Below are 144,179 nucleotides of genomic sequence, written 5' to 3'. Positions count from 1 at the left end.
CTCCTAATCCCTTTCTTCAGGTCCCTTCTGGCTATCCTGTATCCCTCCACTGCTCTGTCTGAACCCTGTTTCCTCAACCTTATGTAAGCCTCCTTCTTCCTCTTTACTAGACAGTCAACCTCCCTCGTCAACCAAGGCTCCCTCACACGACCATTTCTTTCCTGCCTGATAGGTACATACGTATCAAGGACATGTCGTATCTGCTCCTTGAAAAAGTTCCACATTTCCACCACATCCTTCCCTGACAGCCTATGCTCCCAACTTATGCTCGTCAAATCCTGTCTTACAGCATCGTAATTTCCCTTCCCCCAATTGTAAAATCTACCTTGTTGTGCGCACCTATCTCTCTCCATGACCAAGGTGAAAGTCACAGAATTGTGGTCACCATCACCAAAATGTTCACCCACTAACAAGCCCATCACTTGTCCTGGTTGATTACCGAGTACCAAATCCAATATGGCCTCCCCTCTGGTTGGACAATCTACATACTGAGTGAGAAAAGCTTCCTGGACACACTGCACAAACACCGCCCCATCCAATCTACTTGATCTAAAGAGCTTCCAATCAATATTTGGGAAGTTGAAGTCGCCCATGACTACGACCCTGTGGCTTTTGCACCTTTCCAAAATCTGTTTCCCAATCTGTTTCTCCACATCTCTGCTGCTAATGGGGGGCCTATAGTAAACACCCAACAAGGTGACTGCACCTTTCCTATTTCTGACTTCAGCCCATACTCCCTCCAAAGGCAGATCCCCCTCAAACTTCCTTTCTGCAGCCGTTATACCATTTCTAATTAGCAATGCCCACCCCCCTCCTTTTTTACCACCCTCCCTAATCTTACTGAAACATCTGTAACCAGGAACCTCCAACAGCCATTCCTGTCCCTCATCTATCCACGTTTCCGTGATGGCCACAACATCGTAGTCCCAGGTACCAATCCACGCCTTAAGTTCACCCACCTTATTTCTGATACTCCTTGCGTTGAAGTATATGCACTTGAGCCCATCTCTGTGTCTGCAAGTAATCCCTGTCAGTGCTACCTTCTCCACAGCCTCTCTACAGTCTTGGACATCCTGACACACAGCTAGATTACTTGCTGGGCTACAAGTCCGGATCCCATCCCCCGCCAAATTAGTTTAAACCCCTCCGAAGAGTGCTAGCAAACCTACCCCCCAGGATATTGGTGCCCTTGTGGTTTAGGTGCAACCCGTCCTGTTTGTACAGGTCCCACCTTCCCCAGAATGCAGTCCAATTGTCCAAATACCTGAAGCCCTCTCTCCTACACCATCCTTGCAGCCACGTGTTCAACTGCACTCTCTCCCTCTTCCTTGCCTCACTGTCACGTGGCACAGGCAACAACACAGAGATGACGACTCTGTCTGTCCTAGCTTTTAGCTTCCAGCCTAACTCCTTGAGCTCTTGAATGACCTCCCCACCCCTCTTCCTACCTATGTCATTGGTGCCAATGTTTACCACTACTTCTGGCTGCACACCCTCCCCCTTAAGGATTCTGAAGACACGGTCCGAGACGTCTCGGACCCTGGCACCCGGGAGGCAACAAACCATCCGAGAGTCTCGCCCATGTCCTCAGAACCGCCTGTCCGTCCCTCTAACTAGAGAGTCTCCTACAACCAGAAGGTGCTGGAGGTTTTAAAACACACAGGTATGGAGAGCTCCAGGACCCTGGTTAAGCGCCAGCACACTATGGGATGCTGAGGAAGAAATTGTGGAACCCCTAGCAATGATGTTCGTACCATTGACGGTCATGGAATGTGGCATCGTGGACAGTGAAGGAGATTTGCTAAGATTACAAAGTAAACTTTGTTAAATGGGGGAACGGGCTGAAAAAATGTAGATGGAACTCAATCTGAATAAATGAGAGGTAATGCATTTGGCAAAACGAACAATGGGGTAGAGGTTTTACAATTAATGTTAGGGCTTCGGTTAGTGTTTTAGAGCAGAGGGACCTCCGGGTTCAGGTACATAATTCTTGAAGCTTGCATCACAGGATGCATAAGAAAGTGCTTTGCATGCCTGACTATTGCTCAGTCCATTGAGTGGAGGATTTGAGACGTCATGTTGAGATTGTACAGACACTGGTTAGGCCTGTTCTGCAATACTCTGTCCAGTTCTGGTCGCCCAGTTATAGGGAGGATATTATTAAGCTGCTTGGAGTTCAGAAGAGATTTACCTGTACGTTGCTAGATATGGAAGGTTTGAGTTCTGAAAAATGGCTGGTTAGTCCTTTGTCACTGGAGCCTGGAAGTTGAGAGGTGACCTGATTGAGGTTTATGAAAAATAATGAGGGATATGGATAGAGTAAATTACAGTTGCCTTTTCCTCAGGTTAGTGGAGAGAGATGTTCAGAAAGAAGACATGCAGGGCAAATTGTTATACAGAGGGTGGTTTGATTGTGGAATGAACGTCCTGAGGAAGGGGTGAATGTGGGTACAATTACAACGTTTCAATGACATTTGGATAACTCCGGGAATAGGGTAGAATTAGAGGAATATGGGCCAGCAACAGGCAGCTGGGAATATTTTAGTTTGATACCAAAAGAAGGTTTCCATGCTGTACAACTATCACAAGAATGTGGTTTTATTCTATTAATTAAGAAAGGCTGTGATGGAAAGCGAGGGAACTAAAGACCAATTAGTTCCCTCGCTTTCCATCACAGCCTTTCTTAATTAATAGAATAAAACCACATTCTTCGAGATACCAGTGGTGGGTAAATTGTGAAAATGATTCTGCCAGACAGGAGTCACATTCATTTGGAAAAGCAAGGATTGCTGAAAGATAGTCAGCATGGTTTTGTGCGTACAAAGTCAGGTCTTACTAACTTGATGGCTTTTGTTGAAGTGGTGACCATACATTGCCTACACTACCATCATCATGGCCTTTGGCAGGATTTAGCATGGTATACTGGTCATAAGATTAGAGCTAACCAACTGGATACAAAATTGGCTTGACAGTAGGAGACAGAGGGTTGTTGTTCAGAATGGAAGCCTGTGACCAGTGGTGTGCTATAAGGATCGGTGCTGAGTCTACTGATGTGCATCATCTACATAAACGATTTGGTCGAGAATGTAGGAGTCATTGTTATTAAGTTTGTAGATTATCAAATTAATTTTGTAGTGGGCAGTTAACACGGTTATTAAAGGGGATCTTGACCAACTGGGCCAGTGAACCAAGGAATAAAGATGGAGTTGAAGTATGGTGTTGGATTTTGTTAAGACAAACCATGGAGGACTATCACAGTTAATGGGAGGGCCCTGGGCAGTTTTGTTGAACAGAGAGAGAGAGAGAGAGAGAGAGAGAGAGAGAGAGAGAGAGAGAGAGCGCAAGGAGTGCAGTTACATTGTTCCTTGGAAGTGGTATTACAGGTGGACAGGGTGGTGAAAGTGGCATTTGACACACTGGCCCTCACTGGCCAGCGCTTTGTTAAATAAGTTGGAGATATTTTTAACATTGTCCTAAATATTTGTCTTGGGCAGAGGAGGCTACAGGTGACTTTATAAAGTTTTACAAAACCATGCAAGGCGCCAGAATGGTGAATGGCCAAGGGTATGGGAGTCCAAAACGAGAGGCATAAACGAGAGGTGAGACAGCAAAGGTTTAAAGAGGGAGCTGAGGGGCAACATTATCCACAGAAGATGGTGCACAGACAGAACGGACTGCCAGGTGTACATGGGCAAAACAAGAACAATTACAACATGGAGCAGACATTTGGGCAGTTAGATGGACAGGTACATGTAGAGGAGAAGGTTTGAAGAGGTAAGGGTCAAACACAGGTAAATGAGACTCGTTCAGTATAGGAAACATGGGCAGCATTAATGGTTGGAATGCAGGTTCTGTTTCCATGCTTCCATGCTGTGCTGTGTGTATACAGCAATACGGATGGTAATCGGGAAAGCAGTACGTTTCAAATATGTGGAGGGAGTATCGGGCAGGGAGGAGGTTACAGCGACAGGAACTGTCATAGGTGTTAAAATTTATTGAAGACACTGGTGCACAAGCAATGCCATAGGTACAGTGTTGCAGAGTAATGAGGATTAGTACAGTGTTGGAGGGAGAACAATGAACAGAAAGATCACAGGCAGCATTCCCAACCTCTCGTCAGAGGCCTGCTTTAACCTCTGTTGTACTGATGCTCACGAATACAGCACAGGCCTGGATTGATAACTCTGAACTCCCGATGCTGTCTCAGTACAACGCAAGTTAAAGTAGACGTTGTGATTGAGCCAGGGGTGTGTCTGCACCGTGCTCCCCCTCCAGCACTATATCTGTATCATGTCTTCTTCTCCGATATTTGGAGCACTCTCATTGCTCTCTGATCTGCGCACTGTGAGTGATCTTAAATCACTGTAGGAATTAATGAAGGCTCCAGATCTCCCTTCCCTTTGTCTCTCTGGCTGACCAACCATCTTCAATGTGGTGATGGACGAGACTCCCAGCACTTGGTCGGTTTATTAAGTCAGGAACGTCCTGCGTACCTGCAGGAGACAGAGAAATAGACAGCAACGGAAATTAAACTCATGCAGTGACGGTTACACAGGGAGAATTGCAATCAGTCCCACAGATATCTGGAAAATCCCAAACTTCTTCCCTGGCCTGTGCTGCCTCGTCTCTCTGGAGTGGAGATTTTTGTTAGCTCAGGATCTGGAGAAACTATAAGAGCGAGGGGTTCTGACAGAGGCAGCAATTAGACCCACACAGTGAGGGATACCACATGGAGAGATACTGAGTGATATCACCAGAGTGCTGGAAGGTGCCAGGATCACACAATCATGTTGGGAAAATGGGTTTGGTTTCATGATGCACTGTTTCAGTGGTCAGGGATGAGCAACCAGTGAGCAGGTGAAATGATGCCCTAATGGTACTATTGCTCGAACATGTATCCCAAACCTAGGTAATGTTCAGGGGAGACAGGTTTGAACCCCACCATCAGAAATGGAGGAATTTGCAATCTTTTTTAAAAAATATTGAATATCAATCCATAAATAATTATGAGACCACTGCTGATGTACAAAATACCCAAACACATGTCCTTTCGATAAGGATACTTGCCCATACTCACGTGGTCTGCACGACATCCCCACAGCGAACCAGAGGACGCAGTTTAAAAATAAGGGCTAGGTCATTTAGGATAGAAATGAGGAGAAATCCAGAGAGTCGTGGGTGTGTGGAATGTTCTACCCCAGAAGGCAATGGACGCCCAGTCTCTGGATTCATTTAAGAAAGTGTTGGATGGAGCTGTCAAGGATAGAGGAATCAAGGGTTATGGAGATATGGCAGGAACAGGAAACTGATTGAGGATGATCAGCCATGATCATAACGATTGGTAGTGCAGGCTCGAAGGGCAGAATGGCCTACTCCTGCACTTATTGTCTATTGAAGTGTTTGCCTCTCAGTTACCCTCTAAAATGGCCGAGCAAGTTACTCAGCTCAATGGCAGCTAGGGCTGGGCAAGAAAGGCTGGTTAGCCAAAGACACCCACATCCCATACCTGATTCAAAATATAATCCATTAGGATGATCCCACTGGAACACTGCTGGGACCAATGTCCTGTCCAATCCTGTCGGTAGGTTTATGGACATAGCTTAAAACTGACAGAGAGGATGCAGGGATTGGGTTCAGGTCAAAGGAGCTTTCCAAAGAGAAAAGGTGAAGCATTGGAACACCATTGGAATGTGGCTGAAGACCAGCAGAAAGGAACAGGAATGGTTTCTAATTAAAACTGCCGATCAGCGAATAGGGTTGTGATAGGAAATTGTGGAAAAGAATAAATTATGTTTTTTTGGAATGGACAACGTCTCATCAATAAGGTAGATAGACTTATGACACAGAGATAAAAGAGATTTAGACACCAGGGAGACATGGTTACAGGGTGAAAAAAGGTGGGATATAAATATTCAATGATTTGCAACCTTGCCAAAACTCAGGCAAAATGGGTAACAATAATGGAAAAGAAAAGCCTTACAGAGAAAGCACTTGACCTCAGATCATGAAGTAGAGTCAGTCTGAATGTAAAATCTGGCTACTACTTGCCAAGGACACAAGCAGCAGAATAGTTTTAGCCACCGAACAGCATTTCATTGCTCATCACTGCATTAAGCAGGAATTCATTGGCATTTTTAAACAAAGGTATTGTTAATTTTGGGAAACATCAACATTCGCATAATCTGGGAGAGTCACACTGACAACAGTGATATTGGAAGAGAAGTTCTGAAAGATCTTTTTCAGTGTTTCTTTGAATAACACAATGTGCAACTGGCGAGGGATGGAATTATCTTAGAGCGATCGTTGTGTGATGAACTTTAGTGAAAGAGTAATGTCACCTGGAGAGATCCTCTGGGAAATTTGGTAAAGTGCAGTTTAACTAAATATAAAGCTTTAAAGTGAATCACTGAAAGAGCAAGTTACAACCAGAAACGAAAATAGCCAATTACATGAGTGTGAGAGGAGAACTGACCAAGGTAAACAGGCTAAACAAACTGAAATATGTGTCTGTAAATGAACAGTGGAAAACATTTGAAGGAACAGTGTAATTCACTCAACAAAAGTATCCTCCATTGAAACAGACAAAACCTCAGCAAGGAATTCTCACCCGTCCCTCACTCGGGAAGAAATGGATTATATTAGATTATCAGGCTGAGAAGATCACCAAAAATTACTTAAAATCCTGATGTGAGAGAGTGTTTTAGGTGTACATTTTAAAGGGATTGCAAAGTGTCTGCTAGCAGGGGGAGGGCAGTGGGAAGGGGAATCACTATCAGGGTTTAATGTCACAAAAGGAACAGGGAGACGTGAAGGTACTAGAGGTGATGAGAATGTTGCAGAGAGTGGTCAGGACCTGAACGGGCTTACAAAGCCATTATGGATTGATGCCGTTGGAGGAGTTTGCAGAGGGAGGGAGGGATATATGTATTTTTATTTATTCATTCAAGGGATGTGGGTGTCACTGCCTGGACCAGCATTCTTTGTCCCCACTGCTAATTACTCAGAGGGCAGCTCAGAGTCAGCCATATTGCTGTGGGTCTGTCTTCACATATTAGCCAGACCTGGTTAGAATATTTGATATTCTTCCCAAAAGGAGGTAAGCGAACCAGATCAGTTCTTCCGACTGATCAACAATGGTTTCATGGTGGACGCACCAATGCCTTGTGCAGACACAACATAACATCCCAACTCCTACTCTCATTGCTCTGCCCAATGAAGATAACCATCCCAAATGCCTGCTTCAAAGCCTGTCTACCTGTGACACCACTTTCAAAGAACTGTGTACCTGCATCCCTGGGTCACTGATTGAAAACACTACCCAGGGCCCGAACATTCACTGTATAAGTCCCGCCCTGGGTTGTTTCACCAAAATGGAACACTTCACATTTATCTAATTAAACTCCAACTGCTATTCTTCAGCCCATTATCCCAGCAGTACTGTTCATCCTGTTGTATCATAGATAACCTTCTGCACTGTCCACTTTACCACCAATTTCAGTGTCACCCAAAAAAAACAGACATACCAGGAAACCAATATTCCCATCCAAACCGTTTATCCAAATGACATTCAACTGTGCACCCACAACACCGCTGGTCACATGCACCCAGTCAGAAAAACAACATGTCTCCCATCACCCTCTATCTCCGACCATCATGCCAAGTTTGTATCCAGTTGACTAGCTCCTCTTGAATGTCTTATCCTTTTACTCTGATCTGATCTTATAACCCAGTTCACAATACGGAACGTAGAACACAAGACCCCACAGCCATGATGCAATGCCAATCTTTTATCCGACTGTAAGATCAAACTATCCAACATACCATTCATTTTACTGCCATCCATGTGTCTATCCAAGAGTCTATTAAATGTCCCTCATGTATCTGACTCTCCTACCACCGCTGGCAGTGCATTTCACCTACCCACCTCTCTCTGTGCAAAGAACCTATCGCTGAAATCTCGTTAACCATCCAGAAAATCACCTAAAAATTATTTATGCACACTCATAATAGCCACTTATGCCATATTATAACGAAGTATCTCACTATTCACTCTATGCCTCACATCATCTTGTTCAGCGTTACCAAGTCGCCCCTCACCCTTCTTCACTCCAATTAGAAAAGCCTTACCTCCCTTAACCTTTCTTCATAAGACATGCTCTCCAGCAGAGGCAGAATTCTGGTAAATCTCCAATTTACCCCCTAAAGCTTCCACTGCCTTCCTGTAATGAGGGGACTAGAACTGAACACAATTTCCCAAGTGGGTTCTAACCATGGCTCTATAGAGCTGCAGCATAAAGTCACGGCTTGAAAACCGAATCCCCCTGCAAGTAAAAGCCAACACAACATATTCCTTCTTAACAACTCTCTCAGCTTTGGTGGCAACTTTGAGCGATAGATGGACGTGGAACCCAAGATCTCTCTGTTCCACACAGCATAACCTCACGGCTTCAAAACCCAATCCCCCAGCAATTGAAAGCCAACACAACATATTCCTTCTCAACAAACCTATCCGCTTGGGTGGCAACGTTGTCGTATCGATGGACGTGGAACCCACGATCTCTGTTCCACCAATTATTCTGTCATTAACCCTGTATTCTGCATTCATGTTTGACCTTCCAAAATGAATCATTTCATACTTTTCCAGATTGAACTCCATCTGCCACTTCTCAGCCCATCTCCACATCCTGTCAGTATCCTGCTGCAACCTATAACCGACCTCCACACTATCCACCACTCCAGCAATCTCCATGTATTGGCAAAATTACTAACCCATTCTTCCACAACCACATCCAAGTCGTTTATAAAAAAACTCACCAAGAGCAAAGGTCCTGCAACCGATCCCTGCAGAACACCACTGGTCACCAAGCTCCATGTTGAATGCTTCCCATCTATCATCACCCTCTGTCTTCTATGAGCCAGGAATTCTGTATCCAAACAGACAGGTTTCCCTGTATCCCATGCCTCTGTACTTTTTGAATGAGACATAAAGGTATTTTGTCTCATTCTCGAAGGATTCAATAAATTTTGTGAGGCATGACCTGTCCCTTACAAAGCCATTCTGACAATCTCTAATCAAACTATGGTTTTCTACAGAGTCATAAATCCGCTCTCTCAGAGTCCTCTCCAATTATCTGCACACCACAGACATAAGAAAGTGAGGTCTGTAATTCCCAGTATTATCCCTATTCCCTTTCTTGAACAAGGGAGTAACATTTGCTACCCTCCAATCATCTGGTACGACCCCGGTGGACAATGCGGGTGCAAAGGTCATCGCCAAAGGCGCAGCAGTCCGTTCCTTCTCTTCATGAAGTAACTTTGGGCATATCCCGTTTGGTCCAATAGACTTATCTATCTTTATGTTTTACACAATTCTCCGCACATCCTCCTTCTTAACATCAACCTGTTCACATAAATCAATCCTTTTCAGGCTGTGCTCACAAATAAAAAGGTCCCTCTCAGTAGTGAATACTGAAGCACAGTATTCATTAAGGACTTCCACTACCTCCTGTGACTCCAGGCATAAGTTCCCTCCACTATCCCAGATCGGCCCTACCCTCACTCTGACCATCCTCTTGTTCGTCCCATAAGTGGAGAGTGCCTTATGGCTTTCCTTAATCCTTCCCAACAAAGTATTTTCATGTCCCATTCTAGCTGTCTGAAGTCCATTCTTCAGTTCCTTCCTGGCTATATTCAGTGAGTCCCCAGAGTGTGGAAACAGGTCATTTGGCCCAACAACTACATAGGTGGGGGAATAGATTTTGGCAGGATGTTCTTCAGACAGTCCATACGGACACTCTGAAAAGCATTCCTCCCAATACTATTCCCACAAATATTACTCTCTATTTACCCTGACTAACGTGTCAATCCTACACATCCCTGAACACTGTGGGTAATTTAGCATGGCTGATTCACCTAATCTGCACATCTTTGGACGGGGGTGGAAACGGGAGCACCTGGAGGAACCCCACGCAGACATGGGGAGAACGTGTAAACTCCACACAGAGAGGTGCCCGGGACTGACATCGAAATCGGTTCCCTGGTGCTATAAGGCAGCCGTGCTAACCACTGAGCCATCGTGGAGCCCCCATATAACCCTATAGAGGTCTAACGATCCTTGCGTCCTCAATCTTATGTAAGCGTCGTTCTTTCTCTTGACTAGATGTTCCACATCCCTTGGAACCTTGTCAAATGCTTTGCTGAAGTCCATGTGGACAACGTTGAGTGTTCTGCCCTCATCTATCTCCTTGCCACCTCCTCGGAGAGTCAATCCGGTTTCTGAAACATGGCTTTCCACTCACAAAGCCATGCTGACTATCTCTAATCAGCCTTTGCCTTTCCAAATATATGTAGCTCCTTTCTCTCAGAATCTCCTCCAACAAATTCCCAATCACTGGGCTCACGGGGCTGTAATTTCCTGGCTTTCCCTTCAGCCCTTAATTGTTGTAACAACATAAGCCGCCCTCCAGCCTTCCGATACCTCACTGTGTGTGTTGATAATACAAATATCTCTGCGAGGGATACTGCAATCGCTTCCCTTGCTTCCCATAATAACCTTGGATCGACCTAATGAGCTACTGAGAGTTGATCGACCTTCATATTTCAGCAGTTTCTCTTCTCTGTTGAGGATTCTTTCTAATATATCACAACTTATTTCCCAAAGTTCCCGAGCTTCCATGTCTTTCTCCAGAGTAAATACTGACAAGACATTTTATTTGTTTAAAATCTCACCCATCTCCTCTGGTTCCACACTTTGGTGACCTTATTGATCTCTAAGTGACCCTACTCTTTACCAAGTTATTCTTTATCCCGTATTGAAGCTTGCACAAAGGCTTCTGAAAATTCAAATAAACCATATCTACCGTACAATCACCCCCACTCCCTTATCTATTCTGCCTTTTATATTCACACCAATAAATCAAATCCAACAGGCTCAAAAACAAACTCTCTTTTATAAAATGCGTTTCTAAGGGTGAATCCAGAAGTCTGGTAAAATGTTGTGAAACATTTCCCAAATCATGGAAATCAGCTTAACATTATTGAAATCGAAGTACTCGTAATGGTCTTCAAGGCCACCTAATTACTGTTTGGTGAAAACCTCTTTGTAAGTACCTTATTGTTCTCAGGATCAATTATCACAGCAATCATCATGCTCTCATCGGATCCAAACATATGTACGAGACAGCTTATTATAATTTACAACTATATCTTTCCCAGACCAATGATGACAGTTTATGACTTATGGCTGAAGATGCTAATCTTAACATGTATTGAGATGAAGGGTACTGAAGGAGGTGGCTCGGGAAAGGGTACTGAAGGAGGTGGCTCGGGAAATCGTGGACGCATTGGTGATTATTTTCCAGAGTTCGATAGATTCAGGGTCGGGTTCCTGAGGATTAGAGGGTGGCTAATGTTATACCACTTTTTAAGAAAGGTGGGAGAAAGAAAGCAGGAAATTATAGACCAGTTAGTCGGACCTCAGTGGTGGGAAAGATGCTGGAGTCTATTATAAAGGATGAAATTACGGCACATCTGGATAGTTGTAACACGATCGGACAGAGTCAGCATGGATTTATGAAGGGGAAATCATGCTTGACGAATCTTCTTGAATTTTTTGAAGATGTAACTCTGAAGATGGACGAGGGAGATCCAGTAGATGTAGTGTACCTGTACTTTCAGAAAGCTTTTGATAAAATCCCACACAGGAGGTTAGTGAGTAAAATTAGGGCGCATGGTATTGGGGGCAAAGTACTAGATTGGATTGAAAATTGGTTGGCTGATAGGAAACACAGGGTAGTGATAAACGGCTCCATTTCGGAATGGCAGGCAGTGACCAGTGGGGTACCTCAGGGATCCGTGCTGGGACGGCAGCTTTTTACAATATATGTTAATGATATAGAAGATGGTATCAGCAATAACATTAGCAAATTTGCTGTTGATACAAAGCTGGGTGGCAATGTGAAATGTGATGAGGATGTTAGAGACCTGGACAAGTTAAGTGAGTGGGCAGATGTATGGCAGATGCAGTTTAATGTGGATAAATGTTTGGTTATCCGCTTTGGTGGCAAGAACAGGAAGGCAGATTACTACCTCAATGGAATCCATTTAGGTAAAGGGGCAGTACAGAGAGATCTTGGTGTTCTTGTACACCAGTCAATGAAGGCAAGCATGCAGGTACAGCAGGTAGCGAAGAAGGCTAATAGCATGCTGGCCTTCATAACAAGAGGAATTGAGTATAGAAGCAAAGAGGTGCTTCTGCAGCTGGACAGGGCCCTGGTGAGACCACACCTGGAGTACTGTGTGCAGTTCTGGTCTCCAAATTTGAGGAAAGACATTCTGGCTATTGAGGGAGTGCAGCATAGGTTCACGAGGTCAATTCCTGGAATGGCGGGATTACTTTACACTGAAAGACTGAAGTGACTGGGCTTATACACACTTGAGTTTAGAAAACTGAGAGGAGATCTGATTGAGACATATAGGATTATGAAAGGATTGGACACTCTGGCAGCAGGAAACATGTTTCCGCTGATGGGTGAGTGCTGAACCAGAGGACACAGCTTAAAAATACGGGGTAGACCATTTAGGACAGAGATGAGGAGAAGCTTCTTCACCCAGAGAATGGTGGCTGTGTGGAATGCTCTGCCCCAGAGGGCAGTGGAGGCCCAGTCTCTGGATTCATTTGGAAAGAGTTGGATAGAGCTCTCAAAGATAGTGGAATCAAGGGTTATGGAGATAAAGCAGGAACAGGATATTGATTAGGAATGATCAGCCATGATCATATTGAACGGTGGTGCAGGCCCAAAGTGCTGAATGGCCTACTCCTGCACCTATTGTCTATTGTGTATAAGTCCTGACGACAGGCAAGTTTTCTGAAAGGTTTCCAATCCAATAGTTCTGATAAAAAATACAATTGTGGTTCATTAGATTGTGAACAGATCCCCATTAAATTATTTACCTGTTTGTTCAGAGACAATATTGAAACAAATACCTTGACAAAAGCTGTTGACTGTGTGTTTTTGTGAAAAAGTTCCTTATTGTCTTATTTTCTTTGTAATTCTGAATCAAATGTCTAAATATTGATGATATGAAAAATTGCATGAATTAAATATAATACATAACTTGTTCGTATTATATATTATATTTCTCCAGAAGGAAAGCAGAGACACCAATTGTAGAATTCTTGAAGATCTGAGAATTTTGAATGACAAACCAGTTCTGACCAATGTTCACTGAATGTCTAATATGTTTTCAAACCATCATGCCAGCATTATAATTCTCACTTGACTGATCTTAATAAATTATTAATCAACATCAGAGCAAACGCATTTGGAAATATTGATTCATTTACCTTGCCAGAATTCTAAAATTAATTAATAATTTATTGTCTCTCCAAAAATCACACAGCAATTCAGTTTAGGTTTCATAACAAACATCATCAAATTCCCATTTTAATTTAACCCATTATGTCTTAGTGCCAATATTACAAAGAATAATAGTTCTCTTATTCCAGGTCAGCACAGCCACAAACTAACTAATGATTCCCCATTCAACACTCACAGATAATATCTGTTTTTTCTCCTTTGAATGTTCACAGAAATCATTGGATTAATATTCCGTCTTACAAATTAACAGACATCTGATTGTTTTGCACTCCAATAAATACTGTTCATTTTTACACATTACTGGCAGCTGTATGAGATTTCTAATCATTTTTAAGTTTTCTATGAAATGATTTTTAAGACTAATTGTTGCTTATATCTAATATTTAATAATTGATCAAATCCATTATATCCAGCTTTAAGTGTGAAATTAAGGCTCAGTGATGGAAACGTATTGCACTTTCTAGATACCATTGGTAGCAAATGGTGATTTTTATTATAATACTTGAGTCTTTGTTGATTTTCTGTTGTGGGTGTGGCCTGTCCCCATCTAGAACAGAATGGTCCATATTGGCTCATACAAAATGCCTGACAATCAAAAAGAGGCAGCCTACCTTCAAACTAAAACACAAGGTGTCAGAGGTGTGATAAACAAGATTAACAGTCTCTTCCAGCCTTTAATTAAAAAAAACACGACCAATGGACCTACTCCAACACCAGAACGACAGAATTCCAGATAGCATACAGACAAATGACCAATCCTGATCTTCATAAATGAAAGGATATTTGTCCCAGTAAATGAATAACCAGCAGCTGCAGGGTGCAGCCCAGTTAACTCACTAAGCAGCTATCACGACAACAGAAGAGTTTGTTTGTCAGAAATAGTTATTATTTTAAAGTTACTCAGAACATTAAACAAAGGTTCTAATTGCAGATTCTTGAGAATCATAGGGGTAATTTGCAACATAAGTTAGATACATGTAACCAATGTCTGTTAAAAAGCATTAGAGAAAAGTATTCAGACTTAGATGTGCAGTTAGCTAGTTTTAGGAATTAGCTTCAAGATATGATGTTCACTGCCTATTAATTATAAAGTCCTGACAGTAAGAGAAGCTGTTTAATTTTACACAATATAACGAATTTTATAACACAAGTCATATTACTAATCTTAAAGCAAGTAAGTTAAAACTAACTGTCGTTTGTATTTCTTTGTACATAAATAATTAGGACAGTGAACAATATGAGGAGTAATTGACTTTGGTAAAGTAAAATATAATAAATAGTAGAATTCAAAATGTCACACCAGATAAGGCATCCTGAGAGGCCTGAGGGAGTGCTGCAATAACTTTGGAATCTGAATGAATGAGATGCGTGGAAAGATCCCAAGGCCTGGAGATTATAGTACCTGTTAAACAACATGAGATGATAAGACTCTGGGACTGTCTATTAGGATGCCCATCTGAGATTACGTGTTTGGTTTGAGTGTCTGGATGAGGAGGAGAGGGCTGTCACAATATATGTGCATAAAAATGCAGCTTTTTACTGTACATGTTACAGTGTGTCATGGATCTCCCTTCCGAGATTGGCCTCGGGGGACGATCCATTCATTAACTGATTGTTGCATGAGTAAACATCTTCCACATGTCTGAGCTCAGCCTGCCTCCTCAGTCTTCATTCCCTGTCAGGGAAAAACACTTCTGCAGCTGTGATGACATTTCAATTCAATACAAACATTTATCGTGTGTGAAATGATTACATTTTGAGCAATGTTATTTTCATGATAAAATTGCTTTACATTTGCATTTTTTTTTGGTATACAAGAAAACAATGGGGGTATATCCATTTGCTCTTTAGTTGAACTAACACTAAATTTTAAATTATGGTAAAGACTACAATGGGGAAACGGGAACTAGTATTCAGCTCAAATGTCACATTAAATGATTGGAAAAAAAAGGAAACAATCATGTGTCCTCCAAAATGATTTTTCATTTTTATTTCATTTTAAGAAAAACATTGCTTGGAGATGTTGACAATTTTCCTTTTCCTTTCATGTTAGTCGTCAGTGACAAATGCTCACCCAATTATGAGAATTGCTTTCTGGACGAAATGTCATTGACTCTACCTTTTGTTCACAGTAATAGTCACTTTCATGGCAAAATTGGCTTCCTCCTAATTCTGAAATAATTGTCGAAGCATTTATTGTGATAAAAGTTACATTAATAAAATTGACATGACTCTTCAAGAAAACTGCTGGAAGAAAGCATGGAACTCTTACGTTGCCTGTATTATTGAACAAAATCAATTTTTAACAATTATCGCTGAATGATTCTTTTCAGATCATACAGCTAAGTTTTATGCTTTAATTTTCAGTTTCTTAATCTTAATGAATATCCAATCAACATCAGAACAAAGTGCTTTCAAAATATTAAGTCAACTTATCTGTCAGGATTCCAAAAGCAATTATGAATTACAATAATTACACAGCAATTTAACTTAGACATTGTAAAAATGCAGTGTTTTTAAAATTTCATTCATTATTTCTTATTGTCAATGCTACTATATGAATACCAATTTGTTCAGGCCATTGCAAATACAAAAAGACCAATAATATCCCTTGCAAAATTCTTTGTAAGTATCTGATTTTTGCTCATTTGAATGATAATAATTATCTCAGTCGTTGAAATTCAGAGAGCTACAATTCCTTTTCCCTGCAATATTACTCTTCATTTCTCCATATTACTCAGTCTAATATCAAGATGCGATATCTCATTATTCTCATTTTAACGAATATGATTTTTAAAATCCCTTTGTTGCTAATATATATTATATACAATAATTGTGCAATCCAGTAAGGAATATAAATGTGGAATTATTCTTCCATACAATAAGTACTGCAAGGACATTGCAATGTACAATCTCTCAGTCATTGTGAATATTGTATTTACTTTTAACTTGGAAACATTTTTGAATTGATTTGATTAGAATTTACTTCGATGCTGACACTTACTGTATATCCAATCACAATATCAGTAGATTTTTTGGAGGTATCATCGTCCATTCCAATAATCACAGTAACTGCTATATACTTTCTTCTGGTCACTAATAGCAAGATGTATCTAATTCCACTCAATCAATATTCCTTGGAAAATATTTGAGAATGTTGCAGTCATAAAACTGAAGTATACGAAGTATGATAGTCATTAATTTTCTCTTGTTCTGTAGATCTTAGTTAAAATAACACATAGAATTTTATGTTCCAGTGCTAAAAATATGAGAAAAGATCAATTACTTCTTCAGTAAAATAAACAAATGTCACTTGCTATTATTTATCAATTTTTAATTACTGGTCAGTTTATGAATTGTGTGAGATTTGTTTTTAGCTTTCCAGTCACCTATCTGTATTGAATGTGACATTGAAAAGGTGTGAAAATATCAGGGTGTGTTCATTTGAAAGTTGGATTTGCATATCTCTCACTTACCCCATTGATTGCATGATGGTTTAAGAATGTTTCACTCAACAATCCTCGTAATATCAAAAACCGCCTGATTTTAAATCAGATCATTCGCACCCAATTATCACTCTGTTCCTAATTCATTCAAATATCTCAATTTTAGCGAACCCAATGTTCACACTAAACAATACACATAAAGCAACACAAAGACTTTCATCACCATCTGATTATTGTTCAGTTGAATAACCTGAGTAAGTACCTTATTGCTCCTGAAACCAATGACAACAGTCAACATTTAGTTAAAAACAATGACTGCAGATGGAGGAAATCAGATTCTGGATTAGTGGTGCTGGAAGAGCACAGCAGTTCAGGCAGCATCCAAAGAGCTTCGAAATCGATGTTTCGGGCAAAAGTCCGATGTTTCATCGATGTTTCCTGATGAAGGGCTTTTGTCCGAAACATCGATTTCGAAGCTCTTTGGATGCTGCCTGAACTGCTGTGCTCTTCCAGCACCACTAATCCAGAAACAGTAAGCATTTCTTTACTAATCCATGCAACAAGCGCAATTGATATCTTCTATTTCAGTTCAGGAGAAGTTAAAGATGATTTATGTTGCTTAAAACAATGCTTCTACTTTATCACGGATATTGACTGTAATACAATCATGCAAACGACAAATGTTTTGTCATTCTAATAATCTTTAAGTTTACTTATTTTAAATTTGTGTGCAAGCGATATTTCAAATTACAACCATTTTTGTTGTATAATTCAGCAAACCTAAATTTTGAATTTGTGAAAGTCTCCATTTTTGCAAAATGGAAGTAGTCTTCAGTTTATATAACACATTAAATGACTTTTTTTTCAAATCACGTGTTCTGCAAAATGATGATTGGTTTCAGTTAATTGTAAGAAAAGAACTGCTTTGAACATGTCGATTCTTGTTGTCTTTTCTATTCCAACATTATTCATCACTGTACAATAATGACAATTATTATAATTCCTTTATATACCAAATGTCATTGACTGCATCATTTGTTCACTTTCATGCTCACTTTCATTATCTATCAACTTTCTTTCAAATTCTGACACAAATGTCTGTACTCTGATCATAAAATTAATCATCTAAATTGAAATAACGTGTCTCTATGAGGAAACCAAGTGATAAAAATTCATATTTCTTGTGTTACCTGCATTTTTTTAGTAAAGAAAGAAACAAAATGTTCTAATCACTGATTGACTCATTTGTTCTTCAATTCATATTTTATTCCACAATTTACCAATTTTAATAAATATCCAATCAACATCACAGCAAAGTGTTTTTGTAATATTGAATCATTTTAATTGCTCATAGGACATTAATTATCAAGTCATTGTCATGATAATAATTACACAATTATTTAAGAAAATCTTTTGAACAAGTAAAGTGAGATTCACATTTTAATTTAACCAATTGTTTCTGAGTACCAACACTGCAATATGAAGCTTTACTTTCAGGTCAAGTATCCCACAATGGATCCAAGGACGTCCCATCCAACATTAATTGTGAATGTCTAATGTTTGCTTATTTGAATGATCTCCATAATCACAGACTTTAAATTCACAGACCTACAATTACTTTTCACTACAATAATTCCTGTTTGTTTGCACATATTCCTCAGTCACATAGCAAAACGAGATTTCTCATTATTCATTGATCAAATTTTATATTCAGTTGTTGCTCATACCTAATAATTATTCAATCCAGTATTTGCCATAAATGTGGAATTATGACTCTTTACATGAATAACTAAATATATTGTAGTGTACAATCTTTCAATCATTGTTAATATTAATTCTTATTTTACCTGTGGAAACATAGTTGAATTCATTTAAATATATTTCACTTTGATGTGAACATTTATTGTATTTCTAATCACAATAAGATTTAAGTATTTTTCCTGCAACTAAATCATGTAAAATTCCTGTGTTTTGTTAAGTCCAATGAAAAAGAATTAACAGCTCTGTATTGTCTCATTAAACAATGACAATGCATTTTGAATTTTTCGAAATTGAGCATTTTTGCAAAGAAGGGATGTTGTCTTCAGCTGAATAATCGCATTGAATGACTAATTCAAAGAATCTGCTGTTTATTCTCTTTGAGTTCCCAAGAAACCAAATTAACTAATCCTGCTGGTTCTAAATTCCTGGAAAGTAATTGAGAATGTTTGAGTCTTAAGGATGAAGAAGTCGATGTGATTGTACTGATTTTGTTACTGGAAAGAGCTTAATTCAAACATTTCAGGCACATAAATCGTTTTTCTGCAGTGTTGCAAAGATGAAAAGCAAATCAATTTCTTCATCAGTGAAAGAAACAAATGTCACTTCCCATTATTCTTAGTTAGCTCATTCCCAAATTTGTTATTAAACAATGCAATTCACCTGAATATTGTTGTGTCCTTTGATCATATTAATTTTCTAATCAATGTTAGGGATTTTTACTTTTTGTTTTGCACGTCTCTCACTTATTTGTATGGGGGCTGGGCATTGAGAACAGAGGATCAGTGGTTAGCACTTATGTCTTACAGAGTTATGCACTTGGGTTTGATTCCATCCTCGGTCACATGTTTGTGCGGAGTTTGCATGTTCTGGTTTTCTCCCACAATTCAAAAATGTGCAGATTAGGTAAATTGGCCATGCTAAACTGCACGTTCTGTTCAGGGATGTGTCGGTTATGTGCATTAGTCAGGGGTAATTGTCCAGTAATTTGAGAGCAGAATGGTGCTGAGTGGATTATTCTTTGGAACGTCAGTGCAGCCTTTTTAGATTAGATTAGATTAGATTACTTACAGTGTGGAAACAGGCCCTTTGGCCCAACAAGTCCACACCGCCCTGCCGAAGTGTAATCCACCCATACCCCTACATCTACATCTACCCCTTACCTAACACTACGGGCAATTTAGCATGGCCAATTCACCTAACCTGCACATCTTTGGACTGTGGGAGGAAACCGGAGCACCCGGAGGAAACCCACGCAGACATGGGGAGAACGTACAAACTCCACACAGTCAGTCGCCTGAGGCGGGAATTGAACCCGGGTCTCCGGCGCTGTGAGGCAGCAGTGCTAACCACTGTGCCACCGTGCCGCCCACTTGTTGGGTCAAATGGCCTGATTCCACACAGTAGGGATTCCATATAATTTGAATTGTGTTTCGCTAAACAAAACTGACATTTATTTTAAAATGTTGCATTTAAAACTTATCTTTAACAGTCAATTGTCAATCTTGTAAAATATCTCAATGTTACTGAAATCAATGTTTAAACAAAACACTGCACATAAAGCCACACAAAGATCTTCATGACCATCTAATTACTGTTCAGTGGAATAATCACAGTAAATATCTTATTGTTCCTGAGATCAATCCCCACTATCACAGTAAGGATCTCGTTAACATTTCTTCCAATAAATGCAATCGTTGTCCCTCTGGTATTTCAGTTCAGTAATTATACACCATACTGGTTGTTCAAAGCATGGTTATTTTTTATTATGAATGGCCAAGGGTTCGAATGGCAAGAGCTGTTGTTCGATCTGATTTGTTGCATGTTCTCAAACAGGTTTTCACTATAAATATTGCAAAAAATGTGTTAATTTGGTTTTGTTCAACTGCTGATGCTAACCTTTTCAATTCACGTTCATTAAACATATTTGGAGAAAGTGAGGAAAGCTGAAGCTGAAGATCAGAGCCAAGAATGTGGCAATAGAAAAGGGCAGGCACATCCAAACAGCAGGAGTATCGACCTTCCAGACATTAGGCCGTCATCAGAAAAAGTTCCTGATGAAGGGCTTATGCCCAAAACTTTGATTCTGCTTCTCCTCGAATGCTGCCTGACCTGCTGTGCTTTTACAGTGCCACACTCTTGACATTAGAAATATTTGACTGAATGTTCAGAGATTATACTAAAAGTTGCCTCTGTCAATTTATTTTACTTGGCTTTCTATTCACTAAAGCTTTCATGTTAATTGCTTCTCCTTTTCTTCTTAAATCTGGCACAAATCTCAAAATACAGAACACATGAAAATTCACATGAACTATAAATTTGCATTCTCGACAAGAAAACCATAGGAAGGCGATATAGAATTCTTGAACAGTCTACACATTCAAATGAAAAAGCAATTCCTTCCAAAAAAACGTCTGTATCTCTCTTTCAATTCAATAATCCTGCAAATAGTTTATAATTGTCAGTTGATCTCTCTGAATGAGTACCTAATCAATGTCAATGTAACAGCTGAAACATTAACAACAGATTGATAACTGGGTGTTAAAGACCTTATTTGAAGTGAACAAATGTTTGATATTTACTTGAATTCCACCAGAAAACATTCTTGAATCATAATACAAGAAATGAGATATGTGAGAGATGTGCAAACCTTATTTTTAAATGAACAAACTCCAATATTTCCAAAGCATTTCAATCTTACGGTCAAAATGAACAGGTGAATGGAAAAATAAAAACAAGTTTCTGATCATTCATAAAGTGAACAACAATTACAAGTTCACTTTGATCAAAGAATAGAGTAATATTGAGATGAATCACAACATTTAGTTACAAAGTAGGTAATCAGCTGACTGACAAGTAATAGGTGGTAGCATTTGTTAGTTTACTGAAGAAGATATCAACTTTAAACATTATTATATCATACTATAAATTTGAAATAATGTGTTTCAATTGTTTGGACTTGCCCCTTTGCAACAAAAAAGATCAATCTCGTTACTTAGACATCGTTATCTTTAATTCTGCAACATTTTCAAATATTCTCCAGGAACTTATAAACGACAAAATTAGATAAAGGTATGCTCACTATCCGAAAGTAAAGCATTATTATGAAACTTTTCATAAGTTGAAAAGGCGTAAATCGAAGAAGCATTCATTCATGTGGGAAACATCTCCCCTTTTTTCGTAAAAGTGAAAATCCTCTTCAGATTTCTTTCAGTTAGAGAAAACAGAGACAGATATAAAAGCTAAGTGGCTAAAGCGAATTTTCCAACACATATTGCTTGGTAACCTGACTCAGATAAGTATCCGATTTTGTGATTATTGATATAATAGATAAAAGCAGATCTAATGCTGGATTGAAAAGCAACTCAGTCTGTGCTGAGCTACTCTCTAATCAACATTCAGAGCAGCTCTTAATATATTTCTATTGAAGGTGTAATTTGAAACCTTCCCTCGGGTCTAGTAATAGAGACAATGCCACAGCTCCACAAGCTCCTTTCATAATGTTCCCACTCAGGACGGTAGGACTGCAATATTATGTTTAATGTGGTTTCTCAAATGAAAATTAATCAGCTGTTTATTGCAATAATTTGAAAGGGAATTAATTATGTCATTTCTGTGTGTAATGGACTGGAAATTAAACAATATTTTACAATAACAATAGAATAAATGAATGAGAGTCTTAAATAAACAGGAATCTCATGACAATTCTTTGAAAGACAAATCGACAAAACCGAGTGATCATTGTACTTTGATTTAAAAATGCATCAGTCATTCAATGTGAATATTCAGCTGAAGACAATTTCCCTTCCTTTCAACAATGTACGACTTTCACAATTTCAAAGTGAACAGTCATTGAAAAAGGAAGGAACAAGCAGATTCTATTTTCTGAACATAAATGTGCGATGAATTTTAAGTAAGTTTCATATAGGTAAAAAGGAAACTCTTATTGTGGTTCGGAATACAATAAACATTAGCATGAAGTGAAATATAATCAAATCAATTCAACTGTGTTTTCTCAGTTAAAATACAGTTCAATATTCAAAGTAATCGAGTGACTTCACACTGCAATATGTTTACATTAATTCAGTGCTGAGACATAATTCCACATTTATACCCCTTATAGTGAAGCAAACTTGTGCCAGGAGTCAGAGGGGGTAGGGGAGGTCTTTAATGAGTACTTTGCTTCAGTATTCACGAGTGAGTGGGACCTTGTTTTTGTGAGGACAGCATGAAACAGGCTGATATGGTCGAACAGGTTGATGTTAACTCTGAGAATGTGCTGAAAATATTGAAAAGTCATGGGGATAGATAAGTCCCTTGGTCCAGAAAGGATATAACATAGGTTGTTATGGAAAGGGAGGCAAGAGATTACTGTGTTTTGGCAATGATCTTTGCATCCTCACTGTCCACTGGAGTCATACCAGATGATTGGAGGGTGGCAAAAGTTATTCGCTTATTCAAGAATGGCAATTGAGATAATCCTGGGAATCATCGATGAGTCAGTCTTACATCAATTGTGGGCAAATTATTGGAGAGGATTCTGAGAGACAGGATTGATGATTATTTGGAAAAGTATAGATTGATTAGAAATGGCCAGCATGGCTTTGTGAGTGGCAGGTTATGCCTCACAAGCCTTATTGAATTATTTGAGGATGTGACAAGCACATTGGTGAGGACAGAGTAGTGGATGTGGTGTATATGGATTTTAGCAAGGTGTTTGATAAGGTTCCCCATGGTAGGCTCATTTAGAAAGTAATGAGGCATGGGATACAGGAAAACCTGCCTGGTTAGATAATAAATTTGCTGGCCCATAGAAGACAGGGTGAGATTACATAGATAGTTTTCAGCTTGGAGCATGGTGACCAATGGTGTTCCGAAGGGATTAGTTCTGGGACTTCTGCTCTTTGTGATTTTTACAAATGACTTGGATGATGAAGTGGAAGGGTGAGTTAGGAGGTTTGCCAATGACACGAGGGTTGGTGGAGTTGTGGATAGTGTGGAGGGCTTTTGTCGGTTGCTAGAGGACATTGACAGGATGCAGAGCTGGGCTAAGAAGTGGCAGATGGAGTTCAACCTGGGAAAATGTGAAGTTATTCATTTTGGAATTTCAAATTTGAATGCATATTTTCAATTTAAAATACAGGATTCTTTACAATATGGAGGAACAGTGGGATCGTGGGGTCCACGTCCATAGATCCCTCAGACCTGACATCCAAGATGATAGGGTTATTAACGTGGTGCATGGTGTGTTGGCTTTCATTAACAGGGAGATTGAGTTTAAGAGCCACGAGGTTATGTTGCAACTCTATGGATCCCTGGTGAGACTACTCTTGGAATATTGTGTTCGGTTCTGATCACCTCATTACACATTGGATGCGGATGCTTTAGAGAAGGTGTAGATGAGATTTATCAAGATGTTGCCTGGACTGGAAGGCATGTCTAATGAAGAAAGGTTGAGGGAGCTGGGGCTTTGGTCATTGCAGTGAAAGAGGATGAGAGTTTATTTGATAGCTTTGTGTAAGATGATGAGAGGCATAGATAGAATGGATAATGAAAGACTTTTCCCCACAAAATGGCATAATTTTAAGGTGAATGGGGGAAGTTGTGGGGAGATGTCAGAGATAGTTTCTTTATAGATAGTGGTGGGTGCGTGGAATGCACTGCCAGTGATGGTAGTAGATTCAGATGCATCAGGGACATCTAAGCAATTCTTGGATAGGCACATGAATGATAGTAAATGAAGGGCATGTTGGTTAGTATGATGTTAGAGTGGGATAAAAGGTCGGAACAACATCGTGGCCAAAGGGCCCGTACTGTGCTGTACTGTTCTATATTCTATGGATGGAAATGAACATTTATATATTAGCAACATATAGATTTGCAAAATTGTATTAGCATACTTACAAATAATGATAAATTTCATCTTGCTATTTGACTGTGTTATCTGCAAAAATGAACAGGAATTGTTGCAAGGAAAAGTAATTAGGTTTTTCTAAATTTATAAGTCTGGGATTACACAGATCATTCAAATGAACAAATGTCATATTTTTAACAGTGCGTGTTGCATCAGAAATAATGAATTCTTTTGTAAGTGTGTTGATTGGAAATAAAATGATTTATTATATTTCTGTATAGGTACTAGGGAAGATTGGATTAAATTCAAATATAAACTTCACTGTAGTTGTTAGCAAGATAAACTAAAACATATAATAATTATTGTCATGTAAATTCTTTAATAATTACTGTTAGAATCCTGAAAAAAGGATATACTGTACCATTTTTCAAACAGTCAATAAATTAAATTGTGAACCTCAGTATACTTTTTACCCAGACCAATTATTATGCAATTATTGTAATGATAATGACTTAATAACTAATGCTAAAGCCTAAACAGATAAATTGGTTCAATACTTTGTCAGAATGTTGTTCTGAAATTGATTGGATATTTATTAAGATCAGTAAACTGAGGGATCAAATATAATAGCTCGCTTGATAGAATTGAAGGAAAAAATGAGACAGTGTTTATTGAACAGGATTGCTTTCGTTTAAAAATGCAGTTGATGCAAGAATAATATATTTTCCTCCATTGATTTTCTTGTAGAGACATGTTCTTTAAAAAAAAAATTGTCATGATTCAATGTTGAGAAACTTCAGTCAGAGTCTGAAAAGTGGAGAGTGAGAGAGAAAGGAATTTTTAAAAAGGAGAAATGAAAGGAACTGGCGAGAAGAGGAGCTCCAACTGTAGTGTCTCACCCTGCTAACATCTTATTGGGTGAGCTGGAACGCAGACTAGAGAAGCAACAAGCTGACACAATCATACGCACAGAATCATAGCTTACAATGTCCTAGACACCATCGTCACTATCCCTGTACGTCCTGTCCCACCGGCAGGGGTCATTGATGTAACTGAAATGCTGGAGCATGCAGGGTAATGGACTAAGATCTGCAGAATGTGATCAATGTGATTTATTTGACACTCCTCCAGAATATTAAACTCCAGTCCAATTTGAAAAGTTACTAGCGTCATCAGACTGTAACTACAAATGTCAGAAAAAAAAATTATCAGAAAGTTACAGCACAGTTGGAGGCCACTTGGCCAATCCTGAGTATGTGTTGGCTGGAAACTCCCCAGGCTTTACAGCTTTTTGTACTCACCATTGAGAGCAACAATTTCAGACTGTACTCTGCCCTCTATGCTTTTATAATCTGTTTTTAACATATTTCTTTGACAGCTGCACACCTTGTTTCCTTGTTTCTTTCCCAGTCCTATTTCTACCCCCTGTGACCTTGGGGGGCGACCATTTCTGCTATTTAATCTCCCCTGCCTTCCCCAGTGTGACAGACTGTCGATGTCCTTGTCTCATCTCCACCTTGCTCACAACCTGTTACATTTCTGATGGGTCCCAGACCTCTGTAACTATCACTGCGCCCCCGGGTCAATGGTACGAGTTTGGAATTCTCTTTCTCCTGAGATAATCAGAAATCTTTCTGGTTGCAGTTTCCCCCTGATTTTATTTTGAAAAGCAGAGCATTTGTGTCAGTCAAGTATTTGTGAACCTTCATCCACAATTCCGAGCATTTGGATGTAATTTGTGACCCTTCCACACATGTGTAATGTTACTGGATTGGCCATGCTAACATGGCTGCAGTGTGCAATTTATGTGGGTTGGGCTAGCCATGGTTAATCTGGGGTTATGGGGGTAGGGTGGGTGAGCAGGTCATTGCAGACATGATGGGCTGAATAGCCTCTTTCTGCACCCACTGGATTCTGTGATTCTAACTAGTGTTGCGAGTGTTGTCCCATTTTCCTAATGCCAGATTCATTCAACTCACACATATGATTCTGTGGGTGCTCACTCACTCATTTCCTTCAGTTTTACATCAATTTCACACTGTATGTGAGGGTGGGAATGGATTTGTAAATATAAATACTCCAAACAAAACCCCTCACAGGTCAGGAACTGTTTCTGCTCCTTTCATCACTCACAAGGAACAGGAAAGTAAAGGTTCCGTCACAAATCTTACAGGAACATAGCGGTTATAATCACCAGGAAAGGCTGAATAGCTCAAAACGCTTTTCTCAAGAAAAGAGGCGGCTCAGAAACAGCCTGGTACAAGTAGAAAGCTTTGAGTCAGTGTTGTCAGAGATTTGTGGTTGAAATCATTGGGTTGGAAGCATGTTTCATTGCACTAGATCATCAAAGGTGCTATCTAAATGTGCATCTTTCTTTCTATCTATCTGAGTTAACAATCAGATGGACAGGTCAATGTCTGTGTGTCTTACCAAATCCCTGATTGAATGTCTTTCCCCACAAACTCAGATGTCTCGCCACTCACTGGGTCACGGAGAAACTCTGCCATTACAATGAGAACTGTCTTTGCTGTCGCCACTCCTCGTGCTTCCGCCTAATCCCCACTTCCCTTCATTAAATCCCAGTTGCCTCTAGTCCAACCACATGGGCACGTTGAAGAGCATGACAGGAGAATGAATTGAAACCGAGAGTTCAATGTCAGAATGAAAGAGGAAGAAGGAAATAAATGGTGATTGTGGATCCCAGGGGATACAGACTCCAGGGACTAGTCCTTGTGGCATTCCCACAGTAATACAAGACAGCATTCCATGATGAGAGTTAAATCTGGGTGGCAGGAGAGGGAGCCATTGAACATGAGCAGGTTTAGTTCAAACACAGGAGGTTTGTTCAGTCAGTAACAGTGTGTTCGACATGGAGGTGAAGTGAGCAGAAGGGGAAATGTTACCACAAGCTGCCGATGGATAACTTTCATTGGAACAGGAGGAGGCCATTCAGCCCCTCAACTCTGCTCTGCCATTCATGATGATCATAGCTGATGTGTGACCTAACGTACAACTTTCAAACCTCTCTAATTTCATCAATAAACTCCTCTGCAACAGACAAGATGAGTATTGGAAAACTAAACATCTGCAAATGCTGGGACATCAGAAACAAAATCAGAAATTGCTTGAAAAATTCAGTAGGTCTGGCAGCATCTGTGGAGAGTGAACCATTCGTGTCCAGTGATCAGTCAGGAGACCAGTTGCAGCTAACCATTCTGCTGTTTCTGTTACACTGGAATAGGTTCTGGTGCGAGGGGAATGAGATTGTCAATAATAACTGAGAAAACAGGAGGACGTACTCAATCAGAATTAGGAATTCACTTACCCCTCCCAGCAGGACAGTCACCAACACAGTCACACTGCGGAGAGGCCGTTCACCTGCCCCACGTATGGGAAGGGATTTACTCGATCTTACAATCTGCTGAGGCACCAGAGATGGCACAGTGGATTTAGACCCTTCACCTGCTCCATGTGTGAGAAAGGATTCATTCAAATCTCTCACCAGCGGAGAAATTAATGCAATCCCACTGGGGAGAGGCCATTCACCTGCTCAGTGTGGGGGCAAGGAATCACTCAGTCGTCTGACCTGCTGAAACACCAGCGAGCTCACTCTGGGGAAAAGATCATTCACTTGCTCCCAGTGTGGAGGGAGATTCACTCAATTGCAGCACCCGCGGAGTACCCAGTGAGCCCACACATGGGGAAGAGGCCATTCAGGTGGTCAGTGTGGTAGAAGGGATTCAGTGATTCATCCCTCCTGCTGAGACCTCAAGGATCCCACACAGGGGAGAGGCCATTTAGGTGCTTAGTGTGGGAGAAGGGATTCAGTGATTCATCCTGCCTCCAAGACTCCATCGGGTTCACTCTGGGTAGGAGCTGTTCACCCCTCTGTGTGACAAGGGATTTGTTGCGTCCTCAACACGATTGAGAGCCCAGTGAGTGTTCCCAGGGAAGTGGTCATCCCCCTGCTCCGTGTGGGGTAGAGTTCACACATCACTATAGGACTCAGATTCTGCAGTTACTGTCCATCAGAGATAGGACTGCACCTTGTACATGATGACACTGTTGGAGAATTGTTGTTGTGGTTGTTAACCACATTAATTGGGCTTGAGTTGACTGAACTTACATTGCCACTCTCCGAACCTCAGGATGTCTCTCTGGGCAGTAAGTCTCCACAAGCAGCAATGTGACAATGAGCAGGGATCATCTGTTTTGATTTAAATTGTGACTGTAGCACGGCTGCTTCACAGCATCAGGCACAAGGTTGGAGTCCAGCCTTGGTCAACGGCCTGTGTGGAGGTCCCACATTCTCCCCAGGATAGTGTGGGTCCCCCTGAGGTACTCCAGTTTCCTTCCACAGCCCAAAGATGTGCAGGTCAGGTGGATCAGTCGTGCTAACTTGTCCACAGTATCCAGGATTGTGCAGACTAGGTGGATCAGCCATGGGAAATGCAGGGTTAGAGTGATAGAGTGCTCTGGGCGTGATGTTCTTCAGATGGTCGGTGGGGTTTGATGGGCCAATGCTCTCCTTCCACACTGTAGGGATTTTATTCAATGATTGAGGATAAAGGCTACACAGCAGGGTATCCTTGGAGAAGGAGCATCTAGTATGGATCAACGCTCTCGATGCCTTTAGATAGAGGTGGGCACTGTAGAGGATACAGTACTTTATCTCCACCGCAGATCCCCTCCCCACAACTCAACTTTGATTTAGTCCTTCTCACTCTGTCACTTGCAATGGTTTGTTTGGTGCGTAATGGGCTTTGTTTGGAAATATTCAATTGGTTTACTGCTGGTGATATTTCTAGATTAAAGTGGTGCTGGAAAAGCACAGCAGGTCAGGCAGGATCGGAGGAGCTGGAAAATCAATGTTTTGGCAAAAGGCCTTTTCCAGCACCACTCTAATCTCGGCTCTGGTTTCCAGCATCTGCAGTCCTCACTTTTGCACTGCTGGAGATTATAGGTTAACCAAAAGCAAAATGGCATAATGATGATTTTGATGGTGGGAATGTTGCTGTGCTCACATTTCTGGGTCGGAAAAATGGGGAAAAAGAACGCTTCACAGCTAACAGAACGAGAACTGAAAAGCTATTAAATCAAACCAAAGGTTCAGACAGGGAGGGAATATTTCCCTGGAGTTTGAGTAACTCGAAAGTGATGGTGTCTGGGAAGAGACAGGATTTTGTTTTACAGGAGGTTGAAAGCTTTACAACTGTTATATTTAGACAGTTCAATTTATTTTCTTTAATTTTATTTGTGGTGCAAAAAGCTTTTACCACATTTTAAAGCCAAAATTTACAAACCTTGTGTTAAAGATAAATGTTAAATAAAATCGATCACACCATCCCTCACCAAAAACTGTTGTGAAAGTGCAATCTCCTGGAGAATCCCTGCCCACTCCTTCCTACCCGGGCTCCATGGCTATATACATACCTGGGAGATAGCAGCAGGAGGCCATTCAGTCTTTCAATCCTGCTCCACCATTCAATGGGAAACAGCTGACCATCCAGCTCAGTCTCCTGTTCCTGCTGTGTTCCAATCCCCTTTCGTGACTTTACCTCGAAGAACTATATCTAAGTCCTCCTTTGGCTTCACTGCCTTTTGTTTCAGTGACGTTGTGGTGTTACTGTGTGGGTGTAGGCAGGGGTAATGTGATGGTGCTGCCTCCTGGAGGATGCACTCAGCATCCCTCATCATCCTGCAGTAACATCAACTGGGGTTCAGCAACTAGAGATAGAAACCGTTTCCAGGATATGGGCATCACTAGCTCAGCCAGCATTTATTCCCCATCTCTCGTTACCCTTGAGAAGATGGTAGTGAGCTGCTGTCTTGTACCATTTCACAGTCCATTTGGCGCAGATAGACCGACAATGCTGGGAGGGAGAGTGTTGCAGGATTTTGCCCGAGTGATTCTCCATCTTTGGTTCTTCAAATGTTGTTTAACTTAATCACTATCTGCACGTGATTTTGAGATTTCAGTCTGCAAATCTTCACTATCTCACACCCTGTATAAAGGAGTATGTACAGATTAGAAATTCAGAACAGACAATTCTAGTTTCTCTGGAATACCCATTTCCCCTTTTTTCCCCCAAAGCTGTAACCCTCCAGCCCACTTACTCTCTCCCACATTCTGACTCTGCTACCCCCTAATGAACACCTTCCCCATTCTCATAGCATTACTGATAAACAGATTCATGCCACCACTTCCCGTCACTGTTTAGACTCTGCACCCTTTCTGGGTTCACTTCCTTTCCCTTCAGTTGCTGCATGTCTATAATGTAACAGCAGAATGAAACAAAAGGAAACAGAAAGGGAGATGGCAGATCCTGGACAGAAGAGGAACCTTCAGTCTGGGAAAATGGGTCAGATTCTTCCTTGTTTCCCATTGGTCAATTCCCAGTGTTATGACAAGTTGCGAATGGAACTTGGTCCCATCTAGGCGTAGTGACACTTCGACTACCCCCCCCAACTGATCAACACTATAGGCAGATGCGTCCCTTCTCCTGCCAATCACAGTGTGAAATGCTTTCCGCTAGTTACCCTAAAGAACATGCTCCAAAACCAGCCCACATTCTGTACATGTAGTGCTGGGTCTCCCCACACACTTGGCCCCTGCCTCAGGGATTGTGGGAGTTGTAGTCCCCATGAAGCCTCTGGAGACCTGTCCCTGGAAAGTGAAAGAAAGTGTGGGCTGGAAGGTGTTGTATATAAGATATCTATTCAGACACACAGGACATGTGGGCTGTCACTGGGATTTACTGAGACATCCACTTCGACACCTCGATTTCTGACGTAAGGAATATACATTCAGCCAATTGCGGGGTGGGGAGGTTAATAATGGGCAGCAGATTTTAAGCAGAGGTGGCTCAGTGGCTAGCACTGCTGCCTCACAGCATCAGGGACCCGGGTTTGATTCCAGTGTTAGGCAACTGTGTGGAGTTTACACATTCTCCCCATGTCTGCATGGTTTTGTTCGGTGCTCCAGTTTCCTCCCACAGTCCAAAGATGTGCAGGTTAGGTGGATTGGTCATGCCAAATTGCTCACAGGGTCCATGCATGTGCTGGTTAGGCAATTAGCCACGGGAAATGCAGGGTTACAGGGTCTGAATGGGATGGTCATCATAGGGTTGGTGTGGACTCGATGGATGAATACCCCGTTTCTGCACTATAGGGACTCTATTCTAGTCTCATCAAGAAGAATGTACTTGTCCCGATGTGTTGTGAATCTGTGGAATTTCCTATTCAAAATGCGGTGGATGCCAAGACACGAGCAAATTTAATGAAGAGATACAGATGTTGAATTTGCAATGAACTGAAGGGTGAGAGAGAGCAGGCGGGAAAATCCAGGTGTGACCGAGGTGAACTCAATCATCACCGTATTAAATGGTGGAGCAGGTTCGAAGGGCTGCATTGCCTCTCCTGTGCCCAGTGCTTATCTTCTTACGGTAATAACTGGAAAGCTGAATCCAAAACTCACCATCTTCACCAAAGGAGATTTGCAGAAACAGCAGGATAGTCAGGTGGATTAGCGTTCCAAACTTAGGTAGTGAGGAAGTGTGGAGATAATGATTTTGCAATTTTAAACTGAGGGGAGACAGTGATTTATGGTTTTAGACTGTGTAATACATTCATAGCGTCCAGAATACTCTGTTGTGAATATCTATCCTGTACTTTATTACAAAGCCAAGGTCGCTGACAATGAAATCCAAAACACCCAGGAAACATTGCTCCCCTCGTAATCTGTTAAAAAGACTTGTCATAAGTCTGGTTGAATTTAGAGCACAGATGGAAAGCAGGAAATTAAATCCAATCCCAAGATACTGTGCTTAAACAAAGGAGACGACAATAGGATGAGGCAGGAGTTGGCTAATGCAGATTGCAAGTAAGACTTTACTGTGGGACAGTTGACAGACAGTGGAGGACTATCAAAGTAATTTTTCAAATTTCTCAGCAAAAGTATATATCAGTGAAAAGGAAGGACTGTAGGAAAAGGAGTAATCTGCCATGTCTAAGGAAATAAGGGAGTCTATGAAATTGAAGTAGAAGGCATACAAACTGGCAAAGACCAAGGATAAATTCGGAGATTGGAAAAACTTCAAAGATCAACAGAAAGCATGATGGAATTGGGGATAAAAAGTGATGAGTAACTATCCCCAGGGACAGAATAGCAGTTTACACTGCTAGAGGGAAACCTATTGTTTGGGGAACATATGGCCTCTGTAATTGTTGAAGCACTTAACTGTTACCATAGAGATAATCCTGATCAAAGTAAAAATCACAGCACACCCCAAAAGCTTGTACTTCCAAATAAACCTGTTGGACTATAACCTGGTGATGTGTGGTTTTTAACTTTGTCCACTCCACCCCAAACCCGGCTCCTGCACATCACCATCCCGACAGACAGCCCCACGGAAACTGAAGTGCCTGTCAGGTACTTGAGGGAGCCACGGGGGTGTGGGGGAGGGGTGTGTGGTTTAATCACAAAGTGCTGAACTGAACTAGACTTTTGAACTGCCGTTGCCATGGAGATAATATTGCGAGACAGTCTGTATTCAAAGTCACAAACCACAAAATGTATAAGAAGGGGAGCCATACATCGGACAGGCGGGGAGTTACCTGATGCTGCCTGAAGGCGTTTTGCATGTACACTATCCAGGGAGCTGCCGTGTCTCATCAATAAAGACTCAAAGAAGACCTCTCAGAGTTCTGTGCCGAGTTATTCCTATCCAGCAGAGTTCAGGAATATGAGTACACAGCAGTCAGTCTTCACAGTGGAGGATACAAAGAACATCCTGATGAAGGGCTTTTGCCTGAAACGTCGATTTTGAAGCTACTTGGTTGCTGCCTGAACTGCTGTGCTCTTCCAGCACCACTAATCCAGACACGAAGAACATAAGACCATAAGACCATAAGACATAGGAGTGGAAGTAAGGCCATTCGGCCCATCGAGTCCACTCCGCCATTCAATCATGGCTGATGCGCATTTCAGCTTCACTTGCCAGCGTTCTCCCCGTAGCCCTTAATTCCTCTAGACAACAAGAACCTATCAATCTCGGCCTTGAAGACATTTAGCGTACCGGCTTCCACTGCACTCCGTGGCAATGAATTCCACAGGCCCACCACTCTCTGGCTGAAGAAATGTCTCCGCATTTCCGTTCTGAAATGACCCCCTCTAATTCTAAGGCTGTGTCCACGGGTCCTAGTCTCCTCGCCTAACAGAAATAATTTTCTAGCATCCACCTTTTCAAAGCCATGTATTATTTTGTACGTCTCTATTAGATCTCCCCTTAATCTTCTAAACTCCAACGAATACAATCCCAGTATCCTTAGCCGTTCCTCATATGCTAGACCTGTCATTCCAGGGATCATCCGTGTGAATCTCCGCTGGACACGTTCCAGTGCCAGTATGTCCTTCCTGAGGTGTGGGGACCAAAACTGGACACAGTACTCCAAATGGGGCCTAACCAGAGCTTTATAAAGTCTTAGTAGTACATCTCTGCTTTGATTTTCCAACCCTCTTGAGATAAGAGACAACATTGCATTCGCTTTCTTAATCACAGACTCAACCTGCATGTTTACCTTTAGAGAATCCTCGACTAGCACTCCCAGATCCCTTTGTGCTTTGGCTTTATTAAGTTTCTCACCATTTAGAAAGTAGTCCATTCCTATATTCTTTTTGCCAAAGTGCAAGACCTCGCACTTGCTCACGTTAAATTCCATCAGCCATTTCCTGGACCACTCTCCCAACCTGTCTAGATCCTTCTGTAGCCTCCCCACTTCCTCAGTACTACCTGCCTGTCTACCTAACTTTGTATCATCGGCAAACTTCGCTAGAATGCCCCCGGTTCCCTCATCCAAATCATTAATATATAATGCGAACAGCTGTGGCCCCAGCACCGAACCCTGCGGGACACCGCTCGTCAACATGCCAGTAATTGATAAGGAGACTGAGGAAGGTGAGGACCAAGAAACAATCATTATCATGAAAGAGTTAGAACTGGGCAAGCTAATGGAGCAAAAGGTAAACAAGTCTCCTTGCCCCGATGGAATACATCCCGGGATACCAACAGAGTTAGGGGGAGAAATAGCAAATGCACTTAGAGTTATAGCGTCCTGCAGCAGAGACAGGCCCTTTGGCCCAAACTGGCCCATGCCAATCAGAATGTCCATCCACGCTAACCCCATTTTCCTGCACTTGGCCCATCTGCTTCTGAAACTTTCCTATCCATGTATTTGTCCAAATGTCTTTTACGTGTTGCTAATATACCCACCTCAACCACTTCCACTGGCAGCTAATTCCATATACATACCACCTTTGTGTAGAACAGTTGCCCCTCAGGTTCCCATGTATTCTTTCTCCTCTAACTTTAACCTGATGCCCTCCAATCCTTGAGTCCCTGCGAAAAAGACCGAGTGCATTCACCTTACCCATGCCTCTCATGGTCTTATACACTTCTACAAAATATTCCCCCTTCGGTTTCCTCTGCTCTAAACAAAATCGTCCTCACTTGTCCAACCTCTCCCTGTACCTCAGACCCCCGAGACCTGGCATCATCTTTGTAAATTTCTTCTTCAACTTTCCTGTTGAATAACTGAAACTACACTGCATTCATCAAATTTCCTGTGTTTCCCCACGGCGCTGGAACCGATGTGACAACGCCAATGGATTACAATCAATGATCGATAATTCACTCCATTACAACAATCCCATTTTCACAACTTTTTCCATGATGCAGGAATCCTTTTGTCTTTCTGGTTTCATGGTTAATTCTACTCATCCAAAACCAATCTGTGGCTTACCTGTTCCAGGGAAATGTGCCATGATTGTTTAGACTTTCGAAAACCAATGAAATCTCTCTCCACAGTCCCCACGCTAACATGGACTTCGCTGTCTCAGTACTTTTTTCCAGTCACACAGACATTTGAAATATTCGTCCACGGACAGAATGCACCACCTTCCCATCCAGATGAAAAGGTCAATGATATTCAGATCAGCACGGATCCAGTAACATGAAGTTCAATTTGAATTTCTCAATACTCTATAACAGAGAAAACAGAAAGCGCTGAAGATCCTCAGCAGGTCTGGCAGTATCTGAAATGGTGACAGATGCAGGAAACATTGCAGCCTTGAAGAAGTGTTTAGATGATCACACCAGGCATGTGTGCTTGATGATTATGGATAAGATGGGGACAGGGATCCCTTTCTGGAAGGGCCTTGGTGAGACCACACCTGGAGTACTGTATACACCTTTGTTCCCCTTTTCCTAGGAAGGTTCTCCTGGTTATTGAGAGAGTGTAAAGGAGAATCACCAGATGAGTCCTGGGATGTGCAGATCGTTAAGGACTGCAGATGCCGGAAGTCAGAGTCTGTACAATGTGGACCTGGGGAGGTGCAGCAGGTCAGACAGCATCAGAGGAGCAGGAAGGTTGATGTTTTGGGTCGGGACCCTTTGTCAGTCTTGATAAATAGCCCTTACCCGAAACTTCACCTTTCCAGCCCCATCGTATTCATGCTGGTCATCAAGCACCTATTTATTCTAGTCCCACGTTCTGGTACTCAGCGTGTAACCGATATTGTAGTGCTTGGTGTGATCATCTAAACACTTCTTTAAGGCTGCAATGTTTCCTGCATCTGTCACCATTTCAGATGATGACAGACTTGCTGAGGATCTCCAGCGCTTTTTGTTTTTATTGCAGGTTTCCACCATTTTCCTGAAGCACACAGAGTCATAGACATGTAAACAGCTCCAAATTTTGTTGACTCACCTTCCTGGGATGTCAGGACTGATGGCTGAAGAGGGACTCAATCTTCGTTTAATCCTCCTTTCCTTTGGCTTTCTGAGCCGCTAACTACATCACTAATATTCTACCTCCCATTCCCTGTCCTGAATCTGACCCTCTAAGCCTACACTTTAGTTGCCATCCCCCTGCCAGACTAGTTACAAACTCACCAACAGAACTGGCAAAAGCCCCCACCAGATTTGTCTCAGCCCTGCCCGGAGTAACCGGTCAGGCTGGTATAGGTCCCACCTAACCCAGAAACAATCCCAGTGCCTGAAGAATCAAAACCCTTCTCTGGTACACCATTTCCCCAGCCACACATCCAGCTGATCTCCCTTCTCATTCATGCTCTCATTAGCACATGGCACTGGGAATAAGTCTGACATTATTACATTTCAGGAGCTACATTTTAATGCATCTCTGCTCTCCCTAAGTCCAGCTTTCAGGCCCTCATCCCTCTGTTTAGCGATGTCCTTGGTATCTGTGTGTTGCACAACCACGGCCTGTTTCCCCTCCAGCTCCGGAATGTCCTGCAGCCACTCCATGATATCATGGATCTTGGCACCAGGGACATTACATACCATCCTGGATTCATGTCTGTGGGCACAGAAGTGCCTGGCTGTACCCCTGATTATTGAATCCCCTGTAATGATAGCCCTGCCACACTCAGTCCTCTTGTTCTGAGAAGAGCTCTGTGGTGTCATGAACCTGGCTGATGCTAATTTCCCGAGAAGCCACCCCACCCATTCCCGCCCTTACAGAATCCCAAGCTGTATACAGTATCTGTATGAGAAGGGGATAACAACGGGGGACTCCTGTACTCACTTCCTGAGCCTTTTACTTGATCTGATGTTCACCCATTCCCTTTCTGCCTGTGTAACCCTCACCTGCAGGGGGACTAACTCACTAAACGTGCTGTCCATAACATTCTCAGTATTGCAGATGCTCCACAGTGAGTCCACTCCCAGCTCCAGCTCTGAAAAGTAGTTTCCCAGGAGCTGCAGATGGGAACCCTTACTGCACACATAGCCATCAGGGACACTGAAAGCGGACCATATTTCCCACATTGTACAAGAGGAGCACACCACGGGTCTGAGGCCTCCTGTCACAACATCTCTCTACATTCATCCAGTTACTCCCATTAAGAGAATTTAAATGAGTGAGTAACCTTCCTTCACTTCAAACATGTCCATTACAATAACAAAAAAGATCTTTACTTAAGCTGATATGTCATACTTTAAAAACTTAAATACTCCACAGGTATCACTGACAAATTGGCTATTCCCATTGGGACTGTGAATTTCTGAAAGGCCTGAACTAAAACTGAGTTTCAGCTTCACCTTCTCCCTGTCTCACCTCACTATTTACACCCAACTCCAAAACACTCTCATTGAGCCAAGCAGCCCTCACAGTGCAGCCCTGTCATTTTCATTGTCTGCTCACACCGACACTGCCCTCAGCCTCCTGTCCTGTTCCAATACAACACAATGGGAGCTTAGGAACAGCAAATCATCTTTCAATTCAGCCCTTTGTAATCCCAGAGTCAAAATGGACCTCAACAGTTTCTAAATGAACAGACAGTTGTCAGAATCTGGAGCGTTCCACCTGAAATGGTGCTGGAATTTGAATCCACAAGGAAATTCAATGAGAAATTTGCAGAGAATTGGAAGTAGGGAGTTTACAGATTAACTTTATAAAGTGGATGATCGAGACTAAATCTGACAGTTCCTGCAAAAAGACGAGGTGTAATTTGGATAAATCTGTGCTCCCTCTCAAGCCAATACCTCCTTCCACAGCTACAGGGCCAAGAATTGAACACATACCCCAAGGGTGATCCAACTATGAACTTGAACATCTTTCTGCTTTTGGCTTGACAAAAATATTGAAGATATTTTCCCACAGACAGAACAGACAAACCTTTCTCGTTCCACAGTTAAATGTCAATGATATTCAGATCCTGATGACTCCGCTGACTGTAGAAACTTGTTTTTTGAGATCCCAGTCTCAATTATTCTCAATTAATATCCTATAAAATGAATTCACAAAACAAAGCTCACAGTCAGTGCAAGATGAATCGTGAAGACAAACACTTCTCTCGGTATGTGTTTGATGTGTAAATGCTCCTCTTCAAATCACCCCGCCCCCACCCAGGAAGAGGACACGTTCATGCTCCTTGCTGTACCTTGCCCCACATAAAGATGGTGGCCAGAACCCAGGACCTCTCATTGCCTGAGGCCCAAGCCATCTTCTCCTTTGCTGCAAACGTGGGACCAAGAGTTTCTAATTCAGACTAACGACCTGCACAGAGTGTAACTAAACCCTCCCAGTCTACACTGATACATTTCATCCGGTTCCTGCTGCCACTGTCCCCTTTCCGCCTCCTGCACACACTATCGGTTATCGCGGGTCCAGTGACCCTTCCTCAGAACCGATGACAGCTGGGAAAATTAGAATCCCTTCAGGAAACAGGCCCTTTGGCCCAACAATTCCACACCCACCCTCCGAAGTTTATCCCACCCAGACCCATTCTCCTATTCTATTACTCTCCATTTCCCCGAACTAATGCACATCCCTGAACCCTACGGGAACCTTAGCTGGGCCAATTCACCGAACCTACAGATCTTTGGACTATAGGAGATAAGGGTTAAAGAGTAAATAATAGGTGGGGACAGAGCCCAAAGAGACACAGGAACAATTGGAAAGATAAAGGAGTGGGAAGGTGGAAAGCTGTTAATGGAGGAGACACGAACCTTCCAGCATCTCAGTGGCGGTTGTGGAAATGGCGGCTGATGATCTACATTGTGCCTGCAAAAAAAGACCCTGAGCTTCCAGTTGCCTGCTCTTTAACACACAAGAATGTTCACTGTCCAACATCTCTGTCTCATGCTTACTGCAGTGTTCCAGTGAAGCTTGATGCAAGCTGGAAGAACACTTCAGAACATACCCAAATGGCTTCCTATTTCAAGGACTGCAATTTCCCCTCACATGTGGTCAACAATGCCCTCCAGTGTATCTCCTCCATTTCCCACACCACTGCCCTTGAACCCCACCCCTCCAAATGCAAAGATGGAATCCCACCATCTTCACCTTCCACCCAGATACAACGCATCATCCTTTGCTCTTTCCACCATCAGATCCCACCACCTGAGATATATTTCCCTCCCCACCCCTTTCAGCATTCCACAGAGATCATACCTTCTGTGACTTCCACGTTAGATCCACGGTCCCCACCAACCCACCCTCCAGTCCAAGCACCTTCGCTTGCTATTGCAAGAGGTGGAGAACCTGTGCCCACACCTTCCCCTCACCTCCATCCAAGGCACCACTGGATCCTCCCACATCCAGCAGAGATTTCCCTGCCCACCCAAACACCTCACCTATTGTGTCACTTGCTCTCAGGACGCCAAATTGTGGAATATTTCAGGGAACATTTCTGGGACACATGCACCAACCAACCCCACCGCACTGTGGCCGACCACTTCGGCTACCCCCTCACCCCCTCCGCCACAACACTGCCAAGGACATGCAAGTCCTCCATCCCAAATCCGAGCCACCCGACACTTGGAGGAAGAACACCTCATCTTCCACCTTGGGAACTTTCAACCACACAGCATCAAGATTTCCTCATCTCCCACTCCCCAACCTATCTCAGATTCAACCCTCCAACTCGGCACTGGCCTCTTGAACAGTCCCACCTGCCCATCTTCCTTCCCAATTGTTCATTCCACCCTCTCACAACTACCCTCCATCTACAACTACCTATTGCCTCCCTAGCTCCCTTCCCCCAACCCCAAACACCCCTCCCTATTTATCTCTCAGCCATATTCCACCACCCACATTTCTGATGAAGTGCTGACATGCCCAATACGTCAATTCCCCTGCTCCTTGCATGCTGCCTGACGTGCTGTGCTTTTCCAGCGCCACACTTCAACACAAACTGGAAGAACACCACCTCATCTCCCACTCGGGAACCCTGCAATCTTCTGGCTTGAACATCAAATTAAATAATTTTAGGTCCTGAACTCTCCCACATCCTAGTGTCTTTGCCCCTGACCCCATATACCAGGCCTTATTACAACATAGCCTGCCATTACACACTACCTATGGTTAGCCACTAACAGTCCCCATAAACAGCTATTCACCCTCCCCCCGTTAGATCGTTATTCACTCCTTTGTCCAACTGCTCTTATCTCTCTCTTTGGACTCTACCCCACTTATCATTTACTCCTTAACCCCGACCTTCTGCATAAAAACAGACTTTTTTTCTCAGTAACATCAGTACCTGAGGAAGCGTCACTGGATCGAAAATGCGAACTGATTTCTTTTCACAGATGCTGCCCGATCTGCTGAGCATTTCCAGTACCTTCTGGTGTTGTGTGTGATTTACAGCATCCGAAGTTCTTTTGGTTCTAATTTACCCGGAGTATCTAATTCAGGTCCAGCAGACTGAAACAGTGTTTATCAACCTTCCCAGTCCACATTAACTCCATCTCTCTCCCAGTATCTGCTGTCTCTCCCACTCCTTCACATTCAGTGCCCCCTCACAGTGACACTGCGCCTGCAAAGCTGATGGTCATGCGTTGGCCTGCTGGAACCACCCCTCATTCACTCCCATTGGCTGGAGGATCATGCCAACTCTCCTATTGGTTTGAAGCTGTGTCAATCAGCCAGGCCCCATTGTGACCTGAGTGGTGGGATCCTCCCAGGTGCATCAGAGGCTGAGAGGTAACCTCATAGAGGTTTATAAAACCATGAGGGGCCTGGGTAGGATAAATAGACAAGGTCATTTCCCTGGGTTCGGGGAGTCGAGAATGAGAGGGCATAGGTTTAAGATGAGAGGGGAAGAATTTAAAATGGATCTGAGGGGCAATTTTTTTTCAGCACTGAGGTTGGTGCGTGTATGGAATCTTCTGTCAGGAAGTGGAGGATGTTGGTACAATTAAACCATTTGGCATCTGGATGGGTATATGAATAGGAAGGGTGTAGAGTGATATGGGCCAAGTGTTGGCAAATGGGTATAGATTAGGTTGGGATATCTGATCAGCATGGACCAGTTTAACCAAAGGGTGTATTTTCATGCTGTACATCTCTACGGCTCTGCCCTGTGATGAGCTTCATCATTCATAGTGAATGGGTCAGTATCACAGAGCACAGGGACTGGAGGCTATTCAGCCCATTGGGGCTGTACTCTCTCCCTCTGGAGATGGTGCCAGTCAGTCCCAACTCACCTCCCATTTGGACAGACCCCTCCAAATCCTTCCTTAAAAATGTTAAATTTCAAATTTGTTTTGACAATAACTACTGAATCTGCATCCAGCTGTCGGTCAAACTGTTGCAGATGCTCAGAATTTAGTGTGCAAAATAATCTTCACATTTTTCTTTGCATTATTTGCCAGTTACCTGAAAATAGTTAGGAAAAATTGTGACGTTAAAAAATTCTCACTCTTTCTCTCTGTAAATGAAATACCCCGGAAACAAATCAACTCCTGGTCGAAATCACTGCTTAACCTCCTCAGTTCCAAGGAGAATTATCTGACCTTCTGCTAACTCTCCACAAAAGAGAAACCTATCTTAATTTTAATTTATTAGTGCAATAGAGATGTACAGCACAGAAACAGACCCTTCAGTTCAACTTGTCCATGCCGACCAGATATCCTAAATTAATCTCGTCCCATATGCCAGCCCTTGGCCCATAGCCTTATAAACCTTTCCCAATCACATATCCAATGAGATGCCTTTGAAATGTTGTAACTGTACCGGCCTCCACACTTTCTATGGCAGCTCATTCCATACACGTGCCACGTTCAGCTTGAAACTTTGTCCTCAATATCCCTTTTCAATCTTTTCCCTCACGCCTGTGCTTTCTAGTTTTGGACTCACCTAAACAGGAATAAGACCCTGGCTGTTGACCCTATCCTAGCCCCTCACGATTTTATCAACCTCTATGGTCACCTCTCAGCATCCGATTCTGCAGTGAAAACAGCCTCAGTCTATTTAGCCTCTCCCTATATCTCAATCCCTCAACCTTGGCAACATCTTTGCATCTTTTCTGAATCCTAACAAGTTTCACAATATCATTCCAATAGCGGGGAGACCAGGTCTGAAAGCAGAATTCCAGAAGTGGCTGAATGAATGTCCTGTACAGCCGCAAAATGACATCACAACACCTGTACTCAATGCACAGACCAATAAAGGCAAGTACACCAAACACTTTCTTCACTACCCTTCCTATCTATGATTCCACTTTCAAGGAATTATGAACCTGCACTCCAAGATCTCTTTGTTCTGCAACACTCCCCAGGACCTTCCCATTAAGTGTAGAAGTCCTGCCCTGATTTGCTTTTCCAAAATGCAGAACCTCACAGATATCTAAGTTAAACTTCATCTGCCACTCCTCAGCCCATTTGATCGGAGTCTCATTCTACTTTCAGGTAACTTTGCTATCCATTGCACCTCCAATTTTGGTGTCTATTGTAAACATACTAACCATAGCTCCTGTATTCACATAGAAATCAATTATATAAATGGCAAAAAGCAGTGGACCAAGTACCCAGCCTGACAGCATATTGCTCATCACAGGCTTCCAGTCCAAAAAGCATCCTGCACTATGACACTGACTGCTCAGCAAGGTTAGAGCTCATGGCATACAGGGAGATCTAACCATTTGGATACAGAACTGGCTCAAAGGCAGAAGACAGAGGGTGGTGATGGAGGGTTGCTTTTCAGTCTGGAGGCCTTAGACTAGTGGAGTGTTACAAGGATCACTGCTGGATCCACTAACTTTCGTCATTTATATCAATGACTTAGATGTGAACATAGGAGGTACAGTTAGTGAGATGACACTAAAACTGGAGGTGTAGTGGACAGTGAAAAAGATTACCTCAGAGTACAATGGGATCTTGATCAGATGGGTGAATGGGCTTTGGAGTGGCATTTTGGGAAAGCAAGTCTTAGCAGGACATATACACTTAATGGTAAGGTCCTGAGGTGGGTTACTGAAAAAGAGGCCTTGGAGTGCAGGTAGATAGGATAGTGAAGGCGGCATTAGGTATACTTGCCTTTATCGGACAATGTATTGAGTAGAGGAGTTATGAGATCATGTTGCAGCTGTGCAGGACATTGGTTAGGTCACTTTTGGAACGTTGCGTACAAATCTAGTCACCCTCCTATTGGAAGGATGTTGTGAAACTTGAAAGGGTTCAGAAAAGATTTACAAGAACGTTGCCAGCGTTGGAGGATTTGAGCTAGGCTGGGGGTTGAATTGAGGTTGAATAAACTGGGGCTGTATTCCCTGCAGCGTCGGAGGCTAAGAGGTGATCTTATCTATGTATATAAAAACATGAGGTGCATGGATAGGATAAATAGACAAAAATCTTTTCCCTGGCGTGGGGGATCCCAGCAATAGAGGGCACAGGTTTATGGTATAAGGGGAAAGACTTTAAAAAGACTTGAGAGACAATGTTTTCACACAGAGGGTGGTACGTGTATGGAATGAGCTGCCAGAGGAAGTGGTGGAGGCCATTACGATTGCAACATTTAAAAGGCATCTTCATGTGTGTATGAATAGGAAGGATATGGGCCGTGTGCTGACAGGGGAGACTAGATTGCATTGGGATATCTGATCAGCATGTACTGGTTGGACCGACGGGTCTCTGTTTCTGTGCTGTCCATCTATGACTGTTTGACCTTCCAGCCAATTCCGTATCCAAACAGCTAGTTCCGCCAGAATTCTATGGTATTGAACCTGCTAACCAGTGTGTTATGTGAAACTTTGTGTCTTTCTCAAGTCCAAGTTAATGATTTCAATGCAAAAGCCATGCTGACTCTCCCTAATAATTTCTTGCTTTGCCAATGACATGTAAATCCTGTCCCGGAGAATCCCTTCTAACAAATTCTCTGCCACTGATTTCAGGCTCACCGGTCTATAGTTCCCTGGCTTTTCCTTACCACCTTTCTCAAATAATGGCACCCATCTTCCAGCACCTCACTTGTGATGATCGATGCTACAAATATTGCAGCGAGAGGCACAGCAAAAGCTTCCCTAATTACCCACAAAGTTCTGGGATACACCTGATCAGATTCCAGGGATTTATCCACCTTTATGCGTTTGAAGACATCCAGTACCTACTGCTCTGTAATATGTACACTTGCCAAGTTATCACTATTTATTTCTCCAACATCTCTAACTTCCATATCCCCTTTCAGTAAAAACTGACATGAAATACTTATACAATCTCTCCCACCTCCTGCTGTTCCATAGACAGTCTTGTTGATCTTTGAGGGTCGCTATTCTCTGCCTAGTTATTCTTTTGTCTTTAGTGTATTTGTAGAATCTCTTTGGATTCTCCTTAAACTTTTTTCCCAAAGCTATCTCATGTGCCCTTTGTTGCCTCCTGGTTTCCCGCGAGTATACTCCTACTGCCCTTATAGTCCCCTAGGGACTTACTCAAACCCAGTGGTGTGTACCTGCTATATCCTCCCTTCATTTTCTTGACCAGAGCCTTAATTTCTCAGGTCATGCAGCATTCTCGACCCCTCCCAGCTTTGGCCTTAACAGGAACATACTATCTGTGTCGTCTCATTGTCGCAGGCCTATGGAGGCAATGTCAGATGAGGACAGAGAAACAATCATTATCAGTAAAGAGGTATTGTTGGGAAAGCTAACAACTCATTCTTATCTCTATAATTCCTCTCTAGTCTCAGAACTATCACTATCTCTGCATCAAAAACATCTCAATCTCTACAACATCCTCCAATCTCAACACACTCTCTATCTTTCATCTTGTCCACCCTCACAAATCTCTGATGTGCCTTTCTTTAATTCCAGCCTTCAAGATAACCCATTTTTATTTCAGATTCCTGCATCCAGAGCTCCACAATGTCCCGCTTAACCTCTGTCACATTTTCCTCCAAAAAACATTAATCAATCACCTATCATCTATTCTAATATCACCTTCTCTGACCTGGTTTCTATTGTGGCTTGTCATATTCCTATATTACGCGTCCGAGGTCTACAGGACGGAAAACGGTTTTGTGGTCCATTGGGTTTATGCTGTAAAGAAATCTCCCAGCTGACTATTTTAATCCCATTTTCCAGCACAGAGCCCATAGAAAGTCAGCGTTGGCCTTGCAAGTGTGTTCCTAAATAGATTTTAAATGCCTTCGGGATTTCTGTCTCTTGCTCTCTTCCAGACAGTGATGTTTAGTGCAACTGTTGCTCTATGCTATCACCCACAGGGTTCAGAGCAGCTGGGTCTGTGCGAACCACAGATCGCCCACACATTGTGAAGGGTGGCAGGGTCCCTGAGAGAGGGCACAGGAGATTTACCAGGGTGGTTCAAGGAATGGGGGATTTTAGTTGCAGAATTTGTGGGGCTTTTTTAACATTAATTGTTCACGTGACATGTGTTGCTAATACACATCAAGAATAATCAACCACAATTAATGGACTCTCCTTTTCAACCTCTCCCCTTGCCTGCGCTGTGGTAATATTCACGTTAACCACTACCAGACATCTCTCTCTAATGAGACAGCAGTCCTATGGTCGGGTAGGACAATGCTGACTTGATCTTTTACACAGTGATGCCACTGTGCCTCGAGGGTTGGGAGAGGGAATGCTGAAGGCGGTGGTTGGGAAACCACTCGGGTACAGTACTTTACCCTGGAGGATGTTCACTTTCTTTAATATTGTTGGGGGGGGGGGGGGGGTGCACTGATGCAGGCAAGTGGAGAATGTTCCAACACAACCCTGATGTGTCCCTTATAGAGAGAAAACAGACATTGGGGAATCAGCGGTTTTGAAAAAACTGAGATTGTTCTCCTTGTACCAAAGGAAACTTGGGGAGCTGTGACAAAGCGGTTTACAAAAGTTACACGTTGTAATAATAAACCTTACACCCATCAGCTTATTATACAAGGGTTACAGGACACATGTTGAAGATTTGGGAAGATCTATTGAGAGGATGGTTTGATTCAAAGGAGAACTTTTATTCAGCAAATGGTATTGATCTGGAACACAATACTCTCACACAATATGAATATCCAGGTCCTGAAGTATTGAGTAATTCTGTCAGAGTTTGGCGTTACAATGACTGAGATTACCATCTGAATATTTGCCTGTAATACAAGTTTATAAAATCCGTCACTGTCAGTTCAAGTTTGAAACTCATACAATCCCGTCCTCCTGGCCAAGGATGACTGTACACATTACCCCTGGTGGAGGTCAGCAGGCACTTCAAGGGCAAATCTATGTGGGTTTCTATGAGTTTCCACCTTGGAACTTCATGTGACTGCATATGGGACAGAATGTCCTAAGATTCAATGAGATATAGAGAGCAGGATTTGCTTCCTTTTCTTTCCTTCCGTGCTGCCGCTGTGCCTCCACAATAAGACATGGGGTGTGAAAGGCTCATGCACCTTGATGGGGAAGATGTCTACATTCTGACCAAGGGGCAACAAGCTCCTCCCAGTCATGAAACAGAGTATCCCTGAAAGATAGCAACTGAGCATGCTTCCCACTGCCCAGTGCTCACAGTACATGTTTCGAATAATGAGGGGGGAAATCTCCTAGAAAAGGCATAACAGGAAAGATCCAAAAGGTTATAAACAGTTTACAGAGAGATATTCACAGGAAACGTGGGCAACAAGTTGGCAAATAGAGTATAACTTGGGAAAAACTGTAGAAAGCTGCACCACAAAGGGACTGGGGGAAAATGAGCAGGCAACACAGAAAGCTAGCACACAGTTACAACATGGAATCAGGAAAGGGAATGGAATGCTGTCCCTTTTTACAAAGAGTTTGCAATATAAGAATGTGGAGTATATACCTTAGGGCAACTAAACAAATGGCAAGTGAGACCACATGTGGAGTAACGTGAACAGATTTGGTCACTTTAGTTAATGAAATAGAGCAGTTTATTGGAGGCATTTCAGAGAAGATCCATTGGGATGATCCCTGTTTTGAAGGGATTATCCTCTACGCAATGGCTGAATAAGTTGGGAATCTACTCACTGGACTTTGGAAGAATGAGAGGTGATCTCTTTGAAACATACAGGATTCTGTCAAGGGTTGACAGGGTAAATATGGAGACGATGCGTCCCATTACGGGTGAGTCTTGATCCAGATTCTGGATCAGTCGCGGAATCAAGGATTCTATTTCAGATTTGTCAAGTTAAAGGCAACACCGATACAGGTTAGGGTTTCAGTAGCAATGGAGCTGGTGTGAGAAGGAGACAAGCAACATTTAAGAGATTGGAATTCCTGGTATTTGTGATTGTGTAGATGTCTGATCTGACCTTGGGGTCAGATATGAAAGCATTATTGTGAAGAATGTAGTTCTGCCTCAGACACTTCTCAGTGAGAGGGAGGGACACAGCAGTAAGGGAAATGAATTTGGAATAGCAACTGAAGGCAATGGGTTTAACAATTACAGTGTTTCATTGGAGTGAATTGCAGCTAAACGAAGCGTGGTAAGCAGTTTGATAACTGAGTAATAGTGGAGTAATGGAGATGAATGATGGGGAGGGAGAGCTGGGCATTGTCAGTGTCCATGTGAAACCTAAAACAGTGCTTTTGGGCGATGTTACCTCCTGGCAGTGTGTAGGTGAGAAACAGGACGGGCCAAGGATAGATCCTGGAGGGACACCAAATACAATAAACTCAGAAAGGAAAGGGAGAGTGGAGATGGAGCAGGATTTTCCAATGATGGTGAGGTCAAATATTAGGTTTTAGCCGAATGGGAGAGAAGGACATAACCAGAAAAAACAGACCGACAGATCATGGAACAATATCTGTGAATTGCAATGGGGGTGGGGGGGCGGGGGGAAGAGAGCAGTGACAAGCGGGAGGATGAGACAGAGATTTGGAATGTCCATGATTTAGCTACACTAGGGTAAATGGTCAAGATGACCTCGAATAAGGCTTGACAAGGAAATGAAAGTTTTTGACTAAAATGAGCAGCACTGTTATGAGGCAGTTTGGCTCGGTGGGCTAGTGGAGAGGGAGGAAAGAAGCAGAGGCAGCTGATCGGATTGTCTCAATGTTATGGACAGAGAAATTCCATGTGCTCCTCACTCTTGTTGTTGGAGGGGAGGATGGAGGAGACAGGATAATGGACATTCTATTTATTTGCAAAACAATAAACAAAACCTGTGATAGTGATTCTAAAAATAAGTGAACAAACCTGTCGTATTTATCATTTATCAAGAATATTAAAATATACAACTGAAGTTCAGGTTTGAATCCCAAATCGGTAGAGGGTGGCTCTGAAGTCAAGAAAAAAATAACTGGAATGAAGAATCTCCTGTTTGCCATGGAACCATTGGGGATGTTTTTCTGCTATTGACAATGCCCTTGAGGGAAAGAAACTCGACAGAAGGCCATCAAATCACTCATTGTATTAATCACTCCACAGTCTCAACAAAAGAATGAAACCGGATGGACCATATTACATCTACCAATGCACTAGCAAATAACCACAAATCAGGCCTCTTGAACCTGCAACTTCTGTCTCACTGTTGGGCCAACAACAGCAGCATAACTGTACTCCAGCCCAATCTGAAATCTCATCGCCTGATATCCCTCACTCAACCATTAACATCAAGCCAGGGGAATCAACCCTGATTGAACGGTGAATGCAGGAGGGCATGCCAGGAGCAGTAGCAGGCATACCTAAAAATGAGGTGCCAACCTGGTGAAGCTACCAAACCTGCATGCCAAACAGCACAAGCAACACTAAATAGAACTAAGTGATCCCATAGCCAATAGATTAGATGTGAGTTCTGCAGTTCTGCCACACGTAGTCAAGAATAGTGATGGACAATTAAACAACTCACTGGAGGAAGCATCACAGATATCCCCACCCTTACAGATGGATGGGTCTCACACATTCATGCAACAGATAAGAGGACAGCATTAGCAGCGATTTTCAGCCAGCAGTGCCAAGTGGATGAGCCTTCTCCATTGGTCCCTCACATCACAGATATGGATCAACTTGGTTGAAAACTCATTTCAAATCAGATCAAGAAATGGATAAGCAGTGTAAAGGTATGGGCCCTGCCAATATTCTGGCAATTATACTGTTGGCTGTGCTCCAGAACCTGCTGCACACCAAGGCAAGTACTGCTCCAGCACTGGCACCTACTGACTTTGTGGAACATTGCTCAGGGATGTTCCAACACAAAAACACAGGGCAGATCCAACCCAGCCAATTCCCCTCCATCAGTCCACACTCGCTCAGCAGTGAGGTGATGGAAGGTGTCATCAACAGTGCTGTCACACAGCTGCTCAGCTTTAACCTGCTCAGCGATGCCCAGTTTGGGTTCTGCCAGGGCCACTCAGTTCCTGAGCTTGTTACAGACTTGATTCACAAACTGACAAATAGCTGAATGAGGTGAGGATGACAGGCCAGACCCCCTCCAAGTCCACTATTTCGACTTCAGTGATATCACCTGACCTCACCACATCCTCAGCTCATTTGCTGAAACTCGCATTCATTCCTTTTGTTAACTCTAGATTTCATTGTCTAAACCCACTCCTGGCCAGCATCCCACATTCACCCTCCCAATAATCTCAAGAATATTGAAAACTCTACTGCCGAAGTGCTCACTTGTACCAAAACTTGCCAATCAATCAAAAGACTCCCATTTATAAGCAATAACAATTTACTTTCGCACCTTTGAATTAATTCCTGGCTGTAATCATTCCTATCTCCCTGCACCACACACCCTTTCATATCTCAATAACTCATTTTAGTTCAGAATCTCAATCATGTGTTTAATTTTGAGTTCACCTGTGTGACTGTTTCTATCGACTGCAAGGGAACATGGTCTGGAATCCCCACTAAGATCTGCTTTCTTCCTTTAAGGCATTCTTGAAAAACTGCTTATTTGGCAATGGTTGTGGTCACTGGACAAATTATTCTCCATCTGTAGCATTATGTCAAAAGTCCTCAATAATATTTTTGTGAAATTAAAACCATGATGATTTGCACGGATATCTTCTACTCTTCAATATCGCTGAGTGAATACTCTGTAATGTCTCTTACCCAACATTACTCTCACATTGTGGGAGCACCTTCACCACACAAACTGCAGCAGTATAAGGAAGTCAAACATCACCCTCTCCACAGGCAATACGGCTTTGGCATTGATCATTAGTTTCTGTGGAAGGAGAAACACACAGTTGATGTTTCAGGGAGTGCAATATGAATTACAGGGAATTAAAAATGGTGCAGAATTTGACTGTCAGGAATTGAAGGAAAATGCACTCGCTTATTGGACAAAAGAATTTTTGACTGTCAAAGATATTGTGGAAAAAATAACCTGATAATGGAACAGCGTATGGTCAGGAGCCAGGCAGCAGTGGACAATTCATTTACATTTCTGAAGAAGGGCTTATGCCCAAAACGTCGATTCTCCTGCTCCTCGGATGCTGCCTGGCCTGCTGTGTTTTTCCAGCTCTACATTTTTCAAATCATTTACAAAACAGCTGTGAAAGTAATAGTAACATACTATACAGAGCAAAAATACACCCATGAGAGACTGAGGAAGCTAGATAATGAACAAGTGGACATCAGAGAACCCAGAGGTGAACCAGAGCAGAATTCACTTTTATGATCCCACAATCAAAGATATCTAGCACAGAAACAGGCTTTTTTGGTCCAACCTAAGCCAACCAGATATCCTAGCTTACTCTATCTAAATTAAATCGTATCTGCCACTCCTCAGCCCATTGACCCATTTGTTCAATATCCCACTGTACTCTGAGATAACCTTCTTCATTGTCCACAATACCTCTAATTTTGGTGTCACCTGAAAACTTGCTAACTAAACGGCCTCTATTCACATCCAAATCATTTAAATGAATGACAAAACAAATCCAGAGAAAAAAAATCCATTTCTTTGGGTTTGAATGTGCTCTGTGTAAATCCTGCCCTATGACTCTTTTTACCAGGGAAGGCTGGACATCCATCCCTCCGAACTTTGCCCCCTACAAAGCTGGCGGCCGCGCACGTGTCCAGTGAATCATTGCCCCGAATAAAGATGGCGGCGCTCACTCGGACCGATGACTCAACGAGACATTTTCCCGTTTGCTGCAAAAGTTTCAAATTTGTATTTTCCCATGTGTACCAAATGATAGTAAAACCTCTCAGCCCATTCCAACACCATTTCCCTCCCGCTTCCTGCTGTTTATTTCTTTCCTTACCGACAGCACTCCGCGCACACACACTCCGAACATCCGCGCCCCAAGAAAGTCTAGTCCCGCCCTCATTCACTGATTGGCCGGAGGACCAACTGCCCCGCCAGGTCCTCCAGCTCCTCCCCTGCCTTTCCATTGGTCCGCCGCTGACATCAATCACTTCTTCGGTCCAACCTGTCTATGACAACCAGATATACTAATCGAATCTATCTCAATTAAATCCTATCTGCCACTCCTCAGCCCATTGGCCCATCTGATCAATATCCCATTGTATTCTGAGATATCTTTCTTCATTGTCCACAATACCAACTGTTGGCTGGAGCTTGCGCACTGCTTCATGGCTTTTGTTGCTGTTTATCAGTTACAAGAGTGAGGGACAAATTTAAAAATCACACAACCACCTGATGAAGGACCAGCAAAGTAGTGCTTCCAAATAAACCTGTTGGACAATAACCTGGTGTTCTGTGAATTTTAATTTTGTCCATCCTAATCCTACACCAGCACCTCCAAGTCACGAGTGATGGAGGCATGCATAATATAAGAACAAAAGATCTCGGAAAACGAGAAGGCCGTCCTGCCCTTCGAGCCTGCTCTCCCATTCAATAAGATCATGGCTGATCATTTTGTGGGTGCAGAACCATTTACCCACGTTCTTACCGTATTCCTTAATTAATTATTTCTTTTTCTAAAAAAACACTAACTTAGCTTTAAAAACGTTTACTGAACTAGCATCAACTACTTCCCTGGGCAATGCACTCCATCGAGGTCAAGACATTCCTTCTCAATTCAATCCTAAATTTGCTGCTTCTAACCTTGTGGTGATGCCCTCTTGTCCTAGCTTCACCTGCCAGTGGAAACATCCTCTCTACTTCTATTTTATTTTTTCCATTCATTATTTTATATCTATCCATTCTTCTGAATTCCAATGAATATAATCCCAATCTACTCAGTCTCTGTTAAGCCAAACCCCTCACCTCCGGAGTCAACATAGTTAACTTCCTATGCACCCCCTCTAGTGCCAGTACATCCTTGAGCAAGAAAGGAGATAAAAACTACATGCAGTACTCCAGGTGTGGGATCACCAGCACCCACTATAGCCCACTTCTGCTTTTAAACACAATCCCTTCAGCAATGAAGGACAATATTCCATTTGCCTTCTGAATTGATTGTTGTATCGCGTGACCAACACTCCTACAGAAGGATGTTCAGGTGCCTCGGCATAGCAAATAATGCATTTTTAAAAAATTCAAGTAATAATCTTTTTACTAATATTACTCCAACCAAAGAGTATGACTTTACATTTATGTACATAATATTCCACTTGCCAGACCATTGCCCACTCACTCAATGTATCTCTGTTCCTCTGCAAAGTTTCCCAGTCCTCCACACACTTTGTTCTGCTACTCATCTTAGTGTCATATGCAAACTTTGACACCCTACATGTGGTCCCCAACTCCAAATCATCTGTATCAATTCTAAATGATTGCAGTCCCAACACTGATCCTAGAGGCATACTACTAGTTACTGATTGCCAGCCAGAATAAGACTTATTTATCCCCACTCTTTGCTTCCTGTTCGTCAACCAATCTTCTATCCTTGCTAATACTCTATCCCATGCACCCTTATATAATGCAACAGCCACTTGCGTGGCACCTTGTTGAAGGCCTTTTGGAAATCCAGACACGCCGCATCCACAGGGTCCCCGTTGTCCACATTGCTCGAAATGTCTTCACAGAATTCCAAATGATTTGTCAAGCATGACCTACCCTTTATGAATCCATGCTCTCTCTGCCTAATGGGACAATTTGTATCGAGATTCCCTGCTATTTCTTCCTTGATAATAGACCAAAGCATCTTTCCAACTGCAGAGAATAAACTAACTGGTGTAGAATTCCCTATCTTTTGTCCACCGCCCTTTCTTACAGTCCTTCCTTTTCACTGGAATATGCCTTTGCTGAGCACTTCCTAAAATGTCTTTGAAAATCTTTCACTGCTCATCAACTGTTCCACCATAAAATCTTTGTTTTCAGTCTACTTTATCAGGTTGTCCCTCATTCTATGTTAGTTCCCCATGTTCAAGCACAGGACCAAGGTATTAGATTTTATCTTTACACTCTCCATGTGTGTTCTAACTTCAACCTTACAGTGATCACTTCTTCCAAGAGGATCCCTAACTCTGAGGTCATTAATGATTCCTGTCTCATTGCACAGGGGCCAGATCTTGGATAGCTTGCTCCTTGTCAGTTCCATTTCATACTCTTCAAAAAAACTATCATGGATACACTTAATGAACTCCTCACGGTTACCCTGACTGAGCTGGTTTGACCAATCTACATGTAGATTCAAATCACCCATGGTAATAGACATGCCATTTTTACAGGCTTTAGTTATTTCTTTGATTATTGCCCATCCCAACGTGACGTTATTATTTGGCCGACACACTGCGCCTATCAGTGACTTTCTTGTTAACATTTTGAAAGCATCATTCCTGTTTCTCCTAATGTATGGCAACCAAAAACAACTGCTTGCATTGTATGGAATCTTTCACAATAGCAAATGTCCTAAGGTGCTTCATGGATGATGAAAACATTGATTCAAGAGAATGATTTTAAAATACATCTTAACGGAGGATAGAGAAGGTTAGGGAGGGCATTCCACAGATTTCTGTCCTTGGCAGCTCCAATCGTGGAGTGATGCAGGTGGGGTGGGTTAGAAAGGGAACGTGCAAAGGGGAAAACGAGGTGTGCATGCAGTGCATAAGGTCTTAAGGACAGAGGAGGTTCTGGACTGAGTCTGTCTGTCATAGAGAGTATGGCTGCTTCATGGAGTACGAAGCACCGCAATGGGCCCATGCATGTCATATTAGTCAAGAATAGTATAACGGTGGCTGCGGGAACTTTTGATGAGGACTTCTCTACTGAAGTAGTGTGCGCTGAGGTTAGAAACAGGAGAGGGGAGGTCACATTGCTTGGATTTTTTTTATAGGCTGCTGCAGATTTCCAGGGAGGGGGAAAGAGAGGATTAGCAAAATTAATCTGGGTAGGAGTGAAAGTAACATGGTGGTCATTATGGGGGACTTTAACTTCCCAAACATTGACTGAAAATGCTATAACTCTAGTATATCGGATGGATCAGTTTTTGTCCAACGTGTACAGGAGGGTTTCCTGACACAGTATGTCGAAGGGCCGACAAGAGGGGAGGCCACATTGGATCTGGCGCTTGGTCATGAACCGGACTATGTGTTTGATTTAGTTGCAGGTGAGCACTTTGGAGAGAGTGATCATAATTCAGTTATGTTTAGTTTAGCAATGAAAAGGGATAGGTACATGCCACAGGTGAAGACTTATCAATGGGGCAGTGGCAATTATAATGCAATTCAGCAAGAATTAGGATGCAAAGGATGGGGTAGCAAAATGCAGTGGATTCAGACAATGGAAATGTGGAGCTGGTTTAAGGAACAGATATTGCGTGTCCTTGATAGGTATGTCCCTGTCAGGCAGGGAGGAAGTGAGAAGGTAAGGGAACAGTGGTTTACCACAGAAATTGCATCTCTTGTTAAGAAGAAGTAGGAGGCTTATGTGTTGATGAGGCAAATGGTACAGATGAGGCGATGGAGACTTACAGATCAGCTAGGAAGGATTTCAAGAGAGTTAAGAAGAGCAAAGAGAGGACACGAGCAGTCTTTAGCAAGTAGAATAAAGGAGAACCCTAAAGCTTTCTATAGGTATGTGAGGAATAAAGGATAGGGTAGGAATAGGGCCAATCAACGACAGAAGTGGGAAGCTGAGTGTGGACACTGTGGAAATTGGAGAGGTGCTAAACAAACATTTCTCATTGGTTTTCACTCAGGAAAATGAGAATATTGCAGACAATAATGAGTTAGAAGATGTTAGACGAGAAATGATCGAGGTTAGTTACGAACAGGTGTTATCAATTCTAGAAGGACTGAAAGTAGACAATTTCCCTGAGCTGGATGGGAATCATCCGTGGATTTTCTGGGAAGCTAGGGAGAAGATAGCAAATACTTCGGCTTTGATATTGAGTCATCATTGCCTACAGGTTCAGTACCAGGGGACTGGATGATTGCAAATGTTATGCCCTTGATCAAGGAGGACAATCGAGATGACCCAGGTCATTATATACCAGTGAGCCTTACTTCTGTTGTAGAAAAGGTTTTGGAAAGGATTATAAGAGACACTATTTGTAATCATCTGGCAAACAACAATATGATTTCAGATCGTCAATATGGTTTCATTAATGGCAGGTCGTGTCTCACAAACTTCATTGAGTATTTTTGAGATGGTGACCAAGCATATAGATGAGGGTAGGGCAGTTGACGTGGTATACATGGACTTCAGTAAAGCCTTTGATAAGGTTCCAAATGGTAGGCTGTTAGATAAAATTCAGCGACATTGAATTGAATGTGATTTAGCAGTTTGGATTAGAAACTGGCTTTCTGAAAGAAGGCAGTGAGTGGTGGATGATGGAAAATAATCAGCCTCCAGCGCAGTTATTAGTGGTGTGCCACAAGGGTCTGTTTTGGGACCACTGCTGTTTGTAATTTTTTCTAAAATTCTTAGATGCAGGCATAGGTGGATGGATTGGTAAATTTGCAGATGACACGAAAGTCAGTGGAGTAGTGGACAATGTGGAAAAATATTACAGGTTGCAAAGGGACTTGGATAAACTGCAGAATTGGGCTGAAGGGTGGCAAATGGAGTTCAATGCAGCTAAATGTGAGGTGAAGCACTTTGTGAAGAATAACAGGAAGGCAGAGTACTGGGTCAATGGAAACATTCTTGGTAATGTAGATCTGCAGAGGGATGTTGGAGTCCACGTACATAGATGCCTGAAAGTTGCCACCCAGGTGTACAGTACTGTTAAGGTGGCATACAGTGTGTTCGGTTTCATTCGTAAATGGATTGAGTTCTGGAACCACAATATCATGCTGCGACTATACAAAACACTGGTGGGGCTATATTTGGAATATTGTGTGCAGTTCAGGTGCCCATATTTCGGGAAGGATGTGGAAGCATTGGAAGAGGTGCAGAGGAGATTTACTAGGATGTTTTGTGGTCTGGAGGGAAGGTCTTATGAGGAAAGGTTGAGCAATTTGAACGTGTTCTCATTGGCAAGAAGTCGGCGAAGAGAGGATTTAATCGAGACATACAAGATGATCAGAGGCTTAAATAGGGTAGACAGTGAAAGTCTTTTTCCTAGGATGATGACATCAGTGTGTATGAGGGGGCATAACTACAAATTGAGGGGTGATAGATTTAAGACAGATGTCAGAGGCAGGTTCTTTACTCAGAGACTGGTTAGGGCATGGAATCCACTACCTACTAATGTCGTTAACTCAGCCACGTTAGGAAGATTTAAACAGTCCTTTAGATAAGCACATGGGTGATTTCAGGATAGTGTAGGGGGACGAGCTGAGAATAGTTCACAGGTCAGCGCAACTTCAAGGACTGAAGGGCCTGTTCTGCGCTGTGTTGTTCTCTGGCTATTGTGCTACAAGAGATTTTTACTGTCTTAAACAGAGTGATGGATCTTGTATTGTGAACTTACGAAGTGTCACTGATCTCAACCAAACATGTACGAGGTAGCGAATGCTGCCTGACCTGCTGTGCTTTTCCAGCAACACATTTTTCAGCTCTGATCTCCAGCATCTGCAGTCCTCCCTTTCTCCATGTCCGAGGTAGAGTGAGGGCAATAATAAGATGCTGCAACAGGAGGGGGACAGGTAGCTCCATACAAAACCCCACTCCTTCTCAACTGTTTTCACCACAAAAACCGAGCGCCTTCCAGAAAAGCACCTCTATATCCCACCACAACATTTTGCCCCACAATCGTGGTATCTGGCTGTGCACTAAGAGGAGTGCAACAGTCTGTACTGGGACCCTGAAACGCTTGGTAAAGAGTCAAATCATCTGAACATTGACAGCCCCACCGCATTGCATGCAATTTCTATTATTTTCTCTCTGTTCCTGACTTTCTTTGTTTTTCCTAAATAACCTGCTAACATTTGTTGTTACACACACCTGCACAAGCTGTGAATTGAACCCAGGCCTCTCGGTCCAAGATTCGGGAAATTTTCACCGCGTCACAAAACATCGACTCGAACTTCCCTTGTCCCTTGCCTGCGAAGTCTCGCCTGAATCAACTCTGCAATTGGGAGGAAGGGGAGGAACAGGAGGAGCGAGTAGCGGCCAGTCCTCTAACCAGAGTGAGTGAGGAGAGTGGCCAAAGTCTTCTCGGGGAGTGAACGCTTCAAGATTGGTCAGAGAGCAAACTATTTTGCGGGATTGATCATTCTCACTACATAGTGGAGCATTAAATCTCTCTCATAAATCAATGTGAGATTTTAAGAAATCCTGTAGTTGAAATGTAAATCTGATAACGTCCATATTTCAAATCGATTTGCATAACTCGAGTAAGAAACTTATTTTCAAACTCACAGACCGATTAGTAATTTACATACCTGGCCGTTATTGTTGATTTGGACAGGACAATCTATTTGCGTGCTAGACATCTCTATGACTGTAACTCGAAAAAGCAATTGTTAATGACTAATATTTTACCCATCAGTCTGTGCAGATATGGATATTCTCTATGAACTCACTGATAACCTTTGGCGCACGCGCGGTTTGGTTTCTATGCAGAGCATGCGTAGTGTGACATTGGTCAGGACAGAGAGAGAGAGACAGAGACATGGAGCTGCTTTCTCCGGCAGCGGCTGCGATTGGCTTCAGAAAGCGGCGCTTAGAGCCAGTGTGTGGGAGCCTCGCTGGGAGAAAAGAGCGGAGAGAATTCACAAGTCCCGGATAAAGGTTAAAAAAAATCTGAAAAAGACCCTCCAGGCCTGGGTAAGAAGGTGGCGGTCGCTGATCACGGAAGGGGCCCAGACTCACGGCCGCCATTTGTTTGAGGGAAGAGGGAGCGTGGGCCTGAGGGCCGCCATCTTGAGAAGGTCAAGTTGCAGGAGGGCGGGGCTCTCGGGGTCTGTCGAACAATCAGAGGAAAGGGAAGACCCATTGTTATTGATTAATTCCATGAACACAGCTTCACTGGGCGATCCTGCAGGAATATCCTCTCTCAGTCCTGCTGGGATGTTTCACCCAATCAGAACCAGCAGCTCTCCTCCTCTCTCAGCTCCCCTTCTGTCCTTCCTGCAGCATCTGTCCCCTGGAACATTGAGCTGCCTGTCCTGTCCCTCCCTCAGCTGTGTTTCCCTACCTGTGATAACCCAGTCCCATCTTAGATTACTTCACTAAAGACAGGAATGCACCCGATGGATTTTTCTTAACATCAGCAATTGTTTAATACTCACTTACAGGTTTTTAATTACATCGTTTTTGAAGCATTTACTTCCCATTCAATCATTTGCAATGGTGGGATTTGAATTTGTGTCCAGAGAACACTTGCTGAGTTTCTGCATAAATTGTCACATATAATGCCACTAGGCCATCACTTCACCTGCTCACAGTTTGTATATCCCAGTGCAACATGAATCAAAACCCTTTCTTCCTGCACAATTGTTTGACCCAGCACTCAGTACCTCAGTACTGATGTGACTCAGTACCTCTCCATGTGGTATCCCTCACTGTGTGGGTCTAATTGCTGCCTCTGTCAGCGTTTCTCACTTTTGAAGCTACTCCAGACCATGAGCCAACAGAATTCGTCACTCCAGAGAGATGAGGCAGCACAGGTCAGGAATGGAGACTGGGATTTTCCAGATCTCTCTGGGGCTCAGTGCCATTCTATATGTGTAACCCTCAAAGCATTAGTATAATTTTCCATTCTGCCTATTTCTGTGTCTTCTCCAGGTACTCATGGAGTTCCTGACTCAATAGACTTGCCAACTGCTGGTTGGGACGATGGTTGGTCAGCCATAAAGACAAAGTCAGGGAGTTCGGGAGTCTTCAATAAATCCTGCTGCCAGGTAAGATCATTCCTGTGCACAGAGCAGAAAGTAATAAGGGGGACCCAAACATCAGCTAACAAGACATGACATAGAGAAAGTGCTGGAGGGGGAGCACAGTACAGACACAACCCAGGCTCAATCACCACGCCTTGCTGCAAGTTATGTTGTAATGAGACAGCATCAGGAGTTCCCAGTTATCAGTCCAGGCCTGTGCTTTCTTAGGGAGCATCAGAACAACTGAGGGGAAAGCAGGCCTCCCCCGAGAGTGTGGTAATGCTGCCTGGGATCTTTCTGTTCCCTATTCCTTCTCCAACACTGTATCTTTGGCTTGTATTGAGAACCAGTTTCTTCAATCATTCTAACTCCTATAACAGTTCCTATCTCTGTCATCTCCTCCCCTCTCACCAATTATTTCACATATGTGAAACCTCCAGTCCAGATGACCATCGTATCGTTGTAACTTGCTTCAGTCTCTACAACATGCCTTGTCTCGATAGTCTCCTCCTCCAATAACTGGAGACATAGGGTCTGTTTTTTTGCGGCATGACCATTCGGCCAAGGTTCCCTAAATGGAATAAGTCGCGTTTGCCTGTGTTTGGCTCATATCCCTTCAAATCTTCTCCTCTCCATGTACCAGCCCGAGGGTCTTTTCCATGTTGTAATTGTACTTGTTTTCACCATTCCCTCTGGCAGTCCGTTCCATCTATGCACCATCCTCTGTGGATAATGTTGCCCCCCAGCTCCCTCTTTAAATCCTTGCTCTCACACCTCACGTTTATGCCCCCTGCTATGGACTCACCTACCCTTGGCAATTCCCCTTACATAGACCCTACTTGGTTTCATAAACCTTTATAAGGTCACCCCGTGGCCTCCCCTGCCCAGGAGAAATATAGACGACAGTGTTACCAATATCTCCAACTCATGTACTCAATGCTCTGACCAATGAAGGCAAGTGTGCCAATTGCCGCATTCAACACCCTGTCACCCTGTGATGCCAGTCCAAGGAACAATGTAACTGCACTCCTTGGTCTCTCCCTTTTCTACAACACTGCCCAGGGTCCGACCATTAACTGTGTTAGTCCTCCCTGGTTTGTCTGAACTAAATCCAACACCTGAATTAAATTCCATCTTTCATTCCGTGGCCCACTGGCCCAGTTGATTAACATCCCCTTCGATAACTATATTCCCTGCCCACTCTTCCACTAATCTTGGTATCCACAAACATACTAACAGGGACTCCTATATTTTCACTCAGATTGTTTATGTAAATGGTGCACAACAGTGTTCCCAGCACCAATCCTTATAACACACTGCTGGTCAGAGGCCCCAGTCTGAACTTAACCCTCTCCCACCACCCTCTGTCTCCCACTGTCATCCCATTTTGTATCCAGTTGGCTAGCTCTCCCTGATCCCTTGTGATCTACCCTTACGAACCAATGTATCATGCTACATCCTGAACAAGGGTTTGCGGAAGCCAGAAACAACGTCTGTTGCTCTGCCTTCGTCTATCGTTTTGGTCACATCTTGAGCAAACTCCAGTCCAGTTTGTGAGACATGTTTTCCCACGCACAAAGCCATGCTGGCTGTCCGTAATCAGGCCTTATCTTTCCAAATGCATGGACGGCCTACCTCTCAGAATGACCCCCACCAACTGACCCACCCTGATGTCTCGCTCATCAGTCTGTAGTTCCCTAGCTTTCTCTTGCAGCCTTTCTTAATTAATGACACAACATTATAATCATAGTCAGAGAGTCAGACCGCACTGTTTGGTTAAACCTAACCATACTCTAAAACGGATCTCATCCCACCTGCCTGTTCCTGGATCATATCCCTTAAAACCTTTCCTCTTCCTGTATTAATCCAAATGTCTTTTGAACATTGTAATTGTCCCCATGTTCACCCCTTCCTTGGGAAGTTCACTTCACACACAGCCCACCCTCTGTGTAACAATGTGCCTCTCGTGTCTTTTTTTTTAAATGTCTCTCCTCTAAACTTAAAAATGTAGTGCCTTGTCTTGAAACTCCCCTGTCCATGGGAAAAGTCAACTCCCATTAACTCTATCTATCCCCCTCATGATTTTATAAACTTCTATGAGGTCATCTGTCAACATTCAGATTTCAGTGAAAAATACCAACCTATTCAGCCTTTCTTTATACTGAAGCCTTTCGTACCCAGCCACATCCCAGTAAACCTCCTCCCAACCCTTTCCAGCTGAATAATATCCTTCCGATAACTGGGCGACCAGATCTGGACACAGTATTCCAGAAGAGGACTCACCAATGGCCTTTATAATCTCAATGCGACTTCCCAACTCCTATATCCAAAGGACTGAGCAATGAAAGCAAGTGAGGCAAGCACCTTTTTAAAAACTATCCTGTCTCTCCATGTTGCAAACTTCAAAGAATTATGTAGCTGAACCCTGAGGTCCCTCTGTTCTACAACACTACCGAAGGTCCTACCATTAATTGTATAAGTCCTGCCCATGTTTGTTGTACAAAATGCATGACCTCGCATTTATTCAGATTGAACTCCATCAACAGTTTTTCAGCCATTCACACATTTCATCAGGATCCCTTTGTAATCTCAGAAAACCTTCTTCACTGTCCACAATGCCACCCTCCAGTCTAACAGCCTATCACATGCAGCTCTCTATGGGACAAATATCTCTGGTGGAGGCCCTACAATTTCTTCACCAGCTTCCCACAATGTCCTGAGATCTATTTGATCAGGTCCTGGGGATTTATCTACCTTTGTGTTTTAAAACCGTCAGCACCTCCTTTTCTATAATGTGGACTCATTTCAAGACATTGAGTCATAGAGACGTACAGCACAGAAACAGGCCCTTCGGACCAACTCCTGCATGACGTTTCTAGTCACATTTGCCACAATTTTGCCAATATCCCTCTGAACCCTTTGCTATTCATACACCCATCCACATGCCTTTTAAATGTATTTCTATCAGCCTCCACTATTTGCTCTGGCAGCTTATTCCATCCACTCTGCGGGAGCCAGTTGTCCTTTAGATCCCTTTGAAAAGTTTCCCTCGCCTGGGGAAATGGCCTTGTCTATTGACCCTGTCGATGACCACCATGATTTTAAACACCTTTCATCGGTTAACTCCTCAGCCTCCCATGATCAACTGAAAACAGCCCCAGCCTATTCAGGCTTTTCCCTGAAGCGCAAACCCTCCAACCCTGGCAACATTGTTGGTCATTTCTTCTGAACCCTTTCATGTTCCACAACATCCTTCCGATGGCATTGAGACTAGAATTGCACACAGTATTCCAATAGTGGTCAGGCCAAACACTGTTTAATTCCCTGAGTGCCCCAGTCTTTATCCACAGTAATTTCCAAAGTGAAATATTTGTTTCAGATCTTGTAGTTTCACACATCGTTGCCTTCATTGATCATTAGGAGACCGGGATTGTCCCGAGCTCTTCTTTTGCTCTTAATACACTTGTAGAGTCTCTTTGGAGTCTCCTTAACGTTCTCTGCCAAAGGTATCTCATGTCCCCTTTTTACATTCCTGATTTCCATCCTAAGTGTATTTCTACAGCCCCGATGCTCCTGAAGGGATTCCCTTGAGTCAGCCAGTTATATCTGACATGTGATCCTTTTTTTCTTGACCACAGCCTCGAAATTCAGCCAGTGTTTCCTAACTCAGTCAGCATTGAGCTGCACACTAACAGGAACACACTGGCGCTGAACGCTCCTTTTATCTCGGTTTTAAAATATTCCTACTTGCCAGACTTTCCTTTATCTGCAAGTAGCCTCCCCAGATCTAATTTAAAAATTCATGTCTAATACTATCTTGCTCCATTGAATAACTTTAACTTGTGGACCAGGCCTGTCCTTTTCCATCGCTATTTTCAAACTAATACAATTGTGGTAACTTTCCAAAGTGCTTCCCCACTAACACCTGAGTCCTGTTCCCGACCTTGTTTCCCAAGGGGAGGTCAGGTTTAGCCCCATTTTCCAGTTGGGCCACTTATATAATGACTGGGAGTTTTCGGAACACGCTTAACAAATTCCTTCCATCCAAATGCTTAACTTAGTAGCAATCCCAGTCCAGGTTTGGAACGGTTAAGATCCCCTATCATTACAACCCTATTATTCTAAGAGATATCTGAAATCTCCTGACATATTTGCTCCTCCATCTCCCATTGCCTATCGCTGTAGTCCGACCGTAGAAAACTGATGACCAATTTTTATTTCTCAGTTCCACTAATATTGTTTAACTGGGCGATCCTACATGAATACTCCCTCTAGGTACTGCTGGGATGTTTCCCCCAATCAAACCCACCAGCTCTCCTCCTGTTTTGCCTCCTGTTCTATCCTTCCTGTAGTATTTGTCTCCGGAACATTGAGCTGCTGCTCCTGTTGCTCCCTCAGCTGTGTTTCTGTAATATCTATGGGATCCCAATCCCATGTTCCCATCCATGCTCCGGGTTCATCTGCCTTATCTGTCTGGCCCTTTGTATTGAAATAATTGCAGTTTAATCCACCCGTTTTCCCTCATTGTCTGCTATGTCCTTGCCCTCCCTTGTCTCCTTATATTCCTCTCTTGAACATTTGTACCAGCCTCAACTTTCTTTCTGACCTTACGACCCTTTGGGGCCACACAGCCCTGCCAGACCAGTTTAAATCCTCTCGAGCAGCTCCAGCAACGTTCCCCATCAGGATGTGGGTCTCCCTCCTGCTCCCAGTTCAGGTGTATTCCCCGCCCTGTCTACCTGTGCTGACACCTTCAGACATCCAGGGACTTGCCCACCAAGGTCCCTGTATTCCTCAGTTCTCCAGGAGGACCTCCCATTCATGATGGATATCATTCATTTATTAGACTTCCCACAGTGCATTACCTCACAGTGACCAGAAGTAAACTCCATCTGCCATTACTCTGCTCAGTTTATCATCTGATCGATATCAGACTGCAGCCTGAGTCCATCCCCCTCACTGTGGACAACACCCTCACCTTTCATGTTATCTGCAAACCTACTAATGTTGCCTTCTGCTTTCACATCCGAGTGATTAATGTCCATAATGAACAGCAATGGCTCCTGCACAGATTCCTGTGGTACATTCGCTGGACAAAGGCTTTCAATCACAAAACCAACCCTCCACCAATAGTGGAGTTAATTTACCAACTTGCCTTGGATCCCACGGGATCTTCCCTTTGGGACCAGCCTTCCATGTGGACCTTGTCAAAGACCTTAATGAACTCCATATAAACCACATCATCTGCACTGCCCTCATCAATATCAGAGGACAGTCGTCTAGCAAATCCATACAGACAATCCCGAATGAAATTGTGGGGGTATCCGTTTTTGGCGAATACATTGTATCGGTGTTCTTCTTCCTCTTTTTGCAGTTCTGGTGTACTGCAGTGTGTGGCGGCCCTTTTGAACAGTGTCTTGATGCAACTTCTTTTGTGTGTGTTGGGGTGGTTGCTTTCGTAGTTCAGGACTTGGTCTGTGTGTGTGGCTTTCCTGTATACCTTTGTGGTGAATTCTCCGTTAGGTATTCTCTGTACCATCACGTCTAGGAATGGGAGTTGGTTGTCCTTTTCTTTCTCTCTAGTGAATCGGATTCCTGTGAGTGTGGCGTTGATGATCCGGTGTGTGTTCTCTATTTCTGTGTTTTTAATGATTACAAAGGTATCATCCACATATCTGACTCAGAGTATGGGTTGAATTTGCAGTAAGACTGTTTGTTATAATCATTGCATTACCGCTTCTGCTATGAGTCCAGAGATGGGTGAGCCCATGGGGGTGCCGTTGATTTGTTCATATATTTGGTTGTTGAATGTGAAGTGTGTTGTGAGGCCCAGGTCCAGTCGTTTGAGTATGCCGTCTTTGTTGATAGGTTCACCGTCCTGTTGTCTGTTCTGTATGTCCAGCAGGTTGGCTATTGTTTCTCTGGCTAGGGTTTTGTCGATAGAGGTGAACAGTGCCGTTACATCGAATGAGACCGTAGTTTCTTCCTTGTCTATGTGTATATTTCTGATGATGTCCAAGAATTCCTGCGTTGACTGTACAGAGTATCTGGATCCGTTGATCAGGTGTTTCAGTTTCTGCTGTAGTTCTTTATCCAGTTTTTGTGATGGTGTCCCTGGTAGTGATACTATGGGTCTGGGTGGGATGTCTGGTTTGCGCACTTTGGGTAGTCCATAGAATCTGGGGGTGTTGTTGCTTTCAGTTTTCATTCTCTGTAGGTCAAACCTGGTTATCTGTCCTTTTTTTTGTAGTTTCCTCAGTGTGTTGTTTATCCTATTGGTGAGCTGTGGGGTGGGGTCAAACTCCACGCAACTTCATCCACAGATGCCTCAGGGAAAGACAATGGAATGAAAACATACCACGACCCAAAGGACTAGCCACACTACCATATATCAAGAACATTTCGGAACTGACAGTCAGATTACTGCGCACACCAGGACTCATAACAGCACACAAACCAACAGCCACTCTCAGACAACAACTCATCAGGACGAAGGACCCGATACCCAGCATGAGCAAAACCAATGTAGTGTACAAAACCCCATGCAAGAACTGCACAAAACACTACATAGGACAAACAGGAAGACAGCTAACGATCAGCATCCATGAACACCAACTCGCCACGAAACTACTAAGTATCCTTAGTAGCCACACACACAGATGACGAGCAACGTGAGTTCGACTGGGACAACAGTACTATTATAGGACAAGCCAAACAGAGAACAGCCAGGGAATTCCTCGAAGCATGGCACTCATCCACAGATTCAATCAATAAGCACATCGACCTGGAACCAATATACCAACCACTGCAGCGGACAGCTGGAACTGACAACCGGAAGCAGCAGATACAAATCACTAAGTGTCAGAGGAAAGATCATCGAAGTGCTTCACAGGAGGCTCCCTGAGGAAGTCACCTAGACAGGGGACGAAACGTCCCTCCCTCTCTCTGTGTGTGAGCATGTCCCTCCCTCACTGTGTGTGTGTGTTTGTGTGTGCGTATATCTGCGTGTCACCCTGCCTCACTTTGTGTGTGTATCCCCCCTCGCTTTCTGAGCACATGTCCCACCCTCGCTGTATCTGTGTGTCTCAACATCGCTATGTGTGTGTGCGTGTCCCACCCTCGCTGTTTGTGTGTGTGTGTGTGTGTGCGCGCCCCTCTTGCTGTGAGTGAGGGTGTCCTCCCCTCGATCTGTGTGTGTGTGTATGCATTTCACTCAGTCACTGTGTGTCTGTGTGTCCCTCCCTCACTGTGTGTGTGTGTGTGTGTGTGTGTGTGTGTGTGTGTGTGTCCCTCTCACTGTGTGCGCGTCACTCTTGCTCTGTGTGTGTGTCCTTCCCTCGCTGTGTCTGTGTGTGCCACTCCCCTGCTCTGTGTGTGTGTGTGTCCCTCCCTCGCTCTGTGTGTGTATGTGCCTCCCCTCGCTGTGTGTGTGTCCCTCTCTCGCTGTGTGTGTCCCTCTCTCGCTGTGTGTGTCCCTCCCTCGCTATGTGTCCATGTGTATGTCCCTCCCTCGCTGTGTTTGTCCGTGTGTGTGTCGCTCCCTCGCTGTGTGTGTCCGTGTGTGTGTGTCCCTCCCTCGCTGTGTGTGTCCATGTGTGTGTCCCTCCCTCGCTGTGTGTATCTGTGTGTGCGTCCCCTCCTTCGCTGTGTGTGTGTGTCACTCTCTCACTGTGTGTGTCCCACGTTCGCTGTGTGTGCACGTGTCCCTCCCTTGCTCTGTATTTGTGTGTGTGTATCTGTGCGTGTCCCTCCCTCGCTTTGCGTGTGTGTTTCCATCACTTGTGTGTCTGTGTGTGTGCACGCATGTGAAATCCCTCCCTTTCTCTGTGTATGTGTGCGTGCCCCTCCCTCGCTTTGCATGTGGGTGTCCATCCCGTGTGTGTGTATGCATGTCCCTCCCTCGCTTTGCACGTGTGTATATGTATTTGTGCATGTCCCTCCCTCGCTGTGTGTGTGTATTTGTGCATGTCGTTCCTTCACTTTGCATGTGTGTGCGCCCTCTCACTTTCTGTGCACATGCCCTCTTCCTCGACATGTTTGTTTGTCCCTCCCTTGCTGTGTGTGCGCGTTTCTCCCTTGCTCTGTGATTGTGTGTGTGTGTGTGTGTGTGTGTGCGTATGTGTCCCTCCTCCGCTTTGTGTGTGTGTGTGTGTCCCTGTCCCTCGCAGTGTGTTTGTCCCTCCCTCACTGTGTATCTGCGTGTATTCCCCTCATTGTGTGTGTTTGCGTGTCCCTCCTTCAATTTGCGTGTGTGTGTGTCCCTGTCCGTCACTGTGTGTGTCCCTCCCTCACGGTGTGTGTGCTTGTCCCTCCTTCGCTGTGTGTCCCTCCCTCGCTATGTCTGTGCGTGTCGCTCCCTCGCTGTGTGTCTCAGCGTGTCCCTCCCTCGCTTTGCGTGTGTGTCCGTCCCTTGTGTGTGTGTGCTTGTGTGCATGTCCCTCCCTTGCTCTGCGTTTCTGTGTATAGGTGTGTGTGTGTGCCTCCCTTGCTTTGTGTGTCCGTGTATCCATCCCTTGTGTGTGTGAATCCGTGTCCCCCCCTTGCCGTGTCCGTGTGTCCCCCCCTTGCCGTGTCCGTGTGTCCCTCCCTTGCCGTGTCCGTGTGTCCCCCCTTGCCGTGTCCGTGTGTCCCCACCCTTGCCGTGTCCGTGTGTCCCCCCTTGCCGTGTCCGTGTGTCCCCCCCCTTGCCGTGTCCGTGTGTCCCCCCCCTTGCCGTGTCCGTGTGTCCCCCCCTTGCCGTGTCCGTGTGTCTCCCCCTTGCCGTGTCCGTGTGTCCCCCCTTGCCGTGTCCGTGTGTCCCCCCCTTGCCGTGTCCGTGTGTCCCCCCCCTTGCCGTGTCCGTGTGTCCCCCCCTTGCCGTGTCCGTGTGTCCCCCCCCTTGCCCTGTCTGTGTGTCCCCCCCTTGCTGTGTCCGTGTGTCCCCCCCTTGCCGTGTCCGTGTGTCCCCCCTTGCCGTGTCCGTGTGTCCCCCCCTTGCCGTGTCCGTGTGTCCCCCCTTGCCGTGTCCGTGTGTCCCCCCTTGCCGTGTCCGTGTGTCCCCCCCCTTGCCGTGTCCGTGTGTCCCCCCCTTGCCGTGTCCGTGTGTCCCCCCCCTTGCCGTGTCCGTGTGTCCCCCCCCTTGCCGTGTCTGTGTGTCCCCCCCTTGCCGTGTCCGTGTGTGTCCCCCTCGCCGTGTGCGTGTGTCCCCCCCCTCGCCGTGTGCGTGTGTCCCCCCCTCGCCGTGTGCGTGTGTCCCCCCCCCTCGCCGTGTGCGTGTGTCCCCCCCCCTCGCCGTGTGCGTGTGTCCCCCCCTCGCCGTGTGCGTGTGTCCCCCCCCTCGCCGTGTGCGTGTGTCCCCCCCCTCGCCGTGTGCGTGTGTCCCCCCCCTCGCCGTGTGCGTGTGTCCCCCCCCCTCGCCGTGTGCGTGTGTCCCCCCCCTCGCCGTGTGGGTGTGTCCCCCCTCGCCGTGTGGGTGTGTCCCCCCCTCGCCGTGTGCGTGTGTCCCCCCCCGCCGTGTGCGTGTGTCCCCCCCCTCGCCGTGTGGGTGTGTCCCCCCCCTCGCCGTGTGGGTGTGTCCCCCCCTCGCCGTGTGGGTGTGTCCCCCCCTCGCCGTGTGGGTGTGTCCCCCCCTCGCCGTGTGGGTGTGTCCCCCCCCTCGCCGTGTGCGTGTGTCCCCCCCCTCGCCGTGTGCGTGTGTCCCCCCCCTCGCCGTGTGCGTGTGTCCCCCCCCTCGCCGTGTGCGTGTGTCCCCCCCTCGCCGTGTGGGTGTGTCCCCCCCCTCGCCGTGTGGGTGTGTCACCCCCTCGCCGTGTGGGTGTGTCCCCCCCTCGCCGTGTGGGTGTGTCCCCCCCCTCGCCGTGTGGGTGTGTCCCCCCCTCGCCGTGTGGGTGTGTCCCCCCCCTCGCCGTGTGGGTGTGTCCCCCCCTCGCCGTGTGCGTGTGTCCCCCCCCTCGCCGTGTGCGTGTGTCCCCCCCCTCGCCGTGTGCGTGTGTCCCCCCCTCGCCGTGTGCGTGTGTGTCCCCTCTCAATTTCTGTGCACATGCCCTCCCCCTGACATGTGTGCGTCCCTCCTTCGCGATGTGTGTGTGTGTGTGTGTGTGTATCACTCCCTCGCTGTGTGTCTGCGGGTAACCCCCTCACTGTGTGTTTGTATGTCCCTCCCTCGCTGTGTGTGTGTCCCTCCCTTGCTGTGTGTGCATGCGTCCGTCCCTACTCTGTGTTTATGTGTGTGTAGTTGTGCGTGTCACTCCCTTGCTTTGAATGTATGTGTCCATCCCTTGTGTGTGTGAGTGTGTTACCAGCTTGCAGCATGCACGTGTCCCTCCCTTGCCATGTCTGTGTGTGTCCCCTCTCGCTGTGTGTGTGCCCCCTCTCAATTTCTGTGCACATGCCCTCCTCCTCGACATGTGTGTGCTTGTCCCTCCTTCGCGGATTGTAAGTGTCCCTCCCTCACTGTGTGTGCGCGTCTCTCCCTTGCTCTGTGTTTGCGTGTCTGTGTGTGTATGTGCGCGTGTCCCTCCTTCGCTTTACGTGTGTGTGTCCCCGTCCCTAGCAGTGTGCGTGTCCCTCCCTCGCTGTGCGTGTGTGTGTATTTGTGCATGTCCCTCCCTCGCTTTGCATGTGTGTGCCCCTTCTCAATTTCTGTGCACATGCCCTCCCCTAGACATGTGTGTGTTTGTCCCTCCCTCGCTGTGTGTGTGCGTCTCTCCCTTGCTCTGTGTTTGTGTGTGTGTGTCTGTCCCCGTCCCTTGCAGTGTGTGCGTCCCTCCCTCGCTGTGTGTCTGCTTGTATCCCCCTCACTGTGTGTGTGTTTGCGTATCCCTCCTTCGCTTTGCGTGTGTGTGCCCCTGTCCCTCACTGTGTGTGTCCCTCCCTTGCCGTGTGTCTGCGTGTATCCCCCTCACTGTGTGTGTATGTGCATGGTCCTCCCTCACTTTGCGTGTGTCTGCATCCTCTCAATTTGTGTGCACATGCCCTCCCCTTCGCAGTGTGTGTGCTTGTCCCTCTTTCGCTGTGTGTGCATGTCGCTCCATTGCTGTGTGTGTGCGTGTCCCTCCCTCGCTGCGTGTCTCAGCGTGTCCCTCCCTCACTGTGTGTGTGTCCTTCGCTCTCTGTGTATGTGCGCGTGCATGTCCTTCCCTCGCTGTGTCTGTGTGTGTGTCCCTTCGCTGCGTGTCCCTCCCTCGCTGTGCATGTGTGTGTTCTCCCTTGCTGTGTGTGTATGCGTCACCCCTTGCTGTGTGTGTGCATGTCCCTCCCTTGCTGTGTGTGTGTGTGTGTGTGTGTGTGTCCTTCCGCACTGTGTGTGTGGGTGTGTCCCTCCTTCACTCTGTGTGTGTGTGTGTGTGTGTGTGTGTGTGTGTGTCCCTCCCTCACTGTGTGTGTGGGTGTTTTTGTGTGTGTGTGTGTGTGTGTGTGTGTGTCCCTCTTGGTGTGCGTGTGTGTGCTTGGCCCTCCCTTGTTGTGTGAGCATTTGTCTTCCCCCCTCGCTGTGTGTGTGCATGTCCCTCTCTTGCTCTCTTTGTCTGTGATTGTGTGCTTCCTCATGCACGTGTCGCTCCCTCGCTGTCTGTGGGTGTATCCCTCCCTCGCTCTGTGTGTGTGTGTGTGTGTGTGTATGTGTGTGCCCCTCTTGCTGTGCGTGTGTTTGCATGTGTTGCTCCCTCGCTGTGTGTGCGAGTGTCCCTCTCTTGTTCTGTGTATGTCTGTGTTTGTGTGCTTCCTCATGCGCATGTTGCTCCCTCATTGTGTGTGCATGTCCCTCCCATGCTGTCTGTGTGTGTGTGTGTGTGTGTCTCCATGTCCCTCACTGGCTGTGTGTGTGTGTGTGTGCCCCTCTCTCGCAATGTGACTGTGTTTGTGTGCTTGGGCATGTGCGTGTTCTTCCCTTCCTGTGTGTTCGTGTCCCTCTTGCAGTGTATGTGAGTGTCCTTCCCTTGCGGTGTGTGTGTGTGTGTGTGTGTGTGTGTGTGTGTGTGTGTGTACACGTGTGTCCCTCCCTCACTGTTTATGTGTCAGTTTCCTGCCCTGTGTGTGTGTGTCTATGTGTGTTACTCTTGCTGTGCATGTGTGTGTGTGGCCCTCCCTCACTGTGTGTGCATGTGTCTCCCCCTCGCTGTTTGTGCACGTGTCCCTCTCTTGCTCTAAGTGTGTGTGTGTGTGTTTGCGTGTGTCCATGTCCCTCACTTGCTGTGTGTGTGCGTGTCCCTCTCTCGCTGTGTGTCTGTGTTTGTGTGCTTGAGCATGAGCGTGTCCATCCCTCGCTGTGTGTACGTGTCCCCTTGCTGTGAGTATGTGTGACCCTTTTACAGTGTATGTGAGTGTCCTTCCCTCGCTGCGTGTGTGGGTGTGTGTATGCGTGTCACTCCCACAGTGTGTGTGTGTCCCTCCCTTGCTGTGTGTCTGTGTGTATGTGTGCGAGTGCCTCCCTTGCTTTGTGCGTGTGTGTGTGCACCTCTTGCTGTGTGTGCGCGTGTCACTCCCTCGCTCTGAGTGTGTGTCCATCGCTTGTGTGTGTGTTTGTCCCTCCCTCGCTGTGTGTGCGCGTCTCTTCCTTGCTCTGTTTGTGTGTGTGCATGTATGTGTGTGTGCACATGCATGTCCCTCCTTCACTTTGCGTGTGTGTGCCCCCGTCCCTCGCAGTGTGTGTGTCCCTGTCTCGCTGTATGTGCTTGTTGCTACATCGCTGTTTGTGTTTGTGTTTGTGTGTGTGTGTGTGTGTGTGTGTGTGTGTATGTATTTGTGGGCATCCGTCCCTCGCTTTGCGTGTGTGTGCCTCCTCTCAATTTGTGTGCACATGCCCTCCCCTTCGCGGTGGGTGTGCTTGTCCCTCCTTCACTGTGTGTCCCTCCCTCACTGTCACTCCCTTGCTGTGTGTGTGCGTGTCCCTCCCACGCTGTGTGTGTCCATGCTCCCTCCATCGCTGCGTGTCTCAGCGTGTCCCTCCCTCACTCTGTGTGTGTGTCCCGAGCTCTCTGTGTATGTGCGTGTGCATGTCCTTCCCTCGCTCTGTGTTTGTGTGTGTGTGTGTGTCCGTCCCTTGCTGTGTATGTGTGAATTACCCCCTTGCTGTGTGTGTGTGTCCCTCTTGCTGTGCGTGTGTCGTCTCCTCGCTATGTGGGTGCGTGTCCCTCTCTTGCTGTGTGTGTGTGTGTGTGTATATGTGTGTGTGTCCTTGCCCCTCACTTGCTGTGTGTGTGCGTGCCCCTCTCTCGCTGTGTGTCTGTGTTTGTGTGCTTGAGCATGAGCGTGTCCATCCCTCGCTGTGTGTACATGTCCACCCTTGCTGTAAGTATGTGTGACCCTTTTACAGTGTATGTGAGTGTCCTTCCCTCGCTGTGTGTGTGTGTGTATTTATGTCACTCCCACAGTGTGTGTGTTTGTGTGTGCCCCTCCCTTGCTGTGTGTGTGTGTATATGTGCGTGTCCCTCCCTTATTTTGTGCGTGTGCGTGTGTGTGTGTGTGCACCTCTTGCTGTGTGTGCGCATGTCACTTCCTCGCTCTCTGAGTGTGTGTCCGTCCCTTGTGTGCGTGTGTGTCCCTCCTTTGCTCTTTGTGCATATCCCCACCATTGTGTGTCCGCATCGCCCCTTGCTGTGTGAGTGCCTGTCCCCCCTTGCTGTGTGTGCGTGTGCCCCTCCCTCGCCATGTTTGTGCGTGTCCCCTCTCGCTGTGTGTGCGTGCCCCCTCTCAATTTCTGTAAACATGCCCTCCCCCTCGCCGTGTGTCTGCTTGTCCCTCCTTCCCTGTGTTTGTGCGTGTTCATCCCTTGCTGTTTATGTGAGTGTCCCTCTCTCACTCTGTGTGTTTGTGTACATCCCTCCCTCGCTGTGTGTATGTCCTTCCCTCGCTGTGTGTGTCCCTCTTGCAGTGTATGTGAGTATCCCTCCCTCGCTGTGTATGTGTGTGTACGTGTGTGTGTACGTCCCTCCCTCGCTGTGTGTGTGCATGTCCTTTCCTACCTCGCTGTGTGTGTCCCTCTCTTGCTGTGTGCGTGTGTGTGTGTGTGTGTGTGTGTCCATGTCCCTCACTGGCTGTGTGTGTGTGTGTCCCTCTCTCGCTGTGTGTCTGTGTTTGTGTGCTTGAGCATGAGCGTGTCCATCCCACTCTGTGTGTATGTGCCCCCCTTGCTGTGAGTATGTGTGACCCTTTTACAGTGTATGTGAGTGCCCTTCCCTCGCTGCGCGTGTGTGTGTGTGTGTGTGTATATGCGTGTCACTCCCACACTGTGTGTGTGCCCCTCCCTTGCTGTGTGTCTGTGTGTGTGTGTGTGTGTGTGCGTGTCACTCCCACAGTGTGTGTGTGTGTGTGCGTGTCACTCCCACAGTGTGTGTGTGTGTATGCGTGTCACTCCCACAGTGTGTGTGTGTGTGTGTCCCTCCCTTGCTGTGTGTCTGTGTGTATGTGTGCGAGTGCCTCCCTTGCTTTGTGCGTGTGTGTGTGCACCTCTTGCTGTCTGTGCGCGTGTCACTCCCTCGCTCTGAGTGTGTGTCCATCGCTTATGTGTGTGTTTGTCCCTCCCTCGCTGTGTGTGCGCATCTCTTCCTTGCTCTGTTTGTGTGTGTGCATGTGTGTGTGTGTGCACATGCATGTCCCTCCTTCACTTTGCGTGTGTGTGCCCCCGTCCCTCGCAGTGTGTGTGTCCCTGCCTCGCTGTATGTGCTTGTTGCTACATCGCTGTTTGTGTGTGTGTGTGTGTATGTATGTATTTGTGGGCATCCGTCCCTCGCTTTGCGTGTGTGTGCCTCCTCTCAATTTGTGTGCACATGCCCTCCCCTTCGCGGTGGGTGTGCTTGTCCCTCCTTCACTGTGTGTCCCTCCCTCACTGTCACTCCCTTGCTCTGTGTGTGCGTGTCCCTCCCACGCTGTGTGTGTCCATGCTCCCTCCCTCGCTGCGTGTCTCAGCGTGTCCCTCCCTTGCTTTGTGTGTGTGTGTGTGTGCGCCTCTTGCTGTGTGTGTGCATGTCACTCCCTTGGTCTGTGAGTGTGTCCGTTCCATGTGTGCGTGTGTGTCCCTCCCTTGCTCTTTGTGCATATCCCCACCATTGTGTGTCCACATCACCCCTCACTGTGTGAGTGCCTGTATCCCCCATGCTGTGTGTGCGTGTGTCCCTCCCTCGCCATGTCTGTGCGTGTCCCCTCTCGCTGTGCGTGTGCCCCCACTCAATTTCTGTGCACATGCCCTCCCCCTCGCCGTGTGTCTGCTTGTCCCTCCTTCCCTGTGTGTGTGCGTGTCCCTCCCTTACTGTTTATGTGCGTGTCCCTCTCTCGCTTTGTGTGTTTATGTACATCCCTCCCTCGCTGTGTGTGTGCGCATGTCCTTCCCTCCGTGTGTGTGTGTGTCCCTTCCTCGCTGTATGTGTGTGTCCCTCCCTGGCTGTATGTGTGTGTGTGTCCCACTCTCACTGTGTGTGTCTGAGTTTGTGTGCTTGCGCATGCGCGTGTCCCTCCCTCGCTGTGTGTGTCCCCCTCTTGCTGTGGGTGTGTGTGTCCCTCCTGCAGTGTATGTGAGTGTCCCTCCCTCACTGTGTGTGTGTGTATCTGTATATGTGTCAATTATTCACTGTGCCTGTGTGTCCCTCCCACGCTGTGTGAGTGTGTGTGTGTTTGTCCCTCTAGCTGTGTGCGCGTGTCACTCCCTCACTGTGTGTGTGTGTGTGTGTGTGTGTGCGTGTCCCTCCCTCACCGTGTTAGTGCGTGTCCCCTCTCACATTCTGTGCACATTTCCTCCCCCTCGCCATGTGTGTTCTTGTCCCTCCTTCCCCCTGTGAGTGTGTGTGTGTGTGTGTCCCTCTCTCACTGTGTGTGCGTGTCCCTCATTCTCTGTGTGTGCGTGTCCATCCCTCGCTGTGTGTTTGTGTATGACCCTCCATCGCTGTATCTGCTTGTAGCACCTTAACTGTGTGTATGTATGCGTGTTCCTCCTTCGCTTTGTGTGTGTGTATCCCTCTTGCTGTGTGTGTGTGTGTCCATGTCCCTCACTGGCTGTGTGTGTGCGTGCCCCTCTCTCGCTGTGTGACTGTGTTTGTGTGCTTGGGCATGTGCATGTTCTTCCCTCACTGTGTGTATGTGTCCCTCTTGCAGTGTGAGTGTCCTTACCTCGCGCTGTGTGTGTATTTGTGCGTGTCTCTCCCTCGCTTTGCGTGTGTGTGCCCCCTCTTAATTTGTGTGCACATGCCCTCCCCTCGCGGTGTGTGTGCTTGTCCCTCCTTTGCTGTGTGTCCCTCCCTCGCTGTGTGTGTGCATGTCCCTCCCACCCTGTGTGTGTCCATGCTCCCTCCCTCGCTGCGTGTCTCAGCGTGTCCCTCCCTCGCTCTGTGTGTGTGTGCCTTGCTCTCTGTGTATGCGCATGTGCATGCCGTTCCCTCTAAGTGTGCATGTACTTCCCTCACTGTGTCAGATTGTGTGTGTGTGTGTGTGTCCCTCCCTCGCTGTGTGTGTGTCCCTCCCTCGCTGTGTGTGTGTCCCTCCCTTGCTGTGTGTGTGTGCGTGTCCCTCCCTCGCTGTGTATGTGTGAGTTACCCCCTTGCTGTATGTGTGTGTCCCTCTTGCTGTGCGTGTGTGTGCTTGGCCCTCCTTCGTTGTGTGAGCATGTGTCTCCCCCCTCGCTGAGTGTGCGGTGTCCCTCTCTTGCTGTGTGTGTTTGTGTGTGTCCATGTCCCTCACTGGCTGTGGGTGTGCGTGCCCCTCTTGCTGTGAGTATGTGTGACCCTTTTACAGTGTATGTGAGTGTCCTTCCCTCGCTGTGTGTGTGTGTGTGTGTGCGCGTGTCCCTCCCTTGCTTTGTGTCTGTGTGTGTGTGTGCGTTTGTGCCTCTTGCTGTGTGTGCGCATGTCACTCCCTCGTTCTGTGAGTGTGTCCGTCCCTTGTGTGCGTGTGTGTCCCTCCCTTGCTCTTTGTGCATATCCCCACCATTGTGTGTCCACATCACCCCTCACTGTGTGAGTGCCCGTACCCCCTTGCTGTGTGTGCGTGTGTCCCTCCCTCGCCATGTCTGTGCGTGTCCCCTCTCGCTGTGTGTGTGCCCCCTCTCAATATCTGTGCACATGCCCCCCCTCGCCGTGTGTCTGCTTGTCCCTCCTTCCCTGTGTGTGTCCCTCTCTCGCTCTGTGTGTTTGTGTACATCCCTCCCTCGCTGTGTGTGTGCATGGTGCATGTCCTTCCTTGTGTGTGTGTGTGTGTGTGTGTGTGTGTGTGTGTGTGTGTGTGTGTGTGTCCCTTCCTCGCTGTATGTGTGTGTCCCTCCCTGGATGTGTGTGTGTCCCTTCCTCGCTGTATGTGTGTGTCCCTCCCTAGCTGTGTGTGTGCATGTCCCACTCTCACTGTGTGTGTCTGAGTTTGTGTGTTTGCTCATGCGCGTGTCCCTCCCTCGCTGTGTGTGTCCCCCTCTTGCTGTGATTGTGTGTGCGTCCCTCTTGCAGTGTATGTGAGTGTCCTTCCCTCACTGTGTGTGTGTGTGTATCTGTATACTTGTCAATTATTCACTGTGCCTGTGTGTCCCTCCCACGCTGTGTGTGTGTGTGTGTCTGTGTGTGTGTGTCCCTCCAGCTGTTTGAGCGTGTCACTCCCTCACTGTGTGTTGTGTGTGTGTCCCTCCCTCGCCGTGTTAGTGCGTGTCCCCTCTCACTTTCTGTGCACATTTCCTTCCCCTCGCCGTGTGTGTGTGTGTCCCACCCTTGCTCTGTGTGTGTGTGTATCCCTCCCTCGCTCTGTGTGTATGTGTCCCTCCCTCGCTGTGTGTTTGTGTGTGTGCATGTCCTTCACTTGCTGTGTATGCCCCTTACTTGCTCTGTGTGTGTGCATGTTCTTCCCTCCCTCACTGTGTGTGTATGTGTGTGTGTGTCCCTCTAGATGTGCACGCGTGTGTGTGGCCTTCCCTCTTGTGTGTGCATGTGTCTCCTCCTCGCTGTGTTTTCAAGTGTCCCTCTCTTGCTCTGTTTGTGTCAGTGTGTGTGTGTGTTTGTGTGTGCTTGTTTCTCACCCTCGCTGTGTGTGCGTGTCCCTCCCTCGCTGTGTGAGTGCGTGTCTCCCCCTCGCTGTGTTTGAGTGTTCCTCTCTTGCTCTGTGTGTGCGTGTTTGTGTGTGTCCCTCCCTCGCTGTGTGCGCGTGTCCCTCTCTCACTGCGTGTCCCTCACTTGCTGTGAGTATGTGCGTCCCTCTTGCAGTGTATGTGCGTGTCCCACCCTTGCTTTGTGTGTGTGTGTCCCTCTTGCTCTGTGTGCGCGTGTCACTCCCTCGCTCTTTGTGTGTGTCCCATGTGTGTGTGTCCCGTGTGTGTGTGTGTGTGTGTGTGTGTGTGTGTGTGTGGCCCTCCATTGCTCTTTGTGTATATCCCGTCACTGTGTGTGCACTTCGCCCCTCGCTGTGTGAGTGCATGTCCCCCCTCGCTATGTATGCGTGTCCTCTCTCGCTGTGTGTGCACATCCCCTCTCAATTTCTGTAAACATGCCCTCCCTTTTGCCGTGTTTGTGCATGTCCTGCCCTCGCTGTGCGTGTGTGTGTGTCCCTCTCTCGCTGTGCGTGTGTGTGTGTCCCTCTCTCGCTGTACGTGTGTGTGTGTCCCTCTCTCGCTGTGCGTGTGTGTGTCCCGCCCTCACTGTGTGTCTGCGGGTAAACCCCTCGCTGTGTCTAGTGCGCGTATCCCTCCCTCGCTGTGCGTATGCGTGTCCCTCCCTCGCTATGTGTGTGTATGTCCCTCCTCGCTGTGTGAGTGTGTGTCCCTCCCTCGCAGTGTGTGTGTGTGTGTGTGTGTATATGTGTATGTGTGTGTCCCTCCCTCGCTGTGTGTCTGCGGGTAACCCACTCACTGTGTGTGTTTGCATATCGCTCCCTCGCTGTGCGTGTCCCTCCCTCACTGTGTGTGCATGTGTCCCCCCCCTTGCTCTGTGTGTGTGTATGTGTGCATGTCCCTCCCTCGCTTTGTGTGTGTATGTGTCCGTCCGTTGTGTGTATGAGTGTGTCCCCCCATACTGTGTGCGTGTGTCCCACCCTTGCCATGTCTGTGTTTCCCCTCTCGCTGTGTGTGTGTGCCCCCTCTCAATTTCTGTGCACATGCCCCCCCCTCAACATGTGTGTGCGTGCCCCTCCTTCACGATGTGTCCATGTCCCTCCTTGCAGTGTATGTGCGTGTCCCTCCCTCACTGTGTGTCTGCGTGTATTCCCCTCACCGTAAGTGTGTGTGTTTGTCCCTTCTACGCTGTGTGTGTGCGTCTCTCCCTTGCTGTGTGTGTGTGTGTGTCCATCCTTCGCTTTACGTGTGTGACTCCCCATCCCTCGCAGTGTGTGTGTGTCCCTCCCTTGCCGTGTGTCTGTCTGTGTTCCCCTCACTGTGTGTGTGTTTGTGTGTCCCTCCCTCGCTTTGTGTGTGTGTGCCCACTCTCAATTTGTGTGCACATGCCCTCCCCCTCGCGGCGCGTGTGCTTTGCCCTCCTTCGCTGTGTGTCCCTCCCTCACTGTGTGTGCTTGTCGCTCTCTCATTGTGTGTGTGCGTGTCCGTCCCACGCTATGTATATGCATGTCCCCTCCCTCACTGCATGTCTCAGCGTGTCCCTCCCTCGCTGTGTGTGGATGTCCTTCCCTCACTGTGTGTGTGTGTGTGTATGTCCCTTCGCTGCGTGTCCCTCCCTCGCTGTGTGTGTGTGTGTGTGTGTGTGTGTGTGTGTGTGTGTGTGTGTCCCTTTGCTGTGTGTCTGTGCGTGTCCCTCCCTCGCTGTGTGTGTGTGTGCACGTCCCCCCTTGCTGTGTGTGTGAGGGTGAGTGTCCCTTCCCCACTGTGTGTGCGCGCGCATGTCCCTCCCTCGCTGTGTGTGTGCATGTCCTCCCCTCACTGTGTGTGCGTGTCCTTCCCTCGCTGTATCTGTGTGTATGTGCGGATGCATGTCCCCCCCTTTGCTGCGTGTGTCCGTGTCCCTCCCTTGCTGCATGTGTGTGTGTGTGTCCCTCCCTCTGTGTTTGTGTGTGTGTGTGTCGCTTCCTCGCTGTGTGTGTCCCTCCCTTGATTTGCGTGTGTGTCCCTCCCTCGCTGTGTGTCTGCGGATATCTCCCTCATTGTGTTTGTGTTTGCATGTCCTTCCCTCGCTGTGTGTCTGCGTGTATCCCCCTCACTGTGTGTGTAAATGTCCTTCCCTCGCTGTGTGTCTGCTGGTATCTCCCTCACTTTGTGTGTGTGCATGTCCTTCCCTCGCTGTGTGTGTGTGTGTCCCTCCCTCGTTCTGTGTGCGCGCATGTCCTTCCCTCGCTGTGTGTGTGCATGTCTTCCCCTCACTGTGTGTGCGTGTCCTTCCCTCGCTGTGTCTCTGTGTATGTGCAGATGCATGTCCCCCCCTTTGCTGCGTGTGTCCGTGTCCCTCCATCACTGTGTGTGTGCGTGTCCCACCCTTGCTGCGTGTGTGCGTGTCCCTCCCTCGCTGTGTGTCTGCTTGCATGTCCTTCCCTCGCTGTGTGTCTGTGTGTATCCCCCTCACTGTGTGTGTGTGCATCCCCCTCACTGTGTGTGTGCATGTCCTTCCCTCGCCTCGCTGTGTGTCTGTGGGTATCTCCCTCCCTGTGTGTGTTTGCATGTCACTCCCTTGGTGTGTGTGTGTCCAAAATTTGCCCCACCAGTGGATCGGCCATCATAAATTGACTGTGGTATTCAGGAATGTGTGGTTTAAGTAAGTTCACCACGAGAAATGCAGGGTTTAATGTATAGGTAGAGGGGTGGGTCTGGGTAGGATGCTCTTCAGAGTTTTGGAAGGGACTAGTTGGGCCGAATGGCCTGGTTGCACACGATGGCGATTCTATTCAGGTTATTGTCCAGCCCTGTCAACCATCCCCATCTCTTACACCTTGCCTTATCCCCAATATACTCCTTAACACTGTAATCTCCCCCAGACTCTAAAACACTCCTTGGCGATGTAACCTTCTCCAGTCCTTACAAAGATCAATATGTCTGTCACCTCTTCCTGCTTTTAGAACCCTCCCTATAACTATTACCATTTGGTACAGCACTCCTAATTATTGTTCCCTCTTGAAACTCCCATAAACATTTGTATCTCTGAAAACTCATCTGGACTGTCTCAACTTCCCTTTGACAGTTACGTGCTGAGACCTGCTCTATATCAGTGAAGTAATTAAGTCTGGGTAACACTCACTGTTATAATCTCCCTCCACCCTTACAGCACTGAGGATCTGGAGAAGGTCTTTTCAACCCGAGAGCCATCTCTGTGTCTGTAATCTCCTCCACTCCCCATAATACATTCTCTCTGAGCTCCTCTGTAGTCCCTAACACTGTCTGTATCAGTGTAACCTTCTCCAGAAACACAACCTTCCCTATCTGTGTAAATCCCTACACCAGTCCCTATCCCTCTCAGCTCCGTCTAACAATACAACCCTCCATGTCTGTGTATTCTCCTTCAGTCCCTACTCACCTCCCTATCTGTGTAACCTTCTCCATCCATTTATGCTTCAGTCTCTTCAACTGTCCCTGTCAGTGTAACCTCTTCCAGACCTGAAAACCCTCCTCTTTTTGACTTACTCAGACCACACACCCCTCACTATCTATAACCTACTCCTGTCTGAGAAACCTACCTCCGCAAATTGCACCAACTCTTCAACTCTCCATAAGGTCCTGCATCTCTTACATCCCTCCCTATCTACCAAATCTCTTCCAGTCCCTAAACACCATCAGTCTGTGGAGACCCGACCACCATCCCTATCAGTGTAATCCTCTCAGGTCTCTGCAGTAATCCTGATCTGTCGAACTCTCCCAATCCAGTCCCTACAAAACCCAATATCTATTTAACACCCTCCTGTCACTATCACCCCCATGTCAATGTAAGCTCCTCCTGTGTCTCCACCATCTACCCATCTCCATAACCTTGTCCAGCTCTTACACCACTATCTGTTTAAACGTCACCTTCTTCTAAACTTCCTCCTGTTTGTGCTATGCTCCCTTATCTGTGAAACTGTCTCTGACCAAAATTGTTATCCCAGTCTCTGAAAAGAAATCCAGATTCCACAGCCTCCATTACCCCCAGAACCTAAGCCTTCCTACGTCTATAAACATCTCCAGTCACGACTCCCCTGCATATCTCTGTTTGTTCTTCCAGTCGATACAAACATCTTTATCTCTGTAATCTGCTCAGCTCCCTAAAACAGTCCCTGTCTGTGATCCAGCCCTGGCCTACCAACATCCTTATCCCTGTAAACTTCTCCATCCCTCCCAACCTCCCCATCTCCATGAACCCCTGTCAGCCCTACAGCTCTCCACATTTCTGTAACCTCCTGTGGCCCTATGGTCCTCCTTCCCTGTGAAACCACCTCCAGTCCCCACATCCCTCCCAATCTGGGTCCTCTGCTCCAGATCAGACCATTGCTGTCTCTGTAAACACCTGCACTCCTGACAACTCTTCCCATTTGTGTAACCTTGTTCAGACCCCATACTCTCCAGCTTCCTGAATCCTCTTCCTGCATTGCAACCAAAACCATGTTTGTGTAACAATCTCAAGTGCTTACACCTCCCCGACTCAGAAACCTCTTGCAGTCCTAACAAAGCACCTAAACTGTGAACACTCTCATTTCCTTACAATCCTCCCTCCCTCCCTCCCTCCTCAAATGCCTTCATCACCATGAAACCTCACAATTACTGAAGCCTCCTTTTGGCACTGCAACCCTCCTAATGTCTGCAAAATCCTCCTGTCCTGATATTCCTCTCTATCTCTGTAACCCCCACCACCCTCCAGTGTCCTTCTGGGGAGCATGGGAGAGGAGAGAAGGTTTGTAGAGTTTGGACCATATTACGGAGGTAGAATTCTGGGAATTACAGATTTAGTTTTATGTCAGTGGTGTGCAGATTATTGGCGAGGACTCTAAAGACAGGATTTACGACTACTTGGAAAACCATAGTTACATTAGCCACAGTCAGTAAGGGTTTGTGAGGGGTCAGGTCATGCCTCACAAACCTTATTGAATTCTTTGAGGATATGGCAGAATATGTTGATGGCTCATTCAGAAAAGAAGGAAAATTGGGATGCAGGGAAATCTGTCTGTCCGGATACAGGATTGGATGGCCGAGAGAAGACAGAGAGTGGCAGCAGATGGACAGTATTGAGCCTGGAGCTCAGTGACCAGTGGGGTTCTGTAACAATCAGCTCTGGGACTCTGCTCTTTGTGATTTTTATAAATGACTTGGATGTGGATGTTGGAGAGTGGGTTAGTAAGTTTGCCAATCTTATGAAGGTTGGTGGAGTGGTGGGGAATGTGGAGGGCTGTTGTAGGTTGCAATGGGACATTGACAGGACGCAGAGCTGGGCTGGAAGTGGCAGTTGAAGTCCAATCTGGAAAAGTGTGAAGTGATTCATTCTGGAAGGTCGAACCTGAATACAGAATACAGGGTGAAAGGCAGAATACTTGGCAGTGCGGAGGAACAGAGAGATCATGGGGTCCGTGTCCATAGATCCCTCAAAATCACCACGCACATTGGTAGGGTTGTTAAAAAGGCACATGTTGTGTTGGCTCCCCTTAGAAGGGGATTGACTGTAAGAGCCGTGAGGTTTTACTGCATCTTTATAGCGTCCTGGTGAGACCACACTTGGAATATTGTGTTTAGTTCTGGTCCCCTGTTTACAGGAAGGATGTGCACGATTTAGGGAGCGTACACAGGAGATTTACCAAGATGATGCCTGGAATGGAGGGCAGTTCTTACAAAAAAAGGTGAGGGAGCTAAGGCTTTTTTCATTGGAGTGAAGTAGGGGGCGGGGCGACTTTGTGGAGGTGAACAAGATGATAAGAGGCACAGAGAGAGTGAATTGTCAAAGACTTTTCCTCCTTTGGCATAAATGGCTATTACAAGGGGGTGTAATTTTAAGGTGAATGGAGGATGGATAAGAGGATAGAGAATGGTAGGTGGTTGGATGGACTGCCAAACGTGGTAGTAAAATTAGGCACATCTGGGACATTTAATAGACTCTTGGACAGATACATGGATAATAGTAAAATGAAGGGTATGTAGTTTATTTTGATCTTACAGTTGGATAAAAGGTTGGCATGAAATCATGGTGGCCCTGGTGTCTAAATCTCTTTTATCTCTGTGTCACAAATCCATCGACCATATTGCAGCAACGTTTTCCGTTTAAAAAAAACATAATATATTTTCTTCCACAATTTTCCGTCACAAATCTATTTGCTGATGTACAATTTTAGATTAGATTACTTACAGTGTGGAAACAGGCCCTTCGGCCCAACAAGTCCACACCGACCCGCCGAAGCGCAACCCACCAATACCCCTACATTTACCCCTTACCTAACACTACGGACAATTTAGCGTGGCCAATTCACCTAACCTGCACATCTTTGGACTGTGGGAGGAAACCGGAGCACCCGGAGCAAACCCACGCAGACACGGGGAGAACGTGCAAACTCCACACAGTCAGTCACCTGAGGTGGGAATTGAACCCAGGTCTCTGGCGCTGTGAGGCAGCAGTGCGAACCACTGAGCCACCGTGCCGCCCCGATAAGTCCACACTGACCCTCCGAAGAGCAGCCCCCCCAGAACCATTCCCCTACACCTAACACTGTGGGCAATTTCCCATGGCCAATTCACCTAACCTGCAACTTTTTGGACTGTGGGAGGAAACCGGAGCACCTGGAGGAAACCCACGCAGACACGGGGAGAATGTGCAAACTCCACACAGACAGTTGCCTGAGGCGGGAATTGAACCCGGGTGTCTGGTGCTGTGACGCAGCAGTGCTCGCCACTGTGCCCTCGTGCCGCCCTCAACGTAAAAATTTTAGTTAAACTCTGTCCCCTCCTGTTCCTTTCTGCTTGTCTTCAGTCACATTCCCATGCTGCTCCCATACTTCACCTTTCTTCTGTGGTTTTGGAAAGATCCTTTCACTTGAATCCTGTCCCTGCATCCTCTCTGTCAGTTTAATTCCCTGTCCATAAACCTACCAACATGATCGGCCAGGACGCTGCTCCCAGCACAGTTCCAGGGGGACCATCCTAATAGCTTATTTTTTAAAATCAGGTATGGGATGTGTGAATCTCTGGCTGACCAGCCTTTCTTGCCCAGTCCGAGAAGCCCTTGAACTGAGTGACTTGCTCGGCCATTTCAGAGGGTAATTGAGAGTCAAACCCTTTGCTTTGGGGATGTCGTGCAGACCACCTGAGGATGGGCAGATGTCCTTCTCGAAAGGACAAGTGTTAGGATTTGTTGTACATCAATAATGGTTTCATACTTATTTGTGGATTGTTAATTATTATTTTAAAAATTATTGCTTTCAAATGTCCCCTTTTCAGATGGCGGGATTCAATCCTGCCTCCCCTGAACATTAGCTGAGGTTTTGGATCCATTCTATCGCAATACTCCCACTAGGCCATCACTTCACCTGCTCACTGGGTGCTCATCCCTGAGCACTGATACCAGGGCATCATGAAGCTAAACCCATTCTTCCGACACAATTGTGTGATCCTGACATTTTCCAGCAATCTGGGACTACTACTTAATATCGCTCCATTTTCCAGATCTCTGTGGGACTCTGTGCCATTCTCCATTTGTAACCTTCACTGCATCTGTTTAATTTCCCATTCTGTCTATTTCTCTGTCTCCTGTAGGTACTGAGGAAACTCCTGACTCAATAGCTTTCCCAGCTGCTGGGTGGATCGTCCATCACCTCATTGAATGCAGTTGGTCTGCCAGAGAGAGACAAAGGGAAAGGAGATCTGGAGCCTTCAATAAATCCTGTAGTGAGGTAAGGTCACCCACAGTGCACAGAGCAAGGAACAATGAGAGGGCTCCAAACATCTGTTAACACAACATGACAGATACAGTGCTGGAGCACAGTGCACACACACCCCAGGCTCAATCACCATCCCACTGTAAGTTCTGTTATATTAAAACTCACTACTCTACAACAGTGTATCTATGGCATGTCTTGTGGTCCGGTGTCTTCAATAATTTTTAATTCCTATAACAGATCCTATCGCTGTAACCTCCTCCCTTCCCGATAGTCCCTCCACATATTTGAATTGTGCTGCATTCCAGACTACCATCCTTATCCCTGTAACTTGGTTCCGTGTCTACAACATGCCTTATCTCGGTAGTCTCCTCCTCCAATAAGGTAAAAACATGGACTGCGGATGCTGGAAACCAGAGTCTAGATTAGAGTGGTGCTGGAAAAGCACGGCAGGTCAGGCAGCATCCGAGGACCAGGAAAATCGACGTTTCAGGCAAAAGCCCTTCATCAGGAACAGAGGCCGGGAGCCTGCAGAGTGGGGAGATAAATAAGAGAGGGGGGTGGGGATGGGGAGAAAGTAGCATAGAGTACAATAGGTGAATGGGGTGGGGAAGAAGGTGATAGGTCAGAGAGGAGGGTGGAGGAAGGTAGCAAAGAGTACAATAGGTGAATAGGGGTGAGGATGGGGTGATATGTCAGAGAGGAGGGTGGAATGGATAGGTGGGAAAGGAGATAGGCAATTAGGACTGGTCATGAGGGCGGTGCTGAGCTGGAAGGGCTGGAGGTGGGGTGAGATGGGGGAAGGGGAAATGAGTAAACTGGTGAAGTCCACATTGATGCCCTGGGGTTGAAGTGTTCCGAGGCTGAGGGTGAGGCGTTCTTCCTCCAGGCGTCGGGTAGTGAGGAAGTGGCGGTGGAGGAAGCCCAGGACCTGCATGTCCTCGGCAGAGTGGGAGGGGGAGTTGAAATGTTGGGTCACAGGACGGTGGGGTTGATTGGAGCGGGTGTACCAGAGATGTTCCCTAAAGTGCTCTGCTAGGAGGTGTCCTGTCTCCCCCATGTAGAGGAGACCACATCGGGAGCAACGGATACAATAAATGATACTGGTGGATGTGCAGGTATAACTTTGGATGTGGAAAGCTCCTTTAGGGCCTTGGATGGTGGTGAGGGGAGAGGTGTGGGCGCAGGTTTTGCAATTCCTGCAGTGGCAGGAGAAGGTGCCAGGAAGCAAGGTTTTTTTTTGGAGAGCGTGGAACTGATCAGGTAGTCACGGAGGGAATGGTCTTTGCGGAAGGTTTGTTGGGTGGAAGGTGAGCACCAGGGGCGTTCTGTCCTTGTTACAGTTGGAGGGGTGGGGTTTGAAGGTGGAGGTGCGGGATGTGGACGAGATGCGTTGGAGGGCATCTTTTACCACGTGGGAAGGGAAATTCTGATCTCTAAAGAAGGAGGCTATCTGGTGTGTTCTGTGGTGGAACTGGCCCTCCTGGCTGCAGGTACGGCAGAGGCGGAGGAATTGGGAATAGGGGTTGGGAATTTTGCAGGCGGAATGGTGGGAAGATATGTAATCTAGGTAGCTGTGGGAGTCGGTAGGTTTGTAAAAAATGTCGGTGTCAAGTCGGTTGTCATTAATGGGGATTCAGAGGTCCAGGAAGAGGAGGGAGGTATCAGAGATGGTCCAGGTAAATTTAATGTCAGGGTGGAATGTGTTGGTGAAGTTGATGAATTGCTCAAACTCCTCGAGGGAGCACGAGGTGGTGCCAATGCAGTCATCAATGTAGCGGAGGAAGACGTGGGGAGTGGTGCCATTGTAACTACGGAAGATGGACTGTTCTACGTAGCCAACAAAGAGACAGGCATAGCTGGGGCCCAAACGGGTGCCCATGGCTACCCCTTTGGTCTGGAGGAAGTGGCAGGATTTGAAGGAAAAATTGTTAAGGGTGAGGACAAGTTCAGCCAAACAAATGAGAGTGTCAGTGGAAGGGTACTGTTGTGGACGTCGGAAGATGAAGAAACTGAGGGCTTGGAGGTCCTGGTCATGGTGGATGGAGGTGTAGAGGGATTGGATATCCATTGTGAAGATGAGGCGTTGGGGGCTGGGGAAACGGAAGTCTTTGAGGAGTAGAGGGTGTGGGTGGTGTCTCGAATGAATGTGGGTAGTTCCTGGACTGGGGGATAGAACAATGTCAAGGTAGGCAGACATGAGTTCGGTGGGGTAGGAGCATGCTGAGACAATGGGTCGGCCAGGGTGGTCAGGCTTGTGGATCTTGGGAAGGAGATAGAACCGGGCAGTGTGGATCCCGGACAATGAGGTTGGAAGCTGTGGGTGGGAGATCTCCTCCTGAGGTGATGAGGTTCTGTATGGTCTGGGAGATGACGGTTTGGTGATGGGTGGTGGGTCATGGTAGAGGGGGTGGTAGGAGGAGGTGTCTTTGAGTTGGCATCATGGCTTCAGTCAGTGCACCAGACTACCACTGCACCCCCTTTATCTGCTGGTTTGATGGTGAGGTCGCGACTGGAGCAGAGGAAGTGGAGGGCTGCACGTTGTGAGGGTGAGAGGTTGGAGTGGGGGAGGGGGTAGATAGGTTGAGGCGGTTAATGTCTTGGTGGAAGTTGGAAATGAAGAAATCGAAGACAGGTAATAGGCCAGCGCGGGGTGTCCAGGTGGATGGAGTATATTGGAGGCCGGCAAAGGGATCCTCAGAAAATAGGTGGGAGTCTTCATTATAAAAGTAAGCTCTGATGCCGAGGTGGTGGAAGAAGTGTTCGATGTCACGGCGTGTATTAAATTCATTGATGTGTGGACGGAGGGGGATAAAGGTGAGGCCTTTGCTGAGGACTGATCATTCGTCCTCAGTGAGGGGGAGGTCAGGGGGAATGGTGAAAACTCAGCAGGACTGGGAGCTGGGACCAGGCGTAGGTGTGGAGATGGGGGAGGTGACAGAGCCTGTTACTGGAGTGGGTGTGGTGTTAGGGGGAATGGGGATGGAGTCATGAGCAGGGGTGGTGTTCCCCTAAGGGTTCTGGGGGCAGGGATGGTGATGGTGGGACCTGGGGTGGTGCCAGCAGAATGCAGATGAGTGGCGTTGGTGGGGGCGGAAGTGGTGGCAAACACGGCAGTGGGGGGGGTGTATGGAAGTCACTGAGTGTGTGACATCAGCGATGATGTGAGGGGCGGAAGTGATGTCACTTGTGGTGTATGAGGAATTGTGAGGGGCAGAAATGGCATTTATTATATTTTAACCAATAATTTCCTGTCACAAATCTATTTGACAATGTCGTATTTTAATTAAACTCAGTCCCTTACTGTTTCTTTCTTTTGGTCTTCATTCACATCTCCATGGTGTTCCAATATTTCAACCTTTCTCTTTGGACTTGGGAATTTCAATTCACCTCAGACCTGTCCCCCTTCTCATCTGTGTCCATTTATAGCACACTGCATAATCCTGGTACCAGAGGAGCCTATCCCAATAAAATAGCTCAGTCCTCCCTGAGTACTGGTAGCAGTGCTCACTGGTCAGAACCACTTCTGATGATACCATTGTGTGATCCTGATACATTCCTGCACTCTGGTGATATCACTCAGTCTCTCTCCATGTGATATCCCTCACTGTGTGGGTCTAATTGCTGCCTCTATCAGTGTCTCTCGCTCTTGCAGCTACTCCAGATCCTGAGACAACAGCATTCTCCACTCCAGAGGGAAGCAACTGCACAGGCCATGGATGGAGACTGGGAATGTCCAGATCTCTGTGGGACTCAGTGCCATTCTCCATGTGTAACCTTCATTGCATTCGTCTAATTTCCCATTCTGTCCACTTCTCTGTCTTCTGTAGGTATTCCTGATGTCCCTGACTCAGCAGAATTTCCAATTCCTGTCTCGTCCATCACCACATTGAAGACAGTTGGTCAGCCAGATAGACGGAGAGGGAGATCTGGAGCCTTCAGTAAATCCTGCAGCCGGTAAGATCACTCACAGTAAACAGCACAGGGAGGAGTTAGTGGACTTTAATTCAGACCCTGAGGGCATGATGTAGGAACAATGCTGGGCAAGGAACATGAGAAAATTCTCAGGCTTCATTATCACCATCTTGTCTGTAAATTCATTGTTCACACAACCCTCCCTGTGTTTGTCAGTTTCTCCATTGTCTGTTTCATCGATACCACTTCCCCTATCTCGATCAGCCCTAACAATCCTGCCTATCCCTGTAAGCTCCTCCTACCACTACGACTCTCCAAGTTTCTGCTTTTGCCTTGAATCCCGGGTTCTGTCACATCTCTCCTTAACTGAAGAAAAACAACTCCTCGGTTCCTTAAACAATCCTGGTCAGTGTAGTCTTTTCCAGACCTGAAAAACCTCCCTGTCTTTGTGACTTTTTTGAACTCCTACGACCTTCATGATCTCTGTAACCTTCCCCGTCATGACCACAAAAAAGCTCTGTACCTTCTTAACCTCCTCCAGCTGGTAGACTCCTCCTTGTCTCTGGGCACAAAGCAGAGTGATCCTGCTTCTCTCATAAATTAGTTTCTGCATTTCTAATGATGACTATGAACTCTTCCTGTTTCTAAAATGTACTCAGTCTCTGTAAACTCTGCTGGTCCCGAATGATGTAATTTCATTTGGTAACTACAAACCATTATACCTTTAATCTCCTCCAGACGCGACCACACAGTTTATTTCTATAACCTCTATGAGTGATAGAGTCATAGAGATGTACAAGCACGGAAACAGACCCTTCGGTCCAACCCGTCCATGCCAACCAGATATCCCAACCCAATCTAGTCCCACCTGCCAGCACCCGGCCCATATCCCTTCCCATTCATATACCCATCCAAATGCCTCTTAAATGTTGCAATTGTACCATCCTCCACCACATCCTCTGGCAGCTCATTCCATACACATACCGCCCTCTGCGTGAAAATGTTGCCCCTTAGGTCTCTTTTATATCTTTCCCCTCTCACCCTAAACCTATGCCCTCGAGTTCTAGACTCCCTGATCCCAGGGAAAAGACTTTGTCTATTTATCCTATCCTATCCATGCCCCTCATAATTTTGTAAACCTCTGTAAGGTCACCCCTCAGCTTCCGAAGCTCCAGGGAAAACCGCCCCAGCCTGTTCAGCCTCTCTCTGTAGCTCAAATCCTCCAATCCTGGCAACATCCTTGTAAATCTTTTCTGAACCATTTCAACTTTCATAACAATTCTTCCGATAGGAAGGAGACCAGAATTGCACAAAATATTCCAACAGTGGCCAAACCAATGTCCTGTACAGCCGCAACATGACCTCCCATCTCCTGTACTCAATACTCTGACCAATAAAGGAAAGCATACCAAATGCCACCTTCACTATCCTATCTACCTGCGACTCCACTTTCAAGGAGCTATGAACTTGCACTCCAAGGTCTCTTTGGTCAGCAACACTCCCTCGGACCTTACCATTACATGTATAAGTCCTGCTAAGACTTGCTTTCCCAAAATGCAGCACCTCGCATTTATCTGAATTAAACTCCATCTGCCAGTTAGCCCATTGGCCCATCTGTTGTAACCCTCCTCGCTGTCCACTACACCTCCAATTTTGGTGTCATCTGTAAACTTACTAACTATACCTCTTATGCTGTCATCCAAATCATTTCTGTAAATGACAAAAAGTAGAGAGCCCAGCACTGATCCTTGTGGCACTCCACTGGTCACAGGCCTCCAGTCTGAAAAACAACCCTCCACCACCACTCTCTGTCTTTTACCTTTGAGCCAGTTCTGTATCCAAATGGCTAGTTCTCCCTGTATTCCATGAGTTCTAACCTTGCTCATCAACCTCCCATGGGGAACCTTGTCGAATGCCTCACTGAAGTCAACATAGATCACATCTATCACTCTGCCCTCCTCAATATTCTTTGTTACTTCTTCAAAAAACTCAATCAAGTTTATGAGACATGATTTCCCACGCACAAAGCCCTGTCGACTATTCCTAATCAGTCCTTGCCTTTCCAAATACATGTGCATCTTGTCCCTCAGGATTCCCTCCAACAACTTGCCCACCACTGAGTTCAGGCTCACCAGTCTCTCGTTCCCTGGCTTGTCTTTACCACCCTTCTTAAACAGTGGCACCACTTTTGCCAACCTCCAGTCTTCTGGCACCTCACCTGTGACTATCAATGATACAAATACCTCAGCAAGAGGCCCAGCAATCACTTCTCTAGCTTCCCACAGAGTTCTCGGGTACGCCTGATCAGGTCCTGGGGATTTATCCACCTTTAACCGTTTCAAGACATCCAGTACTTTCTCCTCTGTAATCTGGACGTTTTGCAAGATGTCACCATCTATTTCCCTACAGTCAATATCTTCCATATCCTTTTTCACAGTAAATACTGATGCAAAATATTCATTTAATATCTCCCCCATCATCTGTGACTCCACACAAAGGCCGCCTTGCTGATCTTTGTGGGGCCCTATTCTCTCCCTAGTTACTCTTTTTTCCTTAATATATTTGTAAAACCCTTTGCAGTCTCCTTAATTCTATTTGTCAGACCTATCTCATGTCTGCGTTTTGCCCTTCTGATTTCCCTCTTAAGTATACTCCTACTTCCTTTATACCCTTCTAAGGATTCACTCGATCTATCCTGTCTATACCTGACATATGCTTCCTTCTTTTTCTGAACCAGACACTCAATTTCTTTAGTCATCCAGAATTCCCAATACTTGTCAACCTTCCCTTTCACCCTGACAGGAATATACTTTCTCTGGACTCTTGTTATCTCATTTCTGAAGGCTTCCCATTTTCCAGCCGTCCCTTTAGCTGCGAACATCTGCCTCCAATCAGCTTTCAAAAGATCTTGCCTTATACTGTCAAAATTAGCCTTTCACCAATTTGGAACATCAACTTTTAGATCTGGTCTATCCTTTTCCATCACTATTTTAAAACAAATAGAATTATGGTCGCTGGCCCCAAAGTGCTCCCCCACTGACACCTCACTCACCTGCCCTGCCTTATTTCCTAACAGTAGGTCAGGTTTTGCACCTTCTCCAGTAGGTACATCCACATACTGAATCAGAAAATTGTCTTGTACACACTTAAGAAATTCCTCTCCATCTAAAGCTTTAACACTATGTCAGTCCCAGTCAATGTTTGGAAAGTTAAAATCCCCTACCATACCTACCCTCCTATTCTTACAGATAGCTGAGATCTCCTTACAAGTTTGTTTGGCAATTTCCCTTTGACTATTGGGGGGGTATGTAATACAATCCTAATAAGGTGATCATCCCTTTCTTATTTCTCAGTTCCACCCAAATAACTTCCCTGGATGTATTTCTGGGAATATCCTCCCTCAGCACAGCTGTAATGCTATCCCTTATCAAAAATGTAATTCCCTCTCCTCTTTTGCCTCCCTTTCTATCCTTCCTGTAGCATTTGTATCCTATAACATAACGCTGCCAGCCCTGCCCATCCCTGAGCGATGTTTCTGAAATTGCTATGAGATCCCAATCCCATGTTCCTAACCATGCCCTGAGTTAATCTGCCTTCCCTGTTCGGCCCCTTGCATTGAAATAAATGCAGTTTAATGTATTAGTCTTACCTTGTCCCTGTCTGTCCTGACTGTTTGACTCCCTTCTGTTCTCAGCTGGACCCGTCTCAGATCGAGCTCCCAAAATCCTCCCTGTGATTGTTACCACGGCCCATCCCTGCATTCTCCAAATCCCTGTATATTCCTCCCATTCCTCAAACTTGCCCTGTATCTGTCACCTGTCCCAGCTTCCACAACCCTCCCTATCTCTGTAAGACACCACCACACCCCACACCCCTGTCCCAGTTACTACAGCCCGCTGTATCACTAAATGCCAGTAGTCACTATAATATCAGAGTAAGGTGTGAAAGCAGGAATATTGTACTGGGGTAATGATCAGTCGTGATCATATTGAATGGTGGGACTGACTCTGTGGTCAAATGGCTGATACCTGCTTTTCTTTCCTGTGCTTCTCTATAAACTTACTATCTATATAACCTCCTTCAGTCCCCACAGCCCTCCCTCTCTCCATAAACTCCTTCAGTCCCCACGACTCTTCCTATCCATGTAATCTGAATCATTCCCCACAAACCTCCCTAACTCCATAACCTCCAAAAGGCCCCACGACCCTCCCTATCTCCATAATCTCATCCTGACCCAACAACCCTCCCGTTCAGAGTAATCTCCTTCAATCCCCATGATCCTCCTGATCTGTGCAACCTCCTTCAGGCCCAACAGCCCTGCAGATCTCTTTGGCCCCTTTCAGACCCCACAGCACTCCCTATCTCCATAAAGTTCTTCAGTCACCACTGCACTCTCTGTATCCATAATCTCATACAGTCCCCACATCACTCCCTATCTCCATAATGTCCTTCACTCCCCACGACCCTCCTTATTTCGAAAACATCTATTACCTGTTGAACCTGTAAGCTACCTTTTTCAGATTGATAAACACGAACTCCCATAACCCTTTCTGCTGCCAGTCTGAAAGCAAACAATGTTAACCTGACAGTAGGTCGGGAGCTGAAATATGTTTGAAAGGATATGTCAATGAACAATAACTGGACCCTTATAAATGCTTTTAAGAAAAAGAGAATGTGTTTTTGAATCTGTTGGATTTTATTTTTATTGGTGAGAATATAAATGGTAGAATAGATACGGGTGTAGGGGTGGTTGTACCGAGGATACGGTTCATTTGAATTTTCAGAAACCTTTATACCAGTTTCAATAAGGGCTAAAGAGTAACATTGGTAGAGAATAGGGCACCTTAACTGTCAGGAGGTGGGTGAGATATTAGACAAAATAGTGTTGTCAATATTTACTGTGGAGAAAGACATGGAAGCTCGGGAACGTGGGGAAATAAATAGTGATGTCTTGGAAAGAATCCTCAACAGAGAAGAGAAAGTGCTGGAATCTTAAAACAAATAAAGGTAGATCAATCCTCAGTCGCTTATTAGGTCGATCCTAGAATATTGTGGGATTCTGGGGAAGAGATTGCAGTATCCCTTACAGAGATATTTATATTATCAACAGACACAATGAGTTACCTGAAGACTGGAGGGTGGCTGATGCTGTTCCATCATTTAAAGGCTGCAGGGAGCAGCCAGGAAATCACAGCCCAGTGAGCCCAGTGCTGGGTAAGTTGTTGGAGGAGATTCTGAGAGAAAGGAGCTACATAAATTTGGAAAGGCAAGGGCTGATTAGAGATAGTCAGCATGGCTTTGTGTGTGGAAAACCATGTTTCACAAATCGGATTGACTCTTCGAGGAGTTGGCTAAGAAATAGATGAAGGCAGAGCACTCAGCATTGTCTCCATGAACTTCAGCAAAACATTTGATAATTTTCCAAGGGATGTAGAACATCTAGTCAAGAGTAAGAAGGAAGCTTTCTTATGTTTGAGGAACCAAGGATCAGAAGCAGGGCTCTAGAGAGTTACATGGGGCAGCACGGTGGCTCAGTGGTTAGCACTGCTGCCTCACAGCACTAGGGACGCGATTTCAATTCCAGCCCCAGGCGACTGTCTGTGTGGAGTTTGCACATTCTGTCCATGTCTGTGTGGGTTTCCGACAGGTGCTCCGGTTTCCACCCACAGCCCAAAGATGTGCAGGTTAGGTGAATCAGCCATGCGTTGTTCAAGAAAGGGAATAGAGATAATCCTGGGAATCACAGACCTGTCAGTCTCCTGTCTGTGATGTGCAGATTGTTGGAGAGGACTCTGGGAGACAGGATTTATGATTCCTTGGAAAACCATAGTTTGATTAGAGGAAGTCATCATGACTTTGTAAGGGACAGGTCATGCCTCACAAATCTTATTGAATCCTTTGAGAATGTGGCAAAACACATTTACGGCTCATTGAGAAAGTACAGAGCATGGGATACAGGGAAACCTGCCTGTCTGGATACAGAATTCCTGGCCCATAGAAGACAGAGGATGATGACAGATGGAAATCATTCAGCCTGGAGCTCAGTGACCAGTGGTTTGCTGCAGGGAGAGGTCAAAAAATCTCTGCTCTTTGTGATTTTATGAATGACTTGGATGTGTGAGTGGAAGAGTGGGTAAGTAAGTTTGCCAATGACACGAAGGTTGGTGGAATGGTGAATAGTGTGGATGTCTGCTGGAGGTTGCAATGGGACATTGACAGGATGTAGAGCTGGGCTGAGAAGTGGCAGATGAAGTCAAGTCTGGAAAAGTGTGAAGTGCTCCATTTTAGAAGGTGAGACTTGAATGCAGAATACAGGGGTAAAGGCAGAATGCTGAATAGTGTGGAGGAACAGATGGATCTTGGATTTCATGGCCAGAGATCCATCAAATGTGCCACCAAGCTGATAGTGTTGTTAAGAAAGAATATGTTGTATTGGCTTTCATTAGCTGGGGGAATTGAGTTTTAAAGCCATGAGGTTATGCTGCAGCTCTATACAGCCCTGTTTAGATCCCAATTAGAATATTGTGTTCAGTTTTGGTCCCTTCATTACAGGAATGATGTGGAAGCTTTAGAGAGGGTAAAGAGGTGATTTACCAGGATGCTACCTGGACTGGAGGGCATGTCTTATGAAGAAAGGTTGAGGGAGCTAAGGATTTTCTCATTGGAGTGAAGAAGAGTGTGGTGTGATTTGGTAGAGGTGAACAAGATGGTGTGAGGCAAAGATAGAGTGAACAGTGAGAGACCTCTTTATCCCATGGCATACATGGTACAAGGGGGCATAATTGTAAGGTGATTGGAGGATGGGTAAGGGGAGATTTCAGATGTAGGTTCTTCACACAGAGAGTGGTGGGTGGGTGTAACGGGACATTTTAACAGACTCTTGGATGGGCAAAATGAAGGGTAGTAAGTCAGTTTGATCTTACAGTCGGGTAAAAGATGGGCATGGCATCATGGCCGAAGGGTCTTGTGCTGTACTGTTCTGTGTTCTACATTCTGTATGGTAAACTGGGTAATAAACTCCGATCAATGTAAAAGGATATGGCATTCAGGAGGAGCTAGTCAACTGGATACCAAATTGGGCTTGATGGTAGGAGACAGAGGGTGATGGCAGACATGTTGCCTTTCTGATTGGAGACATGTGACCAGTGGTGGAGTGGGTCCCCTGTTGTTTGTCATTTGGATAAATGGTTTGGATGGGAATATTGGTTTTGTGGTAAGTTTTTTGAGTGACACTGAAATTGTTGGTAAAGTGGACAGTGAAGAAAGTTATCTATGATACAATAGGACGAATAGTACACTGGGATAATGGGCTGAAGAATCGCATATTAAAGTTTAATTAGATAAATGTGAGGTGTTCCATTTTGGTGAAACAAACCAGGGTGGGGCCTGTACAGTTAATGTTCGGGCCCTGGGTAGTGTTGTCAGTCAGAGACACAGGGATGCAGGTAGACAGTTCTTTGTAAGTGGTGTCACAGGTAGACAGGTTGGTGAAGCAGGCGTTTGGGATGGTTACCTTCTATGGGCAGAGCATTGAGAGTAGAAGTTGGGATGTCATGTTGTGGCTGTACAGGACATTGATGAGGCCACCATAAAAGCATTGTTGACCAGTAGGAAGTACTCATCTGGCTCACTTACGTCCTTTAGAGAAGAACATCTGACATTCTAACCTGGTCTGGCCTGCACGTGACACCAGACCCACAGCAATATGGCTGACTCTGTGCTATACTCTGGGTAATTAGCAGTGGGGCAAAGAATGTTGGTCAAATCAGTGACATTCTCATTCCATGAATGAATAAATAATAATACATATATCACTCCCTATCTCTGCAAACACCTCCAGCTGCAGCAATCTGTACTAGCTTTGTAACACCGTTCAGGCCCTGACCACTCTCTGTAACTCTCTCACCACCTCCAGCACCTTCACCTCTCCATCTTCGTATCGTGTCAATAAACCTTGGCAACGATTCCCCTTCCCATTGCCCCCCTCCTGCTAGCAGACCCATTGCAATCCCTTTAAAACTTACTCTACAACTCTCTCTCACTTCAGGATTTTAAGTACTTTGTGGTGATCTTCACAGCCTCATAATCGAATATGATCCATTTTGTCCTGAGTGAGGGACTGGTGGGGATTTCTTGCTGAGTTTTTATCTGTTTCAGTGGAATGTCCTTTTGTTGAGTATTTTACACTGTTCCTTCAAATATTTTCCACTGTTCATTTCCAGACACACATTTCAGTCTGTTTAACCTGTTTATCTTGGTCAGTTCTCCTCTCCAACTCATGTAACTGGCTACTTTTGTTTCTAGTTGTAGCTTGTCCTTTCTGTGTTTCACTTTAAAACTTTATATTTCTTTAAACTGGACTTTATCACAATTTCCCAGAGGATCTCTCCAGGTGTCATTACTCATTCAGTAAGTTTTATCACGCAACAGTCTCTCTGAGACAGTTACGTCCCTCGCCAGTTGCACAATGTGTTATTCTAAGAAACACTGAAAAAAATTCTTTGAACTCCTCTTCCAATATCACTGTTGTCAGTGTGATTGTCCCAGACTTTGCGAATATTGAAGTTTCACGAAATGTTCACCATGCATTTATTAAAAATAGCAATGAATTCCTATTTATTGCAGTAACGAGCCATGAAATGCTGTTCGGCGCATAAAACTGGTTCTGCTGTGTGTCCTCGGCAAGTAGTAGCCAGAATTTACATTCAGACAGACTCTACTTCATGATCTGATGCCAAATGCTTTCTCTGTAATGCCTTTGTTACCCATTATTGTTAGCGTCGTCCATTTTGCCTGAATTTGCACAACGTTGTGATCTATTGAATATTTATATTTAGTTTAGTTTACTTACTTTAGTTTACTTACAATGTGGAAACAGGCCCTTCGGCCCATCAAGTCCACACCGACCCGCCGAAGCGTAATCCACCCATACCCCTACATTTACCCCTTTACCTGAAACTACGGGCAATTTAGCATGGCCAATGCACCTAACCTGCACATCTTTGGACTGTGGGAGGAAACCGGAGCACCCGGAGGAAACCAACGCAGACACGGGGAGAATGTGCAAATGATGTTCCACCTTTTGTTCCCCCTGTAACCACATCTCTCTGGTGTCTAAATCTCTTTTATCTCTGTGTCACAAATCCATCTACCTTGTTGCAGAGTCTTTGTCCATTAATGAAAAAACATAATTTACTCGTTCCCACAATTTCCTGTCACAAATCAATTTGCTGATCTACAGTTTTAGTTAAACTTTGTCCCATCCTGTTCCTTTCTGTTGTCTTCGGTCACAATCCCACGCTGCTCTGATGCTTCACGTTTTCTCTTTGGATTTGGAAAGCTGCTTTCACCTGAAGCCTGTCCCTGCATCCTCTCTCAGTTTAAAGCCCTGTCCATTAATCCAACAACGTGATTGGCCAGGACATTGTTCCACTGGGACCAATCTGAATGGATTTTTTAAAAAATCAGGTATGGGATGTGGGTGTCTCTCGCTGACTAGCCTTTATTGCCCATCCCTTGCTGTCCTTGAGCTAAGCAGCTGGCTCACCCATTTCACAGGGTCATTGAGAGGCAAACACTTTGCTGTGGGGATGTCGTGCAGACCACATGAGATTGAACTGTTGTCTTTCTCTGAAGGTCAAGTGTTTGGATTTTTATCAATACTTATTTATGGATTGTTAATTCCAATTTTTAAAACATATATTCATTTAAAATTCCACATGGTTAGAAGTTAGAAAGAAGGGGATGGTCATTTTGTTGGGACTGTATTGTAGACTGTTATAGACCCAACAGATACCAGAGGAGCAGCTGTGTAGAGAGATTGCAGATAACTCTAGGAATTATAGAGGAGTGCAGGCTGGAGATTTTAATATTCCCTGTATTGACTGGGCCACCTCGAGTATAAAAAGACCTGGACGGAGGGCAATTTTTCAAATGTGTCCAAGGAAGGTTCCTAAATCAATATGCAGAGGGCCCTACTCTACTCAGGCGGGTGCAACACTTGAACTCCCCTCAGAAAATGAGGTCGGGCAATTGACAGAACTGTCATTCAGAGAGCACTTTGGGTCCAGTGCCCACAACTGTCTTCGTTTTAACATAGTTATGGAAAATGATCAGTAGGTCCACAGATTGAAGAGGAATACTGGAACAGGGCCAGGTTTGGGGCCATTCTGCAGGATCTGGCAGGCGTCAATGCCGTGAGTTTAAAATTGCACAACGCCAAGTTATAATCCAACTCGCTTTGGAAGCGCTGGTGATCACTGTAACAGATGAAAGGCTTAAACTAAATTTGTTTGATATTATATTCCATGGCACTGCCATCCTGTTGCTATAAATTCTGTACCTTAGGATTGTGCTCCACAACCACCTGATGAAGAAGCAGTGTTCTGAAATCTAGTGCTTTCAAATAAACTGGTTGGACTGGAACCGAGTGTCGGGTGATTTTTAACTTAGTACACCCCCAGTCCGACACCGGCACCTCCACATTATGATTCTAATCGATTGGGTGAGTCTGTTTGAAGGAAAAGGAACAACTGGCAAATGGGAGGCTTTTCAAAGTGTGATCTCCAGAATCCAGGACCAGTATGACCCATTGGGTTAAAGGGAAAAGCTGGCAGGATTAGGGATCCTTGGCTGATGAGGGATAATAAGGCTCTGGTCTTGAAATGAAGGCCGCATACATTGGGTTTACGATTTCCGTATCTACATATTCTTAAAGACACGATCAATCTGTGGAGACCCTACAATCCTCTCAGTCCCTGTAACACTCCCAATCTGCAGAAGTCATTCCAATGTCTGTGACTCTTTCAATACAGTTCCTACAAGACCCACTATCTATGTGATATCTTTTCATTGCCAGCACCCACCCTTTCAATGTAAGCTCCTCCAGTGTCTCCATCCATCTACTCATTTCCACAATCTTCTCCAGCTCTTCCATGTGTAAACATCACCCTCCCCTCCAACCCTTCCCACTCTGACCAAACTGGAGGAGGTTACTAATGCTTCCTAATCTGTGAAACTGTCTCCAACCAAAATTGCTGTCTTTATCACTTGGAGAATCTGTCTGATTCCGCACCCTCTTTATCTAAATAACCTGCAGAACCTAAGCCTTCCTGTGTCTATAAACCTCTTCAGTCACGACTACCCTCCATACGTCTATTTGTTTTTCCAATCTGTACAACCCACTTTATCTCTGTTATCAGCTCCATTCACCTGAAACATTCCTGTCTGTGTAAAACACCCCATCCGACCAACATTCTTATCCCTGTAAACTGTTCCATTCCTCCCAACCTCCCCATCTCCATGAACTCCTGTCGGCCCGACAGCTCTCCACATTTCTGTAACCTCCTGTGGCTCTATGCTCCTCCCTCCCTGTGAAAGCCCCTCCAGTCCCCACAATTCTCCCAGTCTGGGTCATCTGCTCCAGATCAGACCATTGCTGCCTCTGTTACCTCATACAACTTTAGCAACGCCTCGTATTTGTGTCACTTTATTCAGATCACATCCTCTCCCGCTTCCGGAAACCTCTTGCTGCCATCATAACCCTTGCTATTTAGAACATGGAATAGCACATTCCAGTTAAGCCCTTCCGCCCTCAATATTGTGCTGACCTTTTATCCTACTCTAAAGATGAAACAAACCTACATACCTTACATATTACTATCATTGATGTGCCTATTCAAGAGTTTTTTAGATGTCTGGAATGTGTCTGAATCTACTACCACGGCTGGCAGTCCATTCCACGCACCCACCACACTCTGTGTAACTAACGTACCAGTCCCTTCCATGCCGACAGGACATCCCAACCCAATCTAGTCCTACATGCCAACACCTGGCCCATATCCCTCTGATATCTAAGCTAAACCTTCCGCCAATTCCCTTAAACTTATGTCCCCTTGTGATAGCCATTTTGCCGTGGGAAGTAGTCTCTCGTTATCCACTCTATTTATGCCTCTCATTCCCTTGTAAACCTCTAACAAGTCACCATTCTTCCTCCGTCACTCTGATCAGAAAAGCCCTAGCTTCCACAATCTACCTTCTATGGGCATGCCCTCCAGTCCAGGCAGCATCCTGCTAAATCTCCTCTGCACTGTCTTTAAAGCTTCCACATCCTCCCTACAATGAAGTGAACAGAACTGTTCACAATATTTGAAGTGTGGTCTAACTGGGGTTCTGTAGAGCTGCAGCAAAGTCTCACATCTGTTAAATTCAATCCCCCTGCTAATGAAAGCCAACACACCATTCGCCTTCTTAACAGCCTGTCAACTTGGGTGGTAACCTGAGAGACACAGGATCCCTTTGTTCCTGCACGCTGCTAAGAATCCTGTCTTTAACTACGTAAAGGTTTTCTGCAGAATACTCCAATCTAAAACTATCCCTATCTTTGTAAGTTCCTCCAGTCCCTACAACACTCATAAACTGTGAAACCTCCTCAAGTCCATATATTCCTAATGTCTGCAAAATCCTCCCGTCCTGATGTCCCTCCATACCTCTGTAACCCCCACCATCCTCCAGTGCTCTTCTGGGGAACATTGCAGAGGAAGGAGGAGTTGGAGAGTCTGGGCCATGTTCCGAGGTATGAAGGGCTGCAGAACCTGGATGATGGTACAAATGTCGGAAAGGACATGGGACTTGCAGAAAGTTAGAGGTTCCTGGATTCATTCAACCTGCAGGATGGGACAGGGGATGGCTTGTGGAACCTGGAGGATATTATTATTTGAACCACAGGTAATTTTTGATTGGACTATTCAGTCAATCTTACAGTCATAGAGATGTACAGCATGGAAACAGACCCTTCATTCCAAACCAGCCATGCCGACAGGGTATTCCAACCCAATCTAGTCCCACCTGCCAGTACCTGGCCTATCTCCCTCCAAATCCTTTCTAATCATATATCCATCCAAATGCTTCTTAAATGTTGCAATTGTACCATCTGTAAGATTGGCTGAAAGATCCAATCAAACATTACCTGTGGTTCAAATCATAACATCCTCCAGGTTCCACAACCCATTCATGGTCCCATCCTGCAGATCAGATATCCCAACCCAATGTAGTCCCACCTGCAAGCACCCGGCCCATCTCCCTCTAAACCCTTCCTATTCATATACCCATCCAGATGCCTTTTAACTGTTGCAGTTGTACTAGCCTCCACCACTTCCTCTGGCAGCTCATTCCATATATGTATTATCCTCTGCGTGAAAACTTTGCCCCTTTTTATCTTTTATATCTTTCTACTCTCACCCTAAACCTCACCCTATAATTCTGGACTCGCACACCCCAGGAGAAAGACTTTGTCTCTTTACCCTATCCATGTCCCTCTTGATTTTATAAACCTCTATGAGGTCACCCTCAGCCTCTGACTCTCCAGGAAAAACAACCATCACCTGTTCAAACTCTCCCTATAGCTCATCCCTGGCAACGTTGTTGTAAATCTTTTCTGGACCCTTTCAAGTTTCACAAAATCCTTCCGATTGGAAGTAGAAGAGAGTTGCATGCAGCATTCCAAAACTGGCCCAACCACTGTCTTGTACAGCCGCAACATGACCTCCCAACTCCTGTACTCAATACTCTGACCAATAAAAGAATGTATACCAAGCGCCTTCTTCGCTACCCTAACTACCTGTGACTCTACTGTCAAGGAACTCTGTATTTCATTTGAAAAATTGCATAGACAGGTAGAGTGGCCCGAGGTCTTCTGGGTAATGCTAGTTCTGTCTAAACTGGTAGGCAGAGCCAGTGAAGTATTTGCAGCGCTGTCTGATGAATGGTCGAGAGATAATGCACATCAAACAGGCTGTTTTAAGTGCTTATGGATTGCTTATGAAAGGGAAGCCACTACAATTCCCTTTACTGTGCCATCGCTATCTGTCAAAGCTCCTTCAGGTCTATATCCTCCAAATTGTTGAAACCTGCTCTCACCATTGAAACTCCCATTATTTCCTAACATTGTTGAGTCTCTAAAAGCTTCCCTATCAGGTTAATCTCCTCCACTGCATACAACACTCCTAGCATGTGTAATGTCTTCAATTCCTTCAGTTCCTATATACCTATGTATAGGTGTGCCTGCTTTGTGGCCATTGTATCCTCATTTATATCTGCAAAAGGCTCTGCTCACTATACCACATCCTATGCTCATAAGTGAATCTGGTCTCTCACAAGACTCTCTATCACTCTCTCCTCCAGTCTCTCCAAGCTTCCCTATCCCTGTCGTATCTTGCAGCATGCACACCACTCACCTTCTCTGACATACCTTCCAGTGCATAAATTCATCTCTCCTTCTAACTGTATCCAGTCTACAACTTCATCCCTGTCCGTGCAACATCCTCCAGTCCACACACTCCTCTCTATTGCGTTACCATTCTCCAGCTTATATCATCTTCCATGTGCTTGCACATTCTCCAGTCCATACTACCCACCCTTTCCCTATAATATTCTCCAGTCCATACCATCCTCCCTCTCACCGTGATTTTATCCAGATCCCACAATTGTTGTTAAATGTACGACATCCTGGAATCATGTGAATGTTTCTACACCCTGATCAACATAGTCCATGTAACGATCCACCGACCTACACACATCACTATCTCTGGAATCTAATCAAAGACGCTTTATCTCTCTAACTTCCTCCAAACAATAAAATGTTTTCTCCAACGAACATTCTGTAGCAACTGTAACTATGTTTAACACTGCAACATTGTTGCGCTACCAAACATCTCTTCCACTCTGTGACCTCTATCCATCCCTCAAAGGCCCTCACTCGGTGACACGCCATGCATTTGCAACAAGGCAGATGGAATGACAGCATTAACTGAAGGGAACAGATATGATCGAACTGTTATTGTGGAGGTGTGGCTGCAGCATGACCATCGCTGGGATGTGATTATTGAGGGGTTGTAGGGATTTAGGCAGGATCAGCAAAAAACCAAACAAGGTCCCGTTTTGTTGTGAAGAAAGGACGCAGTCAGTGCATTAGTGAGACAACCAATTTAATCTGGGAATCAAACTATAGAGTCATTTTGAATGGACAGCTTCCAAATAGCAAGAGAGATCTGGAAAATCAAATCACAATCCATGCTCGTTGGTAAGTTGGATACAATATTTTCTTGGTGATAGTAGACAGAGGCATGTGCAGTGGCCAATTTCTGATTGGACGTCTGTGGGCAATGCTGTTTCACAAGGATCAGTGCTGCGATGTCTGTGTGTAATTTATATCTGTGATTCAGATGAAAAGGTCAGCTGTTTGAGTGGTAATTTTGCAGACGACATTTGGAAAAGCATGTAATGATTAGGGATAGTTAGGGGAATTGTGGATAGTGAGGAAGAGTGTTCAAGGTTGCAGCAGTATGTAGATCAGCTGGAACGCTTTGCAGAGATGTGGCAAATTGAATTTCATCGGGACAGGTGTGAAGTGATGCATTTATGAAGTCAAATGGAAGAGAGAAGTGCACTAATTGACTAGTTGGAAACATTGATAAACAGAGAGACGTTGGAAGCAAATCCATAGCTCCCTAAAATTAACAACACAACAGGATGTGGTGGTCGAGGGGGAGTATGGTATGCTTACCTTTATTGGGCACCGTATTGAGTACAAACGTTTGCATGTCATGTTGTGACTGAATGAAGCTTCATTCAGCCATGTTTGGAAGGTTCCGTGTCGTTCTCATTGACATACCACAGGAAGGATGTGAAGGTTTTGGGGAGGTTGCAACAGAGGGTTGGCAGAATGTTACCTGTATGAGAATGTGTTTACTGTGAGGAGGTTGGACGCAGTTGGATTGTTTTGCGTGAGTATCGGAGACTGAGGGGTGACTGGGTACAGCATTAGGAAAGGTGTGAATAGTGTGGATCGTTGGAATCCTTCTTCCAATGTCGAAATATCAAATACTTGGGCGCCTCGGTTTAAGGTGAGAGTGAGAAGTTTTAAGTGAGATGAATGAGGCCAGTTGTCTTTACCGAGAGGGTCGAAGCTGCTCAGGAGGTGGGAGAGGTGGCAACGAGAGCAAACATTTGAAGGGCATTTAGACAGAAACATGAACAGGCAGAGAATAGAGGGATATCGCCCATGTGCAGGCAGATGGGATTAGTTTAGTATAGCATCATGGTCAGCACGGCCTATTACTCTGCTGTACTGTTCGACTCTCTAACTTAACGTCATCTAACCTGTCAAAGCCCCTCCAAATCCTAGATGTTTCATTCAATTTCTCTCCCATTCTTCAAAACCCCAATAGATTCAAGGTCAATCTACTCCACCTCTTCTCATTGGAAAATCCTGCCATCTCCAGGATCAGACGAGTGAACCTTCCCTGGTCTGCCTCCAATACAAGAATGTCTTTCCTTAGGGGATGCATACTGTTCATTGTAATCTAGGTGTGGTCTGACTTGTACCTTGCATCGTTTTAGCAAGGCCTCCCTATTTTTAGACTCCATTCCCTTTGTAATAAATGGCAACATTTGATTTGCCTTCTCTATGACCTGCTGATCCTGTAAGCTACCTGTTTCAGATTGATTCACAAGGATTCCCAAAACCCTTTGTGCAGTCAGTCTGAAACCAAACGGTGTGAGCCTGACAGTAAGTCGGGAACGTGCTGGAATGTGTTATAAAGAATATGACAATAAATGATAACTAGATACTTAGAAACAATGGGAGATGTATGATTTTATTTTTAAATCTGTAAAATTTAAATCTGGATTCTATATTTTGGTGTGACCGTAAATGCAGAATAGATAAGGGTGAGGGAGGCTAGTTGCGGTAGAGCGATATTTGAAATTTCAGAAGCATTTTGACAAGTTTCAACAGGGGCTAAAACTTAGCTTGTGAGAGAATAGGGCCCCTGAAAGGTCAATGAGGCTGTCTGTGTGGAATCACTGCTGATGGGGGAGATACTGAACCAATATTTTGTGTTCGGATTTACTACGGAGAAAGACATGGAAGCTCGGGAACTTAGGAAAATACATAGGGATGTCTTGAAAAGAGTTCACATTGGAGAACAGGAGGTGCTGAATGTCTTAAAATGCAAAAAGTTAGATAAAACCTTGGGACATGATCAGATATATCCCAGCGCCTTGTGAGAAGCGAGGGAGAAAATTGCAGGGCCCCTCCCAGAGATATTTGCATCATCAACAGCCACTATAGACCAGTGAGACTGATGCAGGGGTGGTAATTTGTTGGAGGAGATTCTGAGAGAAACGGTCGTCATGCCTTTGGAAAGGTAAGGACACATTAACGATCGTCAGCATGGCTTTGTGCATGGGAAATCATGCCTCAAATGTGAGTGTGGAGATAGACAAGTGAGAGATCAAAGCAGAGCAGCACACGATGTCCAGATGAACTTTATCAAGGCCTTTGACAAGGTTCTGCATGGCAGACTGGATAGTAAGTTTAGATCACACATAACCAGGGAGCGCTCACTAACTAGATACAAAACAGATTGATGGTAGGAGACAGAGCATGTTCATCGAGGGTTTCTGCTCAAACTGCAGGCCTGTGACCAATGGTGTGCCGTGGGGTTCGGTGCTTGGTCACTGTTGTGCATCATTTATTTAAACAGTTTGGATGATAATACAGGAGCCATGGTTAGCAACTTTGTGAGTGAGACTGAAATTGGTGATAATGTGGACAGTGAAGAGGGTTATCGAAGAGGACAATGGGATCAACAGTACTGCTGGACCAGTGAGGTTAGGAATAACAGGTGGAGAAATGCATAGTGTTGTATTGTGGTAAAGCAGACCAGGCTGGACTTGTACAATTAATGTTCGGGCCTTGGGTACTGTTGTCAATCAGTGACCCAGGGATGCAGGTACACAGTTTTTTGAAAGTAGCGTCACGGGTAGACAGGCTGGTGAAGCAGGCGTTTTGGAGGGTTACCCTTCATTGGGCAGAGCATTGAGAGTAGGAGTTGGGATGTCATGGTGTATCTGTACAGGATTGTTGATTATCTGGTAAAAATCAACTTGTTCACGTACGTCCTTTAGGGAGGGATATCTGACATTCTTACCTGGTCTGACTCGCATGTGACTCCAGTCCCACAGCAATATGGCTGACTCTGAGCTGCCTCTGGGAAATTGGCAGGAGGGCAATGTATGCTGGTACAACCGGTGACATCCTTAGGCCGTGAATGAATCAATAAAAAATACATATGTCCATCCCTCCCTTTGCAAACAGCTCTTGCTGCAGCAATCCGTACTGACTTTGTAACGTTGTTCAGGCCTTTGCCTCTCACTGTAACACTCTCACCACCTCCAGCACCTTCTATTCTCCCTGTTCCGCTACTCTGATTAAACACTGACAATATTTCCTCTTCCTACTGCACTCCTCCACATTTCTAAATGTTGGTTACTTCAGAATTGATCGGTTCTTTTTCATCTCTTAATCAAATCGGCCAAGACCGTCTGAAGTGGGAAGGAGCATTGGGAAGGTGTCGAGCACCTCGAGACTTTCTGTGGGGAAAATGGGAATCCAGGAGAAAACAGCACAAGGAGCGCGCTGTCATATCAACGCCCCACCCACCCCCTTTCCATGTCCACCTTCTGCCTCAAGTGTAACAGAGTCTGTGGAAGGCCACATCAGTCTGTACAGACAACTCCAGACTCCCCCACCCCCACTGAGAGTGGGAGAGAGTCAGCCTCGTCTGTAAGCCACTGCCAAAGAGATGATGAGATAGGAAGGTTGAATCCCCTCACAATTATCCCAGTGCCTTTGTTACAGATTCAAACAATTCCCTTTTAATACAGTGTCTAATAATGTGCTATCACTCAGTATCTCTCTGTGTGGTATCCCTCGCTGTTTCAGTCTATCTACTGCGTCTGTCAGCATTTCTGCCTCTTACAGATGGTCTGAGATCCTGAGTCAACAGAATTGTCCATTCCAGAGAGATGCAGCAGCACAGGCAAGGGATGCAGACTGGGATTATCGAGATCTCTGCTGGACTCAGCGCCACTCTGCATGAATTATCCTCATTGCATCAGTCTAATTTCCCATTCTGTCTATTTCTGTCTCATGCAGGTAATCAGGATGTTCCTAACTCCTGTCTCATCCATCACGTCATTGAAACTGGTTGGATAGCCAGCGACAGATGGAGAGGGAGAACTGGAGCCTTCAGTATTTCCTGCAGCCAGTAAGATCACTCACAGTGAACAGCACAGGGTGGAGGTAGTAGACTTCTATATTCGGACCTGGAAGACTGGACATAGATACAGAGCTGGATAAGGAACAACAACATTCTAGGCTTCATTTCCACCATCTTGTGAGGGTCCTGCTTTCGCCTCTTCTGTACTGGTCTTCAATGTGACAGCACAGAGAATCGCTTGCATCAATCCTGGCCCATGCTATTTTAGTGATCTCTGTAATATTCTCCAGTCCCGATAATCCTTCCTCTGTTTGGAATCTCCTCTAGTCCACATCATTCTCTGTGTCTCTGTCTCTGTCTCTGTCAGGTTCTCCAATCCCTAACACCCTAATCCCTAACCTTCTCCAGTAGATACTAAATTCCTTCATCCCTGTAAACCCTGACAGCCATGTCTATCCCTGTAAGCTCCTCCCACCAATACCACCTTCCTTGTCAATGTATTTGTCTTTAACCTCTCCATCCGTCCCTACCTATGTAATCTTCTCCGGCTCCTACAACCCTTCCTCAGCTGTGAAAAATTTGTAATCTCCTTATCCTTCTCCAATTCTTTGATCTTGACCTTATAAATTTCACCCTCATTCCCAACACCATACCCCTCGCGACCACAGGAACCTCTTTCAGTTTGTGCAATCCTCTCCACCTGTGTAACTGTCTCCAACCCATTAACCTGGCATTCTCCATTGCCTTCCTATCTATGTAGCCTCCAGAGCCTAGAAGCCTTCTTATATCTGTAAACGTCTTCAGTCACGACGACCTTCCATATCTCTGTTAGTGTACACAATACTCTCCTAGATGAAATAGCCCCCTGTCTGTGCCTCTCAGTCTGCCTGCCTCTTCCTATCTCCATCCATATCCCTATCTCCAGAATCTAATCCAGCTCCCTCGATCTCTGTAAATTCTTCCAATGCCCAAACACCTTTGTCCCACAGATATTCTTGCCCAGATGTAACTCTGTTTAACTCGAAATCCTCGAGACCCTGTAAGCCTCCCTATCTCTGTAACCTCTCCCCATCCGTTCAAACACTCAGTACTGAGGAATGACTCCCTGTATTCACCATAAGGCAGAAGTAATGACAGTGAACAGATATGATGGAACTGTCAATCCGGAGATGTAGCTGCAGAATGATCATCGCTGGGAAGGGAATACTGAAGGGTTGTTTGGATAGAGTCATAGAGTCAGAGAGATGTACATCATGGAAACCAACCCTTCAGTCCAACCCATCCACGCAGTGCAGATATCCCAACCCAATCCAGTCCCAATATGCAGACTAGGCAAAAAGCCAACAAGTTATGAAGGAAGCATGAGGTTAATGCATTAATGAGACAGTCATGTAGATCTGAATATGAAAATTAGGGCTGAGAATAAGCAAGTAGCAGCAACCGTTATCAGGAATTCTTTTGTAGGCACCAAACAGTGATGGGAATGTCAATATGGTTACAGTCGGGACACTGAATGTACTTATGGCAAGGGCAGTACAGTAACTGTGTGAGACAGTGGTTTCCATGCCGACTGATGCAGCAACGAGCCTGTTGGATTATATTTGTTGGTGTGAATATAAATGGCAGAATTGTACGTGCGTAGGAGGGGTGTACTGGTATAGAGGATATGGTATATTTGAATTATCATAAGCCTTTATGCAAGTTTCAAAAAGGGCTAAAGAGTAACTTGGTAGAGAATAGGGCCCCTTAAGATCAATAAGGTCGCCTATGTGTAGAACCAGAGGAAATGGGTGAGATATTCGACAAAATAGTCTTGTCAGCATTTACTGTGGAGAAAGACATGGAAGCTCGGGAAATTGGGGAAATAAATAGCGATATCTTGGAAAGAATCCTCACCAGAGAAGAGAAAGTGTTGGAATCTTAAAACAAATAAAGGTAGATCAATCCTCAGTAGGTCATTAGGTCAATCCTAGAATATTGTGGGAAGCTAGGGAAGAGATTGCAGTATCCCTTACAGAGATATGTATAATATCAACAGGCACAGTAAGATGTTGGAAGACTGGAGGTTGGCTAATGCTGTTCCATCACTGAAGGACTGCAGGGAAAAGCCAGGAAATTACAGCCCCATGAGCCCAGTGATGGTGAAGTTGTTGGAGGAGATTCTGAGAGAAAGGAGCTCCTTACATTTACAAAGGCAAGGGCTGATTTGAGGTGGTCAGCATGGCTTGGTGCATGGAAAACCACGTTTCACAAACCGGATTGACTCTTCGAAGAGGTGGTCAATGATAGATGAAGGCAGAGTCGTCAACGTTGTCCACATGGACTTTAGCATCTAGTCAAGAGGAAGAAGGAAGCTTACTTAAGGTCGAGGAAGCAAGGATCAGACAGGGCTCCAGAGAGTTACATTGGATGGCACGGTGTCTCAGTGGTTAGCACTGCGACCTCATAGCACCACGGACTCCATTTCGATTACAGCCTCAGGCGACTGTCTGTGGGGTGTTTGCCCATTCTCCCTGTGGGTTTCCTCCAGGTGCTCCGGTTTCCCCCCCACAGGCCAAAGATGTGCCAGTTTGGTGGCTTAGCCATGCTAAATTACCCATAGTGTTTATGGATGGGTAGGTTTGGGGCATTCGTCAGGGCATGGAGATTAATAGGGTGGGGGAATGGGGCTGGGTTGGATACTGTTTGGAGGGTTGATATGGAGGTGTTGGGCCAAATGGCCCGTTTCCACACAGTAGGGATTCTCTGAAGGTACCAGGAAGGAACCGAGAGACGGACTTAGGGCAACTAGAAGGGGGCATGAAAAAGCATTGTTGGAAAGGATTAAGGAAAACCGTGAGGCATTCTCCACTTATGCGAGGAACAAGAACAAGGCCAGAGTGAGGATAAGGCCAATCTGGGATAGTGGAAGGAACTTGTGCCTGTAGTCACAGGAGGTAAGGGAGGTCCTTCTTGAATACTATGCCTCAGTATTCACTGCTGAGAACGGTCTTGACGTTTGTGAGGACAGCGTGAAACAGGCTGATGTATGTGAACAGATGGATGTTAAGAAGGAGGATGTGCTGAGAATTTTGTCAAAGATAAGGATAGTTAAGTCGCTGAACCAGACTGGATGCGTCGAAAGTTACTAGAGGAACCGATGGAGTGGATTACTGAGCACCTGGTGATGACCTTTGCAGCCTCACTGTCCACTGGAGTCGGACCAGATGATTGGAGGAAGGAAAATATTATTCCCTTGTTCAGGAAAGGGAATAGGGATAATCCTGGGAATTGCACACCTGTCAGTCTTATGTCTGTGGTGTGCAGATTATTGGATAAGTCTCTGGGAGACAGGATTTATTATTCCTTGGAAAATCATAGTTTGATCAGAGATAGTCAGCATGGTTTTGTAAGGGGCAGGTCATGCCTTACAAGTCTTATTGAATCTTTAGAGAATGTGACAAAACATCTTTATGGCTCATTCAGAAAGTACAGAGGCATGGGGTACAGGGAAACCTGTTTGTCTGGATACAGGATTACTGGCCCACAGAAGACAGACGGTGATGTCTGCCCTCCAGTGCCCTTCTGGGGAACATGGCAGAGGAGAGAAGATTTGAAGCGTCTGAGCCATATTACAGAGGTAGAATACTGGGAATTACAGATTTAGTCTAATGTTTGTGGTGTGCAGATTATTGGCGAGGACTCTAAAGAAAGGATTTATGACTACTTGGAAAGCTATAGTTAAATTAGAGACAGCATGGGTTTGTGAGGGGCAGGTCATGCCTCACAAACCTTATTGAGTTCTTTGAGGATATGACAGAATACGTTGATGGCTCATTCAGAAAAGAAGGATGATTGGGATACAGGGAAATCTGTCTGTGTGGATACAGGATTGAATGGCCCAGAGAAGACAGAGTGTGGCAGCAGATTGGCAGTATTAAGCCTGGAGCTCAGTGACCAGTGGGGTTCTGGAACAATCAGCTCTGGGACTCTGCTCTCTGTGATTTTTATAAATGACTTGGATGTGGATATTGGAGAGTGGGTTAGTAAGTTTGCCAATAACATGAAGGTTGGTGGAGTGGTGGGTAATGTGGAGGGCTGTTGTAGGTTGCAATGGGTCATTGACAGGACGCAGAGCTGGGCTGGAAGTGGCAGATGGAGTTCAATCTGGAAAAGTGTGAAGTGATTCATTCTGGAAGATCGATTCTGAATATAGAATACAGCGTTAAAAGGCAAAATACTTGGCATTGTGGAGGAAGAGAGAGATCATGGGGTCCATGTCCATAGATCCCTCAAAGTTGCCACGCACGTTGATAGGGTTGCTAAAAAGTCATGTGTTGTGTTGGCTCCCCTTAGAACGGGATTGATTTCAAGAGCTGTTGGGTTTTACTGCCTCTTTATTGCGACCTACTGAGACCACACTTGGAATATTGTGTTCAGTTCTCGTCCCACCTTTACAGGAAGGATGTGCAAGTTTTAGAGAGCGTACACAGGAGATTTACCAGGATGCTGCCTGGAATGGAGGGCATTTCTTATGGAGAACGTTTGAGGGAGCTAAGGTTTTTCTCATTGGAGTAAGAAAGGGGTGGGGTGACTTGGGTAGAGGTGAACAAGATGATGAGAATCACACAGAGAGAGGGAATAGTGAGAAACTTTTTCTCCTATGGCATAAATGGCTGTTACAAGGCGGCATAATTTTCAGGTGATTGGAAGATGGATATTAGGATCGAGATGGTAGGTGGTCGGATGGACTGTCAATGGTTCTAGTAAAATTAGACACATTCGGGACATCGAATAGACTCTTGAACAGACACATGAATAGGAGTAAAATGAAGGGTATGTAGGCTAATTTGATTTTACAGTCGGATAAAAGGTTGGTATAGCAAGATGGCCGAATGGTCTTGGGCTGAACTGTTCTGTGTTCTATGTTCTGTTTGGTAAACTGGGTAATAAGCTCAGATCAGTGTAAAAAGGATATGGCATTCAGGAGGAGCTAGTGAACTGGATACAAAAATTACTTGATGGTAGGAGACAGAGGGTGATGGGAGACATGTTTTTCTGACTGCAGGCATGTGACCAGCGGTGAAGTGGGTCCACTGTTGTTTGTCATTTGGATAAATAGTTTGGATGGGAATATTGGTTTCCTGGTAAGTAATTGTTTTGGGTGTCACTTGAATTGGTGGTAAAGTGGACAGTGGAGAAGGTTATCTATGATACAACAGGATGAACAGTACTGCTGGGATCGTGGGCTGAAGAATAGCAGATGGAGTTTAATTAGATAAAGATGAGGTGTTCCATTTTGGCGAAACAAATCAGGGTGGGACTTGTACAGTTAATGTTCGGGCCCTGGTTTGTGTTATCAGTCAGTGACCCAGGGATGCAGGTACACAGTTCTTTGAATGTGGTGTCACAGATAGACAGACTGGTGAAGCAGGCATTTGGGGGTGGTTATCTTCATTGGGGAGAGTATTAAGAGTAAGAGTTGGGATGTCATGTTGTATCTGTATAAGACATTGGTCAGGTCACCATAAAAGCGTTGTTGATCAGTGGAAAGAAAACATCTGGTTCACTGACCTCCTTTTGTGTAGAACATCTGACATTTAACCTGGCCTGGCAAACATGTGACTCCAGACCTATTGCAATATGGCTTACTCTGAGCTGTCCTCTGGGTAATTAACAGTGCCTCCCACATCCCATGAATGAATAAATAAAAATACGTATGTCCCTCTCTACCTCTGCAAACCCCTCCAGCTGCAGCAATCCGTACTGGTTTTGTAACATCATTCAGGCCCTGACCACTCTCAGTAACACTCTTACCGCGTCCGGCACCTTCACCTCTCCCTGTTCCGTTTGTGACATTGAACCCTGACACTGATCCCTCTTCCCACTGCCCAACTACTTCTAGCAGACCCTTTGCAATCCCTTTAACTCTTACTCCTAAAACACTCTCTCACTTCAGGATTTTAAGTACTTTTTGGTGATCTTCTAAGCCTCATAATCTAATATGATACATTTTGTCCTGAGTGAGGGGCCAGTGGGAATTTCTTGCTGAGGTTTTGTCTGTTTCAGTGTAATGTTCTTTTGTTGAGTGATTTACACTGTCCTTTCAAATGTTTTCCACTGTCCATTTACAGGCGCATATTTCAGTCTGTTTAGCCTATTTACCTTGGTCAGTTCTCCTCTCAAACACATGTCATTGGCTGTTTTTGTTTCTAGTCGTAGCATGTCCTTTCTGTGATTCACTTTAAAACTTTAGATTTCTTTAAACTGCACGTTATCACAATTTCCCGAAGGATCTCTCCAGGTGACATTACTCATTCAATAAGTTACATCACACAACGATCGCTCTGAGATAGTTATGTCCCTAGCCAGTTGCACAATTTGTTATTCAAAGAAACACTGAAAAAAAATTCTCTGAACTACTCTTCCAATATCACTGTTGTTAGTGTGACTGTCCCAGATTATGGGAATATTGAAGTTTCCCAAAATTATCACAAAGTGTTTGTTAAAAAATTCCAATGAGTTCCTGTGTAATGCAGTGATGAGCAATGGAATGCTGTTCGATGGCGTAAAACTGTTCTGCTGCTTGTGTCCTTGGCAAGTAGTAGCCAGAATTTACATTCAGACTGACTCTACTTCATGATCTGAGGTCAAATGATTTCTCTGTACTGCCTTTGTGACTCATTATGGTTAGCATTACCCATTTTGAATGAGTTTTTACAAGGTTGTGATCCATTGAATATTTATGTCCACCTTTTGTTTGCCCTGTAACCACATCTCTCTGGTGTCTAAATTTCTTTTATCTCTGTGTCACCAATCAATCTACCTTATTGAAGAGAGTTAAAAATCACACAACACTAGGTTATAGTCCACAGGTTTAATTGGAAGCACACTAGCTTTCGGAACGACGCTCCTTCATCAGGTGATAGTGGAGAGCTCGATCGTAACACAGAATTTATAACAAAAATTTACAGTGTGATGTAACTGACATTATACATTGAAAAATTGATTGTCTGTTAAGCCTTTCATCGTTTAGAATACAGTGATAGTTTCACTTCTTTCATGTGTAATTCACAAAACATTGTTTAAAAGTTGCATTCTCGGGTTAGCTGTTAACAATGGTGATAGCTAGACAATATGTGAAGGTGTTAGCCCCCTGTGTTCTCTGTCTATGCCCTGATATTTAGATTGATTCTAATCTAAAAAGTGAGATAAGAGTTTGACATAAATTCATGCAGTTTTTGAGCTCAGAGTTCTACATGAATGCATGCATTATTTGAGCAAAGTACAATGTAATCCTGCAAGTACAAATTCACCCCACAAAATATGTGTGTCTGTGGCTCTTTGTCTGTCTGTGTGATTCTGTCTGGGGTGGGGGTTGTGAGTGTGAGAAAGTGTGTATGTAGTGAGTGCAGAGTGTCTTAAGTCTGTGAGGGGGTGCACGTGTGAGTGTGGGAGTGTTTGTGTGGGTGTCTGTGTGCCCAGCTGTGTGTACCTGTGTCCGTGTGTATGTGAGAGTGTGTGTGTTTGTAGGAATATCTGTGTGTGTGTCGTGCAATGGTGATCACCTGTAATGTGACATGAACCCAAGGTCCCAGTTGAGGCCCTCCCTATGGGTACCGAACTTAGCTATCAGCCTCTGCTCAGCCACTTTCCTCTGCTACCTGTCCCGAAGTCCACCTTGGAGGATGGTCACCCGAAAGTCCAAAATTGAATGTCCTGGACTACTGAAGTGTTTCCTAACTGGGAGGGAACCCTCCTGTCTGTTGATTGTTGTGCGGTGCCCTTTCATCCATTGTCATAGCCTTTGCTCGGTTTCCCCGATATACCACGCTTCCGGGCATTTTTGCCTGCAATGTATAAGATAGACAATGTTGGCTGAGTCGCATGAGTACCTGCCATGTACAAGGTGGGAGGTGTTCCCACGCGTGATAGTGGTATCTATATCCACAATCTGACACGTCTTGCAGCGTCCACCGTGACAGGGTGGTATGGCGTTGTCCTGAGGGCCATCCGCTTTATCCTCGATTGCAACGTCTTCACTGTCCCATATGCCACCCTCCAGCCTTTCCAGCACATCTCACATGGCTATCAATGGTACAAGTATCTTTGCTCGGGGCTCCACAATGTCCTGTGATACACTTAATCAGGTCCTGGGTTTTTCCACAGCTTTGTGTTTTCAAACCTTCTATAACATGCACTCTTTTCAAGTCATAGAGATGTACAGCATGGAAACAGACCCTTCGGTCCAACTCGTCGATGCTGACCAGAAGTTGTAAATAAATCCATCCCATTTACCAGCATTTGGCCCATGTACTTCTAAACTCTTATTATTCATATACCCATTCAAATATCTCTTAAATGTTGTCATAGTATCAGTATCTGCTACTTTCTCTCTCAGCTCATTCCATACACACACCACCGTGTGCATAAAAAAATCAGTCCCTTCAGTGCCGTTTAAACCTTTCCCCTTTAACCTTAAACCTATGCCCTCTAGTTTTGGACTCTCCAACCCCTGGGAAAATACCTTGAATGTTTACCAAATCCATACACCTCATGTTTATATAAACCTCTGTCAGGTCACCCCTCAGTCTCTGATGCTGCAGGGAAAATAACCCCAGCTTATTCAGCAACAACCCTGGGAAAATCTTGTAAATCTGTTCTGAACACTTTCAAATTTCACACCATCCTTCCTATAGCAGGGAGACTGGAATTGCAGAGAACTCCAAATGTGGTCTAATGTATGCCTCTTGTTCCCTGAGTTCCCCAGTCTTTGTCCAAAGTAAGTTCTGGAGGGAAAAATGTGTTTAAGGTCTTACCCATATCCTGCTGTTCCACACAGCAATGGTCTCATTGATCTTTAATGGACAGCATTTTGTCTCGAGATACTCTTTTACTCAATATATTTATACAATCACTTTTGGATTCTCCTTATCATTCTCTGCTGACGCCATTTCATGTACCCTTTCTGCAATCCCGATTTCGACCCAAAGTGTATTCCTACAGCCCCTGTGATCCTCAGGGATCCCCTTGATCCAGCTGGCTATACCTGACACGTGCCCCCTTTTCCTTGACCAGACCCTCAGTAGACAGCCAGTGTTTCCGAATGCTGTCAGCATTGAACTGCACACAAACAGGTGGTGATCACTCAATTTATCTCACTTTTCAAATATTCTCACTTGCCAGACTTCCCATTCCCTGCAAATAGACTCCCCAATCACCTTTTGAGAGTTCCCGGCTAATATTCCTGGCCCCTTTTTATAACTTGAACCTGTGGACCAGCCCTGTCCTTTTCCATCGCTATTTTCAAATGAATAGACTTGAGTCACTTTGGCAAAATGCTTTCCCTACCTTGTTATCCAAGGGGAGGTCAGGTTTTGCCCCTTTCTCTTTTCAGGCCATTTACATATTGATTGGGAGTTTTCTGGAACACAATTACCAAATTCCTCCCTTGCAAACACTGAACACTGGCAGTCCCAGTCTAGGTTTGGAAAGTTTAAAAACCCCAACCATAACAGGCCTATTATTATGATTGATATTTGAGATCTCTTGATATGTTTCTTCCTCAGTCTGCCACTGATTATTCGGGGTCAGTAAGACAATTGTGTCAGAGTGATGACCCATTCTTGTTTCTCAGTTCCACTAACATAGCGTCGCTGGGTGATCCCACAGGAATATCCTCTCTAGGTACTGATGTAATGATTCATGTAATGAAAACCCACCACCACGTGTCCTCTCTTGCCTCCCCTTCGATGCTTCCTGTAGCATCTCTACCTTGAAACAATGAACTGCCAGTCCTGCCCCTCCATCAGCTTTACTTCTGTAATAACTATAATCCCCCAGTCCCATGTTCCAATCCATGCCCTGAGTTTATCTTCCTTAGCTGTCAGGCCCCATGCGTTGAAATAAATGCAGTTTAATCATCAGTTCTCCCTCCCCCATTTCCTGCTATGGTCTTGCCTGCCTTTTCTGCAGAAATTGCTGTCTTTAACTTGTGCACCAACCTCAATCTTCTTTCTGGCCTTATGACTGTTTAAGGTGCAACACCCTGCCAGATTAGATTATATCCTCTCAAGCAGCTCTAACAATTCGCCCCACTAGGATGTGGGTCCCCCTCCTGCTCCCAGTTCAGGTGCCTTCCCCACCCTGTCAACCTGTGCTGACACCTTCAGACATCCAGGGACTTGCCCACCAAGGTCCCGGTGTTACTCAGTTCTCCAGGAGGACCTGCCCTTCATGATGTATATCCTTCGCTTATGAGACTTCCCACAATGCATTACCTCACAGTGATCAGAAGTAAACTCCATCTGCCATTACTCAGAGTGTGTAAAACTCTGAGTATGACTAACTTCATCCAGTCTCCCCAACCGTCGCTACCTCTAATTGTCGAGAGAATGCACAACCCTCCCTATTGCGTTAACCTCCTCCAGTCCCTCTCATGGACACCATCTATAAAGCTTCTCCTGTTCCTGACTATATTTTCCTCCTGTTTCAAAAAACCCTTGTAAACTTTGTGACATAGTCTAATCTCTGGAGTGCTCTGTATAATCAGCCTCACTGTGCCTGGAACCTGGCTTCAATTCCAGCCTTGGCCGACTGTCTGTGTGGACATTGCATGTTCTCCCCCCGACTGTGTGGGTTTATTCCGGGTGCTCTGGTTTCCTGCCGTAGTCCAACATTTTCATTATACGTGAATGGGCCGTCATAAATTGACTGTAGTATTCAGGCAAGTGTGTTTTAGGTGAGTTCACCATGAGGAATGCAGGGTTTATTGGACAGGGAGAGGTATGGGTCTGGTTAGGATGCTCTTTAGAGGTTTGGTGTGGACTTGTTGGGCCGAATGGCCTATTTCCAGACTGTGGAGATTCTATTCAGTTTATTGTCCAGTCCTGTCAACCATCCCTGTCTCTTGAACCTTGCCTTATCCCCAATACTCGAGGAGAAAGTGAGGACTGCAGATGCTGGAGATCAGAGCTGAAAATCATTTCCTGAAGAAGGGTTGATGCCCGAAACGTCGATTCTCCTGTTCCTTGGATGCTGCCTGACCTGCTGCGCTTTTCCGGCAACATGTTTTCAGCTCATCCCCAATACTCTCCTTTTATGTGTAATCTCCAACAGTTTCTAAAACATTCCTTGGCGATGTCAGCTTCTCCAGTCCTTACCACAATCGATATGTCTGTCATCTCTTCCTGCTTTTAGAACCCTCCCTATAACTATTGCCATTTGTTACATCACTCCCAATCACTGTTCCAACCTGAAACCCCCAAAAACATTTATATCTCAGTAAACCTATCTGGACCGTCTGTACTTCCAGTTGACAGTCCCGTTCTGAGACTTTCTCTATGTCAAAAAAGTCCTGAAGTGTAGGTAACCCTTATTACTGTAACCTCCCTCTAGCCTTATAGCACTGCGGATCTGTAGAAGCTCTTTTCAAACCGACAGCCATCTCTGTGTCTGTAATCTCCTCCACTCCCCATAATACATTCTCTCTGACCTCCTCTGTAGTCCATTAAACACTCTTTAACACTGTCTGTATCAGTGTAACCTTCTCCAAAAACACAACCTTCCCTATCTGTGTAAATCCCTACACCAGTCCCTATCCCTCTCAGCTCCGTCTAACAATACAACCCTCCATGTTTGTGTATACACCTCCAGTCCCTACTCACCTCCCTATCTGTGTAACCTTCTCCATGCATTTTTTGCTACAGTCTCTTCAACTGTCCCTATCAGTGTAATATCTTCCAGTCCTGAAAACTCCCCTCTCTTTAACTTTACCAGACCACAGAACCCTCACTATCTGTGACCTACTCCTGTTGGAGAACCCTCCCTCTGTGAACGGCTCCAACTCTTCAACTCTCCATAAGCTCCTGCAGCTCCTACAGCCCTCCCAATCTACCAAACCTCTTCCAGTCCCTAAAACGCCATCAGTCTGTGGAGACCCTACCACCATCCCTATCTGTGTTATCCTCTCAGATCCCTTCAACACTCCTGATCTGTAGATCCCACTCCAATGCCTGTGCCTCTCCCGATCCTGTTCCTACAAGACTCATTAACAATGTAACATCCTCCCGTCACTATCACCCACCCTGTCAATGTAAGCTCCTCCTGTATCTCCAAACATTTACTCATCTCCATAACCTTCTCCAGCTCTTACCCCCCATCTGTGTAAACATCACTGTCCAGTCGAACCCTCCCTCCCGCAGGAACTTCCTTCTGTTTGTGCTATGCTCCCTTATCTGTGAAACTGTCTCCAACCAAACGTGCTACTCAATCTCAAAAAAAAATCCAGATTCCACAGCCTCCATGTCTAAATAAACCCCAGAACCTAAGCCTTCCTATATCTATAAACATCTTCAGTCACGATGACCCTCCATATCTCTGTTTGTTCCGCCAGATGATACACATCTTTTTATCTCTGTAATCTGTGCAGCTCCCTATAACACTCCCTGTCTGTGTAATCCAGCAGTGGCCTACAAACATCCTTATCCCTGTAACCTTCTCTATCCCTCCCAACAATCCCAACTACATGAACCCGTCAGCCCTACAGCGCTCCACATTCCTGTAGCCTCCTATGGCTCTATGGTCCTCCCTCCCTGTGAAACCACCTCCAGTTCCCACGTCCCTTCCAATCTGGGTCCTCTGCTCCAGATCAAACCATTGCTGTCTCTGTAAACACCTCCATTCCTAACAACGCTTCCCATTTGTGTAACTTCGTTCAGACCCCATATTCTACCAGCTTCCTGAATCCTCTTCCTGCCATTGCAACCAAAACCCTGTTTATGTAACAACCTCCAGTGCTTAAACCTCCCCGACTCAGTAACCTCTTGAAGTCTTAAGGAAACACATAAACTGTGAAACCTCTCATTTCCCTAAAATCCTCCCTCCCTCCCTCCTGAAATGCCTTCATCACCACGAAACCTCACAATTACTGAAGCCTCCTTTTGGCACTGCAACCCTCCTACTGACTGCAAAATCCTCCTGTCCTGATATCCCTCCCTGACTCTGTAATCCCCACCACCCTCCAGTGCCCTTCTGGGGAACATGGCAGAGGAGAGAAGATTTGTAGCGTCTGGACCATATTACGGAGGTAGAATTCTGGGAATTACGGATTTAGTCTAATGTTTGTGGTGTGCAGATTATTGGCGACGACTCTAAAGAAAGGATTTATGACTACTTGGAAAGCTATAGTTAAATTAGAGACAGCATGGGTTTGTGAGGGGCAGGTCATGCCTCACAAACCTTATTGAGTTCTTTGAGGATATGACAGAATACGTTGATGGCTCATTCAGAAACGAAGGATGATTGGGATGCAGCGAAATCTGGATGCAGGATCGGATGGCCCAGGGAAGACAGAGTGTGGCAGCAGATTGGCAGTATTGAGCCTGGAGCTCAGTGACCAGTGGTGATCTGTAACAATCAGCTCTGGGACTCTGCTCTCTGTGATTTTTATAAATGACTTGGATGAGGATGTTGGAGAGTGGGTTAGTAAGTTTGCCAATCACACCAAGGTTGGTGGAGTGGTGGGTAATGTGGAGGGCTGTTGTACGTTGCAATGGGACATTGACAGGACGCAGAGCTGGGCTGGAAATGTCAGATGGAGTTCAATCTTGAAAAGTGTGAAGTGATTCATTCTGGAAGGTCGATTCTGAATATAGAATACAGCGTTAAAAGGCAAAAGTACTTGGCATTGTGGAGGAAGAGAGAGATCATGGGGTCCATGTCCATAGATCCCTCAAAGTTGCCACGCACGTTGATAGGGTTGCTAAAAAGTCATGTGTTGTGTTGGCTTTCCTTCGCAAGGGGATCGATTTCAAGAGCCGTTGGGTTTTACTGCATCTTTACAGCGACCTGGTGAGACCACACTTGGCATATTGTGTTCAGTTCTCATCCCATCTTTACAGTATGGATGTGCAAGTTTCAGAGAGCGTACATAGGAGATATACCAGGATGCTGCCTGGAAAGGAGGGCATTTCTAATGGAGAAAGTTTGAGGAAGCTAAGGCTTTTCTCATTGGAGTGAAGAAGGGGGTGGGGTGACTTGGTAGAGGTGAACAAGGTGATGAGAGGCACAGAGAGTGAATAGTCAGAGACTTGTTCTCCTATGGCATAAATGGCTATTACAAGGCGGCATAGTTTTAAGGAGATTGGAGGATGGATAAGAGGATAGAGAATAGTAGGTGGTTAGTTGGACTGCCAATGGTGGTAGTAAAATTAGACACATTCGTGACATCAAATAGACTCTTGGACAGACACATGGATAGTAGTAAAATGAAGGGTATGTAGGCTAGTTTGATCTTACAGTCGGATAAAAGGTTGGCATCGCAAGATGGCCGAATGGTCTTGGGCTGAACTGTTCTGTGTTCTCTGTTCTGTTTGGTAAACTGGATAAAAAGCTCAGATCAGTGTAAAAAGGATATGGCATTCCGGAGGACCTCGTGAACTGGATACAAAAATTACTTGCTGGTAGGAGACAGAGGGTGATGGGAGACATGTTTTTCTGACTGGAGGTATGTGACCAGCGGTGGAGTGGGTCCACTGTTGTTTGTCATTTGGATAAATGGTTTGGATGGAAGTATTGGTTTCCTGGTAAGTAATTGTTTTGGGTGTCACTGAAATTGGTGGTAAAGTGGACAGTGGAGAAGGTTATCTATGATACAACAGGATGAACAGAACTGCTGGGATAGTGAGCTGAAGAATAGCAGATTGAGTTTAATTAGATAAATGTGAAGTGTTCCATTTTGGTGAAACAAACCAGGGTGGGGCTTGTACAGTTAATGTTCGGGCCCTGGGTTGTGTTATCAGTCAGAGACCCAGGGATGCAGGTACACAGTTCTTTGAATGTGGTGTCACAGGTAGACATGCTGGTGAAGCAGGCATTTGGGGTGGTTACCTTCATTAGGGAGAGCATTAAGAGTCAGAGTTGGGATGTCATGTTGTATCTGTAAAAGACATTGGTGGGGTCACCATAAAAACATTGTTGATCAGGAGGAAGAACTCCTCTAGTCACTTACTTGCTTTAAGGAAGGGCATTAAATATTCTAACCTGGTCTGGCCAACATTTGACTCCAGACCCACAGCAATATGACTGACTCTGAGCTACCCTCTGGGTAATTCGCAGTTGGGTCAAAGAATGTTAGTCCAGGCAGTGACACCCACATCCCAGGAATGAATAAATAAAAATCCATATGTCCCTCCCTACCTCTGCAAACCCCTCCAGCTGCAGCAATCCGTCCTGGCTTTGCAACACCATTCAGACGCTGACCACTCTCTGTAACACTCTCACCACCTCCAGCACCTTCACCTCTCCCTGTTCCTATCGTGTCAATAAACCCTGACCGTGGCTCCCCTTCCCACTGCCCTCCTCCTGCTAGCATACCCTTTGCAATCTATTTAACTCCGAAAACACTCTCTCACTTCAGGATTTTAAGTACTTTTTGGGGGTCTTCTCAGCCTCATAATCTAGTATGATCCCTTTTGTCCTGAGTGAGGGCCCAGTGGGGATTTCTTGCTGAGGTTTTTACTGTTTCAATGGAATGTCATTCTGTTGAGTGTTTTACACTGTTCCTTCAAATATTTTCTGCTGTCCATTTACAGACACATTTCTCAGTCTGTTTAGCCAGTTTACCTTGGTCATCTCCCCTCTCACACACATGTAATTGGCTATTTTTGTTTCTAGTTGTAGCTTGTTCTCTGTGAATCACTTTAAAACTTTACATTTCTTTAAACTGCACGTTATCACAATTTCCCGAAAGATCTCCGAGGTGACATTACTCATTCACTAAGTTTCATTACACGGTCGCTCTGCGATAGTTATGTCCCTAGCCAGTTGCACAATGTGTTTTTCAAAAGAACACTTAAAAACAATTAACCGAACTCCTCTTCCAATATCAATGTTGACCGTGTGTTGTCCACCATTATACGAATATTGCAGTTTCCCAAAATTATCACAAAGCCTTTGTTAAAAAATTCCAATGAGTCCCTTTGTAATGCAATGATGAGCAATGGAATACTGTTCAGTGGCTAAAACTGTTCTGCTGCTTGTGTCCTTGGCAAGTAGTAATTTAAATTCAGACTGACTCTACTTCATGATCTGCAGCCAAATGCTTTCTCTGCAATGTCTTTGTTATCCATTATTTCTAGTGTTAATCATTTTTCCTGAGTTTCCGCAAGATTGTGAACCATTGAATATTTTTGTTCACCGTGTATCCATGTCTCCCTGGTGTTTAAATCTCTTTTATCTCTGTGTCACAAATCCATCTACCTTATTACAGTGACGTTGTCCATTAAAAAAGCATAACTTACTCTTTCCCACGATCTTCTGTCACAAATCTTTTCGCTGATATACAATTTTAGTTAAACTCTGTCCCTTCCTGTTCCTTTCTGCTTGTCTTCAGCTAAATCCCCATGCTGTTCCATTGCTTCGCCTTTTCTCTTTGGATTTGGAAAGTTCCTTTCACCTGAACCCTGTCCCAGCATCCTCTCTGTCAGCTCAAAACCCTGTTCATAAACCTACAGACATGATCAGCCAGGACCCTGGTCCCAGCACGGTTCCAGTGGGACCATCCTAATGGATTATTTATTAAATCAGGTATGGGATGAGGGTGTCTCTGGCTGACCAGCCTTTCTTGCCCAGTCCTAGCTGCCCTTGAACTGAGTAACTTGCTTGGCCTTTGAAGAGGGTAATTGGGAGGCAAATACTTTGCTGTGGCTGTGTCGTGCAGACCACGTGAGGATGGGCAGATGTCCTTCTCTGAATGACATAGCAGCCTGGGATACCTGCAGTGGTGTTCGTGCAGTGTGTCCAGGAAGCTTTTCCAACTCAGTATGTAGATTGTCCACCCAGAGGGGAGGCCATATTGGATTTGGTACTTGGTAATGAACCGGGACAAGTAATGGGCTTGTTAGTGAGTGAACATTTTGGTGATGGTGACCACAATTCTGTGACTTTCCCCTTGGTTATGGAGAGAGATAGGTATGTGCAACAGGGTAGGTTTTACAATCGGGGGAGGGTAAATACGATGCTGTAAGACAGGCTCTGAGGAGCATAAGTTGTGAACATAGGTTGTCAGGGAAGAATGTCGTGGAAATGTGGATCTTTTTCAAGGAACAGATCCAACGTGTCCTTGATATGTATGTACCTGTCTGGCAGGGAAGAGATGGTCATGTGAGGGAACCTTGGTTGACGAGGGAGGTTGAATGTCTTGTAAAGAGGAAGAAGGAGGCTTACAGAAGGTTGAGGAAACTAGGTTCAGACAGAGCGTTGGAGGGTTACAGGATAGCCAGAAGGGAGCTGAAGAAAGGGATTAGGAGAATTAAGAGAGGGCATGAAAAATCTTTGGCGGGTAGGATCAAGGATAACCCCAAGGCATTTTATGCGTATGCGAGAAACATGAGAATGACGAGAACGAGGGTAGGTCCGATCAAGGACAGTAGTGGGAGACTGTGTAATGAGTCGGAAGAGATAGGAGTGGTCTTGAATGAGTACTTTTCTTCAGTATTTACAAACGAGAGGGACTGTATTGTTGAAGAGGAGAGTGTGAAAAGGACTGGTAAGTCAGAAGAGATACTTGTTACGAAGGCAGATGTGTTGGGCATTTTGAAAAACTTGAGGATAGACAATTCCCCCGGGCCTGATGGGATATATCCTAGGATTATGTGGGAAGCAAGAGAGGAAATTGCAGAGCTGTTGGCAATGAACTTTTCGTCTTCACTGTCAACAGGGATGGTACCAGAGGACTGGAGAGTGGTGAATGTTGTGCCCTGTTCAAAAAAGGGAATAGGGATAACCCCGGGAATTACAGGCCAGTTAGTCTTACTTCAGTGGTAGGCAAAGTAATGGAAAGGGTACTGAGGGATAGGATTTATGAGTATCTGGAAATACACTGCTTGATTAGGGAGTGGCAGCACGGATTTGTGAGGGGTAGGTCTTGCCTTACAAGTCTTATTAAATTCTTCGAGGAGGTGACCAAACATGTGGATGAGGGTAGAGCAGTGGATGTAGTGTACATGGATTTGACAAGGTTCCCCATGGTAGGCTCATGCTGAAAGTCAGGAGACATGAGATAGAGGGAAATCTGGCCAGTTGGATAGAAAAATGGAGAACCGGTCGAAGTCAGAGAGTAGTGGTAGATGGTAAAGATTCAGCTTGGAGCCCAGTTACAAGTAGAGTTTCGCAGGGATCAGTTCTGGGTACTCTGTTGTTTGTAATTTTTATTAATGACTAGGAAGAGGGAGTCGAAGGGTGGGTCAGTAAATTTGCAGATGATACGAAGATTGGTGGAGTTGTGGATAGTGAGGAGGGCTGTTGTCAGCTGCAAAGGGACTTAGATATGATGCAGAGCTGGGCTGAGGAGTGGCAGATGGAGTTCAACCCTGTCAAGTGTGAGGTGGTCCATTTTGGAAGGACAAATAAGAATGCGGAGTACAGGGTTAACGGTAGGGTTCTTAGTAAAGTGGAGGAGCAGAGGGATCTTGGGGTCTACGTTCATAGCTCTTGGAACGTTGCCACTCAGGTGGATAGACCTTGTAAGAAGGCCTATGGTGTATTAGCATTCATTAGCAGAGGGATTGAATTCAAGATTCGTGAAGTGATGTTGCAGCTGTACAGGACCTTGGTTAGGCCACATTTGGAGTACTGTGTGCAGTTCTGGTCGCCTCACTTTAGGAAAGATGTGGAAGCCTTGGAGAGGGTGCAGAGAAGATTTATCAGGATGTTGCCTGGAATGGAGAATAGGTCGTACGATGATAGGTTGAGAGTGCTAGGCCTTTTCTCATTGGAACGGCGAAGGATAAGGGGTGACTTGATAGAGGTTTAAAAGATGATTAGAAGAATAGATAGAGTTGACAGTCAGAAACTTTTTCCCCGGGTACAACAGAGTGTTACAAGGGGACATAAATTTAAGGTGAAGGGTGGGAGGTATAGTGGGGATGTCCAGGTTAGGTTCTTTACCCAGAGAGTGGTGGGGGCATGGAATGCGCTGACTGTGGGAGTGGCAGAGTCAGAATCATTGGTGACCTTTAAGCGGCAATTGGATAGGTACATGGATGGGTGTTTAAGCGAGGAAAAATGTTCGGCACAACATCGTGGGCCGAAGAGCCTGTTTTGTGCGATATTGATCTATGTTCTATCTATGTTCTATACATTTCATTGGGCACTGGAGATTTCCCCACCTTTCTGCCTGTGAAAACATTTAATACCTCCTCCTTATTGATCTTAACATGTTCTGGAATCTTAGCATCCCAACTGAAATCCCCGGCTACAATGCCTTTCTCCTGTGTGAATACAGGTGGGAAGTATTCAGTGAATACCTCACCTGCTTTATCTGGCTCCATGCACAGATTGTCCCTTTGGATTCTCACAGGCCTCCTTCTTTCGCTGGGAATCCTCTTACTCTCACGATGATGATCAAATACTTGTGGCTTTTCCGCAATTGTATCTGCCAAATATATTTCATGACCATTGTTTGTCCCTCATTTTCCACAATCCCCTTGCACTCTCTATGCTTGTGAAGGGCTTCACCTGATTTTATTGCACTGCATTTTCTTTATCAAACTCACCATATCACTTGATCAGATTTCCCTGGACTTGCTGCCTTTACTATTCACTCTTCAAGGAGCACACTGGCCCTGCGTTCTCACTGCATCACTTTAAAATACTCCACTTTCCTAACATGGACACAACTGCGGGGAGTTCCTCCCAGTCTATGTTTGCCAGATCCTCTGTAATGATGGTGATACTGATAGGAGGCTCAGTTGTGAGGGGGACAGACAGGAGACTGTGTGGTTCCAGAAGAGACCCCAGGATGATGTGCTTCCTCCCAGGTACCAAGGTCAAGGATGTCTCTGAGTCGTTATTGAACATTATGAAGGGGGAGGGTGAACATCCAGAGGTCATTGTGCACATCGGTCCACATGACAGAGGTAGACAAAGGGATGGGGTCCTGTGAAATGAGTACAGGGAGTCAGGTGAGAAGTTACAAAAGCAGGATATTGACCTTAATGATCTCCAGATTGCTCCCAGTGCCAAGTGCCAGTGAGGATAGAAATAGAAAGGTAGGCTGGATGGATGTGTCGCTGAGGAGCTGGTATAGCGGGCAGGGTTTTCAGTTCTTGGGTCATTGGGATCTCTTCTGGCGTAGAGGGGACCTGTACAAAGGGGATGGTTTGTACTTGAAGCAAAGGGGCAAAAGTATCCCAGGGAGGAGATTTGCTCGTGTTACCCAGGAGGATTTAAACTAGTTTGGCAGGGAGTTGAGACTCTGAGTGAGGAGAGGGACCATCGAAAAGACAGGGGAAATATATCAGCCATCATGAGAAAGTTACCTATTCAGGATATCCAGGGGCACAGTCGAGGGAGGGAAAAGACGTCTGGTTAAAAGGGCATTTATTTCAACACACGAGGCCTGACTGGTAAGGCAGACGAGCTCAGAGCATGGATTAGCTCTGGGGACTGGGATATTATAGCCATAATAGCAACATAGCGGAGAGATGGGCAGGACTGGCAGCTCAATGTTCCAGGATAAAGAAACTATAGGCGTGATAGAAGGGCAAGTAAGTGAGGAGGGGGAGTTGTCCTTTTGATTAGGAAGGACATAAAACCTATGCATCGAGACAATTCTGTTAAGCAGTCATCAAATGAGGCCATAAATTTAAAAGTTAGAAACAAAGAGGGGATGGTCAGTCTGCTGGAATCGTGTTCTAAACCCTGAAATAGCCAGCAGGTACGAGAGGAGCAAATATATCGTGAGTTTGCAGGTACCTATAAAAATAATAGAGTAGTATTGGATGGAGATTTTAACTTCCCATGGATTGACTGGTTCACCCAGAGTGTAAAAGGCCCGTACTGGGTGGCATTTGTAAAATGTGTCCAAGAAAGTTTCCTTAACCAAGACGTAGATGGCTCTATGCTACTCAGGCGGGTGCAACACTGGGCCTGTCATGAGAAAACGAGGTCAGGCAAGTGACTGAAGTATCGGTCGGAGAGCACATTGCGTCCAGTCACCACAACTGTCTTTGTTTTAACATAGTTGTGGAGAAAGATCAGACAGGTTGACAGATTTCGGTCTTAAACTGGAACTGGGCCAATATTGGGACCATTCAGCAGGATCGAGCAGGGGTTGATTGGGAGAAGGTAAAACTCACACACCACCAGGCTATCGTCCAGATGGTTTACAGAGAAACCCCAATTATCTGAACGAGATGGGCGGGCACTATTTCGTTCGGATAATTCATTATTTGGTTAATCGATTCAATGCCTTTCCTCTGGGGCTCGAGGTTTTCCGTCTAGTCTGCTCCCTGTTCAGGTGACTAGGCAGCAGCAAGCCATGAGTGAGCCCCCACACCCTGTCAGACCCCGAAAAACTCGCTTGCCTCCAAACCCATCCAACACCGCCCCCACCTGCCTCTCAACGTCACCCTCCCAAACTGACCCAACAGCGAATCCTGCCCCCAAAAGAGTCCGACACCACCATCCACCCGACGCCTGCCCCCACTTCCCAGACACGTCCGACATCACCCTCCAGCCCGTCCCCAAACCCGTTCAACACCGCCCCCCCGCCCACCACACCCACCGTCCAATCCATGTCCATGCCCATGCCCCCGTAAGTGTTACCTAGGTAAGCGGATAGTGAAGAAGGTGTTTGGTATGCTTTCCTTTATTGGTCAGAGCATTGATTATAGCAGTTTGGAGGTCATGTTGCAGCTGTACAGCACACTGTTTAAGGCACTTTTGGAATATTTCATGCAGTTCTGATCTTTTTCCTATTGGAAAGATGTTGTGAAACTTGAAAGTGTTTAGAAAAGTTTTACAAGGATGTTGCCAGGATTGGAGGATTTGAGCTATTGGGAGAGGCTGAAATGACTGAGACTGTTTTCCCTGGAGCTTCAGAGGCTAAGGGGTGACATTCCTGAGGTTTATAAAATTATGAGAGGCATGGATAGGATAAACACACAAGGTCTTTTCCCTCGGGTAGTGGAGACCAGAAATGGAGGGCGTAGGTTTAGGGTGAGAGATGAAAGATTTAAAAGGGACCTAAGGGGCAACATTTTCACCCAGGGTGTGGTTATGTATGGAATGTACTGCCAGAGGAAGTGGTGGAGGCTGGTACAATTGCAGCATTCAAAAAGCATCTGGATTGGTATATGAATAAAACCAGTTTATTGGGATATGGGCCAAGTGCTGGCAGATTGGACGAGATTAGGAAAGGATATCTGGTCGGCGTGGACGAGTTGGACCGAAGGGTCCGTTTATGTGCTGTATATCTCTAGGTCTATACACGTACTGCCCTTATACTCCTCTCGGGATTCACTTGATCTCAGCTCTGTTAACCTGACATATGCCTCCTTCCTTACCTTGACCAGAGCATCAATATCTCTAGCCATCCAGCACTCCCTGCACCCACCAGCCTTGCACCTCTCACTAATGGGAACACGTTGGCTCTGAACTCTCTGAAATCAAGTTTTGATGGCCTTGCGTTTTCCAACCATCCCTTTACCTGTGAATAGGGTATTCCAATCCGCCCTTCACAGGGCTCGACTAACGCTTTCAAAATTAGCCTTGTTCAAAGTTAGAACTTTAATGTTTACATCAGGTCTTTCCTATTCCAAAACTAATTTAAAACTACCATTTTGTGTAACAGACTTGAAAGTTAAATAAACACTTCCAGCCCCTTCCGAACAGGCTAGAGAGGCTGAATGGGCGCCTCGTGGCCCTCTGTAATAGACTGGAAAGGCTGAATGGCCTCCTCCTGTTCCTGTGTAACAAACCCGAGACATTAAATGCCACAGCAGCCCGTGGATTACGAGCAGCCATTAAACTGTATCTGATGGAGGTCCAGCCCTTCTCAGTTACAGAAACACAAACAACACAATTTACTCCATGTACCCTCTCAGTAACACCTCATAAAGCTGCAGTGACACATCTCTTTGTTTTGAATGATTCTTATGGCAAAATGTACCAATATTCCAGATTTCCACCTTTTCAAGTAGCAACAGGCTAATATGGGCTGAATGGCCTTCTCTTATCTCTTTGTAAGAGGCCCATAGGGACAGAATTGCTTCGGCCTGTTGCTAAGCAGCAGTCTCAATGCTCTGTCTCAAGGTTATGATAGGATCTGATATTAGGGCACTTAAAACCAGCAGGAGCCTCACACCGGTCAATAAGTATTATACTTTGGGTTCAGGTATCTAGAAACTTGCCCATCCGACTATTTTTTTATGCAGCCGATCTGTTATTTTATAACTGCCTCCTTTCATAAACAGAGTGGAACACATATAGACCCCTGCAGTGTGCAGTTAATACTCTCATATACAAGTTACAAAAAGATTATAAAGATTTATGGTCGATCCCTCAGCAACCCTCACCCATTCCATCCAAACCCAGTAACTGTTCCCTTTTATACTGATATGAAAAGTGATGTGTGGAACTGGTTAACTGAGCTGTTTGTTCAGTCATGATTTGGAGATGCCAGTGTTGGGCTGGGGGTGTACAAAGTTAAAAATCACACAACATCAGGTTATAGTCCAACAGGTTTAATTGGAAGCACAGTAGCTTTTGGAGTGCCGCTCCTTCATCAGGTGATAGTAGAGGACACAATTCTAAGGCACATAATTTATAGCAAAAACTTAGTGTGATGTAACTGAAATTATACATTGAAAAATACTTTGATTGTTTGTTGAGTCTTTCATCTGTTCGAATACCATGATAGTTTCACTTATTTCTTGTGTAAATAACAAAACCCTTTTTTTAAAAAAAAAGCATTCTCAGGTTAACTGTAACATTTACTGTTACCTAGACAGTATGTTGAAGGTGTTAGCCCCCTGTGCTCTCTTGTCTATGCCATGATGTTTAGATTGATTCTAATCTGAAAAGTGAGAATACAGAGTTTTACATGAATTCATGCAATTTTTGAGCAAAGTACAATGTAACTCTGCAAGTACACATACACCCCACAAAACATATGTGTGCATGAAGGTCGTCTGTTTGTGTGTTTGTGTATGTGTGTTTTTCTGGGTTGAGGGTTGTGAGTGTGAGAGGGAGTGTATATGTGTGTGTAGTGATGTAGAGTGTCTTAAGTCTGTGTGGGGGTGCATATGTGAGTGTGGCAGTCTGTGTGCGTGTCTGGGTGGGGGCTGTGAGTGTCTGTAAGAAAGAGTGTATATGTGTGTGCATGAGTGTAGAGTGGTCTAAGTCTCTGAGCGGATGCCTGTGTGAGTGTGGGTGTCTGTAAGCGTGTCTGTGTACATGTGCACCCGTGTGTATGTGTGTGTATAGGAGTGCCTGTGTATGTGTGCGTGTAGTGGTGTCTCTGTCTGTTTGTGTATAGTGCAATGGTGGTCACCTGTAATGTGACATGAACCCAAGATCCCGTTTGAGGCCCTCCCTATGGGTACCGAAATTAGCTGTCAGCCTCTGCTCGGCCACTTTTCACTGCTGCCTGTCCAGAAGTCCGCCTTGGAGGATGGTCACCAGAAGGTCCGAGATTGAAGATCCTGGGCCACTGAAGTGTTCCCCAACTGGGAGGGAACCCTCCTGTCTGTTGATTGTTGTTCGGTGCCCATTCATCCGTTGTCGAACCCTCTGCTCGGTATCCCAGTGTTTGTTCAGTGACTGTGATTAATGCCAATCTCCATTGTTTCCAATTATCCCAGTGGAGGGTTTTAATGATAAATGGGCGCCGTTCAATGTGTTATCCCATAACATCAGCAGGAGCATCACCGAAAGCACTGATAGGGATCAGAAGATCCAGAGACAGGGGGAGGAGAGATCAACATCTGAGAACATTAGACTGGAATGTTCCAAAAATGGATCAGACTCTGGGATCGTTGGACTGGCATGTTCTAACAATAGACAGGATTTTAACCAATAATGTTTGGTATTTTTCTGCATTTTATTGGTTGTCATTACCATTGCGGATCTATTTCACTCTTCTCATTATTCAATATATTTATTATCCTTTCCTGGCTATCGTTGGTGTTCCTGGTAAGTGTCACTGTCCTTTGTTTTCTTTAAACCGGTTATGACTGTATTACTGTTCTTTCATATAGTCTACACTTCTGCGCCCAACTCGTGTTCCTGTTGAAACTCTGAATCCAGCTATTTACTCTCCAGACCACTACTAACTACATCAATGAAGGTGTTCAATTACTGTCTCCCTCTGCTCTCGCAGTGTTACTCACGGGTCTCTATGTTGACCTACTCAGTTTCAGAGGAGAACTACAATTTATTGTATCATTGCCTTTGTTATTTAAATATTAACAGCATGGAGGTCACTCTCCACTGTTCTGGTTGCAAACTCCACTTCCTTTCTCTGTTTCCATCCAATCCCTGGCCAATATCTGCAGCTGAAGCAGACAAGTCACAACTGTGGGTGATCCCTTTGACCATGAGCTGATTCCTGACACCATGCCCTGAACATTTCTAACTTGAAATACTCCCCACTACAGAATATATCTCACTGGTTTATTCCATCTGCCGTTTGAACCTTGAGCTATGAAGTACAGTCTTAATGACACCAAACTCCCATCCATCTGTCATTCATGTGCACGCGGATGTATATCACTATTGTGTCTGGCAATGCCTTTATTTTAACATTCTCAAACACTTCATCTCATCTGTCCATGAAACTTCTCTCGTTCTCTTTCTGTCGATTAACAAAAAGCCTGCCAGTCGTTCGTATTTAAAATAGTTTTCTCCATGTATGTTCCTTCTCAAACAATGAGTTTCGCATTCAACCAGGTCAATCGCGCACACACACTCTCTCCATCTCTGCTGAACACATACACGCACACAGAGAGAGCAAACCTTCCCATTGTAGACAGTATGATGCGAGTATAGTTAGCATATGATAGTAAAGTTTGCAATACTCTCTATGCTGGGCAGATAGTGCAGTTTACTGAGCAACACACTAGCATGGTCTGCACAGCTCGCCATGCTGGGCTGTTATCTTGTCCCAGTTTATGTTGTTTATGGTGTTCTGTGAAGCAGATTCAGAATTTAATGTAACAAACCATTTCAGCGGATCTGACAATGCCTTTATTCAATGTTCTCATTCTAGTCATTTTCCTCCCGAAGATCTCACTTCTCCAGTTCGTCCCACTGCTCTGTCTTTTTCCCCCTATTTCCACAACATCTTTTCAGTTAATTAACTGTCTGTTTCTGTCTTTAATGTGAATCTCTCTGTCCCTCTGTATCTTTCCCTGGCCTCTGATTTTGGCTCCCTAGTATATCGATTGCTGGCATTGTGTAGCTCAGAAGCAATGACATGGTGTGTGTCAAGCTGTTGTTCACTTCCCGGTATGTCCCATTTGATGGTCTATGGACAGGCGTGTTTCAGAAGTTATGAGACACATCCTTGAAACTTGGTCTGTACCTGTGTTTGTCCCTCTCAGGTGATCTTGCGATCAGTAACATGAGGAAGCCCCTTGAATAAAGAAAATGTCATTTAAATTTTGTGGCAATGCTGTCACTTTTTTTTTAACGAAAAGGTTACTTTCTCCTTTTTTTTAGTAAGGGGTCTTAAAGGCCAAAGTGCCTACTGAAAACGGCTCAAATGAGGCTTTTATGTTTTTTTTGAATAAATGGTAGTAACAATGGCCAGCTGGCACAGACCAGGCTTTATAGTTTTTTTCCATGTAGATGTAACAGTTATCACGTGCTTGGGTCCCAGAAGGGTTGGAAGATTTAATAAATTATCCCTAGCTGCTATTCTCTCTGAAACCTCACTTGATACTGTTTCCTCCTGGACTGGAGAACTGTATGCAAGAATGTATGTCTGAGTGCTCATTTTTGGCAAGGAGTGCGTTTAGGTGATGTTAGTATATTGGAACAGTTCGTTTGTAGCAGGTTCTGTGTCCATCATTCAGTTAAGTTTTCCAATAGCTAAGTTATTCTAAATTCCTCTTCATTTTGTATGGATTTTCATTAGAGTGTTTAAATATAGTGTGCTTTGCTTAATGGTGAGTGGTTTGATGAGTGGAATCACATTTGGGACATCTGATTCCCATCTATCTTGTTATTAAGGAAAGGTTGGTATCCAAGATACCTTCTTAAAATAGTTTCAGTCAGTCTGGTTGGTCTATAGCAAACTGGGGTCTCTTGTGTGGTTCTAAATCGGTAATTGGGTTTAGAATTACAACCCCTACATCGTGCAAACAGGTTATTCAACAAGTCTACACCGACCTTCTGAGGAGTAACCTACCCAGACCCATTCCTCTACACTATTATTACACATTTACCCTCACTAAGGCACCTAACCCACACATCCGTGAAAACTATGAACAACTAGCAATGACCAATTCACCTGACATGCACATCTTTGGATTGTGTGAGGAAACCAGAGCATCCAGAATAAGCTCATGCAGACACCGGAGAGTACACACCAGGAGGCTATTGGGTTCAAAGGTCGCGTATGGTAGTTGTCAGTGTCTTTTGTTCCAGATGTTGAATTCGGTTGGTTTAAACAGTGTTTTGTGTATAAAGATTCTTTCAGTCACGAAGAGTTCTCTGTGTGTGGAAGAAGTAAAGTTTTACAAACGTTAATGAAGGCAAAGCTGTAGGAATTGGCAGACAATCTGGAGTTGGTGTTGCATTTGTGAGAAAATGAGAGATAATTACAGCTATAGCTCGGCATTTAAATTTGGTGGAAGCGCTACCAGAATCTTTGGAAATGGCTAGAATTCAATTTCAAATGAGGTACTTTGAACATGAGAAGGAATTGAAATAGTTTGAATTATGATGAAAAGTAGAAATAAAAGAAAAGGAAATGAAGAAGAAAGAGAGAAGAAAAGTAGAGTGTTTCAACTTCAGAAGTTAGCAATTAGAGAGGAAAGTTGACATAGAAGGCGGAGATGAAGGTAGACGGTAGGCTGGATGAGGACAATAATGAGGTTGAGCAACCCTATAGTCGCCAATGGCCTGATGCGGTTCTCTTTAAATACACCCAGGCATTATCTAAATTTGATGAGAAGGATGGGGAAGCATTTTGAACTTCATTTGAGAAAGTGGCTAAACAAATGCAATGGCCAGTGACCACGTGGATTTAGTTGATCCAAACGAAGCTGGTGGGTATTTGCACCCCTATCGGAGGAGGTATCTGGCCAGTATGAGGTGGTGAAGAAAGCCATCTGAAGTGCATATGAGCTCGTGCCAGAAGCCGACAGATAGCGTTTCAGGAATCTAAAAAAGGGGCCCTGGTTAAACGCACATTGAGTTTGAAAGGATCAAACAAAGTAATTTTGAAAAGTGGGTAAGGATATTAAAAACATAGCAAACCTATGACACTCTTAGAGAGATTCTTATTTTGGAGAAGTTCAACAATTCACTTCCTGCAGTTGTGCGAACTCGTGTGGAAGAGCAGAGAATTAAAACAGCAGAATTAGAAGCTGAAATGGCTGATGATGATGATTAAGTTCAGAAATCAAAATTTGGTTTCTGTGAGAGATTGAGAAGAATGTGCAAGATTTTCTTAAAACACATACCTGTAAAAGTAAGGTTTACTGGCAAAGGCCAGGAGAAGCAGGTAATGAGGTTACAGCATTAAGATGTACAGGAGCATGTAACTCTTTTATGCTGAGACATGAGGAGCTATGTCATTCAGAGGGACTATTGCAGAGATGAGAAGTGCTCCATTACGTAACGTGTGGTTGGAGTGTCCAGTGGAAACATCAACAGATTTATTCCCCAATGGGGAAGGAGGCCTTGAGCTTGGTGTTGGCGTTACAACATTTCAGCATTTACATTGTGAATAACATACATAGAACATAGAACATAGAACATAGAACAATACAGCACAGAACAGGCCCTTCGGCCCACGATGTTGTGCCGAACTTCTATCCTAGATTAAGCACCCATCCATGTACCTATCCAAATGCCGCTTAAAGGTCGCCAATGAATCTGACTCTACCACTCCCACGGGCAGCACATTCCATGCCCCCACCACTCTCTGGGTGAAGAACCCACCCCTGACATCTCCCCTATACCTTCCACCCTTCACCTTAAATTTATGTCCCCTTGTAACACTCTGTTGTACCCGGGGAAAAAGTTTCTGACTGTCTACTCTATCTATTCCTCTGATCATCTTATAAACCTCTATCAAGTCACCCCTCATCCTTCGCCGTTCCAACGAGAAAAGGCCGAGAACTCTCAACCTATCCTCGTATGACCTACTCTCCATTCCAGGCAACATCCTGGTAAATCTTCTCTGCACCCTCTCCAAAGCTTCCACATCTTTCCTAAAGTGAGGCGACCAGAACTGCACACAGTACTCCAAATGTGGCCTAACCAAAGTCCTGTACAGCTGCAACATCACCTCACGACTCTTGAATTCAATCCCTCTGCTAATGAACGATAATACTCCATAGGCCTTCTTACAAACTCTATCCACCTGAGTGGCAACCTTCAAAGATCTATGTACATAGACCCCAAGATCCCTCTGTTCCTCCACCTGACCAAGAACCCTACCATTAACCCTGTATTCCGCATTCTTATTTGTTCTTCCAAAATGGACAACTTCACACTTGGCAGGGTTGAACTCCATCTGCCACTCCTCAGCCCAGCTCTGCATCATATCTAAGTCCCTCTGCAGCCGACAACAGCCCTCCTCACTGTCCACAACTCCACCTATCTTTGTATCATCTGCAAATTTACTGACCCACCCTTCGACTCCCTCATCTAAGTCATTAATAAAAATTACAAACAGCAGAGGGCCCAGAACTGATCCCTGCGGAACTCCACTTGTAACTGGACTCCATGAGACAAACCTTTATCACTGATCGTGACCCTTTAAAGTTTTTGGAGAAGTTTAGGGAGAAAAATATCAGTCTGTTTCGATTGAGCTTATTATTGCTGCCATTCAGTTGGAAATTATACAGGTGACAGGGAGAGAAAGCCTAAGTTTTGACACGTTGTCGAGACTTGGATGAAGAAAAACAAAGGCATTCTGTGACAGGAGTAAAATGAATGAAATCAAATCTAGTTGTGAACATTTGTATGCTCAGAGTCAATGTAATATATATGCATTTCAGTCTACTAATAGAGGAAGGTTTGGCGGTCTAAAATGAATCCATTTTTGTATGTTGGTGGATCATTTTATTGATGGGGGAGTTATGAGTATACTATCACTGTAAAAAGGTGATTTTCTGTTGGGTTTTTTTTTTAAGAGAGTTTTTAAAGACAGAGGTGCAGAACTGCTGTCTGAAAACAGTTTAAGTAAATAACTGAGAAAGCCTTTAAGTTTCATTAAAACATTGGTAACAATGGAAGCGCGATGGCCTGCTCTCCCAGACCAGGTTTCTCGTTTTGTTTTTAGCTGCAGTATTAAGAAGTTGCTGGGCATCCCAGGAGGGTTGGAAGTTTCAATTCATGATCCCTAGCTGATTTTCTCTCTGAGGTCTCTTTTGATGTTGTTTCCTCCTGGACTGGAAAACTGCTGTAAGCATCTGAATACATTTGAATATATCTTTGTGCAAGCGGTGTAAACCAAGAAGGTATGGTATCTATTGTTTGTGTAAGTGCTCCAACATATAAGCCATCCCAAATGTTTCTTTTCTTTGATTGTATTTTAACTAAAGTATTTAAATAGATTATATTTTGCTTACTATCGAGTAGATTGACCAGTCCCAATATATCTAGAAAGCACACTTCACATCTATATTCAAAATAAGGAAAGGTTTGGGTCTAAGCGGCCTTCTGAATATATTTTGCGGGGATCTGGTCTGGTCCACACCACTTGTACCAAGGGGTTTCTGACTGACTCCTGTTATTAAAAATTTAGTGGAGGGGCTGGGGATGTTTTGCTGGAGGATGTGCTGTGAGCTGCCTCAGACATTCAGGGAGACCTGAGGATTTGGTGACCCAACTCTGGATGGAACATGGGGACTGTAGTTACAACATCTGGTCTGCAACATGAACAACAAATGGAGCAGAGGCTGCAGAGAGGGGAAGCTCTGAAACCACGGAGTGAGTGTGTGTGGGGAAAGGGATCTGCTGTATCCATCCCGGGTTTTCCAGGAACAGCTTCCCAAGCTCTACTTAACCCAGGAGCAGAGTGTGAGGGGCCCTGATTGAATAAGGAGCTGATCATAGAGCGGTGTCACCTCCTTCAACACGTAATACAGATTCACACCAAGGGGAGGATGATGCTGCAAGTGGCTGTTAGGGTCAGAGTTTCATTCAGCTTTTATGATCTAGAACTTTCCAGGCAGGACGAGGTGACATATCCATCATTTCTCAGTATCTCAACATCAATGTCACCATTCGGTGTTAGAGGATATATATAGTGGATGAGATAAATACATTGTTTCTCACACAGCAGGGAGCTGCTGGGTGTATCCAGTATAGTGGGATTCCTGATGGTATACATGGTATCTGCAGAATACCCATATCAATGGGGAGAGGTAGAAGAACTGAAGGAGCTCTCTCTCTCTCTCTTAATAATGCAGCGCCCCCATGCATAATACATCATGTCGGTGAATACCGACTGTCCCAGCAGCGGTCACGGCCTCTTCATTCAGAAGCAGTCAGCCATTCCCATCATCATCGGGTCTCCACGTAGAAAGAAATGAATATATCTTGGATAAAGGCCGTCCCCTTGATGCACGTTTCAAAACACCATTCTCATCACCAATCAACCACATTAAAGTATTCCATGTGTACGGAGAGCAATTGCGTCACTTGGAGTGTCTGGGAGCAGACGATCTGGGATGGAGCAAAACCTGCCATGTCTGAACGGGTCTGAGTGAACTCCCCAGTACACAGTATCAATAAGTCCTAAAATCCCTCTCCGTTTCAGTAACATATTGCTTTCCGTTATTCCGATAAATGAAATGGCAGGTTATATCATTTTAAATTCCACCTGCCAAACTATTAGCTATTGCCTTTACCTCTCTGAATCTATTTGCAGACTCTCCACCCTCTCTTGATAATTTAATCTCTTGCTTACCACAGCGACATCACCAAACCCAGCATCTGTATATCTGTTCCATCCTCCTGATCATTAATATAGATTGTAAATAGTTGAGAACCAAGTACTGGTTACTCTGTGACCCTACTGGTTACGTTCTGTCAAACTGATTGAGACTGATTTATCCTGAGTACCTGCTTCCTGTATGATACCCTCTCGTTCCCCATTCCTATGCAACACAGTCGAAGGTTTGAAAAAGAACAAGGAGCATCTGTGAGGTTTATTGGCATGGCAGGGTGGAAAGGTTCGTGTGAGGGAGCCGTGGTTTAATAAGGAATTGGAATCCCTTGTTAAAGGGAAGAGGGCAGCCGATGTAAAGATGAGGCGTGTAGGTTCAATTGGGGCGATTGAGAGTTATAAGGTAGCCAGGAAGGATCTGAAGAGAGAGCTAAGAGCAGCAAGGAGGGGACATGAAAAGTCCTTGGTTGGTAGGATTAGGGAAAACCCAAAGGCTTTCTGTAGGTGTATCAGGAATAAAAGAATGACTAGGTTAGGAATAAGTCCAGTCAAGGATAGTAGTGGGAAGTTGCGTGTGGAGGCTGAAGAGATTGGGGAGACACTGAATGAATACTTTTCGTCAGTATTCACTAAGGAACAGGACATTGTTGCCGATGTGAATACTGAGTCACAATTAATTAGAATGGACGGCTTTGAGGTATATAGGGAAGAGGTGTTGGAAATTCTGGAAAGGGTGAAAATAGATAAGTCTCCTGGGCCTGATGGCATTTATCCTAGGATTCTCTGGGAAGCAAGGAGGGGATTGCAGAGCAATTGGCCTTGATTTTTATGTCCTCGTTGTCGACAGGACTAGTGCCAGAAGACTGGAGGATGGCAAATGTGGTTCCCTTGTTCAAGAAGCGGAGTAGGGATAACCCTAGTAACTATAGGCCGGTGAGTCTCACTTCCTATGTGGGCAAAGTCTTAGAGAGAATTGTAAGGGATAGGATTTATGAACATCTGGATAGGTATAATGCGATCAAGGCTAGTCAGTATGGTTTTGTGAAGGGCAGATCGTGCCTCACAAACCTTATTGAATTCTTTGAGAAGGTGACTAAGGAGGTAGACAAGGGTAAAGCGGTAGATGTGGTGTATATGGATTTAAGTAAGTCATTTGATAAGGTTCCCCATGGTAGGCTACTGCAAAAAATACGGAGGTATGGCATTGAGGGTGAGTTGGAGGTTTGGATTAGGAATTAGCTGGATGGAAGAAGATAGAGGGTAGTAGTTGATGGTAAAGGTTCATCTTGGAGTGCAGTTACTAGCAGTGTTCCGCAAGGATCTGTTTTGGGACCATTGCTGTTTGTCACTTTCATAAATGACCTGGAGGAGGGGCTAGAAGGTTGGGTGAGCAAGTTTGCAGATGATACGAAAGTCGGTGGAGTTGTTGACAGTGATGAAGGATGTGTCAGGTTACAGCGGGATATAGATAAGCTGCAGAGCTGGGCAGAAAGGTGGCAAATGGTGTTCAATGTGAGTAATTGTGAGGTGATTCATTTTGGTATGAGTAACAAAAAGATGGGGTACTGGGCTAATGGTCGGATACTTGGAAGTGTGGATAAGCAGAGGGATCTTGGTGTCCATGTACACAGATCTCTGAAAGTTGCCACCCAGGTAAATAGTGCGGTGAAGAAGGCATATGGCTTTCTGGTATTTATTGGTAGAGGAATTGAGTTCCGGATTCCTGAGGTCATGTTGCAGTTGTATTAGACTCTGGTGCGGCCGCATCTGGAGCATTGTGTGCAATTTTGGTCGCCATACTATAGGAAGGATGTAGAGGCACTGGAACGGGTGCAGAGGAGGTTTACCAGGATGTTGCCTGGTATGGTAGGAAGATGGTATGAGGAACGGCTGAGGCACTTGGGGCTGTTTTCATTGGAGAAAAGAAGGTTTGGGGTGACTTGATAGAGGTGTACAAGATGGTTAAGGGTTTAGATAGGGTTGACCATGAGAACCTTTTTTCCTGTATGGAGTCAGCTATTACGAGGGAGCATAGCTTTAAATGAAGGAGTGGTAGGACACATGTTAGTGATAGATTCTTTAATCAGCGAGTCGTGAGTTAATGGAATGCCCTGCCAGTAGCAGTGGTGGACTCTCCCTGTTTATGGGCATTTAAACGGGCATTGGATAGGCATATGGAGGATAGTGGGCTAGTGTAGGTTAGGTGGGCTTAGATCGGCGCAACATCGAGGGCCAAAGGGCCTGTACTGCGCTGTATTTTTCTGTGTTCTATGTTCTATTAATCCAATCCCTCGATGAGGCTGATTTCAACGCGGCCTCTGTTCCACTTTCCTGCCATCTCTCCATCCTAAAACTCTAGTCTCTTGTTGTAGATTGCGACACATGAAAAAAAAAATCCACTCCACATCTCCACTTTAAATTACTTTTAGCATTTTACAGACCTCAATCAGATCTCCTTTCAATCTTATAAACTCGAGAGTATAGGCCTAAACTGCTCAATTTCATTTCATAAGACAAACACTTCTAATATGGAATCAATCTAATGGAGCTCTTCTGAATTGCCTACAATGGAAATAGCTCATTCTGAAGGACCCCCAAACTGTACTCCAGTTGCAGCCTCACAAATGCCTTGCATAGCTACACCAACACTCCCTACCTTTTTACTCAATCCTTTTATGAATAAACACCGAAATTAAGCTTGCATTTCTCATTACTCGCAGTACCTGCAAGCAGGTTTTCTGTGATATGCAAGCAGGCACCCAGATCCCACTGCACCTACGCACTTTGAAGTTTCTCTCCATTTAGATAATAATTTGTCTTTCTATTATACTGGCCAACTTGAATAGCCCCATATTTATTCGCTTTATTTTTCCTTGCCAAATGTTGGCCCATTCACCCAACCTATCCATATAGTTTTAAAATTTCTTGCATCATCATTGCGAAGTAATTTCTCACCGATGCTCGTGTCATCTGAAAATGTGGCATCGTATTTTCTATCCCATCAACCGAGTACAGTATTCCCATCGATCGCAAATGGTTGCGGCATGAGTACTGAAATCACTGGCACCCCACAAATTGTATTTGCCAAAAGAAAATGACACATTTAATCCATCTGACTCCATTTTGTTAGTTAATCAATCCTCCATCTAAGCGAATAAATTACTCCTAAACCCATGTTGTCTGATCTTACCACTTACTCTTTAGAGAAGCGACATATCTGATGCCTTCAGGAAGACCAGATATGTTCCATCTCCAGGATTCCCACGCTCCACCTTATTTATGACATCTTCAAATAACTCAAGCAAACAATTCAAACACGATTTAGCGTCCGTAAAATCATGTTGACGCTCATGGATTGTGGTTTAACTTTGCAAATGTCCTGAACAATGACTCTAACAATTTGCCTTAAATTACAATGGTTTATTGTTCCACTTTAGTCTCTAATGTATACCATTATTATAAGTTCTTCCCTTTCGAAAGCCTTCACGTTTTCTTTGAATTCCTATTTAATGGGCACGCGTTTTTAAGAGATCTGCTCCAATTGCTGAGTAAGAGCCATGTGTGGCTGAATGGACTCACCATCCTCCTGGTATACAAACTCGATGGGCTGACGTCTTTCTGGTGTTCCCATATTGTCATCTCCAAGGCCAGAAATACCTCCACCTGTTGATGCTTTAGAGGATTGGGAGATTACGAAATCTTCCTGTTACTGGGTAACATTTTGAGGGGCTGATGGGTCTTCTCATACTTCCCCATAACAGGTGGATATACTGAACGGTCTCCTCATGTGTACCGGAGATGGGAGTGTGGGATTGATTGGTCTTCTCTTGTTCCCATTTAACACGTGTCTAAATTACTTCTTCCTTTCTCATGAAAGAAGTCTCAGATAGTTTTTATCCTTATCCAATTCCCTTGCAATAGGCTCGGTGGGTCTGAATGGCCTCCTGTTATCCCAGTGTAACAATCCCCAGTCACTGTGTGACCTCTTCCAGTTCCTATGTTACAGACTTGAGGAGGCTGAATGGACTGACCCTGTTGCTGTTTAACAGGATACTGGTGCAGCATGGCCTACTGTTATAGGCTCGAGTGGCTGATTGGCCTCCTTCTGTAAATGTATATCAGGCTCCAAGGTCTGAATAGCCTCGTCCTGTTTTGATGCAACAGGTTCAAAGGCCTGAATATTCTCCTATTGTTCCTGTGTAACAGGCTGGAGAATGGAATGGTTCCTGCACTATCTGTGTTATTTGCTTCACTTGTTGACTCCTTCTGTCATCTA

General features: G+C 45.2%; 1 long non-coding RNA gene across 1 annotated transcript; it reads left to right on the top strand.

The window, feature by feature from the left end:
• The first annotated feature begins 59,330 nt into the window (after positions 1-59,330).
• On the top strand, positions 59,331-108,141 carry LOC140485512 (uncharacterized). Its single transcript, XR_011962378.1, has 4 exons — positions 59,331-59,359; positions 84,909-85,045; positions 88,861-88,987; positions 107,946-108,141. It is a non-coding gene; the product is annotated as an uncharacterized lncRNA (long non-coding RNA).
• The last annotated feature ends 36,038 nt before the right edge of the window (positions 108,142-144,179 follow it).

This window comes from Chiloscyllium punctatum, chromosome 14, assembly GCF_047496795.1.
Source record: "Chiloscyllium punctatum isolate Juve2018m chromosome 14, sChiPun1.3, whole genome shotgun sequence".
Taxonomy (NCBI): Eukaryota; Metazoa; Chordata; class Chondrichthyes; order Orectolobiformes; family Hemiscylliidae; genus Chiloscyllium; species Chiloscyllium punctatum.
The sequence above is the reverse complement of the archived record's forward strand: the minus strand, read 5'-3'. Positions and strand labels throughout refer to the sequence as shown.